The 114,766-nt window shown below is 32.8% G+C and overlaps 2 protein-coding genes and 1 long non-coding RNA gene across 5 annotated transcripts; 2 read left to right on the forward strand and 1 right to left on the reverse strand.

Moving 5' to 3' along the window:
- Positions 1-7,614: 7,614 nt before the first annotated feature.
- Positions 7,615-59,608, reverse strand: LOC126734991 (claspin-like). 3 transcript variants are annotated; one of them, XM_050438856.1, is made up of 21 exons: positions 58,762-59,608; positions 57,801-57,974; positions 48,847-49,050; positions 48,182-48,403; positions 47,903-48,126; positions 47,534-47,829; positions 46,232-46,760; positions 39,594-39,811; positions 39,392-39,534; positions 39,159-39,320; positions 29,830-29,986; positions 25,359-25,504; positions 25,173-25,298; positions 13,687-13,930; positions 12,633-12,851; positions 12,437-12,550; positions 12,189-12,369; positions 12,022-12,137; positions 11,632-11,927; positions 8,787-8,945; positions 7,615-7,887 (listed from the first exon to the last, which is right to left on the reverse strand). In XM_050438856.1, exons 1-21 carry the CDS (start codon positions 59,464-59,466, stop codon positions 7,756-7,758), a joined length of 4,767 nt encoding a protein of 1,588 aa, XP_050294813.1. In that variant the 5' UTR covers positions 59,467-59,608; the 3' UTR covers positions 7,615-7,755. The 3 variants fall into 3 exon arrangements, with proteins under 3 accessions (XP_050294813.1, XP_050294812.1, XP_050294814.1); XM_050438855.1 differs by having other exon boundaries at positions 46,232-46,763; XM_050438857.1 differs by lacking the exon at positions 57,801-57,974 and having other exon boundaries at positions 46,232-46,763.
- On the forward strand, positions 35,426-45,992 carry LOC126735008 (uncharacterized). The gene is made up of 2 exons (XR_007660252.1): positions 35,426-35,585; positions 45,452-45,992. It is a non-coding gene; the product is annotated as an uncharacterized LOC126735008 (long non-coding RNA).
- Positions 59,609-77,536: 17,928 nt separating the features above from the next.
- On the forward strand, positions 77,537-106,051 carry LOC126735001 (uncharacterized). The gene is made up of 3 exons (XM_050438871.1): positions 77,537-78,130; positions 102,939-103,195; positions 104,871-106,051. Exons 1-3 carry the CDS (start codon positions 77,775-77,777, stop codon positions 104,993-104,995), a joined length of 738 nt encoding a protein of 245 aa, XP_050294828.1. The 5' UTR covers positions 77,537-77,774; the 3' UTR covers positions 104,996-106,051.
- Positions 106,052-114,766: the final 8,715 nt, after the last annotated feature.

Genomic DNA, 114,766 nt, shown 5'->3' on the forward strand with positions numbered 1-114,766 from the left:
TTGCCGTATTTTTCAAAACTTCTAGTTTGTCGCAGATTACAGGTATTACAGGTATCTCTTTTTACTGGTTTTTTTTAGATTAAAATTACTCAAAAAAATTTCTTTATATTTTGTAAATGAGACTGCGCTCTCTGAGCTTTCCTTATATAGGTTAATGTAGTATCCTAACGTAGATACATGCAACTTGTCTGTTCTCTTGCATAATGTGACTTATACTTTGGAAGTTGTTTAATATGTCGGATAACTTCTTGAAATCTCTCTTTTGATACTTTGTTTTTACCAACACTAATAATTCCTCTCGTATCTTTTACTCCCTCACCTATTTTTTTAAATATTATACAAGTATTAATTAACCTTTAAACTAGAAATTCTCAACGTTTTAAATAAACACATTTTGCAGTCTTTCAAAAAACATCACATCTGTCATGTTTTGTTCATTTTGCTCGCAGATGCAATTACCGAACTTAGCTGCTTTTTGCAAGCGCCAGTATCATGAGATTTAATTAACTTGTGCAAAATTTCGTGGCGTTTAGTCGCTTTATCCAAAATGCAACTAGTGTTATAAACTGTTTGGCGCTTAAATTAATTTAAAATATATCCTTAGCTATAGATTTCTAAAGCTCGAGATTTTTTTCGTAAATAAATATGATATTTGGTCGTCAGATCGCACAATAAGACCAAAAAAACGAATTTGGCGCTTGGTCGCGTTATGCATAACTACGTCCAATTATAGGACCATATTCTTTGACGAGGCCCTATTATATAACGTCTTCTTAGAGTTTCTCAGAAACAGGTTGCCAATTTTATTGGGAGATGTAAATCAGGAACTTGGGCGCAATATGTTTTTGCAACTTGATGGTTGTCCAGTGCATTTTGCAAGAAATGTGCGAGAACACCTAAATGCAGCATACCCAGATCGATGGATAGGAAGAGGAAGCCTGTTTCTATGGCCACGCAGGTCTCTCGACTTGACCGTTTTAGATTTTTACCTCTGGTGAAGAGTAAAAGATCTGGTTTTTCGGTCTAGGCCTACAACCAGGAAAAATATGATCCTCAGACTTTAAAATCCGATTCATGGCTTGCCTAGAGAGGAAATTGAATATGCCGTTATCTCTACCAGGGAAATATAAGGATACAAGGGAAGAACACTAGAGCAATGTTTAAAAAACGGTCTTTTCAAGGCCACAATTTATTTTAAAAGAATTCGTTACATTTAAAAATCGTTACGGTGCATGGTATAAGCAATGGCGTCCGATTAATATTTCTGGTCAAAAAACGATTAAGATTTATTATGGTAAAGCCACCTCTATTTATCAGATATAGAAGGATTATATTTTTACATTCCTATCTGGATTCTTCAGAATCTATTTAGTGCATACACTTTTAGTTACATCTAAGCTATAAACACGTTTAACATACAAAAAAAATATTAGAAAAATGGGGTTAACCGTAACAATAAAGTATGACATGTTTAATTCTAAATTATTTTGGAATTTTATACAGAATCTAAAAATAAAATAATATTCAGGATGTTCTATTTACAATAAACAAGTTGATATCTACTTCCGGTATTACCGAAATCCTCTGAATTATCAAAATACTCTGACAAATATTTACACATTTCTTGTGCATATTTTTCCCATATTAGATCGATCTGATGATTAAAAGGGAAAAGGTCGTGTCTAAATAAATGTATAAAAGAGCGCCACCTCGTAGATTCTCGAAAAACTAGTATTTTTGGTTACTTTCTTTAAACAAATATTCATTTAAATACAAGTTTTCTCAACTCGACTAAGGCAATGGGAACTTACGACGATTTTTGTAATTTTAATTTTTTAATGGTAATGTAATTTACATTTTATCATTACATTTGAGTTTTTTGAAAGAACTTGTCGAATAGAGTAAACCAAAGTCAACGCACCCTATCCGATTTTAGCAAAAGCTGCAGTAATATTTTTTTGATATAAAATTAAAGCAGTAAAGAGACTTAACCAAAACTTTGAAAAGAATCGGCCCACCGAAAGCCGATGTTTAGCTGTTTTTCTCACTCAAGCTAAAAACTTCCCCCACCACTTTATTTGACAAATGACAGAAATTTTTGTTGAAACTTTTTTATGTGGAAATGTTTCAAGATTATTTCGAGTTTTTGGAAAAAATTGAATTTAAATTTTGAAGTATCTGTAACGAACTGAAAATTAACTTAAAAATAGTTTCCAGCTTTTTTTTGCCCGCTTTTATAACCAAATTTTTTGTTTGAAGGTTCTACGTTTATTAGTTTCTGAGATACAGCCGCTTACCTCGTTTAAGTGGCCACCCGGCACAAATAACATGCGGCTCGCCTTTTACATTTATTTTACGGCAATTCTTGTATGTTAACATACTGTACCGGGTGTACAACTAAGAGAGGTCGTCGACCACATCTCAGTAACTAGTCAAGTAACTAGTCAGTAACAAGTTCGTACGATGTCCGCTAGGGAGCGTAATACAACAATGAAATTGAAAAAATTGGTTTTATATAAATATTTTAAGTAAATCCTAAAGAACTTTTTTTTCTAATGTCGAATAATAGGTGGGAGAAGGGTTGAATATTTATATCTAAAATTGTTGATAACTTTTGATTGGCCTAACGAATTTTAACGAGCTTACTTTTATTTTAAAGGGTAATTATTAGGCTTTTATGTGGTATAATTACTTAGCCGACTTAGTTGTTTTGTTGAGCGCTAGAGGGCAGTTTGTGTTAATTTGGATTTTTTAGCGATTTTCTGGTAAATATTAAATACGATTTAATTTTTTTCATTTAGGCTAAAAGAGCATGAAAAAACATCAAAACTAGCGCAAACCGCAACTCGATATCTTATTTTATTCCGAAATTATTAATTAAAATATTTCTGAACAATGAAATCCATGGCCGCGCTGGCATTATTGCGTCACGGGTTAGTAGTAAAGTTTGGAGACAAATGAAAATTGATTTTCGGGGCCAATAAAACATTTATGATCGGTGTCAAATGTAACGTCGAAGACAATTTTTGAAATCATTTAAGTTTTTAAAAATGCTAAAGGTAATTCCAAACAACTTAGCTTTTGATATGCTAGCTGCGTATTTTTAATGCAGGCATTGCAGCCCGTATATATGCCCAAAGATATCTTGACCGAAGACACTATAATCATGACTCTTTACCGGTTTAGCTACCAGGTTAAGAAATACTAGAAGTATTCGAGGCAATATCCATCAAGGACGAAGTCGAGGGCGCATGGAGACAAACATTATAAATGTTTTGGCCTATATTGAAATAAACCCTCACATAAGCATCCGAAATATTTCTAGGAAGTTGGGAATATCCCACGGTACAGTAGAAAATATTCTGAAAGAGTACGGGTACCTATTTTTATTTGTTACAACACTAATAAGCATCCTATTATCTTCATAGACTTCATCCATATCACGTTGTTCTGCACCAGGCGCGTCTCGAAAGAGTCTTTGATAACAGACTCAATTTCTGTCAATGGCTGTTGAACATAGTTAGAGAAGATCCCCGATTTATCTCGAAGATATTATGACCGGACGAGGCATCATTTAGCAGCGATGGTAGTGTAAACCTGCACATGTTGCAGTTCAAGTTCGTCAATACTTAACCAGGTAATATCGTTTGTGGATAGGAAGAGGAAGTATATTTCCTTGACCCGCTCGATCCCCAGATCTGACTGTCCTAAATTTTTATCTGTGGAGAAGAATTAAAGATTTAGTTTTTGCCACCCCACCCACAACCCAGAACGACATGCAGGACCGAATTCGCAATGCAATAAATTCTTTACCCACAACAGAAATCCAGATAGCGGTTCTGTCAACGACACAACGACTTCGACTGTGTATTGAAAATGAAGGAAAACAGTTTAAGCATCTAGCACACCATTAAAAATATAAAACAATTTATTTATTACAAAAATTTGAGTTCTGGAGTTTCTTTATTTTTATTGTTCAAAAAGATTTTAATTAATAATTTCGGAATAAAATATCGGAGTTGCGGTTTGCGCCAGTTTTTATGTTTTTTCATGCTCTTTCAGCCTAAATTTAAAAAAATACATCGTTATTATATATATCGTTATTATATTATTATTATTACACATCGAATAAGTCTATTTTCTTCTTCTTTTCAATAATTGTTGAGCGTGTGAGATAAAAATTTCTAAATTGATTTTTGCTATAAGTGACGTAATACCCAATATAATAAGTAACTCATTACATCGTTATGTTTAATGTTTGAGAGAAAATCACTGAAAAATTCCAAACTAACATAAACCGCCCTCGGGCGCTCAACAAAACAACTAAGACGGGTAAGCAATTATACCACATAAAAGCCTAATATTTACCCCTTAAAATAAAAGCAAGCTCGTTAAAATTCATTCGGCCAATCAAAAGTTATCAACAATTTTAGACATACATATTCAACCCTTCCTCCACCTATTAATTGACAGATTAGCACGTTGACTAGCGCCACGCGTATAAAATATATACATAGTTCTATTGATGGCTGCAGGCCGCGTGTATACGATTTATGCACACATTACGTGTATTTCTTATGGGTTCTCTATTTGTCCGGCGTAGGACTAACATATAATGTGATTAGCGTGAAAATATTTTTCTATTTTTTAAAAATATAGCTGTTTTAAATTTTGTATTGCAAAAAGTGCCCAATAATGCGGGTCTAAGTTGGATAGGATTTTCTTTGTTTTTTAGTAAGAAAATACCGCATTTTAGGTTAGGAAATGTAACATAAAGTAAATTTGAAAACGTTTTATTAAAAATAAAAAAAATAGAAGGTGATAACTAAAAATTACGTCTAAACTAATGGAAAAATACACCAAATACTTAAAACATTGTGGAAAAAGTTGCATAATTGATAAAAATATGGAAAACCCCTTTATTACTTTAATTTGGCTTTATGAATTACAAAAAAATATTCAACACATATTGGTGGTTTACCTGGACAGACGGGGCATATGTATAAAACTTGTTTGCTGTGAGCCATATCGTACTATCATGTTCACTTTTGTTCTTATTATAGCAAAACTTACACCTAGCTCTTTTTTCACCAGTGACAAGTACATGATTTGGACTATTATCTGTCGCATCAATATTTCGAGGTTTCGAAGAGTTTTTCAATAAATGCAGACAAAGATTTTCACGAAACGTTGTTATTTGGATCGATGACGCTGTTTGATTATTGCTTCTGAATAAAAGCCAGGCATTCACTATTGCTGTACCTGTCAAAAGTTCGACCGCAATTTTGCGGAACCACTTAACGCTTCTGCGTAGTGCAGTTAAATATGACATTTGATCGGATACATCGATAAATGACTTTGCTGAGTTATATTCGCATATTGCTAATGGTTTCATTCGCAGTCCTCCCTGTCTAGCACTTACTTCTCTCATTTCATCCCCATGTTTAGTAGTTAGAAACAAAATATCCCTCTTATCTTTCCACTTCGCAACTAAAACTCCATCCTTTTCTTCTCCGTATATTTCACCTTTTTTTAGGGTTTTCGCAGTCACGGTTTTTGGGCTGTCTTTCCTGTTACTTCTTAGTGTCCCAACTAAATGCGTTTTCTTCTCCAAAAGCTGTTGAGCTAAGCCGACACTTGTATACCAATTGTCGGTAACCAAAGTCCTTCCTTCATTCAGTAGACCATCCATTAACTCTAAAACGACTTTATTGGCCACTGGAATACCATCGGTTTGATCTATTCCGCAATAAATCTTGACGTGGTAGGTATAGCCACCTTTCAAACACAGTTTGAATAATTTAAAACCAAACTTATGTCTTTTTCCTTTTATGTATTGCCGAAATTAAATTCTTCCACGAAAAGGCACCATACTTTCGTCAATGCACAAGACCTCTGAAGGAATCATACATTGTTCCATGTTTCGATTTAGAATATCAACTAGGGATTGAATTTTGAACAGCCTGCCGCCAGGAGGGCAGTGCTCGTTATTTGAAACGTGCCATATCTTTAGAAGTATCTCGAAACGATTTCTTGACATATATTTAGATGCTTGAGATGCGTAGAATTCACTTCGGCTCCAGTAATCCTTCATAGTTGGCTTACGGTCTAGGCCCATCCAGATTATAATTCCCAAAAAAACCTTCATTTTAGATGAATCGGTGGGAACCCAATCATTTAGCCGTGATTGTGGACCTATAGAATTATTGACTATATTTCCAATAATTGTTTGCTCGGCATAGATATTTGTTTGTAAAGCCATTAGATTGAAAACATCTTCTATTACAATTTTAAGAAACACATCTAGCTCATTTTTTCCTTGTAGCTCGGCAGCAAGATTTGCAGGCACACCGGAATTAATATTGAAAGGGAAATTTTTAAAATTTCTTAGAATAGGCCCCCAGCAATTTTGAGCACCATGTTCTGTCTCCGATAGTGAGTTTGAACTTTCACTATCACCAAGAGTATTTGAAGTAGAAGCATTAGGTAGGTTTGGACATATTTTTGGATTTTTTGCCGGCGGTGGTTGATTTTCTTCATCAGAGTCACTGTCAGAACTTTGTTGATAATCTGGATCGTCATCTGAATTCATTGCAAACGGGTCTTCATCGCTCATGTCACCTAAACACTCATCCATTAGAGCCTGTAATCTTCTTCTCTCATTTTCTTCCTAAGACCAACAAGACATCTTGTTATAATATATAACAAATAAAGTCAAGAAAAACAAGAACTAAATTCGTCCCACGCGTTGAAATTACTTACAGATGTGACAACTACTCCGTATTACTTCTGAAACAACACTAAAGAAAGAAATAACCCAATAAACTTGTAAAAAGTAAAAACGATTTATGTCTAGCGACAGAGCTGCAACTGGGAGCAGTGTAATGCGGGTTGCCTATTATTGGTAAAACAGAATATAAATGAACACGCAAGCACAAAGTGACCGCGGCGCCGGCGCTCGGTCAAGCCTATTAAAAGCATCTCGGGCATCTCCACCTGTAAAACTAAGCAGAGTTGGCCTCAGAAATAATTTTAGCGGTTGTGTATAGTATTTACATATTATACATGCTTCTAAACAAGGTCAAATACAAAAAAAAATGTCTCTTGCTATTACATTTGGATCTAAAATCTACTTATTAGAAAACAAAATTAATAAAACACTCCTGGCGCACCTGACCTAAGTTCTGATATACGCCCGGCAGTCAACGTGTTAGAAAAAAAAGCTTGAAATAAAAAATTTTCAGAATTTATCATAGTTCAAAACGGTATCATTTTTCTCTAGGATTCACTTTGAATATTTTCAATAAAACCAATTTTTTATATTTCAATGTTGTATTACGCCCCCTAGCGGTTATCGTACGAACTTGTAAATAATTTCCAGCGATTTCTCTTTCGCGCTTTTATAAAAATAATTTTTTTCCCTATGCTTTGGGATGACTAGTTACTATGATATGGCCAGCGACCTCTCTTAGTTGTACACCCGGTACAATAATGCTCGGTGGACCTAAGAAAAAGTAAATAAAAAATTCATTTAATAGTGAGTATAAAAATATTTATTGCAACACATCTATAAACGTTTGGTAAAACGCGGTATACAAAATTATTTGAATTCAATGGAATTTAATCCTCCTATTGCAACAAACATTGGAATATCTTACATAAAAAAAGTTATAATCTTTTATCAAAGCCGAATAAATATCTTCTAAACAAACATAAAATCACTAAGTTTAAAGCTAAAATTAAAAGGAAAAATGGCTAAAAATTAAATAACTTTTTGGACCTTTCTGACTTATCCACCCTTTTCTTAAAGGCTGGACTAAGATTTGTATTCAGTCTTAGTTTTTTTATTACATTTGGGGTTCCTTCTGCAGCTTTTCTCTTTTTACTCTAAAATTAACAAATAAAATAAATAAATATGGGGCGGAATAAAAGTAAGGTTTAATAATGTGACACATCAAACACAGGTTACGATTTTTCAAAATCAATGATTAGATTGAACTTAATACTCATCATAGGTATGGTATTTTAAATTGATATTTTAAACTTTAATAAATATGCGAGATACACTTGATTTGATTTATAATCAATTAGCTCGTATGCAGTAATTCTCTTTCTATCGACTTAAACTTAAAAGGCCCTATTACTTTACATAAAAAACCCAAAATTTAATAAGGTGCTAAAATTATAATAAAATAAAACCTTAATCATTTAAGTTTAAAAGTTTAGTTGTCGCTCTTAAATTTCTGTAAATAAAAAATATGGAACTTGAGCATAATTCAGTTGTGAAAAATTGAAAAATTAGCATAATTCTTTCTCTAATTATGCTACTTGTAGAAAAAGTAATTGAACAAGTGTTTTATAAAAACTTCTTTCTCAAAAGGCTTTTTTTAAGCATCCCCATAAAAGTTACGAAAAATTATAACATTGATAATTTTACATTCCCCTTTCACATCCTGGATAAAAGTGATTTTCTTAAGTTAAACCTAACGATTAAGAAATGCTCAGTTTGCAGACTTTCAATATCATGCTACCCTTGGGGACAATAGAAATTAGTCGGTTTCCTATCATAACATAAATTACTTAATAAATAATAATGTCCGATGATATGATATTATATCCGCGGTTTTAAAAATTACATTAAAAATATTTTCAAAAGATGCAGGCTTAATTTTTTAACCATTAGTATTAATAGCTATTACATATTTTACGTTTAAGCAATGGTTTAAGATTTATTCTCAAAATATGTAAATTGGTTATTAATTGATTATTAGGTCTGTTGAACTTACCTCAGTTGCGGCAGCTGTATCTGCTATAACAGCACTACTTTGGAACAAAAAGTGCTTAGTGGTTTTTTTGGATCCACTATTAATTGTAGTGTCTTTTGTATATTCGGCCACTCTTTCTAAGACGCGATCTGTTCTATTTAGGAACGATCCTCTCTTATTCTACGATCAAGAAAGTACGAGTTAAAACTATAATCATCTTAAATATTGTTTGAAAGTGATTTAAAAAATTATTTTAATAACAATGGTACTAATAAAAAAATATTTTACATTAAAAATAAAAGATTTTTTTTAGGGGTCAAAAAGACTTATTTTTCAATAATTTTTACTTCGTACAGCATCAATAGAACTAACAAACGAAAATCTTTTTTTATACTAGTTACATTTATATCCTCAATAAGGATATTATTAAAAAAGGGAATTAAGCGTCTGTAATAACCCAATAAGACCATATATTCCTCAGACCCATATGTTCCTCGGCCATATCTCGGTTTTGCAATTTTGTGGTCATGAAGAATCGCTGGAAATATTTTTAAGAGTTCTATCAGATATTATTAAGATCACCAGAGTGCCTAACTGCTATCTTAAATTTTAAAATTGCATGATAAAAATGTTTTTTCACATTTTTAAAGAGAACCAGCTTATCTGTCACTTTCTTTAAAAGAAGTTGTTTCAAAAACAAAGATAGTGGGGGAGGAGCGTTCAATTGTTTTTGCAATAACCTGCTTTCACTTCTTAACGGTGTTAACAAATTTGATATCGTTGAAAAGAAAATTCCTTGAAAAATAAGAATCAACCAAAATATGGTTAATTTACTTGAATCCTTCTCCGCTAGTGGACTAGTTACACCATGATCCAAAATCCGAAAAAAATCAAATGGAATCACAATTTAAAATATTGTGACTTACCTAATTTGTTTTCAAAATAATTGTTATAGGACATTTTTCATCGACAGTTTTTTTTTATTTAAACGTTTATAATCGATTACAAAATCATTTATATTTTTTGGGATTAATTTTAGCACTATCACGATATTTATACTATAAATTTCGAATGGCTTCATATTCTTCAGTGTTGCAGTAAATCACTGTAATCTTGAAAATGTTCATAAACAGCAATGTTACATTTTATTATTCAACTGTCGATTTTTTAAAATTATTATTAGCTTTTATTGGCGTTAGAAAATTTCTAGCAATACGTCAAATTTTGCGGAAAAGGCAAATAAATGAAATTTATGATATTCATTTAATTAAGAAAAAGAGAAATTTGCGTATTTTGTGCTATTTTTACAAGAAATAGTTTTTTGGATACCGACAAGGGATATAATCTATAAGCTTTTGTTTTAGTTTCTGGTACATATATTATTGATAGATCAGACTTAGGAATTCAATTAGATTATATATGTTTATTGACATAATAATTGTTTATCAATAGAAGATTTTACTTTATTTGCATCGTAAAATTGGGTAAGCAGGATTAAGACATGGAGTATCAAGTCACCTTAGAGTTTTCGAAGAGAACGTTCAAATCTCGATAGAACTTACGTAAGAAATATATATTATTAGGTGCGATTTGATATTGAACGGATTACTTTTCGGATGGAGGGTTGCGAGGTACTTTTTAAAGATCACATATTCTAACTTGAGCAAGAAACACTGTCATCAGGATGTGTCGTGGTCAACTAAGGCAGTTAGATTTTTTAAATTTAACTCTCATCTTTTCTTGATTGAAGAGAATTTTCAGACTGCACTATGGGTTTTTGAGAAACTTTGTTGGTTTGGTTAAAACCTGAGATGTCTTTTTATATTTAATTTTTCAGTTCCTCTTCAACAAGAAGCTGAGTATCTTCTTGACCTTTATAAATAAATAAAATAATTAATAAAAAAATATTTGTATTGCAAACTTGATAGTGTGCATTCATTAATGACACTGGAGTCAAAACAACATCTCTTTTTATTTTAGAAACACATTTACCTTCAGAGTCATAGTCCTATTCATGATACACATAATACTCTCATTATACCTTTGCCTAAAAACTACTTTAGTCATAAGTTCATTAATTTATAAAGGACGAAATCTTTAATCATTCACCTGATTGTCGTCAACACTTTTCGTAACTTTTTAAAATAAGAACTTTTGGGTTTATCAAGTCCAATTTTGTAAGAAATGTAGACATTAAATAAAGAAATTTCATGAAAGATAAAAATACAGGGTGTTTCATTAAAAAAAATTGAGTTATTGCATATTTTATTAGAGTAAATTGGTAAATTTATATTAGACACTTAATCGAATATATATATTAGACACTCTCTAAGAAAAAAACTTTAGACTTTTACTGAAAGATAAAGCTGATACCATAAACTAACTACATTAAAAATTTCGTTTCTCTAGATTGAACCCAGCGGTTGCTATAAGAATTTTAATAAACTCCTTAAAACACTAAAAATGTCCTAAAAATACGAATTACGTGGCAACGCCGTAATGAAATTTAAAAAATGAGGTATCAGTGTAAAGCTCTAAGTCCCCAAAAGCATAACGCCATTAAATACAAGGTACTCTATTTGAAAAAAACTACATATTCTTCCGTAACTAATTTTTGACGTACCCTGTATATGTAAAACTATATTAAGTTTGTAGATTTCTGCAATCTTTTAACCATGTCATATAAGTTTTTTTTCTACTCCGTATAATTTAGACGCTATTTTATCCGTACGCCTTGCTGACGCAATCTGTATAACAAGTGCTGTTCGTTATTGGAGTGCTTTTCAAACAACTTCATACACTTGATGACTAGCACTTGACTTAAGTGGGATTAGGGATATATCTAAGAGTGTAATAATTTACTTACTAAGATGCTGAAAGGAACAGCTTTAAGCGGGCTCGTAGGATCAGGCTTATTCTGTTCGCTCACCGAACTATTTTGCGAGTTTAAACTAATACTTCTCTCCAAAAATTTTTGTCCCAATTTTAATAGTTGACTGGTACCTACGACATCATCTTCTGAATCAACGATTTGACTTTTTTGTTTTTGCAGAAACATTTCCCTTTCATGCCTTTTTTTCCTCCACTGCTCTTCACTTTCTTCTTCATCCAGATAAACGTCATCTTCATCTTGTTTTTCTTGTATTGAGTCTCCATTTAAGTCTGCAAAAAATATATTGTTCATATGTTAATAAAATGTGTAATATATATCACTATACTATGCAGTATTTGTAACCTATAGTCATTATTTACCTACCAATATTTTTCCATTTGAATTGTCGCTGTCTTCCTGTCCCATGCATTTCACCATCTTCCAAAAGTAGCTCTTGGAGAAGTTTGACTTCACGATTATCATCGTCTAACATTCGTCGCCTGAGACGTATTGCATAAACAAAGCTAAACTACAATATAATTTCTACTTACATATGAATCTTTTCAAGATCCGATTTCACTTTTTCCTCATCGAACTTCTCTGTATCACCTAACTCAAACTCCAATTGATCTAAATCTTTTTCATCTTCGTCTTCACTGCCCCATTCAGATTCTGACAACTCGGCTTCGGCTTCCAAGAAGTCCGCTAGTTTCGGTGCCTTTTGTGGAACGTCTTCATCCAAAGAATTAAGTTTTTTTTTTTGATTAATGACTTATAAATCAAATTATAAAATACATACCTTCATCATCTAAGTCAATTTCATTTTCTTCCGAGTCATAATCAATATTTTCCATGTTTTCTTTATCTTCCAAAAATTCTTCTTCGCTTTCTGAATCTTCCGAACTGTCATCGTCTATAAAATTCATTTAATGATTTTATTATATTAAAGATATTTTACCAGCGATCTAAATTTGAATAATTGTATAGCATATTACCTAAGAACTGTAATCGTTTCTTATTAGTTTTCTTTATCTTGGTAGCCCCATCAACATCATCATCATCATCGGAATCGATAATTCCACCTCCTTTAATCTCTTCTGAGTCAGCAAATATGTTTCTCTGAGAGGCCGCATTTACCGGTGAGTCAAATTTTTTCTTAAAATTTTCTAGTTCCTCTTCATCAAGAAGCTGAGAAATGATCGTATCTTCTTGACCTTTAAATTTTAATGAAAAAAATTAAGATTTGTATGGCGAAGTTGATAGCGTGGATTCATTATTGTGATTACTGTCACTCGAACCCAAACCAAAAAAACAGCTTTCATGTTTTACATTTTTAAATTTAAGAATACCATTTTTTTTTTTTTTTTGTAAATCAATAAAAGATATCTATCTAAAACTAGTTAGAAAGCATTGTAATATTACCAAAATTCACAGAAAAAGATTTTTCATTACTTTCTTGAAAGTATTTGGTAAGGTTTGGAGTTATATATAAAATAATATTTATTACTTCTTTTAGAATTTTATATTAATTTTTATATTAGCTCCCAGAATGTCTTAAGAAAAGTTCTTAATACTTAAAAAAGCATAATAATATGTTGTGTACCGTTTTTTGCATATGGCATTATAATCTGTCAAAAAGTGGCGTATCATTGTTCTCAGAATATTAATTGAAACATGTAGAAATATGCGGCGAATCCTATTCTAAAATTTTAAAAATTAAGGCAATTTCCCATTGAAGCGAAAATCAATTGAACATGTGAAAAAATGCGCAATTAAGTAACATTACAAAAACCTAATTTGACTTGTTTGGCTTAAAATGAAAAGAAGCTAGACTGTTCCCTTTATCCTGGACCCGGTATACAAATGATCTTAAATAAAGAACACAAATCTCATGGTTAAGTTCCAAAGTTAAGACAGTCCAGAACATTCCTTGGAAGCATCAACGCCAGAGGCTCTAGTAAGTAAAGTGAAATTAAACTACGAATTCTTATATGATATATTAATTATTATTTATACATTAATTTACATAATTTGAGACAAAACACTTACCCAAACATTTTAACTCACTACTTTGTGTGCTTGTAAAATCAATAAGCTGTTTGGTGCTCTCTGCAGATGCAAATTCTGGTTGGGTAACTCCGGTAAATTCGCCAGAACAAATAGCAAGTAGATCTTGAGTACTTGGAGGTTCTTCAGAAGTGCCCGAGGTTGCTTCATGACTTGGAAGAGTTTCAGTGCTCTTGTACTGCTCAGAAGAACTTTCCAGTTGAGATGCCAACATCTCTACTGAACCCTAAACAAATTAAAAAAAAAAACAATCTATACTTAAATTTTAATCATCTTAAAAAAATGTTTCATATGATTCCTTAAAATTAGTGCACAAAACTAAAAGGTTTTATGTTATCTTTAAAGCCCACTGCTCTTTTTCAGTCTTAAGATTTTACAACATGCTTTCAAGTTATTCTACAGGTGTTTACTTGTTAACTCTTAATTTATTACAATTCTTGTTACGTGTACTCTTACGAATAAATTTTTTACAATATGCATATTATAACGATACTAGTAGCGCCTCGAATATCAGCAAGAGAAAGAAGGAAAGAAGCTAACTTGGGAAACCAAGTTCCCAAGTATTCTACCAATTCGTCATTTTTTTGCGTCGGCAAATAGTTAACCACAACGACAAGAAAATGCGTTGTATGTAAGGAAGTAATGGGCTCCAGAGGTAGCAGAAGGCTTTAATGCCTCAGTACAACGTGTTAAGTCCCTTTAAAAGGATTGCTATTGATATTGCAGATCCGTTTCCCTCAGATAGTCCCTCAATCAGACGCAGGGAGTAAATATATTGTGCTTGTGATCCATTTAATCTATTTGCTGAAGTATACTACTCAGCAAATAGATAAAATGGATCACAAGCACAATATACGACTACCAAATGAGAAACTCTACTCTACCAAACGAGAAAGCCTCTACTTTCGTCAACGCCTAAATAAAAGAATGGATCTGCCGATTTGGTGGGGTCCGTTACAGTAGTAGTCCCCCCCAGTTGTTTAAGAACATTAATTTTTTAGCACCCTATAGCTCTCACCTAGCACTACCTAGCACCCAACTTAGAACGCTAGCACCACCTCCCCTAGCGAATTACAGAACATTTTTACCGGGAGGGGCTAATGTAACGCGAGCCCCCCCCCCGTTTGTGTTATTTCCCCAAAATTTTAGCACCCGATAGCCCTCAGCTAGCACTACCTAGCACCCAACTTAGAAAGCTAGCACCACCTTCCTTAGAAAATTATAGAATATTTGAACATTTTTAGCGGTAGGGGGGAGGGGGTTCGGGTAGGGTTAATTGGCTATATCGATCGACGCTGTTCATCTTGAGATATGATTGAGACGTGTATGTTTTATTTTGTGTATTTATTGTAGAAGATAAATTCAACTGAGAAGAAGGCACGCGCGTCATATAAAAAAGGACAGAAAAGTGTATATTTCTTGAGATGGAAAAAGCTTGGGTGGTGTAAAAGCGAGATGGAGAATCAACGAGCTCGTTGCCGCTGATGACGCGGTGGCTTATACTCAGTTGAATTTAAATCAACAGAGGCTTTTTTTAAATTTTGCCTTCATTATTTGATTTATAACCTAAATATTTTTTTGACAATATTGTTTTTCTTACTCGATGACCTTGGTTAATTTATTATTTTACAAATTATGTACAGGATGGCTCAAATTCTAATTAATAATAATTTGATGCTTAAGAAAATGACGCTAAGAAATTTAAAAAAAAAACATATATTAGCATTTTAATTCGCAGATATAGGTCTACCAAAAACGAATATCTGTTAAAAATATAACCTTGCAAACAAAACTATCTATATTATTGTTCAGAATTTTTACTTTAAAGAAAATTTAATTAAAATAGTTTCCTCTGAAAAAATCAAGGAAAAAATCAATCCAGAATCAAAAATATAATTAACAGTATAATTTGTTGATTATTAAGTATATACGTTGGTATTTAAGCCGCCAATTTGCTAATTTTTATTAATTCTTATAAATTATTGCTTAATTTTATTATATTTATCTTTTTCAATCTTATCATTCTCATCAACTCTCAATCTCAATCCTCAATTTGAACTTACCAATAGTCAGTTAAAGCGATATGTATAACAACTTACTTTATAGGGATAGAGAAATACGATATACGGAATACACGCAACCCGCAACACGCCGAAGCCCTGTGACCGGTCTCCCTAAATGTCAGTCAAGACGCTGGGATTCCCAGTGCTCCTCTGATTTGTTTTAGGCTTGCTTTATTAAACTTTATTTACATTTACACGCATTAACTGAAAAAGTGAAGTTGTACTTACATACCTACGTAATTTTTGTTGTTTAGTTGAGTCATTGATTAAGTTGGTCATTTTTCTTTTGATTCTGTTTATCTAAGAGGTAAGCGTATTAATACCAAAATAGCTGGTATCCGCTGATAGGACAAACATGTGAAGTAGTCAAAGGCAGTAAGACTGAGCCAGTAGGTATTGATTTGTTGGGGTAATTAAAAAATTCGAAAATAAAATAGTCAAATCAAAAAACATATAGTGTTAAAAACACTTATGTATATGGTGCTTGTGCTTACTTGGTTATTTTATAAACTAACCAATAATATTAGCTATTTGTTCGAATTATTAACTCAATTATTATTTTATCGGTGTAATTTAAAGAGACCAGAAGAAATTCAGGCTAAGCAATCGAAAGGTCCGCGGCGAGACACTCAGTTTATTTTTCTTTCTTTATGAATGATCGTTATGTATTATCTAAGAACTGTTGTGTAGGCAAAAGGATACCGCGGTCGATTTTGTCACGTAGAACCATTTTATGTGTTTGTTTTAATATTTTTAATATTTAATATTTTTTAAATAAAATTTCGTAGAGTTACTAAGCTTTTTATGCTCTATTTAACGATCTAAAACTTAGTATTTGATTGTCTTCATAATTTGTAATGAAATTTTCAAACTTACTTAGAGATCATCAACGGTAATAAGTTTGTTACATTTGTCCTACACATGATCAAAAAAGGTGCATGCAGAAGTACGTATAACAAAAGAGCAGAGTGCTTTTTAACATAACCTAGGACAGAGCTTGCTCAAGGTCTGACTAAAATAAATGGCGAGGCTACAATCTCTGAGGTCCTAGATCATTTTTTTTGGTGGAAGTATGTTTTCGGCAGAATATATAAAATACTGCAAAAATTGTAACTTTATGTCAATAACGAAAAAATCTTATATACCTTGTAGTCTAAACTTTAATGATTTAGAGCAGGAAATTAGCAATACTATTCCTAAAGAAAAAACTTGTATACAGTGCAAAAGTGATACCATGTGTAATTAAATATCCATAAATCCACACCTTCTAATTTTGGAACCGTTTGATGTCTTGAATAAAACAGCAGAATGTTCATTAAATAGTATTAATCAAACATTATATATTTTTAACAAAACTTATCAACTTGGTGGAATAGTATCACATATTGGTTCAAACGTAGGGCATTTTAGAGCTTACTGTATCCGTCATAACAAGCGTTTTGAACTTTATGATGACCTACAAAAAAAGAAAATTGATATATCGCCCACCACTATCATTAATATTCAAGTTTTAATTTATACTTCGTAGCTTCAGTTGCAGTGAACTAGATTAAATTCAAATTAATGCATTCTTCATTAAAATTTGATACAATACAAAAAATGTAAATGTGGTTCTTATTTCTATTTTTTTTTTGTTAAATAAGGATATTTAAATTTATATTAAATTTCTCAAATAACCTGTATAACTACATCATTTGTACCATTTATTTTAGTTACCAAGTTAAGTTTTTTTTGTACCTACATTTGTTATTTGTTAGAATATTTCAATTCTTTTATTTTTAGCCAATTAGAAGGCTACTTTTTTTGATGTTTTACTAGTAAAGTAACTTAAATAAACGAAATTAAAAAGTGATAATTTTTCTGTCAAACATAATGTGCATTAAATAACTACTGAAACCAACTTGTTATTTCAACACATTTTTGTAATATTAAAACTTTGTCTTTAGTTGAATGTGAAATAAGAATATTTATATTTCACTCTGAAAAATAAAATATTTTTATGCATTAACGTGTTATTTTTTTCCATTTTTAGCACGAAAATTCATCCCTTCTTTTTTTCGCAAGCATTACATTACCTACATTGTCTACCCCCCACCCTCCATACAGTAAATTTGTTCGCTAAAATTCGGTAGGGGATGAGGTGTTAGCTTTGTAAGTTGGGTGCTAATTAGTGCTAGTAGTATGTTAAACCGTGTTAAAGTTTTGGAGAAATATAGAAACGGAGGGCTCGCGTTACATTAGCTCTCCCCGGTGAAAATATTCTGTAATTCCCTAGGAAAGGTGGTGCTAGCTTTCTAAGTTGGGTGCTAGGTAGTGCTAGGTAAGGGCTATCGGGTGCTAAAATTTTGGGGAAATAACACAAACGGGGAGGGCTCGCGTTACATTAGCCCCCCCCGGTAAAGATGTTCTGTAATTCGCTAGGGGAGGTGGTGCTAGCGTTCTAAGTTGGGTGCTAGGTAGTGCTAGGTAAGGGATATCAAGTGCTAAAATTTTGGGGAAATAACACAAACGGGGGGGTTCACGTTACATTAGCTCCCCCCCCGGTGAAAATATTTTATAATTCGCTGGGGGGTGTCGTGCTAGCTCTGTAAGTTAGGTGCTAGGTAGTGCTAGGTGAGAGCTATAGGGTGCTAAAAAATTAATGCTCTTAAGCAACTGGGGGGGGGGGGGGGGGGGGGGCTACTGTAACAGACCCGATTTGGTGTACCTTTGGAGCTACATTCAGACCAACACCGACATTTTAAATCCAGCTTTTTGCAGAGCATTTGTAAGACGCTTGAAATCATTGTACTTGACAACTGTATTGCACTGTATCGCAGTCAGGTAGCATGGTGGAATCAATGAATAGAACCATTAATCAGTATTTGATTAAAGTAGTATGTAGCCACCAAAGAGACTGGGACAGGTTTCTTTATTTTTTCCTGCTGGCTTATCGATCAGGATGGGAAGAGAACGCCGTCTCCCATGCGATCTGAAGTTTAGTTGCCCACCAGAACCGATCTTATCAGGAGGACTACGTCAGTGAGCTGCGTAGAAAAATGCGTGTCAGAAGTTCATATTTTCATTCAAGATGCCAGCGATCGAGTAAATGTCGCATATTGTAAGATTTTTAAGATACGATTATTAACCTATTACGGGCGTGAATTCCCTCTTTAAAAATTAAATTCAATAAAAAAAACACTAGGTTACTGACCCTTATGAGCCAGGCAGAGAATAAAGAATGAATAGCAAGATTATGGTGGCCCCAGCTACAGTCGGATGGGGTGGGTTAGAGGACGCCACGTAATTAAACACCATAATTCCAATAAAAAGATGTCAATTCTATTCTCTTGTTTCCCTGAGACCCAACTTTAATCACGAACAATCAACTCCCAAGTTGCACAAGACTATTCAGCTGGTCAGTAGACCTCGATGTCTTTGAAAAGGAAGAAAAAAAATTATAACTATAAAAAAAACTGTTGAAGTCCTTAGTTGTCCTACACAAACCTAGTTCACAGCTACACTCTGTATGCAGGTAATAAAATTACAGAAACCTTGTTTCAAAATGCTATGCTGTATATTTTAACCTTAGTTAACAGTTGGATAAAGATAAAAGTGCAGTGATATAATAGTATCCTAAATAGAGGATGCTACAATGTTAACTTAAAAAAAAAACAAGAGAAATTGTTGATAAAAGAATTAGAATTAAATACAGGCGCGAGGTTAAGCTGTGCTAAAATAATTACAACCATATACGTGAAGAAGTATTAATACAATTTACAAAGTTTAAGACCGCTATATAATCGTATATATTTAGTCAGTTAAAGTGTAATTCACTGTGAGTGCATGACGTCATAAGCTTGTAGCGTTTTATTTTTCTATTTGTTGTGTTCGCTCCATTGATATTTCATTAATTTCAGTAATTATTAATAATTTCAGTCAACTTCTTTTATCGATATTTCTTTAAATTCACACTGTCAATGACACATTACTACTGTAACGCATCACTCTCCTGGTTTAATTATTCATGCTTTCTGTTGGTCCGTCACTCTTCTGGTTGGTCTTGATTGATGTTTTCTCTGATTGGATTGACATTGACAGCTCAGGCGAGAGGTGGGGTCGTAACTTATTTAGTCGGTACTGTATCCATTTTTCGAGGACTTGTTCCCGTGTCGCAGGTAGAAGCGCACGTAAAAGGCCAGTTTTTTATTTCCGAAATTTGTGAAGCAGGAAGTGGCCAATATGGTTTATAATTTATAGTCCTTAATCTTGTTCCTTTAGGGAACTGTTTATTTTGTAATTCTGGTGCAGGATGCCCAAGATTTTGATGGATAGATAATGAAACTTAGCAAGGTGAGTGTGTCACATTTTGAACGCCATTCATTTTTATCGACAGTGAATACAATGGCAACCGTTGTTTTAGGGTTTTACTTTTCCGTTTTCCTCTTTATTCTTCTTCAATTGTTGATGGCTGCAGGATTTTGATTTCCCCGGGAAATTGCTGAAAGGGGTGGAGCTGGAGTCAGAGCTAGAGCTAGTATTAGAGATTCCCAGTCCGGATCGCTAAGATACAAATGGCATACATTCACAGCCTCGATTTTGAAGGCAAGCCGTTCATTTCTTGGAGGAATATACAGGCCAGTTTATTCCATTTATTTAAATATTACTAATCATAGATTTGTCTCATTTATTTAAATTTTTATTAATATACCTTTTATTTTAATTTAATCTTACAAATATTTAATTAATGTCATAATTTAATATGTCAATTTCTTATCTATAATATTAGTTATTTTTTGTTTAGTATTTTTCAGTACCCTTTTTGGTAATTAAGTAGATATAAAACGGTTAAGGCTGATATGCCTTAGGTAAAAAGGTTCATGAACTTTCCCCTGCGTTATACAAATATTTACTAAAAACTTTAATAGTTGCAATTTATTTTTTAAGTGCTGAAATCTACCTAGTAGCTTAATCATAATTTAAATGTTACTTTTGACAAACTTATTTTATTTAATCATATCAACATTATTCATATTTTAATTCATAATAAATTATTAACTTTTAACAGATTAGAACATGAGGTGTATACATATCTTTGATGTAAATATAATTTGGTTGTATTGTTAAGATATTTTTTTTTGCCTCTTTAAATCTGCTTTATCCAGGGTCATTTAATTGTTAATTGAAACCTATATACCAAGTCTTTTTTTTTCTTAGTTTTCTCTCATTTAAAAAAAAAAAACTAAGTGGCGCCCTTTTATTTAATAGTTATAATCAAGATTATATTCTTTAATAGCCAGTCATAAGTGAACCGTCGAACAATCCCAAGCCTCCAATAATTCTGAGCTACCGTTTGCAAACTCTTGGCCAAATAGTAACACTGTAAAGTCAACGCCACAAGCTCCTAATGTCACTTTTACGCATGACATATCACAAGTAATATATGTACATTTTTGTAATAAAGTGTAATGAAATGTAATATGGAATATAAATTAAAAGAAATTAGCAATAATAGAAAAAGTAAAGAACGTTACGACACCAGTAAATCCGTGTCACCAACCTCGCCAGTAGAGTAAAGCCACTCTCCATACCCCCTTTATGAGCATGCTTCAAACCACAGCGAAGCAGCCACGTTGAATAAAATAGCCACAGCGGAGCAGAACTCTCCGAATAGTGGTCACCGAGTTGATTCTTGAAATCGTAGAGCCACAGTACTCACAATAAGTCGATGAATCGACCCACAAGGCAGGGACAGGACCATTAATGGTGGTAAACCCCAAAGTTAACGTTTAAAAAAAAACTCTCCAGGGAGAGTTTTCTTCCTCTAGTTCAACAAATCTAAGCGCCCAGACCCTGTATGGCAAAATAATTCCAGCAATAGCAAAACCTCTAAAGTAACAGCACTTCTTCCGATACCTGCCGATGGAGCTATAGAGAGCGAAAAAATAAATAACCCATGAACATTAAGCTCCTGGCTTTTAAGCCATAAAACCAAAAAAAAAAGAAATTACTGGAGGATAGAAATAAAATTTACTGGGTAGCCCTCTTCCAATAACTCCAATAACGCAGTCAATAACGATACACGATGGTGTAGATATATTATATTTTATATCTTTATTTATGTTAGTATGAGTCAGTCTGTAGTTTTTGTATTTAGATATGTCTGATGATGACCTAATGCGGCGAAACGCGTAACCTTTTAATATACGCTTGATTTGTGAGTCTTTGACTTTGAGTTTACTTTCTTCCCCTTTGGTTAAGAGGACGTGAGATAAACTCTGTAGACATTAGAAATCCGGCATCAAAGCCCTACCGGAAATGACGGTCACAGGCACCGTGGGGTGACAAGATATCTCAATTTGTAAGATTTTAGGGTGTTCATTGGCAACGCTGTGAGTATTACAGCGCCCACATGGTCCAGTCAGCAAAACCCAGTCACGTGAACTTAATAAAACATTGGCCCCCAAAAGAAATCCTCTCCCCGAGGTAAAATCTTACAAAACAAGGCGAACGGGGAATGCCAAGAGGGAAATAAATAGCCACAATAAAATTATACGAGTCGCCATCACAGTCCGAACGATTCGCTCACAAACGCTAGGACTCTCAACACTCCCACTCCACAAATTCTGTATAGGGGTTCTAGGATAACAATGAAATTCCCCTTTTAGAAAACAAATATTTATTAATAAGGTACTGTACTTATTATAGTCAATAAATATTCAATTACTATTACAACAGTGTATCTTTGTGGTCTCAACTTAGCAGATATAACTTATTTGACAACTTTAATCTTTTATAACAAGAAAGGTGGAGGTACTTAGTAATCCTCGATTTCTAAGGTCCCTAAACAGAATTGATCCGTTACAATATGGTGGCTATGTGAAAGACACGAAGTACAGCAATGGGGACTTACAAAGTTCTGGAAGCAGCAATGTTCAAAAACAACGATCTTCCTTACAGAATACCAAAGCCACCCATGGGTAAAGTTCCAGTCATTCATTTCAACTGATTAGCTCATCTTATTATGGAAACCACGAAAACGCTGAGCTGCGGTAAATCCAACCAGAGTCGGAGACCAGTATACAGGTCTTATTGCTCCGGCTGAGTATCCTCTGACCTATTATGTGGCCAAGAATTTAAATATGTCTGGAGGAATAGCCGAGGCCGTAAAATGTTCGGAAAAATTTAAAAGCTGCCTTGGTCAAACCCAACCCCAAAGCCGGGTAAGCACTCAACATAACCGATGAAGAGACTCGTAAAAAGATTTTCTACCTGCTTATCAAAAAGACGTCATACTAGAAACCAACCTATAAGGACGTTAGGGACACTTTCTGTTCTTTAAACGTGGAGTTGCTTGCCTGAGAAGCCTAGCAATTCCCAAACTAGCATGCGGAATCGAGAACCTGGACTGGAGGATGATTAGAAGCATGTTAGAAGTAGTCTTCAGGTCTACAGGCGTGAAAGTTCTGGTGTGCTGTTTAACTCCTCGACCAGGGGGGAACTTTCTGGCGATATCGACATCCACCAGCTTTGGAATCATTTCAGGACGAGCTTAGGCAGTGTTACGATATTGGCAAGGCCGCGATATCAGGAAACTGTGCTTGGTTATTCCGAAATATTTGTGGTGACACAAGTAGCACACCGTACGACATCTGTGGAGCCGCGTGGAAGGTTAGCGAATCTTCCAGAATCATGGTGTGCCGAGAGGAGATCAGTTTAGGTCACGAGTATTAGCGAAACTTTTAAATCGGATATAAATAGAATTAAATAAATATAGTGTAAAAATTATTTTTAGTAGTCGTAAATGATCATGTTTAGTGCGTACGTTTAAAATAAATCAGTAGATTATTTTGGTGCATCGAGTGTTTTAGTTCATACCTAACGAATGATTTTTATATGTTTTTTTTTACAAATATTTCGGCATAATCTTAAAAAAATAACTCGAGTAGCAAAAACAAAAATCACAGAAATGACAAAAGGTTAAGTTTTTCAGGAAACTCTTAGTTATTTTTAGGTTATTTTGAAACTTCAGATCACTTTTAAATAAAGGCTACACCAAAATATTTAACACAAAAATCGACATGTTTCTCACGAGGGATTAATTTTAAACAACATTTAAAAAATAAGTTATAATTGGGTAAAAATATGTACGAGGAACCACATTTACAAATTGGAAAATTAACCGAAAACAGCTAAATATGTCAAAAGAGTAGAAAGAATTCTAAAATTCATTTGTTTTGCTTATAAAGTAAAGAAGCTGTTTGGAAATCATAATTTTCTTTTAATGAATATACGGTTGAGTTATAAAAATAAATCGCATAAATACGGTTTCGCAAACCAGTCTCTTATTTAAATATTTAAACGCTCAGCACATCATGTAAGGCACAACGACGTCACATCGACGCTGTAGCCGCAAAACAGAGTACCAAATGTAATAGATGCTTGAACATACCTAAAAAGTTGCGCTGTTGGGTTTTTAACTTATACACTAAGTTCCAAATTACAAATTATTACAATAAAATACCATGCAAAACTATACAATTAGGGTAGTTGTGGTTAGGGTGGTGGATGGCAATATCATGTACAGTGATCCCTGCTGCATGGAATTGAGGAACCACATGTAAGTCACTTTCCATTTTTTTGCGTTGAGCGTTTCATTCCGGTCGTTTTCTGAATTTTAACAAATATACAGTCGACTTTTCCTATAGCATTAAATTCGCAATTCGGCGACAGAAGCACCCGGTAATACCATAATTAATTATTTTAAACTAAAAAAGAGATTTTTTATATTTCAATACCAATGGCAAAAGCTACATGTAATACAGGCTTTGTGTATTGTCATACAGGTTGTTTACATTTACAAAAAAAGCAATAGTTTGTGAAATACAACAAACGAATTGTGTTTTTTTATAGCTCTATGAGACGAGCATTTTTTCCAGAAATATTTTATATTGAAATTGTCACAGCGACTTCAATATATCAAATTAAATTACAACAAAATTGCGTAATTTTACGCTGATTAAAATTTCGAAAATCAAGTAAACACTTTTTATTAAGTAAGCAAAAAAAAGTGTCCATGAAAAAAATTTATTTATCTTGATGTACGTCTTTAAATCATTTTTAACATAAATATATAGTGGTTCAACCAATAGCATCAATTCAAGTTATGTCATTTGTTGGAACATTTTTAAGTTAGAGGTCAAATGTGGCCGTCGATTAACCCGCCTAAAAGCAGTACTAACAAAACTTTAGTTGCTGATTCTGTATTTTCTGTTTTTTTTTAATATTTGGATTGCAAGTACCGTCGAAGTACACGTATTTGAATATTATTAATCTAGGTGAGCTTGTACTTTTTGGTCTGTAGGTTGCTGTGGTTTTATATTAATCTTTCATTAATTTAAAATTAGTAAATGTAATTTAGTTTACCTGTGATTCTAATATTTCAGAGTCTGCAAACAACTTTTTCTGTCGAACTGAGTTATCTTCCTTGAATGGAGATTGGGGAACGTCTGACGGCATTTTAAATGGTGATATAACCGGCCCATCTTTAATCTGTAACCAAGTAAAGCGAAGCATTTATAGAATGTCAGTAAACTATATCTATTTAAATACCTTTGATGCTGACGCCAAGTTTTGAATACTTGTAATAAAAGATATGGGCGTAAGAAAATCACCTATGGACTTCGTTTGACTAATAGCTGGCCTAATTGGGGTTCGTAGTTGCGGAGGCTGATGAGGCGGTATATCATCTTCATCAGCTAAATTTTGTTATTATTTTTATATAATGTTTTTATCAGACAGTGTGCCAAACTTTAAGGGTTGATATCAGATATTTCTAATATTGTAAGTTAGCTCATTTAAATTTCTTCATTTAAGAAATTAAAATTAAGACCGTTTCAGAAATTCCAATGCTTTTAAAATTTCTCTGGTTTGTACTCTTTCCACGATACATGATATCTATAAATTTTTTTTATAATCATCAACAAATATGCGAATAAAATTACCACTTTTAGGATTAACAACAACGGTAAAAATAAATTATTTCAATGATTTTTAGCAAATTTATTGTAAAGAAAAACTTTGTTGCATAGGTTAGAAATTCTACTTATTATTTTTCCATTCTTATGTACAGCGCTTTTGAATTTCGAAGCTAACCATTGTAAAGATACAAGGTCGGTTAAATTAGGGTTGGGAGGGCTTGCTCAGTGCCAATCGGGGTAATACTGAACGGCATTTGAGCGGGTCCCCTGGGTAGCGACGTATTACACACCGGTCTGTAAAGACTGCGGGGATCCCCTGACAAAGACGGGGGGTATGCGAGCCATGCAAGCATCCTTCATGCGATCACCCTAACTGGTTGAAACTAAACTCACTGGTGGCGCTTGCTGCTGTCAGACTAAGAACGCACTCTACTTCTACTATGCTTGGGTGTGATTCTGCTTTTTCTACTTTCTGCTATCCGCTATCGGTCAATCTGACCACAGTTCGAGATTTCCCTTCTCTAATACTGTGCTATCTTCTTCTTTCCTCTCTCGAAATGGCGCTTCTGGGGTATCGGGCTTAAGGAAAGGTAGAAGCTATCGTGCCGAGGTCTCCATGGCACCTAAGCTTTTAAATCAGGTGTCTTGAACGATTCCTACGGAAAACCGGGCGAAATTTCGCGGTATTCAAGCCTTGTCGTGACATGCGGGGCTCTGCCACAATCAACCAACTTTCCCTAGCTTCTCGAGGGACTTCTTATGGAGAGAAACAACCCAAAAAAATTAAAAACTAAAGTGGCGGGCAATAGTCACGATCCTCTTTTAGAAGAATCTTCGCGGGTGACGGATAAATTGCCATCCGCACCACTACCGGTACCCGAAAGTACACCTGCAGAGGGCGCTATGAACTCTGCAATGGAGGTGGACCCAATGGTAACGACCGAGAGTAAGGGAGAGATCTCTTACATCTCCGACCACCCTCAGGAAGAAACGGGGCGCAACGCAAACGCCCAGTTAAGCCTAGGCAAGAACTATAAAACTGCCCTTACCATCGTCCTTAAAAAGAGCAAGGAACATTCCGGGGACGCGAGGAGGTCTCTACCTCTTCCACCCGAACGGACGGGCGCTGGTGGCTCGCGGATGGTTGAGGGAGATAAGTCTAACTTAACCTACGACAGGAGGTCCAACCTCCAAGGGAGAGCGGGGGCATGCCGTCGTACGGGGCGGCCGCCGGAGGTACTATAAGATGCCTCTCACAGCCTCAGCTCAAACCTCTTCACGGTCGTGCAAAGGAAAGGTTAGCTTCAACCCAAAAAAAAATATCACGAATCAGCAGCAATTGCCCTCAGCAAAGGGCGAACACACACCGGGCAAAACGGTGCCCAAGAGGGCTAAAAGGGATGGAGGTGAAAAGAGCGATAACAGCCGCCCTCTAAAGCAACCACCTAGGTTACCGCCCAAAGAGGGCGTACCTGGGGGACTTAAAGAGCCTAAGCCAGGTAACAGGGGAATCGTTTTATAAAAAAAGCATGCTAGGGCTGCAAGCAAAAATCCTGTCAAAAATCTTTGTTGAGGTGCAAATTGATATCGCTCTTATCCAAGAACCATGGAACTCCAATAAAGGTCGAGTCTGTGGACTAGGTATAACTACTGGTAGTTATAAGTAATTGAACCACCTCTTGGCAAAAATCCAGGGTGTATATGCTTATCAGGCACAACATTAACCATTTTACTCTCTCAGATCTCTGCGGCCAATCAAAGCGGCCCGCGTCTTTTTCCCGGTGGTGCGGAGGTAATCATGCTTCCCGGGCGATGCAATAGAACAACCTTCCCCACAGATGGTGTTAAATCTGATTGCATACTGCAAAAAGAAAAACATGCAGTTTCTCCTGGGATGTGATGCAAACTCTCACCACACAGCCTGGGGAAGAACAAACATTAATCACAGAGGTGAGTCTCTCTTTACTATATACTTGGGGGAGGAAATAACAATTAATAATACAGACCATGAGCCCACCTTTATCACTAAAAACAGAAAGGAGGTACTAGACTTAACTATTAGTTCAAATTATATCGTCAGCAAGATCAGGAACTGCTTAGATCACAGACACATACGGTTTGACATTGTTAGCGGAAACAGACCAATAGTTAAGAACAGGAACGTGAGAAGTTCTCACTGGACCGGTTATAAATCGATCCTACAGAAGAACTTACTATACTGCGGCAAAACAATAAAGAATCATCTACATGTCTGAAGCTATTGTAACACATATCATGAAAACTGTCCACTGAAGGTGAAGCGGCACACCATCGTGTAACAACAATCTTAACAAAATGCGGTCTGAATTACGCAAACGCTTCAACCGGGCCAAAACCAGTAACAACTGGGGTCCATATCGTAAAGCGTTAACCGACTAAAAAACTGCTATACGTAAAGCTAATTCGGATTCATAGAGATTCTACGAGGACGTCAATGAAATGCACCGCAGTGCAAGAATCTACAAAGTGCTCTTAAGGGAACATGAACAGGAGCTGGGGTCGATAAAACGCCCCGATGTCACTTTCACCCAAACCAGACGAAATACGCTTTAAGTCCTAGCAGAAACACAAAACGCTGGGTCAGAATCACTGCGACCATCCAAAGAAAACTAGCTTTTTACCAGAAACATAATTTCGCCTAGTGCAGTTAAAGGTGCTACTAAATCATTTCAGCCTTTTAATTAGGTAATTGCCTACAATATGGCTAAACACACAATCTCAAACGTGGTACACAACAAAGCAAAGTGCTACTGAGAGGAATTACCAGGACACAACCATGCGAAGGCTTTCATACCAGAACGAATAAGGAAGGTAACAGATTCCATGAGAGAACTCAACAGGAAACACCTAAAAGCCCTAATGGGAATGTATGCCGACCACTGCAGACTGCGTCACCAGATGAATAGGATTGGTTTGACGAAAGTCGCCGAATGCAGAATATGCATGGAGGAAGACGAGACTGCAGAGCACATCCTATGCAGATGCCCGGCACTAGAGAGAATCAGGCGGGCCATCTTCGACAATGCCTTACCTAAGATGGAAGACAGTAAGAATGCTTCTGCCAGTCAAATTATCGAACTCTTAAAGAGGGCGGACTTGATTGGAGAAGAAACACCTAGGAGTGAGCCACAATAGACCTAGGGTGGCAGTGGAGGAACACAACACGTCCCATTCACAACAAACCTAACCTAAATTGGGGTAAAGTTGTGCAATTTGATGTTTATTAAAATCTGTGTATCAAAATGTTTAAAAATTCAAACATTTTAGTAGTTATCCCAAACAGTCCAATTTGTTTTTTGGCGACGTTATTTAAAATGGTAGATCAACATAAATGATACTTTTACGAACAACTTCTTACGGGCGCCATATCGAATTATATCCCATTTAAATGGTCCTTTTAATTACTCATTAACCTCAGTAACATTTGAATATCAAAAACATTTTGAGGGTAAAATTTAATGTATATTTAAAAATTATTTTATCGACTCTCTTTTTAGTGGAAAGTTGATGATATTCGCTATAACATGAAACGTCGTATCATCAATTTCATATAGATCACTACCATGTAAGGGGTAAAAAAGTGTCATTTTATTAAATTTTTTAAACTGAATTTTTTAACTTTACCTCAGTTTAACCGACCTTATCTAACGGCTTTCGAGATCTTAATAATCACACTTAAATTTGGGTTACTTATGAGTCCTGGAGTTTTTTTTTAAACTATTGAAACGCGAGTCAAGGATTTGTTGCATAGAAATTCTAAACCGAATTTTCGGAGTTGAACCGAACAAGTCGGAATTTCGATGAAAAATTCGAAGAGGCTGAAAAATTAATTGCAACTAAAAGAAAAATTCTTTAGTAGGTAAATTATTTTCTTTTATGTTTATTTATTGAAATATTGATTCATGTATATGGAATGTTTAAATGTATTTTATTAGAGATATTTTAAAAGTAATTTATTTATTATATTATTATTATAGAGGTCTCACCTCTCAACCCCTAAGCTTGGCACACCTTCTGTCAAAGACCCCCCCTAGAAGTGCATACGATACATTTGCTGTTTATACCTGTAATTGTGGAATCCAAATGAACTTCATTACAATCATTCTTTTGCACATCATCCTTAAATAAATCATCGTCGTCAGAATCGTCATCAGCTGGTTGTACTATACGCTTCAATACTCGCTTCTTCTCGATAAAAGTCTCAGCATTTTTTTCTGAAGCCTAAAATATTATACCGTTTGAAATGTGATTACCAAACATTATTAACTCGGATATTAATATAGTATTTAAATGTCAGTTCCTAAATACAAGAATATGCAGAAAACAAATGGAGTAAGAGAAGGAATGGTAAGGGACAAAAACAAATTATAACAATAAGAACAAAATTATGTGTTTTAAGTTAAAAAGTGGTAGAAAAAAATTTCTAGGATAAGGAGGATGTTTGTTTATGCAAAGTATTGCGGTGAACACATAGTTTTTTTTTAAGAAACTGATTCTTATCGAGATTCCTATTTTTAAATAAATAATTATTTTATTTATTTTAAAATAGATTTATAACTACAGTTGTAAATAAGTATGGACTCTTTCAATATTTTTGAAAATACTGTTAGCAATATTTTAGCTTTTAGTAAAATACCTTAGCATTTCTCAGCACTCAAGACTAGGTTTCTAAGTCGTCTGTGATGAAGTTTTAATATTCATAAATTTATCGCAGTTTAATTATTATTTTAGTTTGGTTGGTGGAAAGAGACTTTTAGGCCTACCCGCCGGACACTGTTCCCCCACCATTGCTATTACTATTATCTTAGTTTTATCGCATTTGTTACACACTCTTTTAACACCGGGACTTACTTCTGAAACTTTTCACCCAATTTTAAGGCTCCGCTATCTATCTTTTAGAGAAACTGTGGAATAAGCAGTGCGTGCACGCGTAGTTATTGTTCTTTAATTCTTTTAAACAGAAGTTAAATATGAATGTGTATCGTAAAAAAGTATTAAAAATTTGGATTGGACTTTTTACCGTGTTCCAATGGTAAAAAAGTAGCAGCAATTTTGATTTCCTAAATGGAATAGCGCCATCTGCAGCTGTTTTCGAGAAAAAATTAATTTGTAATTTTTTAAAATTTTATTTGTAATGAAAAAAACCCAGGTCTAATAAATGCCTCTTACAACAAAAAGTAGCATCATCTTTGTTATTTCAAAACACTTTGTATATGTTAGCATTTTAGGATCCATAATTACTTTCTGTATCTAACGATTTTGAAGTTAATAATTAAACAAAACAATCAGCATCGTAAAAACCTGAAATTCTGGGTGTGGCATCTGAATATCCTCTGTATTGACTTGTTTTAAGAAATTTGTTTTGAAAATTATACAAGGTCCCTAAAAACTAAAATGTGATTTTACCACTACATGACTAATTTAAATTGACATTTTAAATTTTTTTGTGTGTTTTAGGAGCTTATCTTAATTCTATTATATCTAAACCAAAAAAAATGTTTGGCTAAAATTCATGTTGAATACAAATATAAAAATATACTATGGCATTGTCATGGGCTATTCACTTTTATATTGCTAAAATATTTTTATGTTATAGCCATAATAAAAAAATAAAATATAAAAATAAAAAAATAATACTTTTGAAATTGTTGATATAACCTGTTCAGGAGAATCAAACTAAGTAGCTACAGTTTTTCCAGATTGTAAAGCTATTTTCTTAGGTTTCATTCCTTATACATTATTTTAGTATATAAAGCATTCACGTCACGGGGTCTACCTTGTTTCAAGTTTTATTTCACTCTCGATTTTTTTATACTATACTTTATAGAAATATTTATACAATAATAGTGTATTTTACTTTATAGGAACTTGTATCACCATCTCATATTATTTATTATAGAAATTTTGTGGCTTGAGCCGTAAGCGAATGCCACAATTTTCATGAAGTAACGGTTGGTTGGGGGCAGATTAGATCGGGTCGGGATTATGATTAGAGTTGAGATCATTGTCGTTTTATTTAAAACCGTAACCGCATTCTTTATGTTTTTTTAAATTTAACGGTGAAATCTATTACCGTTAAAGAAACCGTTAAAACCACTTAGCGTGTGTTAAAATAGTAGAACTATGTCAATATTTTTATATTAGTAATACAAACATTAAATAATAGAAAATTCACTTACAAGAAATTCGAAGTGAAAACAATTTTTCATTGACTTGGTTAATAACTGCCGACTTTATCTAAACCCTTTTTATAAAGAATGACGGCAACACTGCCAAATACTCAAATTCAAATATATTACTTAAAATTGTACAGTATTGTTACAAAGTTAGTGTTTGTGCCCTAAGTGACAAGTGACTTGTCGGGACACAGTATTTCAGGATACACTAATAATTTAACAATAAATTTGAGAGCTTGTTATAAAAACCAAATTAAATTAATTGGTTTAAATTAATTCATTCTTCTATTCTATCAATAAATAATATTTGCAAATATACCAGTAATTATAACATTTGTGTACGTTACAAAAGGTAGCTTTAACAAAACATTTTCATAGTTATACCTGATCCATTCGGTTATGCGTATATTAACCAGTTTTTTCTTATAGCCTTAAAATTGTGTGGTATAAAATTAAAGATTCTTGGCCCCTTAATAAATGACATACAGTGGTAGCCAAAAAAATAAGAGTGCCTACTTTTATTGAATATTCCTAATAATATATTGTGCTACATAGAGAAAAAAGCAATAAAGAGTTCATATTTGTACAACATATGCCATCAGTGATAAAAAAATAAATACACGTTATTTTTTGCCAGTTTAATTTGTAATTATAAATAAATAATTTATTTCTTACACGTTTTATGGTGGACAAAAAAATAAGAGTATTTTTCAAAAATGGCCATAAAAAATTATAATTACAATGTACCGCAAAACAAATGACAGCATTAGATAAGCCAGTCAGTAGAACTTGGTAGAATAACCTTATTTCTTGGCTGCGCATCTTCGTGGCATCGAATCGATCAACTTTTCGCATGTTTCAACTGGGATGGAGTACCAACCTTCCTGAACTTCCTTCCATAAATCTTGCTTATTTGTTGTTTTTTTACAATTTACTCGGTTTTCAGCTCCTTCCAAAGGTTTTCAATAGGGTTAAGGACAGGCAATTGTGATGGCCAATCCAGAACCGAAACCCTATTTTGTGTAAACCGTTGTTTATCAATCCGTGCCGTATGTTTAGGGTCGTTATCTTGTTGTTGCACCCACCTTATAGGCATGTTTTCTTTGGCATATTATAGTATTGGTAGCATGACTCTATCGAAGATATCCAAATAAATTTTTTTTGTCATGGTCTCTTTAATCCAAAATATAGGATCTACTTCATTGTAGGAAAAGATTGATATTTCCACCTCCATGTTTAACTGTGCCTATTGTCTTTCTAGGATTATATTCTTCATTCTTCCTCCTTCCAACAAATCATCTTCCATCTGATCTGAATAAGTTGGTCTTCATCTCATCACTAAAAAGAATGTTGCACCAATTTCTTTGAAAATTTTCATTCAAATTATTCTTAATAAATGCCAGTCTTTGTTTTATTTTTTTTTTTGCTTGGAAATGGGACTTTTCTGGCCACTCGATCACATCTACAATCAAACTCCTCAATTGCAAAATTAGACGGCTTTCTTCGGGGCTACAATGCTTTGCGCGACCCAGATTTATAAACGCGATGCAACGATCTTGTTGAAACTGACTTGTATTTATGGAAAATATCACAAGCAAATCTTTTAACTGAATAAACAAATACCAAATAGTTAAAGAAATACTCTTATTTTTTTGTCGACAAGATTTTTAAACAATAATGAAAAAAAATTGCTTTTAAAAGATAAGGCATTCTTGGTTTATTTATAAATTTTACCAAGTAAACAGATTAAATGCTGGAAGAAAATACCTAGTATTTTATTTGCAAATTCCAACATATAGGAAAGCTAATTCAGTTTGATTTGAAATTTGATATGCACTCTTATTTTTTTGGCCACAACTGTACATAAAAAATATGACGTTGATAAATTGTAAAATCTACCTTAGTCAAAAAAACATGTTCTCTGGTGAAAGATCGAGTAATATTAAGGCGTTGGGGTAGAATCTTATAAATGTTATTATTCTTCATAAAGTTAATGGTGCTCTTCACGTAAAATAAATTAACTGTTGGGTATCTTTTTGGTTTTTTATTTATTATTTTTAGTATATATTTTTAAATGATAACCATGTTTGATAACATTATGCTTGCTACACGCACTACCCCAAATTCTTCCATAATTTAGAATGGATTCAACTAGAGCCAGATAGACCACTTCCAACAACTCACAAGGCATAAATTCGCATAGTTGATGAAACTTATAAATTGTTTTCTTACCTTTTTATTTATGTAATCAATTTGCATATTGTGTCCTAAATTTCTATCAGTATAAACGCCGAGGTATTTTGTGCATAAAACTGATGAAATTTTAGAATCACAAGTACAATTTTCCATCTAGTTTGCAAAATAATATTATAAAGTATGTATTGTTAGTTCCACAGGTTCTTATTGTTGATTACTGTTACAAATCGAAAAATTTATAAAGTGGGTTTTATTACTATTTAGAGTTAGAAGATGCTGATCCGTCCAAAGTTTAATTAATGTGATGTATTTTTCAGCTAGCTTTTGCACTTCTGACCATGATTTTGCTTTTACTACAATTACTGTATCATCAGCGTAACAAATAATAGAACAATTTATTTGAGGTAAAATTGTTGTAAGGTTGTTTATATAGATTAAAGAGTTATTACATTAAGAGTGGCCCCAGGACTGTACCCTGTGGCACACCACATTCAACTGTACCCATCTCTCCAATGAGATTATTAATTTTTACTTCGATCACTACTGGAGAGGTGCTACTAGAGTGGTACTCCTACCTCTTAAACCCACGTCACCCAGTAGTTGCAAGAGAATGTGATTTGCCACAGTGTCAAAGGCTCTTACGAGATCAATAAAAATGCCTAACGCCTTACAACCCTCATTAAAACTATTTAATATTCGCTCTGTCAATTGTTGAATTAAATCTTCAGTGCTAATTTTACTTCGAAAACCAAACTGAGAATCTGATAATAATTAATTATTTTCTAAATGTTTTTCCAATTTAATTTTAATGCACTTTTTAAGTAATTCATTCAGGGTACTCGTTATTGCAATATGCCGATAGTTTTCAAGGCACTGGCTGTCACCAGACTTAAATATAGGAGTTATTATGGTGCTTTTCGGAATATTTGGGTAAATACCTGTTTTTAGTACTAGATTTATAATGTGTGGTAAGGGCTTCATTAACGATATATCATTGTCTTTAATTATCAATGCAGAAATACCAACGTTTATACATGATAAGCTTGCTTTTAAGAGAATTTATTTGCATTATCAATTTATTTACCGTGACCTCCGACAAACTCGCTGGATTACAAAGAGTAGGCTTACTAAACACATCTTATCCTTGTAGAAAGTTGACATATTGAACTGTTCGCATTGAAATATTTTGATAATGTCATTTAATAAAAAGTATTTTTTTCATTTTTTAGTATATAGGATATGATTTAGTCAAATTTGTTTTATTCTATACACCATGCCTTTTCTACTACAAAATTATTTTAAAAATCGTTAGTTCTTAAATTGCTAAAAATTTTTTAGAGGATGTTAAAAAAAATACCAAAAAAGTAAAAGTGATTGTGACTCCAGAAATATTTTTTAGATTTTTTCCAATAAATTAGGCGAAAGATGTTTCCTTTGGTGGAAATAAGGTAATAATTTTTGTGTAAAAAGATCTATCTTTATTATCTAACCAAACGTGCCAAATTTCATTGAAATATCTAAAGTAGCTTTAAAAATATAATCAAATTTATATATTTTAATTAAAACTTTGACACCATGTATCTTTGTAACGAAGCATTTTTCGAATACAATTTACATTACAAACTGATATAATTCTGAGGTTTTCTATCTGCCATTTTAAGTTTCCGCTTTCGAAAGTGAACTAACCTGTACTTCTGTTTTTATAGACATTTTAAACTTCACACATAAACTTTACCTTTAATAAAAATACACTTATTATATACGTGACAATCCTTACAATATACGTTGTGAATAAAATTTTTAATTTTAATTGTATATACTTTTTGTATTAGTTATGTTTTATATTCTTTTAATTTTATAAATAGATTTTAAAAAATATCACACAGAAAAGCAAAGAACTAGAAAGTTCAATTTGTTCTTCCTTTTACCACCTAGTAATTTAACATTCTCTGTCTGTTTACAACTTTTTCTATATTTTCACTATTATGTAGTTTTTTGTCCTTTATCTCAGCTCAAATATTAATATTTAATTCAGCTAAATTTGCTATAAATTTGTTTAGTATATACAGGGTGATCGGTTGAAGGTGAAGTGTGAGTGGTTTCCAGGGGGCCATAAAATGACGTCATTGTTTTGACCTTGACCTTGAAAGTCTTCAAGGTCAATAGAAGGTCAACTTCACTTTTTTGCATAGAAACCTCTATTTTTTTTAATAGTACCTGATTTAGCGTTAAAAAATAAGTAACTTTCATCTGGCACTTTTTTACATGCAACCTCTCCTTTTCAAGATATTATAATTCTTCATTCTTTTACGAATTTTTTCCTTTACAATGACATTTGCCCTTGTAGGTAGTATCTGATGGTCTATCAAAAGAAGTGAAAGTATCTTATGATAGAATTTTATTATCAACAGAATCGAAAACTTGAAAATAAAACGTACAAAGTTCAAATAAAAAAAATTGAAACAAAAAAAGAGACTCATACATGTTTAGTTTTCGAGATATTGCGATGTTTCAAGTCAAATGGACCACCCTGTATATAAGTTAGAAAACTTTTACAAAAACTTTCTTCTCCAATGGAGAAGAACTAAGCTTGAATAAAATTAAAAAAAAAACTCCTCAACAAAAATATTTTTAACACGATTTGGATAATTTAACGCAAACCATGGGGGTGACTTTTACTACACTTCTCATGTAGTTATAAGCATGTATCAATCTTCTAACTAAAAAACTAAGTCAAAAAGTCCAATGGCGTCCAAAAAAAACATGTGTTCATATTTCAACACGCCTGTGAAAGCATTTCCGTGTGAATTTATTTAGAACTTTCCCGTGACTTATACATGTTATACATATATACTTTAGTTATACATACAGGGTGTTTCCTAACTACGGTACGAAACTATACAGGGTGAATCGTTAGGTCGTTTTATGAAAAAAAGTTCCTATGAACGTATGTCGGGAGTTGCTTTGTTTCTGAGATACAGGGCGATGAAGGTTCAAAAAAATAACGGTATTTTAAAAGTACTATAACTATCCTTAAATCGATTTAGTTGAAATTTGGGGCAGTTATTTGAAGTTATAAGACGCTTATTTAGCTGTAACTAGATTTAAATTATTAGGTCCAGTGGCGTGTCACTGGGCACCACATGCTTATTGTTGAGAAAAAAACAAGGCCAATAATTGTTTTGCAGCTTTTTATTTATTTTTGTATTTAAGCAACTAAAAATACAACTTTTTCATATCTTATCTTATTATCTTCATATCTGGCTTTGTTTTCGAGAAAAAAAATTTAAAGTATCTTTAACTCATTCTAAAAATTATCCATGGGCGACAACATGAAATAAAAACCAATTAATTCGATAAACAATTTCGACCTTAAAGTAAATGAGCAAAATGCCCACCTTCTGATAAAATACACGACTGCAAACGATTTGTCATTGAGTGTCTGACACGCTCAAAAATACCTGGAGTATCCCTTATGATATTGCAATTGACAATTATCGGATTCCTCAAGTCATTCACATCTAGAACAGGAGTTTTATAAACAAGAGCATTCAGATGGCTCCATAAATAGTAATCCATGGGATTCATATCAGGACTGCGAGCCGGCCAATTTTGAGGTCCTGCACGTCCAATCCAGCAATTAGGGTAGATGACGTCGAGATGCTGACGAGCAAGAATACTGAAATGAGCTGGAGCCCCGTCGTGCATAAACCACATGTTGACTCTTACTTGTAGGGGTACTTCTTCTAATAAAGTGGGTAAATAGTGTTGCAAGAAATCCGTGTAGGATTCACCTGTTAATCTTGCCGGTAAAAATAATGGGCCAATTAGGTAGTCACCAATAATTCCTATCCTTGAATGGACTTGCCAATTATTTGTCATAAGAAGCAATGTATTTATTATTTTGTTGTATTTCAAAAATCTGATAATAAAAATCGTAGAAGTTGAATGTTTATTATCTTAATAAACAAGACAGAAGAGACCAAAAAGTCGTGCCTTGGAGGGTGGACGTTTTGCTCATGTACTTTAAGGTCGAAATTGTTTATCGAATTAATTGGTTTTTATTTCATGTTGTCGTCCATGGATAATTTTTAGAATGAGTTAAGATACTTTAAATTTTTTTTCTCGAAAACAAAGCCAGATATGAAGATAATAAGATAATATATGAAAAAGTTGTATTTTTAGTTGCTTAAATACAAAAATAAATAAAAAGCTGCAAAACAATTAATTATGGGCCTTGTTTTTTCTCAACAATAAGCATGTGGTGCCCACTGACACGCCACTGGACCTAATAATTTCAATCTAGTTACAGCTAAATAAGCATCTTATAACTTCAAATAACTGCACCAAATTTCAACCAAATCGGTTTAAGGATAGTTGTAGTATTTTTAAAATACCGTTATTTTTTTTAACCTTCATCGCCCTGTATCTCAGAAACAAAGCAACTCCCGGCATACGTTCATAGGAACTTTTTTTCATAAAACGACCTAACGATTCACCCTGTATAGTTTCGTACCGTAGTTAGGAAACACCCTGTATATGCAGTATGTTATACATTATTAGACGTGATAACTTATTTATAATAAGTGAATATTTTAGCATCATAACAATTCCAAGTACACAATTAAACCTGTAAACAAATAAGTCAGCGATAATCAATCAACCGAAGGACTATTATCCAAAACAAAAGATTTGCTGTAATAATTATCTTTTAGAAAAATCACAATTTTTCTTTCTGATTCCAGTTTAACATCATATAAATTACAAATATTACCCAATTTTGTTTTTTAATGTTTCATGCGACATTAAAAGTAATTTTTTTAAAAGTGGTTATGGCTGATTAATGATGTATATAAGGTATTTAGATTAATTTTATATTTTAAATATAAGCTATTACAAACAAGTCTATACATCTTATAGTATAAACATATTTAAATAACCTCCTAATTGCGCCTAGGCATGTCAGTATCTACTTCGATTTAAACCTTTGTGTATTTTAAAATATTTTATTTTCTACTTACCTCTGATATTACTGAAGCATCATCTTCAGCATCACTAGCTTCATCTTCTTTGTTCTCCTCTTCTGATTGTTCAGCATTTATTTCATCATCACCAGGAATATCTTCTTCATAACCTTCTTTATCTTTTGGTTCATCCATATCATCATTTTCGCTAACTTCAGCCTATAAAAGAAGTTTATAGTTTTTTATAACAATAATAAATTTATTACTGCTTTATGTGCTATGACACCTACCTCCTCATCCATAAACATTGATTTTTTTTTAGGCTTGTCATCTAAATTAACATTTTCTTCAAGTTCTTCACCAGTCTCTTCTTCCTCGGTCATCTCTTCTTCCTCATCATCAAAAATATATTTTTCTTCAGTTTCTTCCTCGCCTAATATAAAATGTAAATAATCTGTATATTACCAATTACTTTATAAAACTTTCTCCTACCTTCTTCACTTCCAAACAATCCTCCTCTTATCCCCTTGGCAGCTTTTTTGCGCCAAATTTCAGTTTTCTTTTGTTCCATTTGTTTTTGCAATTCTTCTTTTAACTTATGTAATTTGGCACCAGGCTTTTCTTCTACTTCTGCAGCCTCTTCGTCACTATCCACATTTACAGCCACTTCTTCTTCATGAATATCTCCGCCACTTTCCACAGTTACAATACTAAAAATAAGGATAATAAAATAAAATGCGCTAAAAAAAGTCATGAGAAAAGATCACCGCAAATTTGATTATGAAAAAAATTGCATATTTATCGGCGCAAGACTACAAATCTAAGCAGTGCCACTAATAGTGGTTTGAAATGTTGCTGGAGGCATTGGAGATAGGTTGAAAGGGAATGTTAAATCTACTCTGTGTACGCTGCAGAATTGAAAATCAAAGTGTACTGGATAAAAAATCCAGATGAAGTTTCGAAATCTCAAGTATAAGAAATAATGAAGTTGATATGGGGACTATTTGAAATTTCTAATATACCGATACCATTATACAGGGTTTACTTAATGGTATCGCATCTATTTTAAGTAGAGAAATTCATAAAGAAAAAAACTTGGAACCAAAAATGCTTGGTTTTTTAAGATCCAGAGTAATTATTTTTAATAATTGATTGAAACCTTTTTATCTTCAATTTTTTTCAGTCATTAAAAAAATTTTAAATAAATAATGGTAGGTTACCAGAGAGGCAAAAAATTCCGGGCAGAAACGGCCAATGTCATGCCATATCAGTTATTTACGCCAGTGAATGAACACTATGTTACCTATGGGCAAGCTAGCGCCAGTTATTGAGCAATTCGTTGTTTATTCCAGTTAGCCAAGGAATGTGCCGACTGCAATATTGAAATTGCAAATATTATCAAACGATCATTTTACGTCGATGACTTACTTTTTAGTGCTGACTCCATTGAACATGCCAACCAAATTTGTCAAGAAATTTCTCGTGTTCTCAAAAGTGGTTGTTTCCAGTTACGCAAATGGTATTCAAATGACTCAAGGGTGCTAGATGGAATAGAAATCAAAAACGAGGCTTGCGGCATACAAACATTCGGTCCAAATGAAACCACGAAAACTCTAGACTTGACTTGGTCCTGCCATAGCGACAAGTTAGCATTTTGCATTGATGTACACAATTACCAGAACCATACAAAACGATCAGTGTTGTCTCTCATCGCTCGCATATTTGATCCTTTAGGAATGTTAAGTCCTTGTACCATTATAGGAAAGATCTTAATGGAAAGATTATGGTCCGCAAAAGTGTCCTGGGATGAACACATACCAGTAGATCTAGCTCAGCAGTGGCGCAAATTTAAGGATGACTTACGTCTTTTAAACAAGCTAACGATTGAACGACATGTGGCGTGTCAAGAGGCAAAGATATTCGAGTTACATGGTTTTGCTGACGCCTCGGAGAGAGCATACGGTGTATGTTTATATTTACGCAGTCTAGATAAAAATAATCAAGTACACGTAAAACTTTTATGTTCAAAAATCCAAGGTTTCACCTATCAAAACATCAAACACACCTAAGCATACCCAAGCTAGAATTGTGTGCAGCTTTATTACTTGCTCGTCTAGTAAACAAGGCCAAGATGGCTTTAACCATAAAATTTCAAAATTGTTTTTATTCGTCCGATTCATCGATAGTTCTAGCATGGATTAAAACTAGTCCTAATTTGTTAAAGACCTTCGTAGGAACCCGAGTAGCAGTAATTCAGAATCTAACTAATGATCAATACTGGAGGCATGTACCGACTCAAGAAAATCCAGCCGACCATGTATCACGAGGATTATATCTACAACAAATTCTAGAAACAGATATGTGGTGGCATGGACCTAAGTTTTTAAAGACACCTCCTGATGAATGGCCGACTTCGTTAACCAAGGTGGATACTGTACCAGAGTTAAAACCATTTTCAATCACTGCTATACCAGTAACTAAAATCGACCCATTTCCTTTCGAAAGGTTTTCACAATTTTCTCGTTTAATTCACGTTACGGCAAATATCTTGCGATTTAAAAATAATTGCCTTAAAGTTATTTCTGATAGAGATAAAGATTAGTATTCCGCTTAGTATTCAAGAATTAAATCTTGCCAAGCAATGTCTAATCAAAGCCGCACAGAGACAATCTTTTCCAGACGAATTTTTGTGCTTACTCGAAAAACGTTCTATAATCGATAAGAGTAAAATTCTCCAGTTAACGCCATTCCTAGATTCGGATAAACTTATTCGTGTTGGAAGCAGATTACGTTTTTCTGATTTTTCACCAGACAAAAAACATCCAATATTTTTACATTCAAATTATCCGTTCACTAAATTGCTCTTTACTTATGAACATATTAGATTATTCCACGTTGGACCTCAAGCTTTGTTGGCCTCATTAACAGAAGAATTTTGGCCAGTTTCGGGACATAATTAAGCTAGAAGTACGGTCAAAAAATGTATTAGATTCTTCAGATTTAAACCTGAGTTTTTTCAATCATGGCAAATTTACGGCGCGACCGCACTGTTCCCTCTCCGCCTTTTCATGTCAGTGGACTTGATTATGCAGATCCGTTTTTGGTGAGACAGAGAATGATTAAGTCTCGTGCTTGTAAGCTAAAAAAATGTTACGTGTATGATACAGTATTCGTGTCGCAGCGGTTTTCCGTCCCTTGCTATTAGCAACGATCCCTAACAACTTGTTCGAGCCGAGCGTCCAAATAGGAAGAAAGCATCAAGCTATACTAGAACGACGACTTTACGTGTGCGCCGGTCGGAACAATAATTTCACTTTAATTCGTCAATTTTTATTAATAAAGTTATTTATTTTATACAAGAACCAAGTGATTTATCTAGACAAGTTCAAGTATACAGTCCACCAATCCAATAATAATCACAGTCTTGCTCTTTGATATTTGTATTATTATATCCGTAGTTCGTGCTGTGCTAAATTGGGTACTTTTCCACCGATTAAGTTGCGATGGGCAGGAGCATGAAAATTGAGAAAACCTAACAGTTTAGTGAAAAGCACTCGGACACATTAAAATTGAAAAGTATTTTTCAAGACCATTCTGAGAAGTAATACAAATACAACAAAAGGACCTGACAGTTTTGGGATGGACCAAATTAATTAAAACGTTTAAGATCATCAACAAAAATAACAGAATCACAGGACTGACACCAGGCCCATAGTGGAAGATCTGTAGTACTCTCGGAGCGCCTCAATCACATCTGATAAAAAGCTAAAATTTCGATTAATTAATTACCACTTTATAGTTTACCTAGTCAGAGGCCTTAGACTTATCTTTCTAATATAGTCTAATTAGAGAATTTGCATACTGCAGGACATATAAATAGTTGACTTGTCAACACAAAAATCGTGTTTATTAAGGGCTAGAAGTTTGAGACCAGTAATAGCTAACTTAGAAATCATAAGCTTATCAAAAATCTTCGAATTAGTTGTACATAATTTTTCTTCCAATAGTCAGGAAACTGACTTTGATAAAGAGATACCTTAGGGCTTAGAGTGACACTGCTGAAAGCATTTTTGTTATTATTGTTAAATAAATTTTCAATTAAAGAATGAATACTGTGCTGTAGAGTTACAATGTTGAATCTCAATAGATTTGTAGGTAACATACAAAGTTGTATGCAAGAAATACGTTTTTATAGTTGAATGGTGGTATGTGATACACTATCTGAGAATATGTATTACCTTTCGATAACAAAAATATGCAATAACATGCGAATACAAAAGTACTTTATAGGCGGAAGAGAAAAACTGAACATCTTCAAGATAAAAATAGTTGCCGTGAGGAAAAGTAGGATACAGAGACTTCCACTTCATTTTTAGTATTGGACTTACAGAACGGTTGAATCACATGTAGAAACTATTATTGTAAGAGGTTATAAGAGCTTTTCTTATTTAGCGTCTGTAACAGCTCTTTTGTCAAAGCAAAGTATGTTCCTTACCTTTTAAGGGAGGAACTGAAAACGATTTAAGCAAGCGAATTAATAAAAATTTGGGAGGTGGTAGTTATGATAACCCATGATTGGCGACTTTGATAATTCTGCTATGTCAGCGGAAATTTCTATTTTTATTATAAAATTATGTCTTCCGAGGCTCCCGTATAACCAGGAAAACTTTTATGTACGTAGCTGTATTAAAAAAAACTATTATTTACCTGTATCTCTATTATCAATTCTAATAATAATGAATTCAAAACAAAACACATTACGCAAATTGAGCAATTAAGATCTGATGTTCTAAGAATGAGCGATAAAATACACTGCCTACTTTATACAAAATCCATTCCCGAAAATAAAGACTATCAATAGTGTCTTTAGATGGATACCCGAAATAACCAATCATCAAGTAATCGCCAAAATAATGTTATATTTGATATAATTCTAGGAATAATGTGTAGGTATTTTTATTACTTTTCTTAAGTAAATGTTAAAAACGCAATGCATAAAAAATGCAAAATTGTAAGCTACAGGTAATTTTGCCAATAAAATTTTTATTGGGATGAAATAAATGTTTTTTTTAATATCCCAATTTTAGCACGAAAGGGTTTTGTATATTCAGCCTAAAACATTGTTTTAAGATCTGCCTAACCTAATTATCTGAAAAATCAATCTTTACCATTTCAGTAGTTGCAGTTACCAACATTTTTATAGTTTTTCCTAAAACCAGTTCAGTGCACATATAACAGTAGCATTCTAAGGTGAAACGTTTTATTAGACGATTTTATAGGACGAAATTTGAAAGAAAAGTTAGAAATTGAAAAAATCATTTGGTAAAAAAAATCTAAATTTTATACTCATATAATTTTTCACCTTTAATAATAAAAAACATTAAATATTTACGCCAGAATCTTGGGTAAAAATTAACTCTTTATACATCTAGTTTTATAAACCATATACCAGGAAAGAAATTTGTTCTATATATTTAATAAGAAAATCATATCCAGTGCGGCTCTTAATCGTCTCCCTCCCTCTTATCTTTTGAATGTGTTTATATCAAAATTTGAAATTTGGCACACCTCATTAGCAACCTAAATATAACTTTTTTAATATTAAGTCATTACTTCTACCCATAACAAAATGGCAGCTTTCAAAATCTTATTTTTCGCATATTTATTTTCTTTAATACACCTGTTTAGGTGTAATTTATTTGTAGATGTGTTGTTGTTTGTACAGTTTGTACTTTTTGTCATTGATAATGTCACATTATTATTAAAGTTACTGTTCCACACAAAAACTTATTTGGTTTACAATACATTTAAAAGCGAATAATACCAAAAGGAGATAATATTTTTTCTATTTCGTTCAGTGCAATTTTATTTGTACTTCGATTTAGTCGAGAATGCCTGATCCACGTCCCGTTGATGAAAAAATTGAAATTATTTTCATTTACGATGGAAATCATCGATCGAGACGGAAAGAATTTTTAATGTTTACTTTCCTGGTCGTCCAGTATGTCAAAAGTATATTCGCGACCTAATTCAGAAATTTTCTGACACCAGCTACAAAAAGTCTACTTTTTTAATGATAGGTTTTAACCTTGGACATGTTGGAAAGTTTTTTTTTCCTTTTTTCTTCTCTAATTTTGTCAACAAGTTTACCTTTATTTAGTAATTGATTGTTTTATTTAGTTATCTTTAATTCAAGTATGTTCAAAAAGTTTTGTCTTCTTGTGTTTAATTTTGTTCATTGTTTTGTCAATTTTTGAAATTGTATTTTTGTTTTGTTTTTTTTAGCCTTTAGGATGCTTGTACACAAGATTATTCTTACGTAATATAGCACATTTTCTTTTTTTCCACAGTTGGTGACACGTGTGATGTTTCTTCTGCTACTGTGAAAAGGGTACTCAAAAAACATAAATTTTATCCATATAAAATTGAAATGGTTCATCAATTGAAAGAAAATGATGCTGATCGACGTATGGAATTCTGCGAAGTAATGACCGAGAGAATAGGACGCCAGCCTGCTGCTTATGTGAAGAACATTTGTTTTAGTGATGAATGTGCGAGCGACGTAAATCCCTACATATTTCGTGAAATATACCCAGAAAAAATAAATGTGTGGGCTGGCATATTAAGGAATCACATTGTTGGGCCTCTCTTTTTAGACCAAAATTTAACAGGGGACCTTTACTTAAACGTGTTGAAAAATGCAGTAGAACCACTAATCCTTGAAATTATTGAAGATAATCCTCATGAATTTGGTTGGAAACAGTTTTTCAACAAGATGGGGCACCGCCTTTTTTAACATCTTTTGTAGTGAAATATTAACATTTCTGTCTTATCTAAAAATTAGTTATTTTAAATCGTAATAAAAATGCGAAAAATAAAATTTTGAAAGCACTTTGCTATGGATAGAAGTAATGACTTAATATTCTAGGACCATAAAGCATTCAGTGAGAGCTTTCAAACGATATATAGCACGCCTCCCCTTTCTATTTAATTTTATTTTTTAAAATGGCGTTCGGCTGCCATAAGCATTCAAAAGATAATAGAAAGGGGGGATGACAATTAAGAGCCGCACTGTATATTCCTCATTAAAAAATCACAAATCTAAATAATTAAAAATTGCTATTGCTCACCTTAATTTTACTTTATGTTTCGAGTGATGCTTCTTCGTCGCAACATGTTTAGCGAACCTTTCCATCAACTGAACTACTTCTCTAGGTTTAGTAACACCTGAGTCAAGATCTATAATTTCATCTGGACAACCACTTAACTTTGGTTTGTCATTGGCTAACTGTTCTTTGAGCAACTCAAGTTTGGATTTTATGCTTGGTCGTTCCCGAGGTTCGGTTTCACGGTATGCTTCAATTTCCTTATCTAAATCAGAATAATTAAATTCTTGGCATGTGACTAGTGATTCATTTTCCACAATAGATTTTGAAATATTTTCGGGTGTTTCCATCGGGCTTTCAATTTCTTCGTCGTCTAACTGGAATTCATAGCTTTCACTCTGCTGACAAGTTTGCTTATCATGAGATTCAGTGGTAATATCATTAAAGGGAATGTTTTCCTGCATAGATATTTTCGAGGATTCTTCGACTTCCATAGGCATTTCATTGGAACCGCTAATTAATTGTTCTTGAGTAGAGCTATCACTTTGTTGTCCTACTATAAATAAATAATAAAACTACAAGCAAATCAGGTATAAAAGCACAATTCTTATATAAGGTAACCTCATCTAAAACGTTATTCTCTTTTAGTTAATCAGTCTGTGTCAGCAAAAAACTTCTTCAAGTAAACAATTACTAATACAACCCTAATATCTTTAAAAAAATTATAATTTTATAGGGATGTTTTTTTGAAAAAAAACGTATTTTTAGCACGGTTTCTTCAAAGTACGTTAAAAAAAATACATAGGTTTGTAAAAAGTAATTGTTTATAATTTAATGCATAATATATTATTCATAAATATTTTTTGAGGATCATAATCAAATTTTTTATAAAAAAAAAATGCTTCATATTTTATTACAGAGAAACAGTATTGTTTTGTGCCTGTCAAAATAAGTGTCAAATTTTTACGATATTATAAAAAAGTATTTGGCATATTATCATTCCTTCAGAGATGTTGCAAGCTGCAATATTTGAAACAAAAACAAACTGCCCATAGTTCCACGGTAATGCTAATTCGAGCCTTTCAACATTCTAAGGTTTAAAATAAATTTTTACTGATTTTGAGTGACCCGTTAAAAACCGTCAAAAACTTAGCTAATAAATGCCCCATTTAAAATTTTTTTTTTTAGTGCCATTTTTCAAAATTCGAAAAACCAAAGATTTTTTTATTTTAAGAAGTTTACCTTTATTTAAAATAGTGGCATTATAATAACTCCCGAAAGCAATATTTTAAATTTTTTTTACTGAATAAAGAAAGAAACTCTTACCTTGAACTTCCAGAGAACGGTTTTCTTGAACCATATTTAAACTTTCAGTTTCACGAATTATTGACGGGCTCTCAGTGGAAGTAATTTGTTTATTATCATTTTTCTCATCTGTAGATGATATTTCATCATTCTCAATTGAGGCTGATACAGGATCTATATCCTCTACCTTATTTTCAGCTTCAGAATTTACATCTTTTGAAGGAGGTTTGTATTCCTGATCATCTTCTTCAGCATCTGATTCGCTTTCCGACTTGTAAAATTCTTTTACCTCCTTCTCTCTTTCTTTAAGCCGTTTTCTACAACAAAAACAATAATAAAATATATTTTAAAATCATTACAATAATTATAAAATATAAAAGTCGTACTTACGAAATAATTTCTAGCTGTTCAGTAGTCATTTTAATAGCTACACTTGGTGGAGCACGTCCAATCACAGACGCCGCTTGAGACAGTTTGGGACGCCGCGCAAGAAAATCCTGAAGACTGTGCGTTTTTGGTTTGTGATAAGGCAAAGAAATATTTTTCTCTCTCAGCATTCTTTGAGACTCGGACTGGATTAGTTTTCGCTGTTCAGCTGCTTCTCGCGCGTTAGTCTACAAAATTATAAGAGACTTAAAGTTCATAATAGCTGAATAACATATTACTTACGATTTTTGGTATATCCTCACTATCAGTCAAATTAGAATTTATTTTTGCCTTCTTAGCAGCATTTTTTGAGTGTGATTTTATAGGTTTCTTGTTTTTGGAGGTCAATGTTTGGTATTGTGTTTCTTCAACAATTTCATTATCTGAGGAGTTTTGGGCAGACTCAGCTTGCTCTCTTTCTTCTCCCTCACTATCTGAGTCACATAACATTGCTAACCGCGATTTCTTAAGAAAAATACATATTATAAATTTTAATATGCCCGAAGGTAGTTTCAAGGGGTTTAAATGCTATATTTTTTAACAATAATCATACTGGTGTAAAAGTGGATCAAAGTTGAATTAAAAAATAAAAATACTCGGATTTTTTAGGAGTTATTATGTATCTGCAGTATATAAGTTAAGCTTTGGCACCCAATCCCAACTTTTCTAATCAAGTTAATTTAAATTGCTTATTTTCGATTTTAAAAAAAGGCAAGTACAAATAGTATTTAAAAGTATGAAGAATGGAAAAGCAAGGTAAAAGTAATGATTTTATTAAATAAAAGATATTTTTTAAGTAAAACCATAGTAAGTTCTAAAAGATCTTGGCCAAATATCTTCTGTGACCATTACTTACTTATCTATTAATACTGGGTTTACCAAATTTACCTTAAAATTACTTAACTTACCTTAGGCATCAATTTCATATCTTCTTCTTGGTTATCTATTAAAACATTGGCTCTATTTTCATCGATATAATCCAAACTCTTATTATAAAGTGTGGACTTAATAATATCCTCCTCTCCTTCACTATCAGAATCAATTATTGCTATTTTCCTATTCTTTTGAGCTGGTTTAACATTTTGTGTTTCTGCATCTCGATTCACTTCTTCCTACAAAGTTAGTAAAATAAATGTGGAAAACAGAATGATGAATTTGGTATGAGGAGACTAAGATAATAATATATAATAAGAATAGGTGAATATATGTTTTACTTATTTATTAATATTTTTGGCCTATTAAAATTTTACTAACAAACTAGATAATTTATCTATACAGACTTCAAAATAAATGTGCAAAAAGTCTACCCTAAAAAGGTTAAAACACTACCGGCTGGGTCAATTATACACACACACACTGAATGGTAAAATATAAGTTTAAAAAACTGACGCCACAAATATATAAAAAACGATAACATAGAACTCGAATTCAAGAAAATAATGAAAAAAGTAAAAAGCTATCTAAACTATCCTGATTCGAACCTACAACCTCACAGCAAAACTGTTAAGGTTTACTGCGTTGACCGCTAGGCCACACCGTTCATGCGGTAGTTTGAAAAGAAACCAGATGGGACCAGATAATGTTGTTAAAAATGAGTCCTGGCTCAAAATTTAACACGTCGTTAACGCAAGTCAAAAGAAAGGATCTTCTTCGCTCTTGTAATCTCTAGTTTCTCTAGAAGATCCAGCTTTTTGCCCTTCTGGTAGTCATGAACCACCATAAAAATCTGGTAGTCATGAACGAACCATTAAAATTTTCCTCCCAGAGAGTCCCATATAAATTGCAGGGCAATCGGCATAATGCAAACTAATGGTAATCCAATGGTTTAACCAGATTTCTTTTTAAGGAATTAGAAGTTTTAAAAGCGATTGAGATGTTAAAAGTTTTAAAGAATTTCTCTACCTGTTGGGAAATACCTCCAAAGTAAGTTAAACATCTGAAATTTTTATTATTATGTTCTCTTTCCTCCTGATGCACAATGCGGTATGAAAGTTTGTACTGATTAAAAAAATTAAAATATAGTTTTTCAAAACTTTATAGAGGACAGTTATTGTTGGTTGCAATGGATTGTATTATTTATTTATTTATTTCTCTTCCAACGAGCAATTGCCCAATTTACAACAATATAAAACATTTTACAAGAGAAGAAAAACCTAACCTACACTACACATTGCACAAAAATCATAATAATACCTGATAAAAACCTTAAAAATAGATAGGGTACAATTTGACTTTTATTGAATTATTTTCACATCACAGAATAAATTCACAGAACATTGGCTTTCAACAGTTTTAAAAATTATATTCTATTAGTAAAACAATCCAACTGATCCGAGTACTGGCTAGCAAGTTTGCCTGCGCTGGTAACAAAGGAATTATTTCCATAAATGGTTTGGTGGGATGGAATATTGAATTAGGGGGTCTGACGGGTCTGCCTATAAGAAACATACATACCAATTTTACCGAGTATATCTGGGCAGCAAGATCCAGAATGGAGAATGTCATAGAAGACTGATAGGTCTGGATGTTTACGACGGGTTTGGAGAGTATGGATATTAAGTTCAGACTCAAACTGGTGGTAGATAATAGAAAGTGGAACATTTCTTTTGAAGGCAATGTATCTTAAAAATGTGTGTTGAACCTGTTTAATCATCTGAATGTAACTGTTATAATGAGGAGACCAAATACATGAACTATACTCTAGGTGAGGACGAACTAGTGCACAGTAAAGAAGCTTAATAGAAGCAATGTCCTGGGCCCTATAACACAAACACTACAATTGTTACAAGTTACAATTAATTTACCGTACCTACAAGTCGTGATGAATTCAGTAACACATCAGAAATAACTACAATTGTAATTTTTTTACAATTGTAGGACTACGCGTACGTATGTATAACAGACTTGTTAAAACGAGTTTAAGCAACACCCACTCAAAGACAAGGCCTTAGGGCTTGGCGCGTGAGATCATCAATGTAGGCCACCGATTTTTAAAAACCAAGGGATTTCATATGCTAATATCTCAATATTTGGCTTATTTTAAAAAATGCTAGGAATAGAATAGAGTTCAGGAAACATTCAAAGGTATGTTTTAGTTCTGATTGAATGTCAGGTTAAATATTATGGTGTAATATTAAATTCAGACTCCCAACTCCCCTACATCTGCGCCAAAATTCAACATATGTATTTAGGTATTTTTTTATTTTTTTTTATACCATCAAGTAGTAAAAAATGTTATTATATACACATAAATCCATATATTGACTTTAAAAGCTTAAAAAGCTTAGGTATACTCCAGTTCATGTAATTTTTTAATTGCAGAAAAAGAAGCACATTTTTTCTTCGAGGTGTCAAAATCAGGAAAATAAAATTTTTTGTCTGGTTTAGAGTTAAGCCAATTATTAAATACACATTTAAGTAAGTGAACTGTGTCAAATAGGTAAAATAATGGTTTCTGATTATCTATGGGATGAGGATAAACAATGCTAAGTTGGTCTGCAGTTGAAAAATGACTAATGGCTTTCCCGTTAATGGCATTATTATCACACTATTAAAAAACTATGTACCAAATCTCCTCTAAATTTTCAATAATTGTCTTAATAAAATTATGAAGTATGTCTGATGTAATTTTGGAGATGGGAGCTATGTGAACTACTTCCTTAAAGCTGGAACAAACACTTGTAATCATAAAAGTAAATGCCAAGGAAGATAGAGACTTATTATTGACTGATGTTCCAGTGATATTACCGCCTTTATAGTCCATGTAAGGGTCAATATGAATTTCATCAAAAAGTAGTGTCACAAATCTCTCATGATCCTTTAGTAAACTAAACACATTTCGGGCATAAGTTAAAAACATTTTTTTTTCTACTATGTGGGGGTCGGTCATGTGTTTGTTACAAATACCCATTATAGTTTGAGGATGTGGTAAAATTAGGGATCCATAATCTCTTAAATACTTGTACGCATGAGGACTAATAGTATAGATTATAGAAGTCAAAATTATTGTACTACTTGAATATATTTACCTTTCCTTTGCAGTTGTAAGCAAAGCTAATTGTTCACAAATAAAATCTAAAGAATGCACTATTTTGTTGTCTTCAATGTTTTTAAAACTTTTTAGTATGTTTGACACAAAATCGAACACACATTTCATTTTATTTATGTCATTGGATGGTTTGGCATGATTGAGAATAGTATTGCCAAGGGTATTGGTAGCAGTCTCGGTAGCAGTATTTGAATTTAAGTCATAGTCGGGGTTGTTATTATTGGTAACATTTTCCTCCAAAGGCAGGGTAATAATAGTAAGGTCTATTGCTTCAAGTATTGCATATAAATCATCTAAACTATGGGAAGTATATGGAGTTTTAAATTTTGATGTTAAAACACAAACTGGCTCGCTATATAAGCGAAAAAAAATATATATAATATAAAATGCTATATAAAAAGTTTCAATAGTTTCAGCCGTGGTTTTAGTAATTCTATTGTAAAAATTTTACCTGTGTTGGAATCTTGAACTTAATATGTATAATAAAACATATAAAAAAGTACTCTTTATTATACTACCTTCAGGAAAATGAGCTTCACATACTTTGGTGTTGTTTGTGGGCTCAAAGTCATCTCTGTGTATGGCTTTGACCCATTTTCCCCTTAGATTTAGGTATATCTTTAGGAAAACCGCAGACATGCACTTTAGGTCCGTTTTTATAGTTTCCGTTACAACGCGGAACACAACACTTTTGAGGCATATTTACACTTTGGTATTAACTACAAGCCGAACTAGGAGAAAAACATTAAATTAAATACGAACTAAAGTATTAAAATCTGATATAAACAAATAAAACCGCGAACGAGAACCGGTTTTTCCGAGGATTTTTCTAGTCTGAAATTACGATTTTGCGATTTAAAAGTACGTGAAGAGTTTACATAAATATAACATACACGTTTCGCGGAAATAAACAGTTCCGATTTTAGAAAAAAACACAAAAATGAGCTAATGTTTACTGCGGATCTCGTCAGAAATACCGGCAACCACAGAACATAAATATAAACAACCTAACCTCTCATTTCATCAGGTGGCACAACTAGTTGATGCGCCGTTGTCAGATTTATATAGGAAGAACTCCTATTGGCAAGTAACAAGGTATTAGATAAATGATAAAATTTGAAAAAATGGAAGTTTAAATTATAAAAAGAGAAATAAGGATGCACTCTTTTTTTTAACTAAATTGTAAAGTAAGAGCAGTTAGAGATATAGATTTAATTATTTTAAGATAGTAATAGATCATCCTAACGTTCACGGCAATCTGCAAAGTCTGGCAGCGTTGCAAGAAGCCTTCCGTGGACGAACAACGGCAGCGTCAACAGCTGAATTCACGCGAAAATCAACCCGAAGTACATGGCCCAAACGTGTGACGTCACGAGCAAAATTTTTTGGAGCGCTTTGTCCTTTTGTAGAGGTGTTATTGGTTTAAGCCGTTTAGGATTAAAAGTTATGAGTTGTTTGTTAGTTTTTTGTTTGTTCGTTCGTATAAGCGATACGGTGAGAAGGCTGATTTCGGTTAGTAAAAATGTCGTCTAAACAAATTATTTTCGAAAGAAAAATGCAGTTTTTGACAAAAATTAAAGAAAACAAGGAAATTCTATTTGGTGCTTTCTCAGATAGACTTAAAAAGCAAGACAAAGTCCAGAAATGGAAAGAAAAAGAAAATCGAGAAATAGCCCAAGTAGCCCAAAGTATATGCTTTCAGTAGAGAAGGATTGGACCTACGTAAGAGATACTGTCTGGCAGAATTTGAAGAAATCTGCAATGGGTGAAAGTGACGATAAAAATGAAAAGCTGAAACTACAAATTGAACATATAAAATTACAAAACTATAAAACCAAGCTGGAAATATTAAAATTAGAAAAGGAACTTGGGTTACCGTTTTCTGAATTTACCTCGCAGTTCCAAAATAACTTCCAATCAGAAAACGGCAAGACCTATTTATCTTTATAATAATTTATCTAGTACCTATAGTTTAGATATAGTATAAATCCTTCGTTAATAAAAGTTGTTAATAAATGAAATAAATATTTTCGTCTTTATTTTGTAGATATGTATATTTTTGAACTTTAGTATAGAAATGAAACCCGTTTTTAATAAATTTTAGAGCACCCTATATACATATTTTTCTACTAGAGTCTGCTGTTTCTGTTAAAATAATTAATCCGTTCGCCTAATCTAGCTTGTGCTCCAACAGGGGGATTGTCATCGAGATGTTCATAATTTTCTTCATTGTCTGATAACTCTTCACCATCGTCTACCATGAAATCATCCGCGTCCCCATCACCTTTTGAAATGTTGCATAAAGTAGCACAGCATTTGAAAACATTTGCAGCAAAAACAGGGCTCACGCGTAGGTAGTTCAAACAAGGCAATTTTTCTTTTAAAATCCCAAACGCATTTTCTATTACTCTTCTTGTCCGTTTGTGAGCTCTGTTGAAATCCTGTTAGGCTTAATTTAGTGGATTTTCATATGTTGGTGGAATCAACCATAGTTTTAGCGGATAAGCTGAGTCTCCCAGAATCACCGAATTAGGATGGGGTCTCCAACCATTTTCCATTCTTCGAAATAAATTACTGTTACGAAGTACTCTTGCGTCATGAACGCTACCGGGCCAGTTAGCACTAACATAATAAAATTTTAGGTCAGGACCACAAACAGCCATGCAATTAATTGAATGTTTACCATGGCGATCTACAAAGGCTGGCTCGTCTATAGTCGGGGCATCTATATTTATCAGTGTTCCATCGACAGCACCATATACTTCGGGAAAACCGGCGATGCCATGAAATCTGTGAATAATATCCAATGAATTCTGTGGCCATGACACGATTTCGTCAAATGTTATATCATTTACCGCATTAACAGTGTCATGTACGCATCGGCACACTGTCATTTTTGAAACTCCATATCGCAAACGCCATGATACTGACCTCCATTTCCTAGCCAATGTAGAGCAATTAATATCTTCTGCTGTGGAGTCAATCCATACCACCGAATTGTGTTATTATTTAGCGCGGCTCCAATATCCCGAACAAGACTTTGACATTGCTGTCTGCTAAGACGGAACCTTTCCTTGAACTCGCCATCGCTAAGAAAATTAAAGTCTGTTCTTATGTTGAATCGGTATTCCCTGTGGGGGGCACCTTCATTGTCACTTTCCGAGTCACTTGACCACATACCGAGAACGAAAACTAATGTTCACAGTGAGAAAGTTGATATTAAAATACTGAGTTTACCGAATTTACCCACTGATATAAATGGGTAGAACATTATTTACAATTGTGGGAAATACTTTAACACAAATATAAAAGTGCTGAAGTTGCGTTACAGAATACGTCTACATATGTAAAAAATCTTCCGTAATTACTAGAGCCGCACAGGTAATTACAAGATTGTTCTGTTACGGAAAAATGACAAGTGTAGAAAATATTTTTACAATTGTATAACTTGTAGTGGTTGTGTTACAGGGCCCTGGAAATCTCTGGTGCACCTCTTAATAAAACCCAGCTATTGCACAGCCTTTAATACAGTTGTTCTGGTGACATGAAGAGAAAAATGTAACTGGGAGTCCAAAGTTATACCAAGGTCTTTTACACTAGATAACACTCTCGGAGGAGTGCCAGTAATAGTATAAACGTGATTAAGCTGGCCTGTACCTCGAGCGAAAAGTATAGAATGGCATTTACTGATATTCAAGACCATATTATTAGCGGCGCACCAACCCGTAGCCTATTTCAGTCAACCTGAAGTTTAAGCTAAAACTGAAGTTACAATAAACCTTAAGGTTATCCGCAAATTTCAGATAGTAGTTATTCATGAAACAACTTCCAATATCATTGATGAAGATGTTAAAAAGCAACGGCCCCAAGTGGGATCCTTGGGAAACCCCAGATGGAGACTGAACTTCATTTGATTCAAAATTGCACAGTTTAACAATTTGCCTTCGGTTAGATAACTAGCTTTTTAGCCATACCGTTGCCAGACCGTTAAGGGTGTACTTGCTTAATTTGCTTAACAACATTGCATGATTGACGCGGTCAAAAGCTTTACTAAAGTACACTGCATAACATGACAACCTTTCTCAAAAGACTGGATAACAAAGTCGGTAAAAGTAAGAACATTCAGCTTAGTGGATCGCCCTGACATAAAACCAAATTGTCTGTCATTAATTACAACACCAAGAAGACGCACCAAAAAACCATAAGCAATCCTCTCAAAAAGCTTTGGGATAGAACTAAGGATACTTATTGGTCTATAATTTTTGACCTGAGTGCTGTCACCAGACTTTAAGATGGGCGTCATAAAGCTCGATTTCCAAAAATCAGGAAAAACACCTGCCTTTAGGGATAAATTAATTAATATAAATTATTATAAACAAAGGTGTTAAGATAATAAAGCTGCAATGCTTTAAAAACACAGGAGGCAACCCATCGGAGCCAGGAGCGTTGCAAGCATCCAATGTACTCAGCTCAGAATAAATTTCAGAGATGCTAAACTTAGAAACATTCAAATTATTTGTAAATTGATTTACAGGTACTGAATCGTTACAGTTAGGTGGTGCATTGCTATACATTTTAGAAAAATACTTAAAGAACACATTGACTATATCAATACCAGAAGAGCATTTAACGTTTTCGTAAAATATCTCTTGAGGGACTGCACTGATGCCTTTTTATTGTTTAATAATTTCCAAAAATTTCGCTGATTATTTCTAAGAGATTGCTCTGTAAGAAACACATATTCATCAGAGCAGTGTTTTTGAATATTTTACATCTTGACCGTAGAACCGAAAAAGCACCATAATCGGCATTCAATTGTAAGTTCAAAAATCTCTTGTGTGGCCTCTTCTTTGCAATTATTAACTCTTTCAACTCTGATGAAAACCAATATGGAAATTTTTTAGCAGAATATTTCTTTAAGGGAACAGAGCAGTCAATATATAAATACATAATTTCATATTGTACTCTTTTTTAAAGGCTGCATTAGAGAGGTAAATTAAATAATCTGTAGATGAGAGAGTTAAAAGCAGCAAACTTTTGTTGGCCAGAAGAAAGGGAATTAAATTGGATAATATTATCTGTTGTGGTTGGTTTTCTGTACACTTCAAAAGTTATCCTATTGTTTTACCTAGTCAGAAGTAAATTCAAAGTCTTGGTAACTTCTTTTTCTAAAGTAAAAATTATATTACTGTGAAGGAAATTTACATTAAGTCCAAAAATCTCGCTAAATCATCGTATTTTTTTGCTTTACTTTAAGGTCTTTTTATAATTTTATTTGGTTTTGTTTGCATTATTTTTTAGGTCTGATGATGCTCTTAGGAGCGAAACATGTGTCACCACTTTAACAAATAAAAGAATTTTTTGAGACCAAGACTTTGTATTGTTGCCATTTGATTTGTTTATATCAAGGTCTCTTTGAGAATATGGATAACTTCTTTCAATAAAATTTCCTTTTGTACAATTAAATAGTGATATAAGAATTTTTAAGTTTTCAAATCTTAATCATTCAAAGCAGAAGGCACTACAATGTTATCAATTTTACAAGTATCACAGTAATTTCTTTACCAACATGTTTTTTCGCCCATTTAAGATACAGCAAATTTTTATTACAGTTTTATTTTTATTATATTGCTGTTTCCTGTTTGTCAGTAGTATTCATAAAATAAGATCATTTGTTACATGAATAATTATTTTATAATTAAATCTTTTACATAGTCAAAAGGGAACACCTATAAAACATTGACATAATTCTTTCATAAAGCCCTTTATATAAAGGAATTTTCATCTAATGATTAAAATAAAACATTTACTTACCAAACTTACACTGCTATTACTGGCTTCATTATGTTTATCAAAACTTTCATTATGAAGAGTGTGCCTAACAGAAGTCTCATCTTCTTCACTATCAGAATCAACAATAGCTTTAATTCTTCTTCTTTGCCCCAGATTTATACTGCTTGCTATTACTGGGAGTTCATCTGTATCTATCTAATAGAAAGACTAACTTGAACAAGGGAGTTTAAGAACATTAAACTAATAATTTAGGATTATACACATGTTTGTACTGTACATTTTCTAATTAAATAAATAAATATATAAACTAGATCTGTTTAGCTAATGTATCCAACTCTACAAACTCCATGCCAAGGTTTTGAATATTCACCTTAACAGCAAAAGAAGCAATAAAAATTTGCTGACCTTAACAATGTATCACAGAAGTGCCTCAACTGATTAGATAATAAGGTTACCAGTAAATAGTTAACTAAAATTTAAGTAACTACTGAATGAGTGTCATATTACTATTTTTGATTTTTAATATGAAAGTTAAAAATTTCTATGTTAGTTGGTGAAATAATTTACTGAATTATTTAAGATGGAGGCTGAATCCAGTTGAAAACAGTTACAAATTTCATATTATGCTAGGTATGGGTGGTTATTAACTTTCCTGATGTGCTGTGATCCTCATTCTGAAACCCTATCTTTTTAGGTAAACTTTTAACAGCAGTTTTTTAACTTTTTTATATTACCCTGACTTACAGGCATATAAGAGAGAAGATGGTTAACTAGCAATACATTTTAAGTGTTTTCTATTTTTAAATACATATTTCCATTAGATCTTCTCTTTTTAATGTAATATAATCTTTAAATAATCTGAAATCTGGATAAAGGTATGGTTAATATTCAACTGAAAAGACCATGAATAAATATCTGAAGCTTTTAGGTCCATACTTTGATCATACAATAAAAATTTCATGAATAAAAATTAATTACTTACCATATCATTTATCTGAGTTTCTTCATTATCCTCACTATCAATATTTAAAACCAGTCTCTTTATTTTACTCTTATTTGGTATATTACTTTCATTACTATTAACATTACATAGCTCATCAGATGTTCTTGACAAACAAGTGTGTTCAGCAACATTAATGTCACTTGAAGAAAATGGCTCAATTATTCCTGTAGAAGTACCAATTTTATCAATTATAGCTTTATCATTATTCTGTATAATTCTCAAATCATTTGTTATTTCATCACTTGAATTAAAGGGTTCAATTATTTCTGTTAAAGTGACTTTTAAAGCATTTCTATAGGAGTTGCCTTTCTTTACTGTATCTGTAGTGTTTCTTAGTCTTTGATCACAGCTGGTATCATTTGAATCGAATTGTTCAATTGTGTTGGTAGAAGTTACTTCATTATTAGGCACTTTACTCAAAGTCAAATTAGACTGTATATTCCTTAGTTTGTTTGATATATTTGTCTCATCAGTTGAATTAAGTTGGTCACTTTTTTCTGGAGAATTCAATTTCTGAGGTGAATTAAAGTCATTGTTATCATTCTCTGTGGTACTTGTTAATCTAATTTCGTATTGCTGATGTGAATCAATATCAGGTGAATCAAATTGTTCAATTATAGCAATATTTGAACAGGACGATGGTTCCATATTTATTTTATCAGACATCCCTATGACTGTTCTCATGGAGTAGTTTTTCCTTACTAATTTTTTTTTTTTACTTTAGAGTTGCTAATTTAGTTACTTACATAATATGGATTACGTTTACCTGGATATTACTTAAATTACTAATAAACTCAATATTTTCTGAAGAAATTAGATTTTTACTTTATTTATTTATGTTTTTTCCCGCGATTTTATTTTAGGTTAGATGAACTGTCGATGTCAATTGTCATTATAGGTAAGGGCGCTTTTACTGAAGCTATTAAATTATATTTGTGATCTGTGCTATTAAAAGTATTGCTCTATATTTTAGTTGTTTGTGATATACAGGGTGTCAAAAATTGGAGGGTGACCATCGGGATCGTAATTTAATATGTATTACAATACTGTGTAAAGATATATAAGTTCATAAGGTTGCCTCACGTGTGTGGTGCCTTAAATAATTGAATGCCTAAAATAAGCTTTGCTTTAAACCATAATTGAGGTTGTTTGAGTTCACCATCTCTCAAACAGTGATGTCAAATCGATTTTCCAATTTTTCATACAATATATATTTTTCTTAATCCACTGAATATTTTTTAATGTGTTGTATTTTGTAACAGATAAAAAATGTACTCTTTAACAGTTTCGTTTATTTGCCGACTAATAATATATACTTTGAGAGTAATCAACAAACTTTTCAGAATGAAAAAATATTCTTAACAGAAAAAATAATGAAAAAGCAACTTGGCAACCTATAATATTTAATGTTTATGTCGCAGGCTTATTGTAAAATCAGTCGTATTGTAATACGCCTAGGCTTTTTCAATATGCCTAGGCATATTGTAATATAGTTCAAATAAATCAAAATATTACAATTTGACTAATAATTTTAGGCTTATTATAATATGACTGAATCTTAGTAGGCTTATTGTTAAATTTAATCTGTACGTGAGTATATTACAATATGACTACATGAGATCAGGCGTATTATAATACGACTGACGGCTATCTAGGCGAATTGTATTCGATCATTTAATTTAGATTGAACAGTTTGTCAGGTGAATTGCAATCATAATTTTAATTAGTGTTGTGCGATATACCTACTTATATACCATTTAAAATGAGTGCTAATTTAATGTTTGTGAATAAAGACAATTATTATATAGAACTAGAGAAGTTTTACAATGGTAAGTAAACTGTATAAACATAACTATAACCTCAAAATATTAATTTTACCGCGGTTGCATTGGCGGGAATGGCGGGATTCACGTGCACAATTTTGTTTGTTGACAACTTTATATTTCTTTTGTATTAGACACTTTTTGCTTAAGATACGAAATTAATACAATAGTCCATTGGCGCAACTAGACAGTAACTTTTGGAGGGGCTTGGGGAGGAGGGGGTCTTAAGCACTAAAATATGCAAAATTCAATGTAATTTCACGTGTTTCTGCGTTTTTATGGGGGGAAGGGTTATTGCACAAGTATTATTAGTAGCATGAAGAGCTATAACTGTAAGAAATATGAAGTTTTTACATTAGCTAGTGGCGGAGATAAACTAATAAATATTATTAATTTAGCTAAAAAAAGTTACATTATTCTATACATTTCATATTGGGAACTTTGTAATTATTATTTTACAAAATTGACAAAAAACGTCTTTTAATTTCAGAATACGGAAAAAGCAGTAAAAGATCATGGACCCTAGAAAAAATAAAAGAAGTAAGCGATATTTTAGTTAGTTCCCGGGAAGCAAAAAATAAAGGAACTAGAAGGAATAATAACCAGCTGTATTTCTCACGTATTTATGAAACTATAGAAATTGATGGAACAAGAAAAGTAATTAAAAAAAGAACCAAGGAAGATGATCACGTCATTTTCATAATTGCCTATAAAGAGTTTTATAACAAATTAATTGAAATTCATATAGGTACGGGTCACGGAGGCCGCGATAAGATGTTAATGACATTGAAATCCAAGTATGCAATTCCCAGACCAGCAGTAGAAATATTTGTTAAATGTTGTACAACCTGTGCGGAAAAAAGCAACTTCCTAAAAAAGGAGTGGTAGTGAAACCCATTATATCCAAAGATTTTAATCATCGCGGACAAGTGGACCTTATCGATTTACAGTCAACGCCTGATGGAGAATACAAATGGTTAATGAATTACCAGGACCATCTTACCAAATTTATTCATCTCAGACCTTTAAAATTTAAGAATGCCAAAGATGTATGCGAAGAACTTGTCTGAACTCCGAATTCTAAAAAATTTTTTAGAATTCGGAGCTCCGATTATCTTGCAAAGTGATAATGCAAGAGAATTTGTAAACCAGATAATCCATGAAATGGTTGCTGAATGGCCCTCTTGCAAGATCATTAATGGACGCCGGCGTCACCCGCAAAGTCAAGGAAGTGTTGAAAGATCAAACCAGGATGTGGAAAATATGCTTAAATCTTGGCTAAAAGATAATAATTCAACAAACTGGTCCCTTGGCTGCTATTTTGTTCAGTGGCAAAAAAATTCTTCTTATCACAGGATCATTAAACGTTCCCCATACAAAGCTTTATTTGGAGTGGATTTTTAGGTTGGTTTGTTTTCTACTAATTTGCCTTCTGAAGTTATTCATACTATAAAAAAAGAAGAAGATTTAGAAACAACTTTAAATAATAGTTCAACTGGAGGTTGTCCAGAAGATACTTTAGCTGATCGCTACGAAACATCTGATGGAGTACACGATGCCACAATAACTAGTTTACAAGTCGACACGACTAGCAATCACACTGACGACAAATATTCCACTGATATTTATAAAGAAATCGAGACTTCAGTAGTTACCGACTTGAATAATACAGATGACAGGATGGTACTTACCTATGAGTTAGAAGAACCAATAGACAATTTAGAAGCAAACCATGGAGTAGAAATACTGTATATTGATGATAATGCTACAGAGGAATTTGTGGAAAGATCAAAAAAAAGAAAGATCATGAAAATATTTCTCAGCAAAAACCTGATATTGACAATAAAGAAACTATTACAGATGCTTCCACCCTAAGATGTATAAAGTGTGACCAAAATAATTTGCCTAAATCAATTTCCTTAAATCAACAACAGCAGACTTGTGATCTATGCAGAAATGAAGAAAAAGTCAAGCAACAAAGAAAAGGATCTGCTCTGGGACAAAAACGCGCTGCAGAAAAAATGTTGGAAGTCAGCAATAAAAAATTAAAGCCTCTGGATGTAGGCCAAATTGTTGCAATCGAGGTTCCTAAGGTAGATAGAGGACCACTTGATCCCAAGAATATATTGGGAGCTATAGTAAATGTAACTAACAGTGTTTATCAAATTGGTACTACACATGGCATGTTAAATCGATGGTTTTCCAGGGATGAAATTTCTTATTGCAAAAATAATACCATAATGAACATCCCGGAAAAAAAGTCAATTTCCTTAAGGGAAGCTCTAAGATTGTTTTCAAAGTTTGAAGGACAGGGTTTTAAAAAGTGTTCTTGTAAACCAAGGTACAGTGTCGCAACAATAAATGTTTATGTTTTAAAGCTCATATGAAATGTAGTAGCAAATGTCATAAAAGCGGACCATGCTGTAATAAATAATAATTTTTTTTTGTTTGTGACCTCAACCTTAAACTGTTGGTATATTTGTATATTTTCAAAAACATTAAAATCTCTTTAACGGATTTAGGTCAAAGAAAAAACACTTTGGAGAAAAATGCTTGTATCTGCCGATGTTTCAATTTAAATTAAATCATCTTCAGGGCACTAAAAACAGACAAAATTTATGATAATATAATAAATCAGAGTTAATAATTATCCGTATATTTAATTCATGTCCATTTTATACAGATAATTATTAACTCTGATTTAATTGTCCATAGGTATTTATAATATTAACATAAATGTTACCTGTTTTTAGTGCCCTGAGGATGATCTAATTTAAATCAAAACGTCGGCAAATACAATTTTTTCTCAAAGTGTTCTTCTAGCTTAGACCTATAACTCTAACTAAAATCCACCAACAGTAAATAATTACTCTAAAACTGTAATTTTTACTTTTATTCCAAATAAATTTTTTATTAAAAATATTTATAGCTTAACTTTTTTTCCCCTCTATTACTAGTTTTGTGAAAGCTAAAAAAAGTCCAAGGCCAAGATTTTTAGCTATACATTCTACATCTATTTCTATAATAACTATATTATACATAGAAATAACAAATTAACTGCAATGAAGCAAAAGCCGAGATGATATTGCTTTTATATAATAATTCGACTGGATCAGTCGTATTATAATCATTATAATCATCGACTTGGTCAGTCGTATTATAATACGCCTAAAATTATTAGTCAAATTGTGATATTTTGAATTATTTGAACTATATGACAATATGCCTAGGTATATTATAAAAGCCTAGGCGTATTACAATACGACTGATTTTACAATAAGCCTGCGACATTTACAATTACCTGTATCCAATGTAGCAACTTTCGCATGTGTGTGAGTTTAGCGTCCGATATCCAGCGACCAAATCCAGAATGCAGTATATGTCGTTTGCCAGCAACTTATTTATAGTCCGCACCCGGTGTTATTTAATTGATATAATGTTCGTATCTCCTAGGATTAATAAGGTTTCTTTGTCAAAATTAATTAAAAAGGCAAATGTTAAAGAAATGAAAAAGTTCGTATGTCCCAAAGGATTTGGATAACTCTTTTTTATAATATATAATTTTTTTTTTTTATGGTAAACACAAGCACAAGAGGAAAGTCCTATGTCACTCTTGGAGTGGTGCTTGCGCGAAGATATTTGTGGGCATTTATCTTGAATCGCTGCAGGTTGTATGCGTCGGGAAATATGTAAGGTGGAAGCCCGTTCCACAAACAAGATGTTCTCCAGATGAATGATTTCCGATACAGCGACGTCCTTGGGGTAGGCAGGTGGGGTAGGCAGGCAGGCTTGCCGGAACAGCCCTGGGTGGAATCAGGCCTGCCAGCTCAGAGGAGCACTTACCGTGATAATAACGGTAGAATAAACAGAGATCAGCCACCTTTCTTCTGTGCTCCAGACTATCCAGACTCTTTGTCAGTTCTGGTTTGTCGATAAGACGAATAGCTCTCTTCTGTAAACAATCTAGCAGCTTTAAACTATGTTTGGGTGCAGAGCTCCAGACATGCGAGCAATACTCGAGGGAAGGGCGTATTTGAGCCTTATAAAGAGTCAGCAGCTATTCTGGTGTATACAGTTTTTTCGTTTTGAAAAGCACTCCGAGTTTTTTGGAAGCTGCTTTGGCGATCTCGGCAATGTAGTCATTCCAGGACACACTGTTGGTGACTTCGACCCCTAGAAGATGTAAAGATGATTTCATTGGCAATGTTTTCCCTGCCATAACCAGCTCCGGGCCATCAAGGTTAGTCTTCATCGTAAATACTGCAGCCTGCGTTTTTTTAGCGTTAAAATTGACCAGATTGTTACCGCTCCACTCCAAGATTGCTCTAATATCGTTGTTGGTTGAAGCTACTTGTTGCTGCCTAAGATTCTGAGAACTTGCGGCTGTCGTTGGTTTGGCGGACTTAAATGTGGAAATAAGTGTGCTATCGTCCGCAAAGCTGTAGATTGGATTGACAGTGGTTCCTAGAAAGCTTTTGATCCAATTCAATAATGAGTTTTGTACGCCGATTGAGGAGAGGTTGGTTAGTAGTCCCTCATGCCACACTCTATCAAATGCCTTGGAAATGTCAAGAGCGACTGAGCGGGACTCGCTGTGCTTCTCCATGGCCTCCGTCCACAAGTGTGTGACGTGTTATTGGTTCTAAAGCAGACTTTCCAAGGGAATGAGCGATAAAATTCCCGAAGATGGTTCCACTCTGCTGATTTATAGTGCCATACCTTCCGCGGCATCGGAGGATCCTGCGTTTTAACATCCAACTGGCAAGAGACTATTATCAATTTGTGGTCCGATGTTCCTAGGGGGGCCTGTACTGATACAGTGTATGAGTCAGGGTCTGAAGCCAAGACCAGATCTAGGAGACTCGCGAACTCGCCGTCTCGATCGGGGATTCTGGTAGGTTCCTCCACAAGCTGCGTAAGCCCGCATATGGTGGCAAATAGCTCAGCTTCTCGTCCTTCATAGTCGTTTTTGTTGCAGAAGCGCAGCCAGTTGATATTGTGAACGTTAAAATCACCCATGACGATGATTTCTGCGCTTGGGTAGTCAATTTGCAGTTGGTTAATGCAATCAACCAGGTTCAAAAAGAGCCGCCTATATCGGGTGTCGCTTGGTGGTCTGTAGATACAGCAGATACATTTTGTGGCTCCACTGGCTATTATTTTGAACCACATGACGTCGAAGTCCGCAGGTTCAAGCGTTTTCCCCCGCTGGCAACTCAAATCGCTCTTGACAAATACTGCCAAAGTTTAGTCGAAATCGGGTGTGTAGATCGTATCCAGGATAAATGAGGTGAACGGCATGGTCAATATATTGTATCTAATATTTCGAGTGTGAACCTGGTTTCTTGGTATTAACTTTCCAAAAAGATATTCAGGTCTTTGACTATTATATAATCGATAAAGAAAAGTAGAAGTGAAGAATTTGAATAGGTAAGGTGGCTTTGACCACCTCAACTGAAATATAGAGTCTGATACATGACTTTCCGAGGTTAAAAATAAATCTACAGCAAGTATTCTGCACGCGTTGCAGGCGGTAACGATTCATTTGGTCTAAGCAAGAATAATAAACTATAAGGCAGTAATTTAAAATAGATAAAACAAGAGCCACTACGAGTTTTTTCCTAGTTTTAAAATTTAAAATTTAAAATGTGTTTATTGGCATAAAGCATACACATGCGTAAATAACACCTCTGCAGAAGAGTATTAACATGTTTCTTAAATCTTAAAGAATTGTCTATTTATATAAGTCACAGAACCTTTACAGTATCAGAGAACAAAATAGTTTCGTTATCCAATTGAATGTGAACAGTTTCCATTATATTTTATGTGATCCTCGGTTTGAAAACAAAACCATTTTTGTTTTATTAGGATTAATGACAAGGTTATGCTCTTTTGAGAATTGATTTATTACGTTTAGAACAGCGTTAATAGTATCAGCCACGTTATCAAAATTAGCAGAGTCAAAATAATGTATGTATTGAGTGTCATCAGCATGTATTTCAGAATCTTTAACTAGACCGGGTAAATCTGAACTATATATAAGAAATAATAATGGGCCTAGGATCGCCCTTTGTGGGACACCAGAAATAATATTTTTCGAAGCAGAATATTCATTATTCACCCTCACTTTCTGGGTTCTACGCCACAAGTAAGTTTTAAAAAAGGACAAAACAAAATCACTACAGCCATAATATTTCAATTTCGCTACAAGCAAATCATGATCGATGGAATGCTTTCGAGAAATCAAGAACTATCATAATGGCTGAAATCTTTTTGTCAAGAGCTCGCATGATATTATCGGTGACGTTTAGAAGTGAACCAGCTGTACTATGATGTTTTCTAAAACCAGACATTAAAAATGATGACAGCTGCATATAGACTATTCTTTCGAGAACTTTGGAGATTACGGGAAGCAAACTTATCAGACACAAATCTTGAACACTTTCAGGACTGGAGGATTTGGGAATCGGACATACCACTCACTCACGCCAGGCCCTGGGAAAATATCCTACCTCCAAACAACAATTTATAATATGAGTGACATGATCCAGTATATCAGGGAGACATAAGTGTAACATACGTCGAGTTATGTTCTCCACACTAGAGGCATTGGACCTAATATCAGTAGCGGCTCGTCAGGGGGCGCGGGTGAAGCGCCGCTTCACCACAAATTTTAAAAAATTTAGGAGTTTTAAAATCGACATTTTTACGTTTACAATTTAGTTTGTTTTATATTTTATAACAAATTAATTCTTTATTTTATCTGATTTATCAAAATTAGTATAATCCTATAAAGAATATATTTGTAAAAGTATTCAGAAAACCGAGCGCGCTAAACATATTCTCATAAGAGCAGCGGCGACCGCCACCGCATGTGACAATGCAGCACAATTAGCAGAAACAATAATCCGATGCAACACCTTCCCCCGCGCTTACGACGGTTGCTATGGCAACGGACGGACAAACACGCGGGGTAATTTACAGAACGGCGCGGCGTATGCATGCCGCTGCCAACAAGGTTCTTATCACATAACATATAAGAATGTGTTATGTGGTTCTTATTCTATTGACTTAGTTCTTGTTTATCGGAAGTAAATTCCATCGCGTTCGGGAATTTTTTTTATGAAATGTTGTCGTTATATGACCCAATTTGCATAATAAAATTTTGTTTTTGCTGCTTATGGTATATTTTGGGTTTTGCGCTTCACCTCTTCCTAAAGTCACCAGCCGCCACTGCCTAATATTTTTTATAGTTTACGACAGTATTTTGGTCTACTAAAAAAAAATGAAAATTATCCTCGGTAAATTTATTACTGGAGTAGAAGTTAATTTTGTTTACACATTTATCAGATTTATTAAAGACGCTTACAAAAAATTCATTTATTTGATTTGGATCAGATATATTAAACGGCAGCTCGTTATTATTCTTGGTTGTTTTAATATTTAAAGTTTCTAGACCTTTCCAAAGTTTTTTACCAGTTTTGTCACTCTCCAAGCTTGCAAGATATGCAGCTTTTTCTCGTCTTATTGACGCCAACGCAAAATTACGACACTCCGTGTAATATCTCCAATTTTCTAAACACTTGTGATTTTTGTATTTAGTCAAAGCCTTATCACGTTCCTTTAAAATAAGTCTTAAGGTGTCTGTCAACCAGGGAGTTGGCTTTTTACTGACTCTTATAGTTCTGTAGGGTGCGTGAATATTAAATAAACAATTAATATTTTGTTCTAAATATTGAATTTTTTTATTTATGTCCTCAAGATAATAAATATTATCCCAGTAAATATGTGATAAATCGATCCTAAAATATATCTCAATAAAATATTTAAAATTGCGGATGGTTATAAATTTTTGTTTTTGTCTTTTAACTACTAATTTTAAAGTGCAAAAAGATATTTAATTGTGATCACTTAAACCCGAAACAACGGTGCCACTTTTATGACAAATATCTTTAGTATTGATAAAAATGGGATCTAAGCATGTTGCAGTAGTATTTGTTATACGAGTTGGTTCATTTATTAATTGTATGTACCAAAAAGAGTTAAACATAGAATATAATGAATTAGGTTTTAACATATCAATATTATGATCTGCGAGAATTACTGAATAATCATAGGTCACTAAAAGGTGTGGAACAACTTCTTCCAGGAAATTTTTAATTTCAAACGCTTTCAAATTAGGGGGCCTGTATATTATAAGTATTGCAATATTGTGTATACCAATTTTAACATTTAGGAGCACAAATTCAAAGTTTACATTATTAACATTAATATTTACAATTTCGCACTGAAACATTGACCTGACATAGATGCCAACAACACTCTCAACTCTGTCTAATCTATCCTTTTTAAAAAAATTATAACCTGGCATAGAAACCGCACTGTTTAATATATTTTCATTCAGCCACGTTTCACTTATACCCAAAATATCATATTTATTGTTTACAAAATTGAGAAAATCCGGAAAACTTGGCAATAAGGATCTAATATTTAAATTGGCTACATTTAAATAAGAATTTAATTGTTTGTTAGCCATTTCTTATAAACTATATATATAAAAAAAAACAATAAAAATAGCTATTTATCCCAGTAAAAAAAGTTATTCGTAATTAATTTGAGATCCAAGCTTTAAAAAATATTTCTAATAGGAAAGACAATTTTTATCAAAGCTATAGTGGTTAGTAGAGATAGACTTTACATTATGTTTGTTATGAGAACCTAATTTAACACAATTAATACAAATTTTTTCTTCAGAAACACATTCTTTCAATTTATGATTTTTTTCCGCATTTGGGACAAGTGTCTTTTTGTTCGCGACAGTCTTTTACGGTGTGACCATATGCACAACATCGAAAACATTTAGTAACATGCAGATAGTCCTCCACAACTGACTTGCTCCAACGCACATAAACCGATCCTAGTCCTAGAAGGCGCTTACGAAGTGCCGGGGAAACTTCAATCACAAGGTCAATTTTGTTATTGCGTTGCTTTAACTTGGTAATATATTTGATTTCAGATGCTAAATCTGAGATATCATTTAAAGGCGTTATATTGCCTATTATTTGGTCCGGTGTATCTAACCCTTCTAAACGCACTCCCTTTATGATTAATCTTGGATTAAATTTTTTAGCTTGATCAATATTATATTTTTTGCTCATTTTTACAATTAAACTAGTTCTTAACGTTTGCAGCGATCTATTGTCTTTACAGTGTACTGCAACTCCGCCACGAATTGTCGTTGTATTGTTTATGCAAGCTTTAATCTGACCCGGATTAACGGATTGTGTAATGTCATTTAAAACATTATCCTGCTTGGTATTCTCGTTGTTACTTTTAAGAATTAAGATTAAAATTAAGTTTAAGAAAAAGTTAAGTTCTAATCGAGTAACAACAGAATTTTTTGACCCAAACACTGTGTAGCAGCCGTCCGAACCAAAGCCTATGATATTTTCTAAGGGTAACCCGGATGATGTAAATACAGCAATAAGCTTGTTGTATATCACAAAATATCCCCCCCTAGAAGAAACTCTCAAACGTTCAAGAATTGGACTGATTACAGAGCCACCTTTTGACTGACCGCACCACTACGTTGCTTTATGGAGGGCGCGGAAATTTGAAAGTGGTGTTATTTTTGCTTTTCTGATAATTTTTACTTTAAAGTTATCAAATATGTAAATTTATTTGCAATTTTTCTGTTACGACAAAGATTAAAACAAAAAAATTGCAAATCATACATATTAGTAACTCTTAAGTAAAAACTATCATACAGAAACAGTAGTAGGTATAAAAAAACACACAAAAACATTGAAAAAAAATATTTTAAAATTATTACCAAAACAAGATTTACTTATTATATACCTTACTAAGAAATACTTATAGTTAGTTACATACTTAGTTTATTAACAAAACTACTATTAATAAACAATTTACAAAATATTCTTACAAATGAATTTTAAATATTTGTAAATTTTATTTTTAAAAGTGCTTTCTTGGCCATTTATAATTATATCCAACGAATTTAAAAATATTCATATGAAGTACACATGAAACCGTTCATAAAATGGTAATTTGAGGTTGCTTAACATTAGTTTGGTGCTTAGTTAGCATAAGCCACCAGCCACCAGCTATATAGTTTAGCTGGGCGACTGGAAATTATCATTCTGAAAACCGTTTTCTCAAAGCATAATATAGGGTATAAACCCGTGCCTTCCCCCCCCCCCCTCCAGCAAGTGTTTTAAAACAAATTAAGAGCTGGATTTTTGCACAACCATTTTCAATTTTTCCACAAGTGTTCTGATCCAATTTACTGGATTCCAAACCCAGCATATTACAATATTAAAAAATTGGTTTCTAGCTTACCATGTGATAGAAATTTATTCTGACTGATGGTCGTGCATGAACTATTTGCTTTTGAAGAACCAGGTAAGCAATCCACTTCAGGTACTTGCAACCCTTCAGTAAAATCTTGTACAGACAACTGCAAAAGTGGTTGTAGTCGTGGTTAATTACATTCTTGGTGATGTGGCTCTGGCTCTTCTACAATTTATTATGTTAGAAATAAAATAATGGTACGCAATAATTAATTTTTTTTACCTGATTCATTAGTAAGAAATAGAACTGGCACTGCATCTGGTTTAAGCCCCCGCCTTGAGCCATATTGCCTTTATTCAGGCAGAAAATTTCTCTCACACACAACACAATTTTGGTATAAAGTATCAAAAGGCATTGTCATAAGCTTCGGATTGTTAACTTTTTTCAGCCACTCATCAATTCAATATTTATGGTTTTTATTAGGAAAACGAAAACGACTGCCATCTTTATTGGAGCAACCCGGTACACAACATTTTTTTTTAGGTCTTTTTTCACCAGCAAAATACATGGCTAACTTTCTTTAACTCACAAAAAAAAAGGTAAATACACACAAAAAGTAACTTTCAATAAGCAGTTAAATGCTTTAAAAAAAACACCACTCCTTAATAATCTCGGTTAAAACGAGTAAACACGTACAATAACAAAACACGTAAACAAAGAAAATAATCAATATGGCGGACTAAGTGGCGAACTTACGACTTTACGATGACTACAGCGCTCCCTGGCGAGTGGCGACTGACCGCATAAGTCTGTATTATTTCACGGGAATGCGCATTTAAGTGAAATTTCTAAGGGGGGATATTTTGTATTGTATATTACCTCAGCCGTAGCACCAGTATTTGCTTCATCAGCATTTTTGCCAGAAAAACATTGCACTAAACTAAAAAATCTAGTTACAACTTTTTGACATTTTGAAGAAAAGTACCGCACGCAAACACACATATTTTTTACGCTGCTTATATCTGTAGATTCATCTATTAAAAAACTAAACCTTTTATGCCTTAGCTCTTACAAGCTCCTCAAAACAACATTTCCCCAAAACGTTTTTAATAAGGCCGGTACATTTGGTTCTTCCCATTTGCATGTCTTTGGCAATTCTGGAGTCAGAAAACATATTTTTCATAAGGGGCACTAAATGATCTGACAGTTTTATAGATAAGTTATGCTCAGAAATAAAAGCGGCTACTATGATCTCTGCTTGGGAAACTTGATCTTGAGCCTCATTCTTTTTAAAAAATTAAGAATCGATTTTAGGTTGATTTGATGCCAGTCCCTTTACAAGCTTCATGTGTTTAACGCCCTTGCCGTGATTTTTGATGACTGTAATATCAGCTTGGAAATCAGTGTTACATGCAATGCACCTTGCCCGTAGAGGATTATCTAAAACACAATAAATACCAAATAAATCAAACAGTGTCCCACAGTCCCACCAATTATTAATTACATAATTTATGTAATATTAAGCGACCGAATTTATTTATTTATTCTGTTTTTTGTTATTTTCATAAATTTATCTAATGAAAATAAAAAATCTATATATAAAAGCCAGTTACGATTATTTTTCAAAGCAAAAATATTCGTTTAGGTATACCGTTCACGACGCCGCATCTATTAAATTTAATCAAGCTAAGGCTAAATTAACAGCTCACTAGTATAAACTATACACCGCCAAATTATGACAGAATTAGATAAAGCGTATTAGGATATTAGGCGCCGAAAAACCAATTGTTTTATTTAAGATTAACACACTGCATCTCGTAAACAAACCGTCGTTGCCGACACATGTTTATTCAAACTTGTATTAAAATAACCTAAACATTTATCTGTCAAATTTATTGTACCTAATATACTAAATTAACACCCTGCATAATGGAAATATAACACTACACTTACCTTTAACAGGTTTTAACCACGCCTTAAAAAGATTTTCCCATTCTACCCTGTATTGCTGAGGTCTAGTTTCTCGTCTTTGCATGTTTTTAAAACGTTTCCTATTGATGTTTGCTTCAGATTCCCAGTCCGAATCAGAAGAATATTTTGAAGTAGTTGCAGCGTTCATTTTACACGTTTCAATTATAATATTACCAATTACACAGTGAAAAAGTAATAGCTCTCTGCCGTATGCTTTAATATGTATGATTTCATTTCATTTTTATTTGACGTTCTGTTCGGTGATTCCCACAACTCGTTACCGGCGGAACCCAGGCCGAGCGCCGTTTAAAGATTTGGATTTGATTGATTTGGTCTTGAACTTGCACCAGAGATGGCATTGTCGGTTTGGAGTTCGGATAAATAATTGAAAATTAGCCAATAGAGAGGAAATATAATGGGTAGATGCTTAGATGGTATACATATACATTTTGCCAATAATATAACTCACGTTATGGTAAAAATCCTAAATTCTCTTGGTAGTTTATTAAGTTTAAAATATATTTTAACGTTTTCAATTATTTTCTAGTGAAATTATGTTACAATTATCGAATATGGTACAAGTAATATTTCAGTTAAATTTTAAGGATAAATTATGTTACAATTCGATAATTATCTTACATCTGGCAGCACTGCTGAGGAGCCGATAGTCTAAGCTTTGCACCAACGTTGCCACACCGTCATATGTGGGGCGGATGATGTACGTAAGTCCACTACAAACAAATCCGGGGTAGATTTTGAAGGTCCGTTCAATATAACCATGGGAAAAAGCCGGGGAACTTAACCTGACTACATTCTAATACATTTGACTATTTATTTAACTACATCTAAAAAGAAAAATTATTATTTCTAGTTTACTTAAATTTAAGAAAGGTACTAGGTACACTATATACTAATTCTAACTAAATAGAAATGCTAAAAACTAAAGTTATAATTTTATTTATTTTTAAAAGAATACTTTTTATTTGATTTTGCTGCCAAAATAAGAGATTGATCATTTTTAATCTTCTCTACGAATTCCGCACAACTTAAATTGAAGTTATATGAAATTTGAAGTTCGATTTTAATTAAGCCAACTGAACATCTATTCCTTGTGTTTGTCCACTTTAACGACATCGATGCAAATATTCGCTCGACATAGGCATTAGATGGTGGAATACTTAATAAAAAAGAAACTATTTTCAACAATGCGGGCATTTGAATTGATGTAGCTTTAAAAATAGATTGCCATTTATTTATAATTGTTATGTTCTTTTCACAAATTTCTTTAAGGCAAATTTTTATAATTGAGTATTCATTAAATAATGTATCAATCTATTTCATCTAGTTTTAAAACATTTACAATTTTTAATAATTCATTAAGAAAAAATTATTTTTTTAAATTTAATGGCTGTATTATGAAAAAAGTATTATTCTCAGAAAAATCAAAATTTTTTTCCAGATCATTTATTGCCCGAGTTAAAACCAACATAAAATCATTAATTAAAGTTGTTTGTTTTGTAGGTTTTAGGTTCTTGATATTTTGCATAGCATAGGATCCAAAAAATTCTTCTTCTAAACGGTTCTCTAAACTTTTCTTGAAATTCAACATAATTTCAAATAATTCTGTTGATGTAGTAGATTCATTTTGTAAAATTAGCGAGACTTTCTCAAAAACGGGAAATAAATTGGCAAAAAAAATGTAAGTAAATAACCGTCTTGGAGTGTAAATAAGCGTCTAAGTCACTTCCTTCTTCATATTTCTCAATTTCGAGAAGTTTTTTAATAGGTAAGGGACATTCATTACCTAATGAAATAAAATAGGATAATATTGCAGGGTAGTTTTTAAGAAGTCGCTGAATAGCAGGCCCTAAAGATAACCATCTTGTTGGAATATGTTTTAATAATTCTTGCCATTCTAAATCTACAAACTCAACAAATTCCTTTAAATTTTCCCTTCTGGATGCACTAGAACTAAAGTGGTTATAAATTTTTAAAATAATTGTTTCAACATCAACATTTAATTGCTGAAGATAAAATTTAAACGTATTGTTAACAACATGTGCCAAACACCCATTTTTAATTAACCGAGAATTTTTTTCTCTTAAAAGAGTAGTAGCTGTAGCCAGATCTATTTTTCCCGAAATTTGCGTTTGTGTTGTCAGCACTAAAAGCAGCGAGATTTTCAATTTTTAAATTTAATCTTTCTAGTGCTTTGGTAACAGAATTGGCAATTGCATCAGCCGTTTCTGAAGCTTCCTCAAAGAAATCCAGTAATTTGGATTGAACACCTTTTTCAATTGAAAAATATTGTAGGCAGATGGGATACATTTTTCTGTTTCCTTTGTTCGATGTATCCATTGCTACAGAAAAATAATTATAAACCCCTTTTTCGCTAATTAAATCATTTAAAATCTGTTCTACAGACTTTGGCCTCAAAATATTTTTAACGATATTTTCCGCTTTGGTTCTACCGCAAGACATTTTCTTACAAATATGTGAGTCATACAGAATTTTCGGAAGAAGTTTTATCCCACAATCTAAAGAGTTATAGGATTGATTGTGTTTAACACAATGAAAAATGTGTGCTAACTCGGCTATTATCACATTACTAGTGTTTTGTATGTTCTTGTTATCAACAAAAAATGTTGTTAGTATTTGTGACTTTTTCGCATTTTCACGTCTTTTATGTTCATTTCCATCTTTATGGTGTTTAATGTCACTTAAACCGCCATGAGAAATAGAAATCTTTTTTACAAAGAATGCACCGGGCATCTAGCTCATTCGATGTACCTGCAACCCATGGAAAATCCTCTTGCTAAACTTTCCTATATTTGCAAAGCCTCTTTTTCTTTTTAGGATTGGGTGGACTTAAAGATGGATCTACGTATTCTTTTTGTTCTCTAGACTCTGTAGAATCAGAACAAGATTCACCATCTTGCGCTTGTGAAGTTGATGGTTTAGGTTGTGCTACCAAATATTTCCTCAAGCTCATCTTTTCATGTAATCTAGAAAAATAATGAATACAGATATCTTTCATTTTAAATCTAATTAGAATAAAAGAACCACATACTATCTAATACTATTTTCAGAATAAAATATTTTTAAAATGCTAGAAATCTTTTTTGAACCAAAAAAAACTACAAAAATATAACTACTGAATAAAATGGTTTTATCTTACCTTTTAAAATGCTTTAATGAATCACACACACTTATAACGTTTATCGATACACCGCGATATTTAAAAAAAATCAACTAGCGTTAAATCAAAGTCAAAATCGTGCTTGCTATAATAGATTAACAGTTTAGTATTAACGGTTTAGTTCAAAAAGCTCTGAACTACTAAATACTAAATGGGAAAGATAACAAAAATAATATATTAATTCTATTCAACGGGGAATCCCCCGACTAGCCAAGACGTTAAGCGTTGCTGCCAACTCTGCGACCCGCATTCGTTCGAAGCACGGATGCAGATTTTTTTTTGATAATTTTTCTTTTTTTTTTCGGGGGCAATCAGCCAAAATTGGGACATATGATCTTAAAGTGGGGACGCGGGACTTTAGTGGTAAAATCGGGACTGTCCCGACCAAATCGGGACGGGTGGCAACCCTGTTTACGAGGGAGTAGTCGTGCTCATTTTCCGCTCATTTCCGACGTCTAATCCGCTCTCGTGGTTGGTTACTTTAGCATCTTAGAAAAGTATAATTAAAAAAACCTTATGTGTGTGAAGCTAGCGTCCGATCGATGTCCAGCAACCAAAATCGAGAACGCAGCATATGTCGGTTGCCAGCAACCAATTTATAGTCCGCCGTCCCGTTTTGTCGTGAAAATTAATTAAAAAGCCAAATGTTAAAGAAATAAAAAAGGCTCTAGCTCCCAAAATTCCCAAAGGATTTGGATAAAACTTTTTTCTATGAAAGAACTCCTAAGGGATTCGAATTAAACTTTTTTATCGTACGCATTTTAGCCGAACGCAATCGCTAGGTCAACTACTCATCCGCTGACTTCGGCTGAACGTACCCATTGTAACAAATGAGTAGTGTTGGGTTGCTATTTAGCAGTCTGCTACTTTTTCACTGCTATTTGGTTTAGTAGCAACTGCTATCTGCTATGAGTTTAAGAATCGCTGCTATTAAAATAGCAACTGAATTTTTTTACGCAGACAGCTCGGCAGCTGATTGTCTGGTATCTCGTTGGTTGCAGCGGCACAGCGACAGCTTATGGTGCAGCGTTGGCGATAGCGTTATCGGAAAGAAGTCGGCTTTTAATATTTTAAAAATTAAGGAATAAAAATAAAAGCTTTTAGCGATTATTCTTTGTCCACTCGGTCTGTTTATAGTTTACAATAATTGTTCCTTTTGCAAATTCGCTCATGCCGCTCATGGCTTTTTACAGTATTTTATATTTTAAAATTTAACAGTTTAAAGTTTACACTGTTTACAGCTAGGACTAGCTATGCACGACATGTATGTATCGAATAAAACTCAAATAGCACCTGCTATTAAATAGCAGCTATTTTCGACTGCTATTTCTGATTCGCATTAGCAAAAGCATTTGCTATACGAAAATAGCAGGTTTGTCCCAACACTACAAATGAGTTCTAAAGGTTACGTTGTCAGGCTAGAGGGCGCCATCAGATCTGTCAAGAATTCTTGTCAGTTTACAATTACGTGCATTATTTCGCTCGCTATATTTTCGTGCTCTGTGGTTATAAAAGTAAAAAGAGCCTAAATAAGGAGCCTAATATTCGGGAATATATGAATTAAGTGTTAGAGTGAAAGTGTTGAAGTGAAAAGGTGTACGGCAGAAATAATTAATTTATCCAAGAGTGAGATTATTTTCTTGAAAAGTCCTTTATATCAGAGTCAAAGCACAGTGTAGATTTTTTGTATGGAACCGGATAATATGTTAAAAGAGACGAATAACCAACCACAGACTTCTGTTTTTGGTTTTGAGGTTTACCCAGAGGGCAACATGTATTCAAGTATATATTCATCATCTCCCCAACATAATTTGGGATTAAATTATAATATAAATTCATGTGTTCAGTTTTCAAATCCTATGTTGGCCAATTATGTACCATCCAAATCTACAGCACCTACTGGTAATCCACAGGTTCCTTCTTCATTCAATTTTGGTAGTCCAGACACCCCACTAGGCTATAACCCATTTGCAACTCAATCTTTTTGCAATCAGTTGGCTGAACACAAAATCATGTTGGGCAAGAGGAAAACAGATTCTCCTCCGTAAGTAACATGTACTAGAATGTAATTGGTAAATTTGTTTTGAAACTAACTTAATAATTTTTTGATTTTAATGTAGGTATACAGTTGTTTAGAAGTACTATAGATTTAAAGCTCCTGTTTATGTAAATTAAATAATAATAAGCATAATAATTTTTGTTAGCAATATGGATTATAATCATAGTAACATATACCCATAAGTCAAATAAATATATTCACAAATAAATAACTTCTTAGATTCTGATCACAAATCATAGCACCAAGTCCCAAATCTGCAACTTAATTTATGGTTTCATTAATTTAAATACTCAATCAGTAATTGGTTCAACATTAAATTTAATATTAATATCTTGTGTTATTGCTAAGTACTTTATGCACAATGGTGTTAAAATACTATGTGTTGCACTTTCAAACATTAAAGTGACTAACTTAATGAATGCAATTGGCCCCCACAACAAATATGATCCGAGAGTATGCCTGGGATTTTGCAGAGCTACTTTTTATTCTATTTATTTATTAACGGAATCCATTTACAAAAGTATTACATAGCATACCCATACAAACATATATATTCAGAAACATTATATACAAAACTATCTATAAATCAGTGTAAGGTGTAGATGAGTTAATTAATTAAAGCCCCTATGAAATAATATTCTATAACTGCCCCTTAAAAGATGTTATCCTAGAGTCAAAAAAGTTTATCTGTCCTGACAGACCCTTAGCACTTCGAGCCATTCATGTAATTGGCTCATTAATGCCATAATTGGTATGGTGGAATGGGACTGAAAATATTTCTCATTGTCTATTCAATCTGGAAGGCACCCTAAGTTTAAAAAGAGACAATAACTCGGGACAATCTATAGTAGCATTTAAAACCTTATGCATAAAACATAAGTCGAGTAATGTTCTTTGTGACTCCAATGTGGGTAAGTTCAGGTTATCCCTGACTCACTGATAGTAATACTCCTGTCTCCTGTAACCACATCTAAAAGCCGCCACCCTTAAAAATTTATTTTGAGTTTTTTCAATCTGCTCAATGTAGCAGTTATATGAGGGGACCACACAATTGAGCCATACTCCAAGATGGGCCTAACAAGAGAGCAATAAAGTAATCTAAAAGTAAACAAAGACAAATCAGTTGTCATTGCCCTACCAGTCACCTGATTGATGTGACTTTTAAAAGATAACCTGGAGTCAATAAATATTCCTAAGTCAGAAACCTCTGTTTTTACACCAATTGCTACATTATTTATTTTATAAAGAAAAGCAATAGGGTTTCTTTGCTTAGAAAAAGTAATCTTATGGCACTTATTGATATTAAGGGACATTCTATTCAAGTGGCACCAATCAAAGAATAAATTGAGGTCTTTTTGCAGGAGCACAGCATCAGAAAGGGATGTGATAAGCCTAAATAGCTTCACATCATCAGCAAACATTAGCACACGACAATTTTCAAGTTTCCAAACTAAATCAATCAAAAAGAGGCAAAACAAAACAGGGCCCGAGTGAGAGCCCTGTGACACCCCAGATGGTACCAAAATTTCAGAGGAACATGTACCTCCAAGATTAACAATCTGGGTTCTACCTCTGATGAATCCCGAGATCCACTGAAGAAGAGGCCCCACAATACCTAAAGCCCTAAGCTTCTGCAAAAGTACCCCATGGTTAACTCGATCAAAAGCCTTGGAAAAATCTGTATATATTGAGTCAACCTGAAGTCCCTTCTCCAAGCAGTGGTAGAGGTAGTTGACATACAGCACCAAATCTGCATCAGTAGATCTGCCTTTTATAAATCCAATTTTGCAGCATCTGTTGTGTTTTTGAAATTGCTTAATTTTTCCTTGTATTGGCATTCAGCATAAATCTAATTACTGCTTTTATGTATATTTGGTAAATAATAGTATATTTAATAAACTATTTTCTCGTAAACACTAGTTCAGATGGATACCTGTTGCTTTTAAAAAGCATTATTTTAATTATCCATTTTTGTGCTTATAATTTGAAAATTACTGTAGGTCATGCCTTACCCCAAACTACAATCCCATAAGAAATCACAGACACAACAAGTGAATAGTAAATCATTTTAAGAGTATAAATATAGTCTATTAATATAAATATAGTGCAATTAGTAGCCGATTTTGGCAGTCTTTATAAAACAAATAAAATAGTTGATGGTAGGTTATGTATTAAAAGGGAAATGACATTTTTTGAAAATTTGGCAACCTCACTTTTTGCTTGTGATCTAATCTAAAATATAATATCTTGTATTGTCTTATACCAAAGAGTAGCATCATCTTTGATAATTCAAATAGAACATCCTATATATCAAGGAGGAAATTAACTCAGTTTCATAAATGCAGTGTCTATTTGTTAAGTTACCCATTTCACCTTATGGCATCATCAGATCTAGATTAAAGATGAAAACTAAATAACTATTGTTAATCACAAAATTGCAGAGAAAACATGCCTCAGTTATATACAATGGCACACACTAAAAAGAATAGGTAAAATATCATACGGGTATGTTTTCATATAAAAAAATTACAATAAAAAATACAAACATGGAAAATAAAAAATAATAATGAAAAAGTTTCTTTTAATTGAATGGGAATTAAAGCTGAGACCTTTTGACCTGAACTTGACGAAAATCACTAACCTTTGTCATGAAACCAAGTTGTTGAATATTTGAATATATTATTAATTTTAATAAATAATTGCCTTTACAGTTTTACAAAAAAAATTATATTTATACAAAGAGTTAAAAGACGCAAACCTGTGTGTATGTAGTTGGTTTGAAAAAAAATGTCTGATGTAATCCATTGTGGATAGTTTTTCCCTTATATTGAAATTTTATTATTATTTCAGACCCCATTTCTGTACATTTTCTCCTAATACCAAGCACAGAGAATTGCAATTGCAGATGTGCTTGGAGAGATAAAAATTTTCTAGAGACTGCTACAAAATATTTAAAAAAATTATCCAATAATTTAAAGATATGCCTATATAATTAGAGTCACATAATGTATATTAGTATTTAGTAACATAATGAGTTGCTTTTTGAAAAATAAAAAATACCATTTGTATCACTTTTGCTAAATCTGTTGAAGTTATTCTATTTGATTGTTTTGGTTCTTTCAGAAATGAATTGTTAAATTTTTAGTTTGTGTGGAATATATATTCTTCTTGTTATATTTATATTCAGAAAGCACTTCATTCTAGACTACCAGTTTATTTTATACATTGATAAAAATATACCTCTAATCTACACTACCGCTCAAAAGTATTTGCCCACATATGACTGTTTTAAAGTTATAACTAAAAATAATAAACCCATCAGTTATTTTTATGAAATGGTTTATTTATAACAAAATGAATATAAACAACACATTTTTCAATGAATTCAATTTATGAAAATCAAATTTTGGATTCATCTACATGTCCGCCTCGATTTTTAATAACAGCTTCACAGAGTTTGGTAGTTTTCTAATTAATTTGTCCAAAGTTTCCTGAGGTATCTTGTGCCACTCTTCTTGGATGTTCCTCCACAAGTCTTCTTTTGATTGGCATTATCTAATATTCTTTTGATTGATTGGCATGATTTTTGCACTTGTCTATCCATTTCATCCCACAGTAATTTGATAGGATTGAGGTCCGGTGATTGTGGGGCCATACCATAACTTTTAGAAGATGTTGCCTTTGTAATTGACCTAAATATTGCTTGCACAATTTCGACTTGTTGACAGTGAGAGCTTGGGGTCAGTGTTGAAAGATGAAGTATTTCCCAATTATTTAAGTACCAGAAGCAAGTACATTGTCACTTAAAATTGTTTTGTAACCTCTTTTTCAAGAATTCCCTCTATTCTAATTAGATCACCCACTGCAGATCCTCCGAAACAACCCCACACCATCACCGAACCACCACCGTGTTTAACTGAGGCCACCGCACAGTTCTCAGCGATCCTTTCATTGGCATAACGGCGAACACAAACTCGCCTGTTCGTTCCAAAAACCTCAATTTTCGACTCGTCACTGCAGAGAACTTTCTTCCAGTCATCAATGGTCTATTCTTTGTGTTATTGGGCCCACTCAAGTCTTTTCTTCTTATTAACATCCTTCAGTAGCGGTTTTGATACAGCTAAACGTCCTTTAAGACCAGCATTATAAAGTCGCCGTTTTACTGTCGAAACACTGACCGCTTTTTTATGCTCCTCGTTGATTTTGGCTGTGATTTCAAGGCATCTATTGCGTTTGCTTGTAATTATAATATTTAAATCCTCCTTTGAACTTGTTGCCTTTGGCCTTCCCGATCGAGGTTTGTTGCTGATAGTCCCTTCTCTGGTGCATTTCCTAACATTATAATCGACAGCCCGCCTTGGAATTCCCAAATTCGTCAAAATTTAACGGTTAGTCTTTCCAGCCTTATGAAGTTCAATGATAATACCTTTTGTTTCTACCGATAACTCTTTTGTTTTATCCATTTTAAAGAATGTTAAAAAACCAGCAAAGAAACGGTGACAATCGTCAATAAGCAAGCGAAATTATTTACCAATGTTACAGAAAATTCTTGAAGACTAAACACCTTTAAATGTTTCAAATTTCATTGGAAACTAGTTGTTTATAAGTGCATATTTTCACTACATTGTTTGTTATTTGCAAGACTATTTTTAAATACTCGGTGTTTTTCAAAGAACCATAGTTGATAGGTATGCTGTTTACGCATATATGCAATTTACAAAAGAGATACAAACTAAATATTCTTCTTCTGAAAAGTTTCTGAAAAGTACAAGTTCAAAAAACAATGTGATCTAAAGTTTTAGATTAGGCAAGTAGTTACCACTTTTTTGTTAATGTTGATTTGTGGTTTTTCATAATTTTTTTGGCAAATACAAAATTATCATTATATTTAAAAAAATTATTCTGGACATAATATAAGTACTTATCATGGATAGGCATGAAATGTCATTTATTGTCCAACAGAAAAACTCCCAATTAAAATACAATCTTATATATTCTTTTAGCTTATATAATTTTAATCTTAAATCTGGATCTTATTTTATATATCAAGATTTATAAAATCAAAAGAACTACATTTATGAGCACTCTACTTAATACTCTTTTTTTATGCAAATAGAGTTTAACACATTATGATCATTAATAACATTAAAATACACATAATATACACGCTTTTTCGTCACGTCGAGTATCACGTCGATCCGCTCTTAAAGCGTTTTTTATATAAGTTAAAGTAAATCTGGAGTGTTGAATTTTATGTTAAATTGTGTGTTTCAAAGTACGGTATTCTCCCTGTCTTTGTTCCTGAGTGCTACTGAAGATTGTATTACGTAAAATCAACAAAATACAAAAATATATGTGACACTACAAAAATAAACACACAAGGTACCCATTGTTTAAATACAAAACATTGGAATTTCTTTTGTACTGACGAAATACTTTAATACTACGATATTCTAGTCCGATTAAATATTAGAGGAGCGGATTTTGCTCACTATTTTAAAGACTTTTTGTCCTTTTTCCTGCAATGGCAGATGTTTTCAAATGTTGTAGGAAATATAATGCTAGTTGGATATGCATAGTTTACAACAATATCTGCTATCCTAGTTGCATGAAAAGAACTAAACACTACAAAATTTTAAATGACAACTTAATCTACTGTTCCACTGAGTGCAGAGATCTGGCATCTAGAACTAGTGATGAAGATATGACTCTAGAACCTTTCTGGGAATGGTACAAAATCTACAAGCTGAACTGGAGCATAAAAACAATTACATTACGCGGTTAAAGCGCAACTCTGCCGTATTGGAAGATCAGTCAACTGAGATGGAGTCAAATTTTCGGAATGACCTTGAATCTTTAAAAGCTAAATTTCTGGAATTACAAAACCAATTAGAAGAAAAAGATGTGTTATTTAAAAAGTACGAGGATAAAACTTATGCGGAGTGCGAAACCCAAACGTTAGCAAACAGTAATTCCACTTCAACTCAAACATTAATTGTGGGTAAAATTTCAAAAAGTTCCCAATCGGAGAAAGTTAGAGCATGTTCTTTAGGAACTCAGACCGTTTTTAAGTCATACACAGAAACAGAAGTTCAAACTGATGATCCTGATACTCCCCCACTAACACTCGCAGACGAACTTAGCTTCAAAGGGCCTGTATTATTCAACTCAAATCATCATAATAACGATAATAAAAACACAATTGAGAAACTATACAACGAAATTTCACTTCTTAAGTCTCAGAAAGTAGAACTAAAGGACAAACTTCAAAGTTTTAAAGTGACGGAAGAAAACCTAAAAAAATCGATAGAAGAAATGACTGAAATAAATAGAAAGATGATTACTACCATTGAAGTTTTAGAAAAGAACAATGAATCTTATGTAATAGAGGTCTCACAGTTACGTCAGCGTTTCTCGAACCTCAACAATATCTGTCAAGTCTCTGAACTGGACGCCCCGAAACCATCAGGCAAAGACACAATTACTGACAAAGCTTCCGGCAGGAACTTGGTGGAAAGAAGATACTTGTTATGGGTTCGTATGTTCAGGGTTATCTTCCACTTTTAAAACGGCTCACCAAGGGTAAATACGATATAAACAGCCAAAATATCGGCAAAAACACTATTGAAGACATGCTAGACAGCAGTTATCTATCTAGCAGCACCCTATTGCCGTCGGTTTACCCTAAGACGACTATGTATTTGTGTTTATTTGTTCACAAGCTTCTATAAGCTGCAAAGAGCTAGATGAATGCAGCATTAAAGAAAAAATAAGACTATTTGAGCATACGAATCTTGCATTGATTGGCCCAATGCCATTACCTAATCGTCCTACATTTAATAACATTATTGCATCCCATAACCTGACACTCCACAAATGCATTCAAGGTGCACCTACAGCCATCTTCATACCTCTGCTCTTACCTTCTCCTAAACAGCTGGTGGCTGAATACCTAGTAAACTGTCTTGCTCTTAATGACGGTAGGATCCACTCACTGGAGGTCCCTCTTAATCCCACCATCCAGCTATCATCAAGCAGAAATCCGTCAGGCGTGGAATCAATGCAGGTTCCCAACACAGATGAAAATTTTTTATTGGCCCTTCAGATTCCAAAGAAGTCAAGGTAGCCCCAAATTCCAAGTTCTCGTTAATGTTACTAAATGTACAATCTCTCCGTAATAAAACAGGTGAACTTTCTCTACTTTTGAATGAACTAAAGAAACCTAATATTATCCTCCTCACAGAACATTGGCTTAAAGTGAACGAAATGATGTACATTAGTAACTATGTAGTGATTTCTAGCTTTTGTAGAACTGAATTATCTCATGGAGGATGTATGATCTTAGCTGGCAAAAGTTTTTTAACGGAAAGCACTTTTCAAAAGATTGATAAATTTAACCATCTTCTAAAGGAATCTGTTGTTGATTTATTATTTGTATTTATCGGTCACCATTATCTCATAGCTCTGAATTCTGCTTATGCTTGGAAAGTCTCCTGCTTATGATCCCATGTTCATCCTCCATACTGTTGGCGGGTGATTTCAATGTGAATTATAATGAGAAATCTATTGCAACACTGACCCTCCGTAATTTACTCAGTTCATTTAACCTTCAAATGCATGTTAGGTCTCCACTCGCATCACACGGTTCTCGTCCAGCACCATTGACTATGTTTGCACTAATTATCCCGAACATATGGTGGATTGCACTGTTGTGAATTCTGGCATGTCGGACCACGAGGCAGTGATCTGTGAAATCAGTGAAGGGAAAACTGCTGAGTGCTTCTACGGTCGAATTTTCAGCAGGCGCTACTACGGCTTTTCATCAATATTTTAACTAGGTCTTTGTATCGGCGACTAATAAAAATCGCCAAAAGATCCTTCTACTCAAATTGCCTAAATAAGGCCACAAACAAGTCTAAAGAATGCTGGAAGATTGTTAATGATATCCGTCAATCATACGGCAATTATTCCATGGCAGTCCCTGAATGTTCTGCTAGTCATATAAATGACTTTTTTATTGGAATTGCTGATAAAATCCATAAAGATTTGGGTTTCCCAACAACAGATCCACTTACTTATTTATCAAGCACCAGTATTCAAGGATCATTTTTCTTCATACCTACAGACTTGGTTGAGCTTAAGGAGGTATTAACTTCTATAAAAAACAAAAACTCAGCCGGGGAGGATGGCCTATCTGCCAAAATACTCCTGAACATGCCGGACATCTCTCTGAGTGTCCTTGTTGAAGCTATAAATGCATCATGGGTTATGGGCACCTTTCCCGCTTGCCTAAAATCTGCTAAGGTTATCCCAATTCATAAGACGGGCAGCCTCGCTGAACCATCAAACTTTAGACCAATATCCCTTCTGTCCACACTTTCAAAGATTATTGAAAAATTGGTTAAAAAACGTGTGATGTCTTATTTAAAATCAAAGATTATTCTTAGTGGTTCTCAGTTTGGCTTTCAAGAAAATAAAAACACAAATGACGCAATGTTTAACTCTATGAGTGATGTCTACTGTCAGATTAACGGTGGTGGAGTTTCCGCTGCTGTGTTTTGTGACTTGTCGAAAGCCTTCGACTGCGTCTGTCACGAGGTTCTGCTGCGGAAGCTCTTCCACTATGGTTTTAGGGGCTTGGCGGCGAGTTGGTTTTGTTCATATCTAAAGGGTCGTCGTCAGAGAGTGTGTGTGGGGTCGGAGTATTATGAATATCAATCTGTTGCCTGGGGAGTACCTCAGGGGTCGGTACTGGGACCAATACTTTTTCTCCTATATATTAATGACCTCATCCGACTTAATATCCAGGGAAAATTCACGCTCTTTGCTGACGACACCACAGTTCTCTGGCATGGGTATGATACCGACTCTTTGAGAATAGCCATGTTGGCTGATCTTCAACTTATATATGAGTGGTTCAGGGCAAATTTACTATCATTAAATCCAGAGAAGACCAAACTAATTTGTTTTACAAATAACCGTAGTCTTGATAATATTCTTATTGCTAACTGCTCTGTCCCGCCTTATTGACAAGGAACTTAAGTTTGAGGACCATATATGGAGTCTCAGCAATAGGGTTTCTGCGGGTTGTTTTGCTGTTAGGGTGGCCTGTCGGGAGCTTGGCATGGGGATTGGGAGAGCTGTGTACTTTTCCCTGATTGAGTCCCATCTCAGGTATGGTGTCTGCTTTTGGGGTTGTGCAAGCAACCCCATATCATATCTTCTACAGATGTTGTTTGTTCTACAGAAACGTGCTGTGCGTTATATATGCGGGATATCACCTAGGGAATCATGCCGACCATATTTTATCAGGGAGGGCATTCTTACAATCTACTGCCTATACATACAGGAGGTGGCATGCCTTATTTTCTCCCATCAATACAGGTTTGTCCTACAGAATCCACGATATGTCACCCGCCAGCGGAATAATTTGCGGCTTCCCATTCCAACATCTGCCTTGGTAAAGAGATCAATTTTTTATGAAGGTATAAAAATCTTTAACCACCTACCAGAGGACATTAGAGGGGCAAAATCTCTCATCAAATTTAAGTTTCTCTTGAGGAGATTTCTGAGTGGTCGAGCTTATTACTCTGTGGCTGAATATTTTAACGACAATCAGATTTTAATTAATTAAGGGAGACCTAGCTCTTTTCCTAACCTGTTTGTTTTAAATGTTTTTCTTTTTTTTTATCCCTAAATGCTGAACTGTACTTTAACTGTTTAACTTTGATTCGTCATTGTAACTTGTATTTTTAAATATAATTTTAACCTTGTAACTCTGTCTCTTTAGGATTAGGTGAAGCTTTGTTTATAACAATATTTTGTTCAAACAATAAAGCATATTTGAATTTGAATTATATATGATGACAGAATTAAAGTTAAAATATAAGTGGCAATTAAAAAGTAACATAACTTAACAGATAATAGCACACAACATAACACTTAATAATTAAAACTAGTAAACAAGGAAAAATAAACTCTGGAAATTATACCTCAAACACATCAAATATCTATAAATTTTAAAGAGGAATCTAGTATTTCTTCGAAAGTATTATTTGAATGAACATGAATGAATTTTCTGCAGGATACATTAAGAGGCCCAATACTCTTGGGGTATACTTCATCAACCAAACAGAATAGGAAAGCATGATGGCAATAAAGTTGACTTCAACTCGAAAGGATCCAATGTATATATATACATTAAACAAAAAGTAATTATAAATAACAAAAAAAACAAGATAATGCAATATTTGGTAAACAAAATACTATGCATAAAATACATAATTTTTAAGAAATTTCATTTTTTATGTGCTAATTATTTAGCAAATATTGCTCTCTGACAATCAAGAGAAATATGGAAAGCTTAGGCCCACACTAAACTTGTGAGGAATTGATAACCATTAAAACTAGTAGTTTTTTGCTCATAAATTTATGAATTTTTGAAAATTTTGATATAAAATCTCTTAGAAACTATACATCCATATATTTTTAATTTTTATTAACAAAGATACCCAAATATTTAATAGAGGGAAGTGGCTGTGTTGCTTAAAGTATAATACAAATTATTCAAACCAGATGTATTCAAAGCAATTTATTTTTAAAAGCTTAGCCTAGCGTATGAACCATCATTAAATGAAAACTGAAGAGTTGGGTGTTATATGCATAAAAAACATTATAGCTATAGGTGCATAAATGGAATGTACTCACTTGTCAGTTAAGGGCAGAAGTTTTCCATAGTGGGAACATATTTGATAGTATCAAAGTTATTCTAAGGAACGATAGTGCATTTAAAAACACTTAACGTTATACAGAACACTAAACAGGACAAACAGTATTTAAAAAGGGGGCATGTTAGTGTTCATCATGTTTTGTTTATATTTTATTGTAGTTCTTAGAAGGTGGGAAATACTATGTTAAAATAGGTTAACCTATAGTCAACTTCACTTTAAAATCAATGTTATGCAAACCTGTCAGAGTGGTAGTAGCGACAGATCGGTCTAAATGTTATTATTATAAATGGTGTGCGGTTTCATAAAGTTGGTGATAAATTGGTGACACAAGTTATCCTTTAAGGTGATGACTGGTCAATTTTCAGAATTAGAGCTTCTAGTGGGACAGTTCAGATAAGCAAAAGTTACTGGATTAGGGTTGTCAGAATTAGGGCCTCTATTGTGGGAAGGCTCATGGAAACTAAAGTTTATCTTAGTATTTTGTACCGGCTGCACTTAATACATTAAAAAGTGTGTTTTTCATCAGTTGCTTAGCTTTTGCTCATGTGAATAATTGTGTATGGTTATCATGAACTTTGTGTTGAGTGCATCTACCATTGTTAAGTCTTTACATTCAACTAGTTCATGATAACTATACACAATTACTCACAAGAACAGATACTATGTAACTAGATACTAAAAACATTTTTTTTGTTTAAGTGATAGGGTGTTATATGGGTAAATTTACATATAGGGCAACAGAACCAAGTTTGTATTTTTTGCAAAAACAAATGGTCAATCTGGATCAAAAAAGGAGTTTAAACAATACTACAATAAGTTAAACGAGATAATATGAGTACCACATCTTAAATCCATATTTATAGACCCAAATATTTAAAAGTAACTATTAAATTTAAAGGAATCTTATTAAGGAGTTAAATGAAAAACAGTGATTGCCAATATTTACCCTTAATTTTCCAAATACAATTAACTGCCTTTTATTATTTCTAAGTACAAGCTTATGAGCACTGCAAACATCATGTATTCTCTATACATGAATATAAATATAAACCTGCATGCCATAACCACATAATTAGGATTGAAAAACAACTATTGTGAGCAAAATAATGGGACTTATAATTGCTCTAAATGTTTTGTAAAGTCTAACATATAAAGCTTTAATTTCAAAACGAACCACCCTTAATAACTTCTTAAAAAAACTTCAATTTAGATGTACAGGGAGATGTTTAAATTTATATTTGACAGAGTTCTGTCAATCACCTCCTCACCTCCAGCTAACTCACTTTAATATATCAATTGGGAACTTCCATCGTGTGACACATTATTGTAAGCAGCATTAAAATGTCTATTCGACAGTGCCAAAAAAATTAAATCGGTTGACGTACCAGCGAAAGGTGACCAAAAATTTCTGGGAATAATGGATATTTTATCGACCTCAAACTTTCTTATTTCAAATGGCTACCCTAACTGTGATACAACATTTTAAAGGGGCTAAAACTAACTGTAACTTTTTCAATTTTTTTTAGACAAACATATAATTCCCATGCAAAAATAGACAATTTTTACTTAGTAAGTATAAAGTTGCAAATTTGAAAAAATTATAGTACATGGTGGGCAAATAAGCGAGGTAAGCGGCTGTATCTCAGGATCAGTACATCTGGCAATAACTCTTCTTTTCCAAAAACATATATTAACCTATAGTTTTGATAATACTGTTAGAAAGCCTAGAAAATATCTTTCGTTTTGGGTCAAAGCTCATTGGCCTCCAAACAATAATAGAGGTGGGAAGCTTATGGAAATGTATCATTAAAATCGGTGTAAGTTCTAAACCACTTATTCGATTTTAGACAATTGAAAATTTGTTTGCTCAATGATCAATGTAGCTGTTTTAAATGTACGATCTCATAATATGTTCAAAAATATTGTGAAAACCAGATCCTTGCTCTTTTTAAAGTTATAGTGAATTAAAGTTTTTTTACGCACCAGTCAAAACTTAACAACCACCATCGAGCGTTCGGCCTTAGAATGTCGAATTAACATTACTATAGCTGTTTTCTCAAGCTGTTAATAAGATTTTGCCTGTTGTCATAATTAATAAATAATACTTAAACTAATGTGTCACAGAATCAAAGGAGGTTTATGTGATTTTCTTAGGACAACTATTTATTAACGAATTTCTTTTTATATTTAAATTATGGTCCGTAAAAAGACCCATTTTAAACCCAAAAATATTAAGTATTTAATGCCTCGATAGATGTTGAAACTGGTTTCCATCACATTCCAAAAAAGCTTCCAATGTTCTTTGTGTGGATAAAACTGCTGTTTCGATTTCAGCAGCTGATATTTGATTACTGGCATCACGGATTCTGTTTTCCATATTATGTCTAGTTGGAGTTTGTTATAAAATATCTTTAAACGACCACATAAGTAAAAGTCGAGGCTTGTTAAAACGGATGACCTGGCCAGCCAAGGAAATAGACTTCCCCTTCCGATTTTCGTTCAATATAAACTTTTGAAGTAAAATGGAAACAACTGGAATTATTACAAATTGCGCCCTTTAGCTCTTAGTGAGGAAGTATAGAAAAGTAATGAGATCGGACATTTAAAACAGCTACATTGATCTTGCAAACAAATTTTGAATTGTGGAGAAATAGTCCATACTTGCAGAAATCAAGTCAGTCCATACTTGATGAAAATCAGGTGGAGGGAGGGAAACTTTGGTAGGTCAAATGGTTGCCACATAATGTCACACAATATTTTAAATGACAAACAATTTTCCATCTTACTTGAAGTTGAAGCGATTTACCAGTAAAAATGTGTGGTAATAGACAATACATTGAATCCAAATATATTTTTTTAAAATATGCATCTATTATTTGCGAGAAAATAACTAATGCTATTTTGAAATTTTTCCAACATTTTTTGCAGTATAATAGTAATTGGCGTATTTATTTTACTAGTATTTTTTGCAGTACCTAATGGGATGAATTTATTAAGACCTTCTCAAAAATACAATATATCCTTCAATCGTCCTACCTTTGGAAAACCAGTGGATGAAAATTATGTTGAAGTACTTAACAAAAATAATTTGTACTTCCAACAACATGGAGCTTTTCCGCACTACGCTTTGACAGTTCGAGAGTGGCTTAATGAAAAGTTTTCAGGGATGTGGATTGGCAGGCGCAGTGCAATTGAACGACCTGCACGGTCGCCAGACTTAACACCACTAGATTTTTTCTTTTCAAGGTATTTAAAAAGCTTATAAAACTCCTTCCGAAAATACTAATGATTTAAAGGATCGAATTACTCGTGAATGTAGAGATATGACCGGAAAAACTTTGCCAATGTTCGTGAGGAATTTCAAAATAGACCTTATTATTCTCCTGAGATACAGCCGCTTACCCCGCTTATTTGCCCACCCTGTACTCTGCTGCCTTTAAACGTCTAAAGCATATACAGCAAAATAAATAAACTAGAAAGTTCTACTGAGTAATATCAACTAGATATACTATGGCTGTCAGAGCACTGACAAAAAAGCAATTATCTACCATCTGTAAATCGACAAAACTATATCCTTCAGAGATAATTCAGAAACAGAGCCTCACCTATTATCACCAAGGTGCAGGTAAACATTGAGAAGCAGGAGAAACACTTTAGTTAATAGAATATTAGAATAGAATATTAGTTAGCTGAATGGAAAATTGGTACCAAAAAGTATGTGATCACTCTATACTCTATTCCTCAACATATTTTGATCTTAATAAAAATATGTTGCATATTGAAATTTTTGTGTCTGAATTGTCTGATCTGATAGTGAAATCTTTAAATTCCCACTTCATCGTCATACAACTGTTGTAATGTATTGTATTGTACAACTTTTGAGTAAAAAATTTTCAATATAATATTATACTTATTATAAAAAAAGGTTGCTCTTTGCATCTGTAGACTTCTAATAATATAATTCTTAAACAGGTATAAAATCTCTAATAAATCTCTAGGGTGAGTTCAACAGCTATTATTATTTTGTCTTAAATAATTTTCGTAGTAATGCTGCATCTGGCATCGCTCTCTGCTCATTCCCACAGCACCTCTTGGTACAGTCACACCTATAAGTAACTTTTTTCTTTCTTCATGCAGGTATGGCCCACGAAACAGTAATGACGATTTTAAAGCATTCAGTCTCCCTATTTTTCAAAGTACTAAATTATGATTTTATCTGTATCTTGTTACTTCTTTGCTTTATTAATGTATTAATATTGTTCAATCCCAATTATTATTTAACTTTTTTAATATATTTTTTATATATAGGCAAGTTGATTTATTTTTTTATTTTTAAGTGTATGAAATTGTTTTTCATTATAAATCTTATGTTTGTAATAAAAACTTTAAGAAGCCTCACATGTTTTATTTTATGCTTGTTTTATGTCCAAAAAACAAACATCTGTATTAAGACCCGCATTACTGGAACAGTTTTTTTGTCATCACATATCGACAACCATTATTGGATAGTGAGAGGTCAATTATATCTTTGCTCACTACAAATTCAATATTATAAGAAAACGAGCGTTCAAGCATTTCCTTACGATGTAGAGTAATGTCTGTGTCTATGTTAGCTCTATATATTACCTTGCTAAATAGATGAGGTGGGCATCGAAGTTATTAATGGTAGTTCGTTTTGAAATGAAAGCACTGTATAGTTAACGAATGTATTAACAGAAACTACTTTCCCAGATACTGGAAGGAAGCGTTTGTATTGCTATTGCCGAAAGTTCATAATCCAACAGATTTTAGTCAGTTTAGGTCTATTATAATATTCTACAAGCTTTCTCTAAAATTCTTAAATGCATTCTGGATTCTCAAATTCGTAATTTTCTTATAGTAATTATATTTTAGCAACTAAATAATCTGGATTTAAAGCTATTATTTAAAATTATAGTTGCACTTCGGCAATGACAGATGTTATTGATGACGTATTTCGGGCTCGGGAAAAGGAAAGATCTCTGCATTGATGTTGTTGGACTACACTAAAGCTTTTAGTTTCGTTAACCATTCAATTTTAAAGTCACTATTTCATTATATTGGCACAGGTCAAAAGGTATCATTAAAAAAATCGTCAAGGCTATAATATGCCCTGGATAATAAAAGTGATTTGAATTTCTTAACTTCTAGAATATTTGGGAAGATATGTTTTAAAATGTACTCGTTCGACTAACGATTGCCGTCCAGTTTCGTTTACCGGTTTGCTGGTTTACAGCAAATCTCGGATCATGGATCATCAGATCATTTTCATTTAAGCTGCTGGCTTCTTTGAGCGAGATTTTCAACGACGCTGGAATTTCCGGTTACGTAGCCGTGTTGGTTTTTTTTTTTAAGACATGGGTGATGCTAACTATGTTTTTATCATTATTTTTTAAACATACAACAAACAGAGTGTGATCATTTATCGGGTCAAGTGATGAGTGATGTACTTGAATGATGATGATGAGTGAAGGCATGTTGAAATTTCTTACAAGTTAAATTTTATACACAAATAATTACCAATTTTAAGACAAAAAAATATATAAAAAGCTATTTTTTACAAAATTATCAAAAAAGTTTAATATTGGAGTTATAATTTTAATTCGAGCAACAACCATGATGTTTTCTCCATTCGGTGTTCGAGAGGGTCAAGTTTTGAAATAAAAAGCCTGTTGCACTTAATTTACTAAAAACTAATGTACAAAAAATATGTAGGTCGAATTTTAAGATATAAGTAGGTTTTTACCTAATAATAAAGGACAATTGAAATAATTCATAAGACTTATTTCAATTATTATGGTAATATAACTTCTTAGTCAAGAGGTTTTGTGTGAGGATCTTAATAGCACTCGATAAAACATGGAAAATATGCCACATTTTAAGTTGCGATACAGGCAAATCCTTAATCACCAGTTGTTACAACTATACTTAAAACTATAAAAAGTTAGAAACATAAAAAAAAACAAAATTTTGTTTAAAGACCCCGCATCACGGTTATACAGGATGTCCAAAGTAAGGAAAACCAGTATGAGGATCTCGGAAACAGAAGAAGATACGAAGTGGTATAATTAAAGTAAAGGGGCGCAATATAGTTTCATTTTATAATAAAATATAAATTCCAAATACTTTCTAAATATTGGAAAAAACTAAAAAATCGGTTTAAATTTTTTCTGGCGTTGTTATTTGAAAATAATATTGTGATACAACACATTATTGTGACCACTTTTTAAAATACGACGTTCTGTCTTTAGAGAGCCATCATCAACTTTGTTTTTCCTTGTCGGCGTTATATTGACCATTTGCAATTTTGAACAGAGAGGTTTCAATGAGGTATTTTGTATTTCCAATGAGTATTTAGGATCACCTCTATAATATCATATACCTATCTCTCTTTCGATCACGGAGCTCTTACCAAAATTATGTGTTGGAAATTCCAGTGTGATACACTGTCGAAAAAGTAATTAAAAGGGCTGTTTAAAATTTCAAAATTCCGCCCATAAGAAAAACCAACCATTATAATGGAAAGTGTATAGGTACCGGGTGACCCTTTTGACAAAGCCACATCTTAGAAAATTCTTTTCTTTTTATCAAAGGAACCACATTTTTTACGTATAAACAATTTCTGTAAGACCTCGGTTTAATTCTTGTAGATAAAATGAATAATTTCTGGTGAGGTTTATAATTACATTTTTAAGATCTGCTAATAATGTTTTGAGTTTCTCATTTTCGGTTGTTATAAATCAGAATCTTAATTAATAACTGTAAATATTTATCAATTTGCCATGGACATAGTTTTTGTATATTTATTTTTATTTTATCTAATAATATTTTATAAATATTATAAATTATGAATTCATTAAATGATTTTATTGTTTTGACATAAATTTAAAAAATTAGTTCTGAAAAATTAAGGTCTGATGATATATGAAATACATTATTTGATTTTGAACTCGAAATATTTACATAAAAAAATATTCACATTTCGCTTTCTTTATTAAGATTTTTCCGAATTATCCAGAAACTTTACATTATAATACATTTCCAAATTTACGGTTTTATTTGAATTATTCGATATTTTTAGGTTGAAAGAAGTGAAAGAAACTATTTATATTGCTTGTAGGTGCAATTTCGGAATAAGAATAAGTTACATTTTTATTTGCCTCAATATCTGAAATGAAAACTTCACTGGTCTATCATTCTATATAGTAAAATCACAGCTGGTAAAGTGACTGAATATGAAAACTAGCAAGCATAGAATTGTAAGAGATCATAAATGGATAATGGTTATTTTTGATTAAATACAAAAAACTTAAATAGTACTTTTGAACTCTTTCAATTTGATCTATGTGTATGGTCTCGATAGGCATTCATATTTGTGAGGCATATTCAAGATGTGGTCTCACTAGTGCATTATATACGTGCATTAATATGTTTAACTATGGTGTCAAGCTGAAAGCCCTTGCTGTTTCTAATAACAAAACCAAGTGCCTTTAATGTTTTGTTCCTAATATGAAGAAAGTGGTTGTTGAATTTCATATTTGATTTTTTTTTTGACACCCAAGTCTTTTACCTCATTATTTCTTGTCACCTGATAAGATTTAGTGACATTATATGAATATAAGATTGGGTTTGTTTTTCTTGTAAACGTAATGACTTCACATTTATTTCTATTTAGGAACATTTTGTTGGTATTAAACCAGTTACACACATTATCAATATCTTTTTGGACAGCATCACAGTCTGTCTGTGTATGACTCCATATACATTCTTGGACACTCCACACGTCTGCCAAGCAATATTTGATGATCAACCTTGAATGTTTTTTCACAATCTCTATATATTACATCTAATTGACTTTTACCAGATATTGCTTCAGCTGCAAGCTCTGATATTATAGATAAATTTGATACAGTGGATTTGTTTTCCATAAAACCATGCTGAAATTTGGATATTTTAGGATTTAAAGATGAAGACAAGTCATTATACAGTATCAGTTCAAAGATTGTTGCCATTAGAATATCAAAGACATTAATCAAACTTATTGGACGATAATTTTTGATACCTTTCTTATTACCACCTTTAAATATAGGTGTTATTTGTGCTGTTTTTAACGTGTTAGGAAACTGATTACTAGGCAATGAAAGATTAAAAATATGTTTTAGAGGTTTCATTATATATTCAGCAAGAACCTTATAAATAAAAGCAGGAATACTGTCTGGCCCAGTTGATTTTTTAGGTTTTAATTTCTTTATACTATTTAATATACTGTCATTTGTGAAAAATTAAAAGCATTATTTGTAAAAACCGTGTTGTTTATGTCATTATTTGATGGTTTTTCAAAAATGGACTGGAAATGCTATGCAAAAGCATCAGCAATAGTTTTAGCATTGGAGTATGTATTTTCATACGTGTATTTCATGTTGATCATTTCACTGGGCAAGCCATCTTTTTTTGATTTACTGCGCAAAAACTGCCAAAATGCATTAGGGTCTAAATTTAAATTGTGCTCAATATTCTTTTTATAATTATTGTACTCTAATATTGTTTGAGATTTAATGATTTTTCTGAGATTCTTAAACTGGTTTTGCAGAGTCAAGTCAGTCTCTTTCCTACAGATTACTCCATATATTTTGTTTTTTTTCTTTAATTTTATTGATTAAATCTTTTGAATACCAAGAGCAAGGCTGCTGTTCACATCTGTGATTAACAATAGTTCTGACCAATCATGGGTTTTAAAAAGATATAACAGCTAATAGTCTTCTTTAGCAAAATCATATGCAAATTTTTTTGAAATATTAGAAGATTTTGTGAGGGACTAGAGAAGTCTTTTATATTTATGTTTGAAATTATTACATCAAGGTATCTATCTCTTTTTTTATGTTGGTCTAAATTATGATAATTAAGGAACTCAGTTAACAAATTATTTTTATCATTATCACATATATTAAATAAAGATAAATTAAAATCACCCAATATTAAAACTTAGCCAGATTTCTGTCTTCCAGGCATTTCAAAAGTTATCTTGCCTTATTGTCACCTTCATTGATGCGTATTAATTTGGGTGTTTTGACTGGCGTTTTTCACATATTACTTCGGGAAAATTATTGATTAACATTTTTTTGAGGTCCTCTGGCTCTGTTTTGGGATCCACCCTCATTATATGTAGTGAAACCACCTTGGGTACTATCTGCACTTCACTTTCGTTTCCACCAATCATACACCTCTGATGCCTTGATCAATAACAATCCATGATCAATAAATCCTTAATTACATTAATTGACTAGAATAAGAATAATACATTCTCTATAAAACCACCTCTGAGGTATTGATCTAATACTCAATTACATAGTTTTAAATTTGCTTTTGTAAACCTATATTTAAAAAAAAAATTTTAATCAAATTACTGGCACTGCTCTGTAAAGGCTTAAGTATCTAAAAGAAAAATTGAAACAAAATAGTTTGTCTCGAAAACTCAAAAGTTTTCCAAAATACTTCTCTCAAGAACTAAAGAAAAATATTAAGTTAAAGACACATCTGCATAAACAAATTAAAAAAGGCACTGCCAATTTTCAAATTAGGAATGAATATAGCAAAATTAGAAGTACAGTGAAATATCAAACTGCACATGAGCTTCGAACTTATCATGAGAATATCGAGAGAAATGTCAAAACTAACCCAAATAGCTTTTGGGATTTTGTCAGGTCTGGGCGTTCAAGACCTGGTGTTCCGGCTGAGGTATGCTATGGGGAGTGTACTGTTAGCGGTGCTCAGGAAATAGCTGACACATTTGCATTATATTTTAGCTCAGTATTTCAACAGTCTGAAAAACCTAACTTTGATAAATCTAGTGGCAACTTTTCATTCTCCAAGATCTCTGAAATGCAAATTCAAGCAGCCATTAAGAGATTAAAATCAAAAAAGGCCACCGGCAATGATAGTATCCCCTCATACATTTATAAAGGTTGTTCTGATATCTTGTGCACTCCATTAAAAACCATTTTTAATTTGTGTCTAAAAACAAACACATTTCCAGAAGTTCTTAAATATGCTTTGGTTACTCCAATCCTCAAATCAGGAGATAATTCTTTGGTTGACAACTACAGACCAATTAGCGTTCTTAATTCTCTCGCAAAAATTTTTGAAAACATTTTATACCAAGATATTTTGAGCTCTTTCATGAATAAATTCTCTCAGCAACAACATGGATTTCTACCAGATGCCTCAACTGTCACCAACCTCAGCACTTTGAGGCAGCTGCCAATGCAGTAGATAGCCAAGAGCAGCTAGATGTTGTCTTGACAGATTGTGCAAAGGCTTTTGATCGGGTTGACCATGGGCTGTTGGTGAATAAGTTGGGTAAATTTGGTTTCTCGCTGAAGGCATGTAGGTTTATGGTATCTTATCTTACCGGAAGGCCTTAGCAAGTTAAAGTTGGTAAAAAATTGTCAAAAATATATATAGTAACATCTGGGGTGCCTCAGGGCAGTAACCTTGGGCCTCTCTTATTTCTAATTTTTCTGAACGATTTGCCAAAGTGTATAAATCATGCTAGATGTCTCGTGTTTGCTGATGATTTTAAATTATTTATGCACATAAGATCTCTTATTGATTGTCTTGAGCTGCAAATTGATTTGAACTTGGTGGCCCAGTGGTTCAGAGAAAATAAAATGTCATTAAACATAGATAAATGTCAAAAACTAACCTTCACAAGAAAAATGCAATTTATAAATTTTGATTACAAAATTGATAACTTATCGTTAACTAGGAAAAGTAAATTTAGGGATCTTGGATTCTGTTTTCAAACAAATCTCAAATTTAAGCAACACTATGAAACTATTGTAAACAAAGCATATAAGCTTCTTGGTTTTGTAATAAGAATACAAAACATTTTAAAGAAATAAAATCAATAATAATTCTGTACAACTCACTGGTCAGACCGATCTTGGAGTGCCTCAGTTATCTGGGCACCTAAAGCAATGGTGCATATTAATATGATTAAAAGGGTCCAAAAAAGATTTTTAAGATACCTGTACTTAAGAGCACATAATGCATATCCTTATATGATCTCCTATAATAGTATGCTAATTGAATTTAAAATGGTACGATTCAGTGTTAGGCGTAATATGAATGATGTCTTATTTATTTACTACATAACTAACAACTTAAAATATAAGAACTGTTCTTTAATTAACCATCTATCATTTGCTGTTCCTAAAATCAATTTGAGAATAAGAAATAACAATCTTTTCCAGTGTTCACCCTCAAGTTGTTCGCCATTTAAAAGAATGATGCAAGAATGTAATAATTATATACAAAAATATGATATAGATCTCTTTAATATTAGTATTCGCCAAATTAAGACTGATTTTGTATCCTTATCTGATTAATCATGTACTTGTTAATCTGTTCTTTTTGTTTTTGTTTTTAATTGTAGGTGTATTTTATTAGATGTTATTAGTTTTAGTGTAGGTTTAGTTTCATCATTATTATTGGTTTTCCTTTTTCTTTCTGCAAGCCAGTAAGCACTCCCACATATAATTACATTTCAAATGTGTTTGTAAGAGTATAAAAAATAAATAAATTAATACGTTAAATTGAATTCCCTATGTATAGCAACATATTTTGTGAAAATTCTATAATAAATGAACCTCTCTATTTAGTGAAAAAAAATATATAAATTATATATAAACCTTTCCAAGATACTATATTTCCGTACATTTCTTCTTAGTAGTTTTGTTTGGTATGTTCTTACGTAAGTATCATTTTTCAAAAAATTATTTTCCATTATCCATTATTTTTAGCAGTGTGTTCCTAATCAAATAAATATCCAAATTTCACTCAACTCACATTCACTCACACTCAAACGGTATTTAATTTAAACCTGAGATTTAAAGAAACTTACATTATTGTTTTTGTTTCTTTTTATTATGAAGTCCTCTATAAACAACATTTACTTTGATTTGTTGCCAGTATAATTGTGTATCTTATGTAAGAGAAGCAGCTTTTAACTACATTACTAAAGATAATAAATCAATGTTTATCACTTTTATAAAAGGTAAAAAACACGAAATCTACAGCATCACAAATACATTTAATAAAATAACGAAGGTTACATGTTTCGCTCGACTAGAGCATCATCAGATCTAAACAATAATTAAAATGATGTAACCCGAAAAAAGGAGAATTCAACACAAACTTACCATAACATACACAAAACACCTAATATTTAAGTAAACAAAGATTACAATAAACTGGCACTATCTATGTACAAAGAACTCAACTAAACAATCAAATCCTTTATACATTTCAGAAATCTAACCATCATTTAGGAGTCTGGAACTACTTGAGGTTATTAAAAACTAGGTGGCCATCAAAATCAAACCTTTCATTAACGCAGGACAGATCTGGGCTTTTAAAAGCTTTACTAATCTCCATTGTCTCCAACAAGTCTAGTTTTTTACTTTTGTTGCATTGATGCAGTATTTTTATATTTTGGCTGTCAGGAAAATCATGTTTGGAGTCGAGAAGGTGATTAGCAAAAGGTGATCTGGTCACTGTGATTTCGGTATTTTTAAATTTATTGTATTGGGCCTTGTGTTCACTAATCCTAGTAGAAATCTTCCTACCAGACTGGCCGACGTACACTGCAGGGCACTCTTTACACCTAATCTCATAAACTCCTGGCGAAGATAGCGGGGGTAGTTTATCTTTAGTTTTAATTAGATGTCTATTTAAGGTATTATTGGTTTTAAAAGCTGGGGTTATGCCAAAGGGAGAAAAAAAGCGGGATAATTGTGACGAAATTGGTCCAAAATAAGTAAACGACCTAAAAGTTTTGATATTGTTTGTTTGTTGTCTGATAAAATTAAATGATAATTTATACTTATACACAAGTAAAAAGACTTGTTTTAAGGACTCGTCGCATTCTTGTAGTGAACTTAGTAGTCAGCTGATTCTTTATAGTTTTATGGTCTATTTTTTGTGCCTGCTTCATTTCTAGATATTTGTAGGATTCTTCTTTGTCTAGAGCATTAATTATCTGACCGTTTTTTGTTTGAAAGTCACCTGGTTGTAGTTTAATAATGTTCACAGTTCGGCACTTATCTAGTCCAAAGGTCATTCCTATATCATCAGAGAACTTTTCCACTATTTTAAGCATCTGATCTAGTTGATTTTATGTTGCCGCAAGAATTTTTAAGTCATCCATATAAAGTTATTCTTGTTAGTTATCTATTATTTCTCTATTATTCCTCTAGCCAACTCAATTACTTAGTTGAATTGCGTTGGTTAGATAGTAGGGTTCATGGCAAGAAGATTGCCCTATTAATCTAGGACGCCTTTTGCGTGCGCACTTTACTTATTTAATAGCCACAGTTTGTATGTCATAATTTTAAGGAAATAAAAGATTGAAGGATATAGCTTAAAAAGAAATTTGTTGAAGGCAGCTTAATCTTATCGCTACAATAATAAATAGTATGAATAATGAAAATAAGAAAGATGTAAAAATATTTTTTTTTTATTTAAAATAATATAATTGTGTATAATAATATGAGTGAAAAATATAAAAATATTTGAAACAGATATGTGCTTATTAGGAATGGGTTACTTTAGTTTCTGTCCCCAATATTGTTCGAGATAGAAACGTCGTTTCGTTGATAATGCTTATGACTATGACGGTTTTTTATTGTTGTTATTTTCTATTTTATTGTTTACCTCCATGTTGTCATTTCTATGGTCCAAACTAAAGTTCATTTATTTAAATAAAGAGATTAAAATAAAAACAATGTTCGATGTGTGTAAATAACACTGATATAACAAATGAACAACTAAAACAATAAATAAACAAAGACAAAAATTTTCCAGACAAATTTTATTTCTTAAAAATTAATCTTGTATATTTCAATGTATAACCAGCTCAACACTGGTTGCTTTCAGTGTTTAAGTGAGTTGAGTAATCGAGAAATTAAATTGATATTGATCTAATAATAGTTGTAATGCAAGTAATGATACAATAGTCAATTTTTTTTTCAATATCTGTATTTTAGGCTGCAGCCATGTAAACAACTTATTACCGAAGAGAAAATGGCAGAACATATGTCTAAACTTCATATAAGTTCAGAGACAGCGACTTCAATCCTAGAGCCAGAGTCAGTAAAAAATAAAAGGCTTTATATGTGCGAGGAAATGCGAAAGTTGCAAGCAGAACCCATTATTCCTCCATCATTAATACCTGGAATTCCTCAGCCGTGTACTGCCTTAGTTTTGTGGCAGCCTTCACCAACAAAGAAATTGCCAGTTATAGGTATGTTTATTTTAAATAGATAAATAAATCTTTCATTACAACTAAAAAGTAAGTTTTTTCATCATATTTTTTCCGTTAAGGGTAGTCGTTGCACTGCCTAATGCCCAAACTAATCAATCAGTGTCGATGCCATAGTTAATAATTTCTCAAAAGAACTTATTTTTTTTATTTACAATTGCAGGATTTGCATTGTCTTATATTTAAAAAAAAATATAACGATATTTCGGTTTCTAATTACCTGCAACCAGTATCGTGCATAAGAGAAAAGCTTACTCTCTTCTACAGGTTTAGATACTCAATGATTCTGGATTTTGCGATTCTGCCTGGGTACTTACTCACCGAGGCATCAAGTTAAATCTTTTTAAAGGCTAAAGACAAAATAATTACGACAAAATTCCCAATTTACTAAGTTTGAAAAGTGTTTTAAAAGGTATTGGTAAGGATTTTTTATCGCGACAAAATTAGAGTAACTTCACATTTTTGCCAAATTAAACTGTAAGAACTACAAAAATCACTATTTTGTCCAACACTCATTGTTCCTAATGACTTCATCGCATCTCCCATTCCGCATAAGGCAGCATATTTTCCAATATATTAACATATTTGAACCTGTCTATTATCCCCCTAATTTTGTAAATAGGACCTATTTCATAGGCCGAAAAGCAGCTCCACACCATGATATTGTCGCCATTACGTTTTACAGTACCAGCAACGTACTTTGGGCCAAGTCTTTTTTCTGCAGGATGTCTTACAAATTGTCTTTTGTCATTTGAAAATATAAGGAATTTAGATTCATAAGAAAAAAAATAGTTTTTTGGCTGGGTTTCTCGCTGGTATCCGAAATCAACTAAACGAACTTGAATAATCCTGGGAGACACTTCTATGTCACCAACTGTGGCTAAAATCTGAGTCGAAGTCATTCCTTTCGTTCATTTATATTTCGTTCATTTATATTAAATCGCTTAATGCGCCTGTCCAAGTTTTTTGTGGTTTTTCTTGGTCGAACACCACGCTTAAAGGTCGTAACCCTACCTCGGATTTGGTAATTTTTAATAGTTTTTGATACAACGTCTTATCCATACTTGCTTTTTTCCAGATAAATAGGCATCAATAATTTTTTGTTTTAGGTCCAGCGAATAATACACACCACGCGGTATATTTTCAGCAAAAACCTCACAACTTCAGTTTCTCATACAATACTAAAATCAGTTTGGTTTTAAGTTGCTCTAATTTTCTCGCAGTTGTTTTTATTATCATTTTTTTATATCGACTTTGAACTGTACAGTAAACAAACAACATTCTTGCCTGGCAAACAAACATATGTTTATAAAACATTTTGTAAGGAATTCAATATAAACAATTTATGCAAATATTTTAAAAGTTGCTTTAATTTTATCCGATACTGTACATCATCTTAAACTGGACACGCTGTACGTACCTTTGCAAATTTTTTGATTCAGTAAAAAAATATATTGCGATGTTTTTAATTAGCTTCTACTAGTAAAAGAACAAAAAATTTTCATTTTTCAAATGGTTATTCTATTTTTATACTTAACACCGCACAAAGAAACCAAAAATCAGCAAGATTTTCCGACCTAAGATTCCTTGCTCGTAATGTCAATTCTAAAATTACACTAGTGGGGCCATCTATATTTATTTCTTTTATTTGTTACAGAGGAGCCCAGTAGCTCAAAGGAGGAAGATGAAAACGAACCATCAAAGAATTTAGATATACAATTTATAGAAACCGTAGAAACAAATAACGATTTGTTAGGTGGCGACATGGATTTGGATTCATAATAAAGTATTTGGATTTAAGATAAGAGCTGCAACAATTAGTGTGACGTAAAAGAAAATTTGTGTATTTTGCCATGAACTTAAACAAGGTCCATGCTTAAATGAGAATTACATTTTTGATGATGATGAGATTTACATTGCAAACGTTATGTTTAAAATAAAGTTTGAACATAATATTTAAAATAAGATTTTATACTAAACTTATTAGGTTGTATTTTTTAAATACTTGTAACCATAATATAATTATGTAAATTGTTTATACTATCCGACGCGTATTTTTATTGGAGAGAATTATTCTTAATGTAATTTTTATAGGGTTATCGCAAGCTCAGTGATATAATGCAAGTAAAAAAGTTCTCTAATTTAACATGTTTTCCTTTTATAAGATTTTTTATAGAACGCGAAACCTATCTTTTTAAAAAATGTGTAACAGAACTTCTAAAAGGTTCAAGAAAAGACTAAAGCCTCACATCTGTTAGAAACACACTGGTGCTAACAGACGTCTCGTGTGCAATTTAAGACCCAATGATTTTCAGAAAAAAAAATATTGAATACAAGATACAGTCTAAGGTTTAAAAAAAATAGAAAAGCATTGGTTCAGTTTTATTTATTCTATGGTTATCTTGCTAATTAAAAACTCAACTATTGTATTTTAACACGTATACGAGGTGACTGGTAGTTCGATAAATTCCTTTGGAGATGTGATAGGGAAAGGGGTAAGAAGTTAATGGAACCCTAATATGCATTATGCAAAAGTTGATAGTTTTTGAGATAGTCAATTTTTTTTTCTCCAAAAGATAGACCTTAATGGTTTAAAAGTAAATTTTCAGAAAATCTGCTGTACATATTTTAAAACTTTGAATCAAAACACATGTCTGATGCCGATAAATTCTGATGCCGAAAATAGACCTTTTTTAACCGACATTTTGTGGACGGACGGGATCAAAAGTTAGTCATGAGGGAATTACAAGTTTTCCGAGAGAGAGAGAAAATCCCCGTTTAAAAAGAGAAACTCATTTTCAAACAAAGTTTTCTCTAAATGTCTGGATGGGACTTATTGGCCGAGATGTAATAGGACCACATCTTTCCAAGACCATTTAAACAGAGATATTTATGAAAATTTTTTACGTTACATGACCTACAAGAGCTTCTTGATAATATTCCTCTCGCCGTTTGAGGATAAATGATATTTAAACATGACGGCTATCCATTTATGTCCAACCCGTTATCGGCTGTCAGTTCCGCAGTTCCTGGATGAACGATTTCCAAATCGTTGGATTGGTAGGTCAGGTCCAATTCTTTGGTCAGCACGAAGCCTTGACTTAATTCCTGTAGCATATGGGGTGGAAGAAAGCAGTGGTTTATGCAACGAAAATAAATACCCGGGAAAATCTTGTCCAAAGAATAACCAACCCTACTAAGGAAATTCGAAATAAAATAACAACTAGCACAACAAAGACGGAAATGAGAAAATGCTGCCAAGCTTGTATCGACAATAGAGGCTCTCATTTTGAACAAAATTTGTGAAATGTAAAGTTAATTTTTTTAAAACATAATAAATTTACAAAACGGTGTCAAGCAGTTTTCGAACCATTTGTAGGATGTGAGCTAGATTACGAAATAAGAAAGTTAAAAAAAATTATAAATATAGCCAAATATTTTTCAGAAAATTACGACTAGAAAGCGTAGTATTTTATTTTAAAATTAAAAAACTTACACTTTGCATTTACAATTTACCTATAACTATTTCCGAAATTTTATTGTTTCAAACGTAACATCATAGTGTTGCGCATATCTTTTGCTTAAAAATTCAAGAATATGTACAGCAGATTTTCATGAAACTTACTTTTAAACCATTAAAGTCAATCTTTTGGAAAAAACAGAAAATTTCGAATATCTCAAAAAACTATCAACTTTTGCATAATGCATAGTAAGATTCAATTCACTTCATACCCCTTCCCCTATCACATCTCCAAAGGAAAGTATCGAATTGTCAGTAACCCTGTATATTAAATATTTAAGAAAATTTAAAAATATAAAAGTTCTCACCTTTGATACGTTAAATTTAAGATCAGAGAAAGCTTACCCCGTTCATTAAAACCGTTGCACCACACTGCGATTCTATTTTAACCCTCTACGTTACATTTATAGCAATTTATAACATTGCATTGACACGCATTGAGTATCAATGCAAATCATTCACTTCTTACAATAGACAGTGCTTTTATTTCAAAACGAACCACCCTTAATAACTTACCCGCACTACGCTTTGATAGTTTGAGAGTGGCTTAATGAACAGTTTCCAGGCATGTGGATTGGCAGGCGTGGTGCAACTAAATGGCCCGCATGCTCGCCAGAAACACCACTAGATTTTTTGTTTGGGGGTGTTTAAAAAGGAAAGTTTCTAAAACCCCATATGGAAATATTAATGATTTTAAGGGTCGAATTACTCGCGAATATAAAGATATTAGCGGACAAACACTTGCCAATGTTCGTGAGAAACTTCAAAAAAAACTTTATTATTGTCTCGCGAATAACAGAGCACATTTTGAGCACTTAATAAAATAAATTCTATGAATAATTAGGGGAAACTGGGTAATAGTGAGACTTTTTTTCTTTTTACTATAAGATTACTATTAAATGAATAAACAAAATTTTTTAATGACTGTATTTTTATATCCTTTTATTAACACAATATCTATAGAATTTAACAGTACCTGTTTTAAGATCTCTGAATTTGACACATAAAATTCAGTTGTCATCTGTCTTAGTGTTACCCATGCAGGGGTAACAGTAAGACACTATATGTAATTGCCCAAATATTAGTGATTAAAACAAAATAAAAACTTTAACTTAATTTATTTTAATTTTGATTTTAAACAGAACATCAAAGGAAATTGTGGCTTTAAGCTTACTTTAATTTTTAAAGTAAGAAAACATGTTTTAAAAGAAGATTAACGCATATTCATTAAATTAAAGTTTAATTCAAACGAAAAAAAATAATTTTGTCGCTTAGTATGACCGTAATTAAGGGCTCTTGGTAAAATCATTTTAACGTCCTTAACTGGTATTGTGGCAATGTCTGGGATAACGGGAAAGTAAAATTTTGAATCAGTCTTTTGGCTTTTCCTCATAAAACTAATATTCGCCTCAATTGTCTCAGTAACACAAGAAAGCACCTTTCCTATGTAGTAAACAGGCTTTGATTTTGTGTTTTCTGGTTTAAATTCAACCATAACATAATCCTCAACCTCTGGAAATTTCGACAGATCTTCAAATGCTGTCGGATCCACTCTTGTGGATCAGGTTCAGGTTCAAGATGTTTAGATGATGCATCAGAATGCCACTCTTCATCACTGTCCTGAATCTCTCGCTTTACACTTTTCTTTTTCTGTACATCTATTGAGCTTGAAGATATTGTTTTTTTTAGTCTTTCTTCCAGCTTAAGTTTTTCGGGAGTATCGGTGGGTATCATGCTTTTTCCCTTTCGTCTACCTTTGGATGTCTCTTTTCTCGGCTCAGTTTTAGGAAACTGGCGAATTTCTTCCGGGGTTATAAACCTATTTGCGTTTAGTTTAGTTTGATCATCAATTGGTTCCCGAGGAGGAGTTTGATTATCCAGTTCTAGTTGAGGGCTACCAGTGACTGAGCATAGCAAAAAGTCAATATCTGTAAATATTTCTCTGCCAAAGGGAAATATTCCGCATTTTTTAAAAGCGGAGGTAATATTTGCTGAAGTTATTGCTTTTTGATATGCTTCCCCCACACAACCTGCAACTTGATAAATGGTAACTGGCATATCTATAGCAGCATTATAAGAAATACTGAAAGGCTTAAAAATGCCAATGCCTAAGGGTTGCATCTTATTGGTCGAGTGTGGTGGAAATGTCACAATACTAACTAGAGGTGTGCTTAATTGTAAAGTTTATTGTTAAAGTGCTCCTTTACTTTTAAAAACAAGTCGGCATTCATCCAGCCAGTCGGAGACGCCAGACCTAAGTACCAGGCAGAGCACCAACAATCATGTGTTCTTTGAAGTAAACCCGTGGAAAAACCATAGCAGGAGGGAGATGATTTCCTGCGGAACTTACTATTGCACATGTTGTTACAAGAACGCCCTTTTCTCCACTTGTAACTTTATTGACTTGTTTTGCTCCTTTTTCGGCTAAATTTTAGCCGATTTTTGAACAGCCATTGTAGCCGTTTCATCAAGATTAAAAATACGCGTTCCATCGCTAAATCTTTCATTGCGTTTCATTGATTTGCATAAGTTATTAAAACATATTAACGCTATGCCTATTAAAGGATGTGGCCCGTGACAGACTATATCCTTCTGGAGTTCTTAAAGAAACATTTGAATTTCTTCTTATGAAATTTCTCATCCACTCCTCTTCTGCCATTTTATTAACGGACCATTTCGGAGGAATCTTAAAATGGTTTATGAATGCAAGCTCATAATCCAATTTACGGCAATCACGAAGAGGGAGCCCATAAAACATCTGAGAGCATTTAATAATATAATCAAATTTTTTTTGCTCGGTATTAAATGCTTTATTTGCTGCATAATTAGGTGTATACCGAATCAATTCATCCTGACTGGATTTTCTCTTTCGCACATATCTAAAAATAGATATTGTATGTATTTGGTAAGTATGATAAAACTAACTTTTTTTACCTAGATAAGGTCTGGAAACTTAAATTTTCTTGTTTTGCAACAGATCTAGTGCTACGTCCGCTAAGCACAGCTTCAACTGCCCTTTTCATAGTTTCCTCGGAAAATGTTCCATAGTTTGTTTTCCTTGGTGGATTCCTCGGCATTCTGAACACTTTTTTTATAAAATTCTAAAAAAAGAAGCTAGTTAACAATGAGATATGCTCAATGTACCCCGTCTCACTGTCGCTAAAGCTAAAAAAAACATCATAACCCTAACCTCAAATTTCTTTTGCTCTATTAAACTGCCTTATTCTGTTAGCTAATCTACACATAACTTTATGGTAATACTAACAAACTGCTAAATATTCAACTTAATTTTACAAAAAAGTCTCAACTTACCTGTTGATATTTACTTTTTGCACACGAAAGGCACGTGAACGCCACAGAATTTAATTCAAACACGAATCGAAATCAAACGGATACACAAGTAGTGGCTGGCAATCTTTTGACTGGACAAAGAACCGGAGCAATTTCGAATGTCTTCCTATCCTTTAAATCCCTTTCCCAGACTCTTTCCTACCCCTTGTCGGTGGTAGCTGATCCTATTTACCCCGGTAACCAGGCCGGATGCATCGTGGGGGAGGCAACATTGAAAAGTTTCGATTGTGATTGATGATTTAATATAGTGAAAGTGTCGATTCGGGAACAGGGTACATACCCGACGGTTTTCCCGAATCTCCAAATCGTGCTGGCAAATTGCCTCGTAGCAGAGCCATCAATTAAACAAACAGAACAAGAACAACTTTGTCAAATATAAAATTTCATATCCCCCTGTATATCTACATTGACGTGTTTTATTTTTTAAGAAGTTACGAAACGTGGTTCGTTTTTAAATGAAAGCACTGTAGAATTAAAAGTGGACAAGTAAATTCTGTATTTGCTTACATTACTTATGTGAGATACTACTTTAAAGTACTTTTAATAAAAATAAATAGGGGAAAAAATGTTGAACAAAATACATCTTTTGACCTGAAACTCAATCTCAAAGTATGTATATATATATGTATGTATATATATATGTATGTATATATATATATATGTATATATGTATGTATATATATATATATATATATATATATATATATATATATATATATATATATATATATATATATATATATATATATATATATATATATATATATATATATATATATATATATATATATATATATATATATATATATATATATATATATATATATATATATATATATATATATATATATATATATATATATTTTTAAATTAATGTAGGGGCAAAAATATTCTAGATAAATATAACAGTCATAAGCTCCTGACGCCAATAGTATATTTTGAATTTTTTTTGTGCCCATAGGTAAATAGGGGCACAAAAATATGAATATCGTTGTTCATATACAACATACATTTTCGGTATACATAAATTGCCAGAAATAAAATCATTAGGTCTTAAATCGCGTACCTACCTATTGAATATTTAAAAACTCTAATAAAATTTAGCTTTGTTTTAGAAATTAGTATCTGTGAAGATAAGCAGTAAATACACATTATAATCTATACAAAAAATGTAAAATTGTTTTGTGGATATTTTTTTTTGGAACATAGACTGATTTAATCAACATCTTTGAAAAAAAAATTTAGTTTTATTTTGAGTTCCTAAAACCTACAGAAGGGTAGGTGGTCCCCATCATTTACATTTGCATATTTCTGCGTAATAGTTTTTTAACTAACTTAAGAAGTTGACAACAGTCCATTCTGAATTATTACAGTCAGAAAATTTTTATAAATGGTAATTAAAAGTAATTTATTTATGTTTACCAGATAGAAAAATTTAAGAAAAAAGAACCTCACATCAGAATGGGATAAAAATTGGTCAGATTATGTTTTATTCAATTCCGATCCTAACTCTCATTTTATTTGGCAATCAATTACTTTTTTTAACTTTAATGGCTATCCTTGACAGCATTTAAGGCTTCCATCTCGGCTCATCAACATGATTGCCAAGTATTAATGTCTATGTTATTATTTATTAGTAAGAATTAAAAAATTATCTGCTATGAAACTAACATACCGGTGCCTAGGGAAGCAAACAATATCTTATTAGACAGAGGGTGAGAACAATTCGTCCTCCACCATTAGAAGAACCACCGGAAAAATTTGACAGAAAATATTTAAAGCAACACGTCCAAGAAAAGGACACTGAATAGATACCTAAAAGCTGAGGTTTAATCTATTAATCTGTGAGCTTGTTTCTTCTTTTCAATATCCTAACTTTGTTATGAATATTGAAGTTGAAAACGATGAGAAAACCTACTTATTTAATAAAAATACCTAATGGTCCTAATGTGAACCGACGTTTCGGTAGTTATATCTATTACCGTTATGAAGGTAAGTTATAATATTTACTATAAGTGACGTAATACCCAATAAAATAGGTAACTCATGAATTCGTCACAGTACAGATTTTATTTCAATCAAAGGTATGGGCCTAATTATTTAGATATTTTTAGACATTTAGAAAAAATGTATATCAAACTTTCTTACAGTGAAAATAGTATAACATTTTTATATAAATGCAAAATTAATAATTTATAACCAAAATGTTTAAGATTACACACATCATCCAAAAATAATAAAACACATAAAATCTTACGGAAAGATCAAGTAAAACTTTCTTAAGAGAAAGAATTCAATTTCATAGATATCATAAAATTAATTTAAATAATGAAATACAAACATTAAAAAATAGCTTATTTTAGTTATTTAGATAATTTTCAAAAACAAATTTATATGAATAAAATAAATCTACTTTATAATGAAAATATAAATCAAGAACTGTTAAACAAAAATAATAATGATTTCATAAATAAAACTTCATAAATTAATTTGTCAGGTAGAGTTTTATCTGACATAGAAAAACTTGTTCTTTTAAAGGTCTCAATTACCCCAAAAATTCTGCCTAAATTAAATATCATTTTAGCTATAAAAAACGCAACAAAAGACTTACCAAGGGATCAACAAGATGAATTTAGAATTAGGACAAAGATAGAAATTGAAACATGAATTAAAATTAAACAAAATTTAAACTCTTTAGAATTAAAAGCTTTACAAACACCTAAATCCGATAACACTATTAAAATACTTCCTAAATAAAGTTAATGCTACTGTTCTTTTAAATATTAACACTTATGAAAATAAATTAAATTTATTAATTAATGATGGTAATTATTCTAAATAATTTAAATATTCCAGAGAAAAAATTAGAAGACAAATTTATAATTTACTTAAAAAACTTAAAAAAACCAATTGTCTGTTATTGATAGATTTAAACTCCACATAATAGTTAAAACACCACATTTTTATGATTTACCAAAAATACATAATATAAATGTTCCTTTAAGACCTATAGTTAGTAGCATAAATTCACCTACTCACATACATTACATTAAAAATTCTCAACACTTTTTAGAAAAACTTCTACAATTTCTTTTAACTCCCCATGATCTATTGGTAAGTTTTCACGTTGTAAGTCTTTTTACTAATGTTCCAGTTGACAAAACTTTGAATATTGTATATTAAAAAATCTATTATACGTCAAGTAAATTATTGTATTTAAAACTTACTGAAATATAACGAAAGCTATAGTTAGAGATTTAAGTTTATATTTATTTTGAATGCGTTAATAAGTCTATTTTCTTTTCAATTCTGACCGTGTAAGATAGTATTTTCTAAATTGATTTTTACTATAAGTGACCTAATACCCAATAAACTAAGTAACTCACTGGTCTATTGCAGCTCAACCCAGGATATATTACCAACCGAGCTGAACCAACACAGCAGTTAGAGTCAAATTCAAAACCTACATCAAATCATGGTATTTTAAACAACGCTACAGGCGGCCATGTCATGAAAGGAGTTCATCAGAGACCAGCGAAATTGCTGAAAAACCATCGCCAATCTTCCACGACACCTTGAAAACAAGATAAAAACAATAAAAAGCAAATCGAAGTAGCTTCGTTGTTATCAGAAAAAAAATCTAACCTAATAACCATCGAGAACCGGGAAAAAAGCTTAAATACTGTGAATTTGGATGTTAACAACAATGACAAGTCTGATGTTAATATTACCCAAGGTGCTAAAAATTTCGTAGGCAAGATTGAGGGCAATGTTAATGTTCCTTCCTTATCGAAATTTATTGTGCAATATTTTCTGAAAGTCTATAGAGCACTCCATCCTTCTTCTAATACAATTATTTTTAGAGGCCGTAAAAATAGCTAATTATACCTATATAATATTATAATTCGGGGATTTTAATTTTAGGACTTCCGGATTAAATGTTCTAAAAAACATCAATATTTAGAACTTTTGGTACGTTATATTGATACGAATTTTTTTTCTCAAAAAAATTCTTGGATCCATCTGTGTACCAAATAAGATCTCCGTCTGGTCTGCGGTTACTGTCATTCCATTTTTTTCTTGTTGGATATTCAACTTAAATGGCGTGCGAAAGCAATACCTTGGAATCATCTGATACGAAATAATTTCTGATTTGATTGCCCCACAGATTCTTAACATTCTTTAGTGTTCTGTCAAGTTAGCTTGATTGTTATTCGCTCCAGTCCCAGCTTTGCTTTTCCTTGAATCACCAGGTGTAATGATAGGAGGTTAAGAAGGGCTTCCATGGATGTGGTTGGTGTAGATTTCATAGCTCTTGTTATGCCTAGACATGCGAGTCTTTGTATTTTGCCGAACTTAAGCCCTGCTCCTACTTGCAGGATTTCTGGCCACCACGTGCATACAGCAAAAGTTTTAGTTTAGGGACTCTGGTATAGATGAATGCATGCGTTTGGTCGTCCATAAAATTGATTCCGATCGCTTGTTTACTTTGCGAGATGTTGGTTTAATGTTAATTTGGTGACCAAGATAACCTTCAGATATTTTATATCTCCCAACATAGGAATTTCTTTACCGTGCAAGAATAGTGGCCCATGTTCCTCTCCATCTTTCGTCTTCTGGTAAATAGTATAATTGTGGATTTAAGGGGACTGATCTTAAGACCTTCCCTCTCTGTTCAGTTT

The sequence above is a fragment of the Anthonomus grandis genome, chromosome 4, assembly GCF_022605725.1.
Source record: "Anthonomus grandis grandis chromosome 4, icAntGran1.3, whole genome shotgun sequence".
Taxonomy (NCBI): domain Eukaryota; kingdom Metazoa; phylum Arthropoda; class Insecta; order Coleoptera; family Curculionidae; genus Anthonomus; species Anthonomus grandis.

What these genes read in the sequence shown, in the direction of transcription:
- LOC126734991 (XM_050438855.1), bottom strand. Translation starts at nt 59,466, where the DNA reads ATGAGAACAGTCATAGGGATGTCTGATAAAATAAATATGGAACCATCG. An exon ending in ATATGAAATTGATGCCTAAG is followed by an intron (nt 48,404 to 48,846) that starts GTAAGTTAAGTA and finishes ATTTTTCTTAAG; the next exon opens with AAATCGCGGTTAGCAATGTT. An exon ending in ATTGTTTGGAAGTGAAGAAG is followed by an intron (nt 39,535 to 39,593) that starts GTAGGAGAAAGT and finishes ATTTTATATTAG; the next exon opens with GCGAGGAAGAAACTGAAGAA.
- LOC126735001 (XM_050438871.1), top strand. Translation starts at nt 77,775, where the DNA reads ATGGAACCGGATAATATGTTAAAAGAGACGAATAACCAACCACAGACT. An exon ending in AGGAAAACAGATTCTCCTCC is followed by an intron (nt 78,131 to 102,938) that starts GTAAGTAACATG and finishes TCTGTATTTTAG; the next exon opens with GCTGCAGCCATGTAAACAAC. An exon ending in AAAGAAATTGCCAGTTATAG is followed by an intron (nt 103,196 to 104,870) that starts GTATGTTTATTT and finishes TATTTGTTACAG; the next exon opens with AGGAGCCCAGTAGCTCAAAG.